Here is a 144179-nt window from a genome sequence, read left to right as displayed (position 1 = left end):
CCTATCCGTTGCTGTGTCGTTCCCATCACTTTCTTGAATTGCCCAGATTTTCACACAAGGAAACCATAGCGAGCATCGGCGAAATACAAAAATGCTCGGGTCGCCCATTGACTTCAATGGAGTTCGTTACTCGAAACGAACCCTCGAGCATCGCGAAAAGTTCGTCCCGAGTAACGAGCACCCGAGCATTTTGGTGTTCGCTCATCTCTAATTACCAACAGGTTTTTACGTAGTCAAGGAAAGGAGTCCTGATGAGAAGGCTTACGTCAAGGGGCTGCATCATGTTTGTAAATTAGCACAGTTTAGGTATAGGTATGGGTACAGATGGAGGGGGGGGCCCAGCTGAACTTTTGCACTCGGGCCCCTTAGGCTTTAGGTACGCCCCTGGCCTCCATCGTCATGAAAATTGGGATTCCAAGTGTGCCTGAATGAATACAGCAGCGGTCATACTTGTGTCATTATTTCACCAGTTCTGCTGCCTGTGAAAGATACTAGAATGCAGCCAATCCTCTCAAAATCTGTGCTGCAGAATGTGATGAAAGTGGGCAGTAGCCGCCTCACACCTCACCCTCTTGGCATCACCTGTCTGACATTACATCTCTAGCCCCACTTAGACTATCATCTCATTTGTGCCATTATAGCGCATGACCTCGCTGACACCGCTTACAAAGTATCACTCACCTCATCGATGACACATGCAGCTCATTACCTTACAGCAAGAGTTCTTGCCAGTATTATACCATTGTTGTCAGGGGTAAGCTGTACTGGGGAAATGGCAGCAGCAGAGTCTCCCTGCCTCCTGGTCCACTACACAGACACACAACGTGGCAGTGACGTGCTCTATCTTGCTTTCTGACTTTAAAAAGTCCTGAATGTTCTAGAAATCTAGATAGGCAAGTGAAGAACTTGGACAATGCAAAAAATGCACATAAGGATGCAATGCCAAGTTTGGTTAGCGTCCGCTACCAAAAACAACCCTAGCGATGGTGTACCCTACATTTATGGTAGATATGCCCCCATGTGCCTTCTGTACAAGTGCCAGCGTTGTTCTAACATTACCTTGCATTATAACTGGTCATGCAGCTGTGAACTTGTATTTTCTAGGGAAATGAACAAAAAGCTTTGAGATGAGAAGGATGTGTTTGACGAAGAAAGCTGGATACCCTCCGGAAGGACCTGGCGGACCCCCTCCTGGTGCCCAGAAGTTGCTGCTGCTGTTGCCACTCCAGCTGTGCTGGCAGTGCCCATTGTGATGCTGCATTACGATACAGGGAGGGGAGCTGATGGGATTAGCAATGTGATTGTATAGCTGTAGTATATAGTAGTTGATGTGTATATGTAAATACGTTTTAGTATCTGTATATCTGCACGGAGACCCCTCTTCTCACACATGTATATGGAGAAGTGATGAAAACCTTTCTGTATTGTACATAATTAGGTCAAAGCTTTAGGCTGTAGATGGCAGCGAACGGACGTGCAAATGGCGGATAGAACAATTTACCCAAAGGGCCTGAGTTTGCAAACCGGAAAAAGACTCCATGTAATCCACCGCCCGCTGGACTATGTTTTACCTCAGAATCATATTGAACATGCTTCCATTACAACTAAGGGTTTTAAGAATTTTTTTTATAATAAATAGTTTTTAATATTTTCATGTTTGCTTTTTATTCATTGAGGAGAAGTGTAAAAACGTAACCAAAAGGGCGGCATATGGCAAATACCGCTCTATACCCTTGTACACACAGAGCTGTTTGGGGGGGAGTGGGATGTTATTTACAGGGGTTCTCATGACGTAGATGGTTATAACCTATCCTTGGGATAAGTCGCCAATATCGCGTCCGTGGGGGTCCAACTCCTGGCCACCTCACTGTATACCTATGTGACCTTTATACCACGCACAGTGCAGGTTATTTCGTAGTGGCGGTGCCCAGTTTTGCAGGTCGGTCCCATTCGCTTGGATTAGACTGAGCTGTGCTAAGTCCTTCTGACCAATGAGCGTGACGTCTCAGGCCAAGGAAGAGGCCGTGGTGTTCTCCTGAGTGGTGTGGCCATCTCAAATAGCTGATTGCCGAGGATGCTGGGAGTTGCATCCTTACTGATCTGATATTGATGACTTTCTGTATCTAAGTTCTGGAAAACCCTTTTCACAAAAAACAAATGGTGTCCTGTGTGATCAAGCTCTTGCACAGCATTCATGCTTGGAGCAATGGCTGGTGACAAATTATTACCTTTTCCACTTTTCTGACATTCATCTAAAGTAGTAAGTGTATCAGAAGTTGGAAGGATTTTGGACACCAGTATACAATTTAAAAAAGGAATACAATCATATAGATACAGAACTTTAGTTCTCCTGCAGAGACCTGGTTAAATGATGATATTCTGGCTGCTTGTTGCCACCACTAGGGGGAGCTTACTGCGTGTGGTTTTATTAACGAGACAGTATAGTATGCAGTAGGCTCATAAGGCTGCATGGCAATCAGAATGGCTATGGAATGGATCTAGAACAGAAAAACAGACTTCTGACTTCTATAAAGATCTACAAAATAAAATCAAAAGGGTGTTCAAAGATGGACGCTTCTCCTTTTCAAGCCTGCAGTATTTCAAGTAACAACAATAAAACCTAGTGATTGAACAATACATCTGTATTGTGTTTGGGAATACTCAGCTGCGGTCAGACTGCTCATTCACATGTATACTGGACTTGGCCAAGTGTGTATATATACATACATACGATTGTTATACATGTCATCCCAGGCAGAATTCCTAGGAGTCTCCCGATTTCCTAAGCCTCTTTACCCAATCACCTCTCTGTTTCGCCCAGTGTCATACTACAGAGGCTGAGCATGTCCCCAGCCCTGGCATCCCCCACACACAAGCCCTCAGCGTGCCAACACTAGCTTCACTATGATGTTAGGACAGTGGTTTTTATTCAGTCTGGTGGTATTCATTCACTACTTGGTGGTCATGATGTGGAGGTATTGTTGGTTTTTATATACTGTTTTGTTCAATAGCCGTATATAGATACTGTATGATGGTAATATTTGTTCTTGGTGTAGCAGCAACAATGTTGTTCATCTTCTCTCTCATGTACTTTATTCTCCATTGTGTCTCCATGTACTACTCTTGCTGTAGGATAGCCATGCCCCTTATATAAGCCACGTCATGAAAAGGCCAATCACATTCTTGCTGTGACCAGAGACTCGTCCTGTGAAAGTCTCTCCCAGGTTGACATCTCTGGATTGTGCATATTGAAATCCGATATGCCTCATCCCTCAGTAGACATCATGGCGCTGTTTGGGTTCCCCCCACACACGGTAGATCATCCGCCGATCTTGTCCACTTCAATGTGTACAGCTGGTTTAAGTTTTAAAAATGCCTTTACCTGTTCAAAAGTGGACAACCCCTTTAACTAAGTATTGATGGCCTATTCTCAGAATAGATCAATAGTTTATCAGTAGCCGACTGTGTTCAGAGCGCTCTACTTCCAGCTCCATTCACTGACCCGTTGACTCTGCAGACATCCTGAGGATAGGACATGGTCTACTACCTGGGACTCCTACAGATCAGCTAAGTCGTTCATAGTTAATTGGCCATCAAAAGTTTAAAGGTAGATAATGCTTTCGCCCAGATACCAATGTGGCTCTGCCAATCATGCATTAATGTATTGTGGTCAGTAGGGATGATTTAGGTACAGATTTTGATATTGAGATTGTAGATTCACAGCAGATTTCACTCCATTCATCCCAAGGAGTGAAGTTCATCATGTATGAATATACCCTTATAATCGTAAAGCGGAAAAGTTGAGTAGTTGCTCATAGCAAACAATCAGGTTTTTCCTTTTTTTGGCTATACTGTATTTATTAGGCTCTTTTACATTTACATTTTGCATCATTTTTTTTTCTGTTCTGTGTGTATCCATAGACCTCATTACCTTTTATGCATGCCAAAATACTATATTTATTCCATGTGTCAGTGCAATTCAAGTGTATTCCCTAACGAAAAGGAAATGTCACATGAGATGCAGGGGGATAAAACGAATCCCCAGCTACATATTGCATACCTAACACAGGAGGAAGTGCAGAGCCGGTTCCAAAGGATTAAAATCGATAAATCGCCAGGTCCAGATGAAACACACCCAAGGGTTCTAAGGAAACTAAGTGATGTGATGGCTAGACCACTATTTCCTATCCAAAAGAGAGCCTGGTAACTACAGGCTGGTAAGTCTCACTTCAATAACTGGAAAAATATTCAAGGGGTTTCTGAGAAACGCCATCCTAGAGAACAACGGAATAACTCCTCACCAGCACGGGTTCATGAGGGGTCGATCATATCAGACCAATTTGATCAGCTTCTACGATGAAGTAAGTTCTAGGCTGGACCTGGGAGAGTCTATTGATCTCGTATATCTGGACTTCTCTAAAGTATTTGACACCGTGCTGCAGAATAAGTTGGTATATAAAATGAGACAGCTTAGATTGGGTGAAAATGTGTGTATATGGGTAAACAATTGGCTCAGAGATAGAAAGCAGAGGGTGGTAATAAGTGGTACTCTGATTGATTGGGCCACCATCCCTAGTGGGGTGCCACAGGGCTCAGTACCAGGCCCCATTCTCTTCAACGGCCTGATAGAGGGGCTTCACAGTAAAATATCAATATTTGCAGATGACACAAAATTATACAATATAATTAATGCAACGGAGGAAAATGTGCGGCTTCAAAAGGACCTAGATAAGCTGGGGGCTTGGGCAGAAAAATGGCAAATGAAGTTCAATGTTGATAAATGTAAGGTTATGCACATGGGCAGGAGAAACAGATGTCACCAATATACAATAAATGGGGTACTGCTATGGAAAAGTGAGATGGGAAAAGACCTCGGGGTACTAGTGGATTGTAGATTTAATTGGAGCAATCAATGCCAGTCAGCTGCTGCAAAAGCAAATAAAGTTTTGAGGTGCCTTAAAAAAGGTATAGGGACGAGGGACGAGAACATTATCCTCCCACTATATAAGGCACTTGTCAGGCCTCACATGGAATACTGTGTACAGTTCTGGACACCGCTGCTCAGGAAAGATGTTACAGTGCTGGAGGGGGTTCAAAGAAGAGCAACTAAACTAATACATGAGAGGACTGGAATACCCAGAGAGGCTATCCAAATTGGGATTATTTACCCTGGAAAAAAGATGGCTAATGGGTGATCAAATAACTATGTATAAATACATGAGGGGACAATACAAGGATCTCTCCCATGATCTGTTTATACCCAGGACTGCGACGGTAACAAGAGGGCATCCTTTATGTCTAGAAGAAAGCGGGTTCTATCACCAACACATAAGGGGGTTCTTTACTGTAAGAGCAGTGAGACTGTGGAACTCTCTGCCTGAGGACGTGGTGATGGCAAAATCCATAGAGGAGTTTAAGAGGAGACTAGACATCTATCTAGAGTGGAAGGATATTACAGGATATAGACATTAGGTGACCATCAGGTTTGTAGTTCTGGGTCTTATATTTAGGTAGGAACTATGAAAGTTGATCCAGGGATTATTCTGATTGCCATTACGGAGTCTGGAAGGAATTTTTCCCCAAATGGGCTAATTGGCTTCTGCCTCTTGGGGTTCTTTGCCTTCCTCTGGATCAGTGTTTCCCAACTCCAGTCCTCAAGGCACCTCAACAGGTCATGGTTTCAGGATCTCCTATAGTAAGAACACCTGTGGAAATGTCTGAGGTATTGACTATAATTACATCACCTGTGCAACACTGAGGAAATCCTGAAAACATGACCTGTTGGGGCTCCATGAGGACTGGAGTTGGGAAACACTACCCTGGATCAACTAGGGGTTGAAACAGGCTGAACTAGATGGACATTGTCTTCATTCAGCCTAACATACTATGTTACTATGTAATCTACTGCATTTCTGCATTGCTTACTAATAACCTGGTCTGAATGTTGCTTAAGGGCTCCCTCATACAGATATTTTTGTATAGCATTTAGCAGTGCCTTTTCAGCCCTGCGCTAAATGCTCTACAACTCTACCATTCATTTCAATGGGGCTGTTCACACACGCGTCAAAATGCAGCGTCTTCAACAGCAAGTTGTTCATGTTCTATCTTTGCCCATTTTCAGCCATTCATTGCCCATTGAAATGAATGGGCAGCAGTTTCAGATTGGCTGAAAATGATTTCACGGCTCTGATTGGCTGAGCCAGCGCTGAGAACCAATCACAGTAATCTATTGTTGGAGATGGGGTTCTCAAACCTCGCTCCCAACAATAGATGATCTGTCAGTGCAGGGGAAGCCCGGAGCAGCGCTGGAGACCAGCGGGAGGGACCCTGACGGCACTTCCTAGGTGAGTATTGCTTTTTTTTTTTCCTTTTCAGCTTCATTGGCTATGTTTTTAGCTATGCTGAAAACGTATCCAAAACGCTGCCACAAGGCATGCCAGCGCTGCTAAAACCACAGTAAACGCAGCGTTGAAAAAAAACTGTGTTTCTGCATATACCTGTGTGAGGGAGGCCTCAGTCACATCATTTACATTGTATTTGTCTATAATTGTAACAAACAGTTGTTCCATTCACGTCTTTTATTGAACACATTGAGTAACCATCCACAGTGCAGGGAGAGAAAGTAAGTGAACCTCTGCATTTGGTTTCTCTTAGGTTGCTCTCACACTCACCACGGTAAAATGCATTTTCTGAACGCATGTGTGAGAATAACCTTAGGACTAATTTGATAGAATCGGTTCACGTGTGCTTTGCCCTTTCTTAAAAAAGGCACACAAAGCTTTTAAAAGTCCGGCTACCGGCAAATCTGTTCTTCCAATAAATGATTAGTTAGCATAAACTATGTTTCAATGCCAAAACACTTCCAGAAGACCTCGGACGTGTTCTAAAGATGCATGAAGTTAGAGAAGGCTACCAAAGCATTGCTAAAGACCGGGCTGTACATCCACGATTAGACAAATTACACATGGAAACATTTAAGACACTCGCTGCTCTCCTCAGGCTAACTTCACACGGGCGAGTGCGATGTCAGGCCGTGAATCACAGTCAAATATTGCACTTGCCACCATGTGAATTCCCCACGAACAATGGGAGATGTGACAAAAGATTTAGAAATTGTTGCGATTGTGGTGTGATGTGATAAAACTTCACTTGTGTGTATGAACCCATTCAGAAGAATGGGGTTCATGTTTATAAGAGATTTGTGCGTCTTGCAATGCACAAATCTTGTGGGATTTCCTCACCCGTGTGAAGGCGGCCCTAGGCGATACCAAATACACAAAAGTATTAAAACAAAACATAAAAAAAAACTGTATAACCTTGGTATTGCCGGAGCGGGCCGACCAGAGAATAATCTTATCACATTATATATTCTTCACACTGAACGTCATAAATAAAATACAAAAAACAAATGGAGTTTCTTTTTTTTCCCCTAAATTTTTTTAATAAAAGTTATACAGTACATTGTGTACCTACAAATGATGTCCTTAAAAAACAAGCCGCATATGGCAATGTTGACAGAAGAATTAAAAAGTTATGGCTCTAGGAATGCGGCAATGAAAATACCTGACAAATTAGTCAGTCATTAAAGGTGCAAACGGGCTTTATCACTAAGGGGTTAATTGTTTTAGTGGTGTGTACATATAATTACATGTTTAATGAACTTTGTGATTTTCATTATTTCTTGGCGCCATTATGATTGGTGTATAGGGATGACTGATACACATGGCGGCTTCTGCATCCGGTTACTGATACAATTTCCGCTGTCATACATCTAGATTGCGGATCCGTATTACATACATTTATAGACACACTTGTGTGAAAGTGGCCTAAAAGGTCATTTGTCACCTGATAGATCAGTCTTCAATAATCAGCTGATGGTGCCAGCGGCGGTCAGGATTTTATCATTTTCTCTATGTCCGTGCCGTGGGGAGCGAAGGATTTAGAGACCCAGAACGCGTGTGCGCCAATTACAAGTAGAATTATTGAGGCACCTTGTAGAGAGATATCATCATTAATCACCATATCTATACAAGAGACCGGGCCGGGATGTCAGCTATCATCATGTCATATGGGGAAAAATGGGGACATAATGAGAAATCTACTAAACAATGACACAACCGCAAAGTGGATGATTACAGATGTTCATCTCTATGAGCAGATTAATATGGTGGACGGATTCACGGTTTTATACAAGTTGACGATATTGTGTAGAATAATAGTAAAGGGCAAAAAGAAAGACAAACTGTAAGTATGTGAATGTCCCCCTCAAATATCATCCCCCGGCAAGTTCTGGACAGCTTCAGCACACGGACATGGCAAGTTCCCACTTTCCTAATAAAGATTATCATTAGTCTGAAGAAACTGGTGAGAATATTCCTGTAAATGTCCTTCCTGACATCTCAGTACCTGCGGACATACGCTTTCAAACTTATCATGGTTGGCTGTGATTGGTCAGTTACTGATCACATGACTGCTGTCATGGTAACAGCCAGGGCAATTGTGTTGTCACGGTGGTTGGCAGTTGAGAGTGTTGGAGACTGGCGATGGAGAAGGAGGCGATGTCTGCTGGACCAGGGCAGAGCGATTTTATGGAGCAAATTCGGAGGGAGAAAGGAGAGAAAAGACCAAGACACGTCTTGGACTCATCACTGACTTCAAAGAAAAGCCAAAGGAGGAAGAGGAGGAAGAAAACATCGACTGCAATGAAGTCCATCATTCCACCGACTCATTCGGTGAAGAAAGACCTCAGGGGTAAGAAACAACCCAAGAAGAGGCATCTGGATTCTTCAGAGGAAGAAAAGGATCCACCTGTAAAGATCAAGAAAGAAGACCCGGGAGGCTCAGGTACCGCCGGAGGTCTGGGAAGCGCTGCATGTGGTAGATGTTGGTGCAGATCCACACCAAACTCTGTGTCAGAGTCCACGCCAATAGTACAGATTGTGAGGGGGGTTTTGGCATGTGATTGGACATGGATTTTGGTGTGGATTTTTGGCACCAGATCTGCTGGGTGTGAACGCTCCCTCAGGGTCCCACACACTGTACCCGCCATGTCTGATGGTTTATATGTTGTCTGCCGGGGAGAAAGAAGGGGGAAAGTGATAGAAATGTTACATTGTATTCCATTGTATTTATGTACATTGTATAATGTGAAATACCAGATGTTACTGTGATTATAGATGAGCTGCTGAAAAGTACAGTTTTTGGCTTTCTTCCAGGTCGTGTTTAGATGACGTGTTTTTAGGATGCGTTCACAATTTGCTGATTTGCTGTGGATTTTGGTGCAGATCTGCTGCAGAATTCACCCATACAATTTGAATTTAATTGAAAGGATGAAATCTGCTGCAGATCCGCATACAAATCTGTGAAAAAATCCGCACCAAATCACCGACTTGTGAACGCAGCCTTAATGTGGGTATAAGGAGATGTGTATGTCCGGCCATTGCTCCTCAGCGGAGGTGATCACAGCGCCATCGCCGCCCGTCCTCTGTGTTACATGAAAGCCACAGAGATTGGTGTTTACAGACAAGTGATGAACCCGCTGTAAGTGCGGCAGGTCTGTGAATACCTCCACTGAGGAGCTACAGCAAAATACAGGCCGCTGTTTGCCAAAACAACTTCATGAACTCAAGCTGCAAAAGAGAGAAAATGTGCCACAAAAATAAACACAACACACACAAGGTTTTTTGGCTTTTATTATTTACTATTCACTGACAGATAACATGTAGATGCAGCATTTTTTGCAGCAAAAATGTGATTAAAAAACACCATAATTCAAAAAAGTGCAGGTTTTGAATAAAAAAAGACTATGGGGCAGATTTACTACAGGCAACATGACGGTTCAGTTGGTAGCACTGTTGTCTTTAACGGAGTGGTCCGGTACCAAATTATTGATGAGCCTATCTGCATGATAAGCCATAAATAGTAGATTGGTGGGGCTCCACCACCTAGGATCTCCACTGATCAGCTGTTATCTGGGCTGATGTGCTTGTGCATTTACCTAGAGTTCTGCAGGAAGCAGACAGCTCCATTACCACTGTAGAGGTCAGACGTGGTATTACAAGCAAAGCTACTTTAATGGCAACTTGGCCTGTAGTACCAAACCAGGCGACTGCAGCGAGAATGGAGCTGTCTGCTACCTGCAGAAATCTGTTCAGTGCAAAAGTGTACTGACACAAAAGACAACTGACTAGCAGAGATTTCGGTAAGCAGATACCTGCTAATCTGCTGTCCTCCAGATGGATCCATCAATTGTTTGTAACTGGACAATCCCTTTAAGCACTGGGTCCAGGTATCATATCTGCCATCATGTTTTTGTGTGCTTCCTCCAAAGACATCCTCATGTGTGCATATAGATTGTGAGCCCCTACGGGGACAAAGCCCAATGTAACTGATGAACTGTGTGCAGCGCTGTGGAGTATGTATGTGCTATATAAATGAGTGTAATAAATAAAACCATTTACTGCGGTGTGTTTTATCCAAAGTGCCCTTAACTTCTGGATGTTAGTAATGTATATTAAATAACCGCTCCTCTGACTGCTGGTGTGCCACAAAGGAAGTCTATGTCTATAAACTACATGATGGATATTGCTTCAAACACTGGAGAGACTACAAGAACCCCATTAACCCCTTGGCTTCTACCCGTCCCCCTTTGCTTCTTCCTCCACCATGCCATCCCTTTTACCTTTAACCCTCGTTAGGACAACAACTATCACTCCCAATCTCCCCATACAGGTACACGCTCGGCGGAGGGTGAAGGAGTTTCCATTGGGGAGAAGAACTTTGGGTCCTTTTACATGGAACGATTATTCTTCAGATTGTCGCCGGATCGCACGAACCTGAAGATAATCGTTCAGTGTAAATGCTGCCGGCGACAGAAGGATGAGTGAAAATTCATTTATCATTCACCGTTTACTTTGTGTAGCATAAATACCAAACGCCGATCGCCCGTGTGAACAGGCAGCTGCTGATCTATGAATGATTGTGCTGTTACTGGGAATGGGGGCGGCCGAAGCGATCTCCAGCCGCTCCACCTCCAGTCACTGACCGATCATCGCTCCTCTGGGAAAGCAAAGGAACAATTATCGCTGGGACGACTGTGGGGCGCTTCAGGACCTGGAAATCATCCCGTGTAGAAGTACCCTGAGCTACTACCAAACACCTCCGGCAGAGGCTTATCTCCGATGGGAACATACTCCAATAGAAACAAGATTACTTTATAAATACAGTAACAGAACCAAGCTGTTATAGATGTGATAACAGAAACAAGCTTAACACAGACACATTACCAGAACTGAGCTTACTACATAGATACCATAACAGAGCTAATCTTACTACATAAGCTCCATACAAGAACCAAGCTTATTACCTATACGCTACCAGAACCAAACCTACTATATAGACACATTACCAGAACTGAGCTTACTACATAAATGTAATAACAGAAGTAATCTTACTGCATAAATACAAAGGAATCACAGAAATGGTGTTGCCTCAGGGATACCATCCTAAGGGCGCCTCCACACTTGCGATATCGCTGCATTTATTTAACGCAAATGTCAATAGGACTTTCTAATGTTAAAAACGGATCGCACAAAAATCACAAAACACAAACTTACGATTTTTGTGTGATGCATTTTTAACATTAGAAAGTCCCATTGACGTTTGCGTTAAAAAAACGCATCGATATCGCGATCGCAAGTGTGAAGGCACCCAAAGGTGAAAAGGTAGAAGAGGATCTATTATGACCATTGAAGCATCAGATATTGTGTCTCCCAAAGGCCACTTTACTAGATCCCTCTAGATCAGGGTTTCCCATAGTGTGCTCCGCTGTAGCAGTGTCTGGATAGTCCGTACAGAGAAAATCAGCATGCAAGACCCGCGGTTGGCATAGCAACGTGGATCACATGAGCCGACTCTGGGACCAATGGAGGATTATAATAAGGGTGACGGCCCCAGGCCCAAGACTCCAAGTGAGCCCACGGCCATCCCAATCGCCCGTATTGTAATCCGCATTGCTAAACCCTATTACTATCGGGGCCGCTATCAATACTGAAGCTGCTATCACTACTGGGGCCGCAATAGGGGTCACTATTACTACTGGGGCCACCAATATAGGGGGACACTATTACTACTGGGGTTACTAATATAAGGGGTCACTATTACTACTGGGGCTTCCAATATAGGGGTCACTATTACTACTGGGGGCCACCAATATAGGGGGACACTATTAATACTGAGACCACTGTGGGGGACGCAATTACTACAGGGGCCAATATAGGGGACGCTATTACTACTAGGGCTACCAATATAGGGGGACACTATTACTACTGAGGCCACTGTTGGGGATGCAATTACTACAGGGGCCAATATAGGGGGACACTATTACTATAGGGGCCACCAATATATGGGTCACTATTACTGCTAGGGCCACCAATATAAAGGTCACTATTACTACTAGGGCCACCAATATAAGGGTCACTATTACTACATGGGGTGGATTTGCTGCGGTATCTACAGTAGCTGTAGCAGCAAAGTTGATAAGATATTGAAAATCTCATCCACATGTTGTGGAAAAAATCTGCACAAAACCCGTGCAGATATTGACATGTGGTGCGAGATTTAATTCCGCAGCATATTAATTTAAAATATAATGTATATCAATAGCCCATCCGGTCCCCTAGCTTTCCTCACGGTTTTTTTTTAATGGCCCTGTCCTTTTTGTAAGGACAGAGGTAAAAAAATCATGTTGTGGTAAGTCACGCCCCTAACCCCTCCCCTTACCACATCCTCTGTCCCACTTTGGGGTTCCATGAGAAACTTTTGCTTCAAAAAGGGCTCCATGGCGGAAAAAGTTTGGGAATCACTGCTCCAGATTCTTGGTGGATTCCTATGGTGGGTAATCTAGTGACTAGTCAGACTGAGTAATGAGAAAGCATGACCCACCTCACAAAGTACCACCATATGTCTATGGACCCTCTTATCCTCCGTGGAGACCCAAAGTGAGTGTCAGCCCAACGAATACTAACTAGGCATGATGCTCACAAATAGGTTCCAATATTATGTCAAAGACTCTACCTATGGTGGGTGATCTGATTACTGGCCAGACTTAGTACTGACTTAGCATAGCCCACCTATAGAATACCTTGTGTGTATGGATTTACACTAAATCACCAGCGGAAAACCAAACTGAGTGCCCGCCAAAGATGGATGCTGACTGTGCGTAACACCCACAAATGGGTTCCAATGTGTTATAAAAGATTCAGAATATCACCATGTATCTACGAGCTTTATCTAAATCCTCAGTGGAAAACCAAAGTGGGTGTCAGCCAAAATAGATACTGACTGTGCGTAACACCCACAAATGGATACCAGCGCATTATATAAGACTCAACGCCTTTCTAAGATGCGGATAAATACTCTAATCAGGAGTCTAAAGCTAGGTAGAGAAGATAATGCTATCTGTTCTATTAGCTGGCAGGACACACTAAGGCCGGCTGCACCCGGGCAGACTGGATTCCATATGTGGAATCCCACAGCAAAATCTGACCCTGTGGCCAGCTGGCGGGCACCCACTTTGGTTTTCCACTGAGGATTTAGATAAAACTTGTGGATACATGGTGATATTCTGAATCTTTTATAACATGTTGGAATCTATTTGTAAGTGTTATGCACAGTCAGCATCTATTTTGGCCGGCACCCACTTTGGTTTTTCACTGAGGATTTAGATAAATCTCCTGGATATATGGCGGTATTCTGAATATTTTATAAAACACTAGCTTACTCGTCGCGCGTTGCTGCGAAGACAGACAGATATACATTCGTTTTTATATATCTAGATAACAACCAATCACAGCGCAGCTTTTTTTAGGTTACCTCAGTGGTATAATATATAACAACCAATCACAGCGCAGCTTTCATGTTACCTCAGCTTTATAATATATAACAGCGCAGCTTATATGTTACCTCAGCAGTATAAAATATAACAACCAATCACAGTGCAGCTGTCATGTTACGTCAGCAGTAAGAGAAATAACAACCAATCACAGCGCAACTTTTATTCTGCCTCAGCAATATAAAAAATAGCAACGAATCACAGCGCAGCATTCATTTTACCTCAGCGGTATAATATATAGCAACCAATCACAGCACAGCTTTTATTTTACCTCAGCATTCTCAATATCCAGCAATTGTCTTGCGAAACGTTCGGCGGATGCATCATTTTGTAGTTGAACATGCATCCCGTTACTCATAATGCCTTTTGCTTTTGTGCTTGAGATGGAAATCAAACGATCTTTGTCTGGGGGGGGCATAACTGTCGACGATGCTCGCACGCACGCCACCTGTCGTAGGATAGATGTACTATGCCAGTAATCTTCCCAGGAGTGTACTCAACAACTTCCCATTAACTTTTCCTATTTATGACTTAATCAATGCTCCTGCCAAATTTCAAGTTTCTATTAGTGTAAAATTTGGACGCCAATTGTTTTGCGCTTAAAATTGAATGATCGAGTTGGGTGGGACCCATTAACTTTTCCTATTTATGACATAATCAATGCTCGTGCCAAATTTCAAGTTTCTATGACATCGCGAAGCGAGAAAATTAGATTCCGTACGTAAAATTTGGACGCTAATTCTTTTGCACTTAGAATTGAATAATCGAGTTGGGACCCATTAAGTTTTCCTATTTATGACATAATCAATGCTCGTGTCAAATTTCAAGTTTGTATTACATTGGGAAGCGAGAGAATTCGATTCCGTACGTAAAATTTGGACGCTAATTCTTTGGCGCATAGAATTGAATAATCGAGTTGGGACCCATTAGCTTTTCCTATTTATGACATAATCAATGCTCGTGCCAAATTTCAAGTTTCTATGACATTGGGAAGCGAGAAAATTAGATTCCGTACGTAAAATTTGGACGCTAATTCTTTTGCGCATAGAATTGAATTATCGAGTTGGGACCCATTAGCTTTTCCTATTTATGACATAATCAATGCTCCTGCCAAATTTCATGTTTCTACAACATCGGGAAGTGAGAGAATTAGTGGCAATGATGGAAATCGAACGATCTACGTGGGGGGGTCGTAACTGTCGACGACGCACGCATTCGTGCCATTTATCGTAGGATAGTTGTACTATGCCTATAATCTTCCCAGGAGTGTACTCAACAACTTCCCAAAGTTTGATGGCGATCGGATGAATGGTGTAGTAGCGCATAAAGGACAAACAGACAGACACACACACAGACATACATTCAATTTTATATATATAGATTGGAACCTGTTTGTGAGTGTTACGCACAGTCAGTATCCATCTTTGGCGGGCACTCAGTTTGGTTTTCCACTGGTGATTCAGTGTAAATCCATAGACACTAGGTATTCTATAGGTGGGCTATGCTAAGTCTTTAACATAATATTGGAACCCATTTGTGAGCATTATGCTTATTTAGTATTCGTTGGGCTGACACTTAATTTGGGTCCCCATGGAGGATAAGAGGGTTCATAGATATATGGTGGTACTTTGCCAGGTGGGTCATGCTATGTCATTACTCAGTCTGACTAGCCACTGGATTACCCACCATAGGTATCCACCAAGAATCTAGAGGGATCTAGTAAAGTGGTCTTTGGGAGACACAATATCTGATGCTTCTATGGTCATAATAGATTCTCTTCTACCTTATCACATAATTGATTTACACCTAGGATGGTACCCCTGAGGAGACACCATTTCTGGTGACTGCCTTTTGCTAAAGGGGCCTCTCTGAAGTGTAGCATCATTTTTGGTCGTAAGAATCCCTGTAATAAGGAGATATCGGAGGGATGAGTCCATATCTAGGCTCACCTCTCATCAATGTTGTATTTTGTTCTGGCACTAATTGCCAATTTACTTTGGTTTTAATCTAAGTCCATAAAGGTTAATTTTTAATCCTATTCTGTGAAGAAATACTACATAAATACCATACAAGAACCAAACGTATTACCTAGACAATACCAGCAACAAACCTACTGCATAGATACAGTACCAGAACTGAGCTTACTACATAGACACAACAACAAGAACAAGAACCAAGCTTATTACCTAGACCAGTGATGGCAAACCTGCTTGGGACAGAGTGCTCAAAACCCACTTATTTATCGTAGAATGCCAATATGTCAGGGGGCGGGGCTTATGACAATGTATATTTTTTTCCTCCGTCATTATAATAAGAACAGAGCCATTTTAAAATAGAAAGCGAGGATCGCCCTGTATCTTTTTCCAAGTTGGAGCACAGGATTACCAATGGTGCGGATTTTGACTGGAAATCAGCTGCATACCCGCAGCTAATTTCATACTATGCTACGCTCCCCTCGCCTCCTCCAAAGGCTTCCCGTTGTCAGCGCTCCCTGGCTTCTGGTTCCCAGCGGCCTGTACTGGCCTCACCTAACCAGCGGCGTCCTGCCTGACCAGGCCGCTGGGACCGGAAGCCAGGGGGCGCTGATGGCAGGAAACCTACAAAAGGAGGCGAGGGGGGCGCCGCATAGTACGAAATCAGCTGCGGATACACAGCTGATTTCTAGTCTGAATCTGCACCAATGAAGCAGATTTTTACTATTTTTTGGATGCGGAAATGCTATGGAATTTGGTGCAGAAATTTCCAATTCGGACATTGCGCAGCATTTCCACTGTGTGCTTTTCCATACTGTAAGTCAAGTTGAGTTTTGCTGCCACGTGCAGAGTGGCGTCAGTAGCAATAGCGTCCCCTATATTGGCCCAAGTAGTAATAGTAACCTCCATAGTGGCCTCAGCAGTAATAGTGTCCCCTATATTAGCCCCAGTAGTAATAGTGTCCCCTATATTAGCCACAGTAGTAATAGTGACTTTCACAGAGGCCTCATTAGTAATAGTGTCCCCTATATTAACCCTAGTTGTGATAGTGTCCCCTATATTAACCCCAGTAGTAATAGTGTGCCATATATTAAACCCCGCAGTTATAGTGTCCCTTATATTAGACCCAGTAGTAATAGTGTTCCCTATATTAGCCACAGTAGTAATAGTGACTTCCACAGAGTAGTAATAGTTGTGGACGAGGAGGAAAGAAAAGGGTGGAGCCAAACGCGTAGAGTCGTGTGAACAATAATACTAAATACGTGGTGAAGAGAGTGGAGTGGTAACTTCAATAGTGGAGGTGCTGCCTGACCAGATGACGCACCACCTGGGGGGGGTGTGATAGAGCAAGAGAATAGGACTAAAAACGGGTAGTGGAGAAGGCGCAACACTGCAGGTTAAAGCAAGTAGGAAGTGACCAAAGGTGTGGAAAACTTCTCCTTTTATTTAATAAAGTACGTGATAAGCTTATGAAAATGCGTTTCGGGGATAACCCCTTCATCAGTTTGGTTGGTGTTTAAAATATACAAGCTATTGGTGGGTCCCAATTATGAAATAAGAGAAGTGTTCCACACCTTTGGTCACTTCCTACTTGCTTTAACCTGGAGTGTTGCGCCTTCTCCACTCTCAGTAGTAATAGTGCCCCCTATATTAGCCCCAGTAGTAATAGTGACTTTCCATAAAGGCCTCAGTAGCAATAGTGTCCCCTATATTAAACCCAGTAGTAATAGTGTCCCCTATATTAGCCCCAGTGGTAATAGTGTCCCCTACATTAACCCCAGTAGTTATAGTGTCCCCTACATTAACCCCAGTAGTTATAGTGTCCCCTACATTAACCCCAGTAGTAATAGTGTCCCCTATATCAGCCCCAGTAGTAATAGTCTATATAGCCGCAGGAAAGTGCCTTGGGATATAAAGGATCAGGACTCACCTGGTGTGAAGACCTGGACCCAGTGTGGATCTCCAGGTGTCTCACCTGTGGTCCTGGATATATGTCTAATAGGCGGTTTCCTACACCGGTGGTATCCACTGTAGAAGGGGAGAGCTATACGGATTACGGGGGAGCTCTCCAATGAGGGGACCTCACTGACATATAGATTAGAAAAGAAACAGTCACTTATATAAACCCTGGCTGGTAGGACAGGTAATAACAATATCCAGCGGTCACTGGTGACAATATCCAGAGAAGTAATTGGCACTTTCTTTGAAGGAGGGGGATATGGTAACTACAGCAGCCCCTCCTAGTGATGGTACATCAAGGTATATAGAAGGTATAGATGCGATGTTCCAGACGGTATATAGATGAAGTTGGCAACACGTTTCTGTGCATAACAGTCCCTTTATTAAGCCATACATAAACAAACATAGTATAGTATTCATATTTACCACATATGATTGTGTAGGTAGTTAGCACATGTTCCTGTATCTGCTCCAGGGGACAGGGGCGGTTCTACTGGTACGTCACCTAGTAACGTCATTACATCCACACGTTGCTGTCATCGTTGTTAGTCTCCTGCAAGAACGCTCATTGCGCTCCATCCTGAGGTCATTCTTCCAGTGTATCCCCTGGTGACGTTATTACGTCCTCGCTGTCTCTACTGCTAATCTCCGGCTGCTACGCATATTGTGTTCCATTCGGAGGGCAGAGGACATAGTGTGCCGATGTCTGGGTATCGACGTCATTGTGGCTGCGCGTTCCTTCTCCATAGAAGTACTGGAGAGAGAACACGCTCAATCAGGGGCGTACCTAAGGGCTCAGGGGCCCGGGTGCAAAAGTTCCGCTCGGGGCCCCCCCCTGGGGCCTCCACCCCACACTCCCCCATACTCATACCTAGATCGTGCTGCAAACATGATCTGCCCCTTTACGTAATCTTTCCTGCACATGAAAATTTGTTTGTAGCTCCGCAGGCCACTCTCTCACACACCGCTTTTTACCGCTATGAGCACAGCGCCCCGAGTGCCGTACTAACCACGGTACAACACTCCCATAGATATCAATGAGCTTACTCACATCCGCGCTGGAACGCGGTGTCCCTATCACTGTGATTTTTCAGAGCTGTCTGTTCTATTTTTGCGTTTTCGTGGTTTTAACACACCTCATCACCCACCACAATGATGGGGTGCATTAAAAAGCGCCGTCAAACGCTGTAACCTGTGTTAGAAAACACTGCTTAAAATTCTGGTCACTATTTCAAGCTGCGTTTTCTGAACACGTGTGTGAGAGCGGCCTTAGAACCTGCATGCAGTAGATAGGGACAGATAGGGACAAATTTTTCCAAGTTGGAGCACAGGATTACCAATGGTGCGGATTTTGACTGGAAATCAGCTGCATACCCGCAGCTAAATTCATACTATGCTACGCTCCCCTCGTCTCCTCCAAAGGCTTCCCGTTGTCAGCGCTCCCTGGCTTCTGGTTCCCAGCGGCCTGTACTGGCCTCACCTAACCAGCGGCGTCCTGCCTGACCAGGCCGCTGGGACCGGAAGCCAGGGGGCGCTGATGGCAGGAAACCTACAAAAGGAGGCGAGGGGGGCGCCGCATAGTACGAAATCAGCTGCGGATACACAGCTGATTTCTAGTCTGAATCTGCACCAATGAAGCAGATTTTTACTATTTTTTGGATGCGGAAATGCTATGGAATTTGGTGCAGAAATTTCCAATTCGGACATTGCGCAGCATTTCCACTGTGTGCTTTTCCATACTGTAAGTCAAGTTGAGTTTTGCTGCCACGTGCAGAGTGGCGTCAGTAGCAATAGCGTCCCCTATATTGGCCCAAGTAGTAATAGTAACCTCCATAGTGGCCTCAGCAGTAATAGTGTCCCCTATATTAGCCCCAGTAGTAATAGTGTCCCCTATATTAGCCACAGTAGTAATAGTGACTTTCACAGAGGCCTCATTAGTAATAGTGTCCCCTATATTAACCCTAGTTGTGATAGTGTCCCCTATATTAACCCCAGTAGTAATAGTGTGCCATATATTAAACCCCGCAGTTATAGTGTCCCTTATATTAGACCCAGTAGTAATAGTGTTCCCTATATTAGCCACAGTAGTAATAGTGACTTCCACAGAGTAGTAATAGTTGTGGACGAGGAGGAAAGAAAAGGGTGGAGCCAAACGCGTACAGTCGTGTGAACAATAATACTAAATACGTGGTGAAGAGAGTGGAGTGGTAACTTCAATAGTGGAGGTGCTGCCTGACCAGATGACGCACCACCTGGGGGGGGGGGGGGGTGATAGAGCAAGAGAATAGGACTAAAAATGGGTAGTGGAGAAGGCGCAACACTGCAGGTTAAAGCAAGTAGGAAGTGACCAAAGGTGTGGAAAACTTCTCCTTTTATTTAATAAAGTACGTGATAAGCTTATGAAAATGCGTTTCGGGGATAACCCCTTCATCAGTTTGGTTGGTGTTTAAAATATACAAGCTATTGGTGGGTCCCAATTATGAAATAAGAGAAGTGTTCCACACCTTTGGTCACTTCCTACTTGCTTTAACCTGGAGTGTTGCGCCTTCTCCACTCTCAGCAGTAATAGTGCCCCCTATATTAGCCCCAGTAGTAATAGTGACTTTCCATAAAGGCCTCAGTAGCAATAGTGTCCCCTATATTAAACCCAGTAGTAATAGTGTCCCCTATATTAGCCCCAGTGGTAATAGTGTCCCCTACATTAACCCCAGTAGTTATAGTGTCCCCTACATTAACCCCAGTAGTTATAGTGTCCCCTACATTAACCCCAGTAGTAATAGTGTCCCCTATATCAGCCCCAGTAGTAATAGTCTATATAGCCGCAGGAAAGTGCCTTGGAATATAAAGGATCAGGACTCACCTGGTGTGAAGACCTGGACCCAGTGTGGATCTCCAGATGTCTCACCTGTGGTCCTGGATATATGTCTAATAGGCGGTTTCCTACACCGGTGGTATCCACTGTAGAAGGGGAGAGCTATACGGATTACGGGGGAGCTCTCCAATGAGGGGGCCTCCCTGACATATAGATTAGAAAAGAAACAGTCACTTATATAAACCCTGGCTGGTAGGACAGGTAATAACAATATCCAGCGGTCACTGGTGACAATATCCAGAGAAGTAATTGGCACTTTCTTTGAAGGAGGGGGATATGGTAACTACAGCAGCCCCTCCTAGTGATGGTACATCAAGGTATATAGAAGGTATAGATGCGATGTTCCAGACGGTATATAGATGAAGTTGGCAACACGTTTCTGTGCATAACAGTCCCTTTATTAAGCCATACATAAACAAACATAGTATAGTATTCATATTTACCCCATATGATTGTGTAGGTAGTTAGCACATGTTCCTGTATCTGCTCCAGGGTAGAGGGGCGGTTCTACTGGTACGTCACCTAGTAACGTCATTACATCCACACGTTGCTGTCATCGTTGTTAGTCTCCTGCAAGAACGCTCATTGCGCTCCATCCTGAGGTCATTCTTCCAGTGTATCCCCTGGTGACGTCATTACGTCCTCGCTGTCTCTACTGCTAATCTCCGGCTGCTACGCATATTGTGTTCCATTCGGAGGGCAGAGGACATAGTGTGCCGATGTCTGGGTATCGACGTCATTGTGGCTGCGCGTTCCTTCTCCATAGAAGTACTGGAGAGAGAACACGCTCAATCAGGGGCGTACCTAAGGGCTCAGGGGCCCGGGTGCAAAAGTTCTGCTCGGGGCCCCCCCCTGGGGCCTCCACCCCACACTCCCCCATACTCATACCTAGATCGTGCTGCAAACATGATCTGCCCCTTTACGTATTCTTTCCTGCACATGAAAATTTGTTTGTAGCTCCACAGGCCACTCTCACACACACCGCTTTTTACCGCTATGAGCACAGCGCCCCGAGTGCCGTACTAACCACGGTACAACACTCCCATAGATATCAATGAGCTTACTCACATCCGCGCTGGAACGCGGTGTCCCTATCACTGTGATTTTTCAGAGCTGTCTGTTCTATTTTTGCGTTTTCATGGTTTTAACACACCTCATCACCCACCACAATGATGGGGTGCATTAAAAAGCGCCGTCAAACGCTGTAACCTGTGTTAGAAAACACTGCTTAAAATTCTGGTCACTATTTCAAGCTGCGTTTTCTGAACACGTGTGTGAGAGCGGCCTTAGAACCTGCATGGGACAGATAGGGACAGATAGGGACAGATAGGGACAGACAGGGACAGACAGGGACAGACAGGGACAGACTTACCCCGACGCTGCAACTCCACATTCAGCAGGAAGCAGGGGGCAGCACATGATCATTGTGCCCTGCCGGCCCATGTGACTTCCTCCCTCCTCCTCCTCCCCCCTGCTCTGCCGGGCTACACTTGGGCTGGCCGTTCTGCATGCAGCCTGATTGGAATCATGCTGCACACAAAACGGCCACCCATTAATGCACTGAATGTGCATGTAGGTATGGCGTAGGGCGGCCTCTGGGCCCCCTGAGCGCAGAGGCTGGGTCACCATGGCGACCCCAGCAACCCGTGATGCCACGCCTATGCGCTCAATGCAGCTGTGGGGTCACTACAGTGTTAAATTAACAATAACGCCTTCCCTTACATGGGGGTGCGCTTCAATCAACTTTATTTATACACACATTATTCTTCTCTTCTCATTTGGATATGAGGGTCACCAGTGACTGCTGAATATTGTTATTAGGCTGTCCAACCAGCGCAGGGTTTTTATAATTGACTTTTCTTATCCAGTAGTAATAGTGACTTCTATAGTGGCTTCAGTAGTAATAGTGACCTCAGTAGTAATAGTGTCCCCTATATTAGCCCCAGTAGTAACAGTAACCTCCACAGTGGCACCAGTAGCAATAGTGACCCCCACAGTGGCCTCAGTAGCAATAGTGTCGGCTATATTAGCCCCAGTAGTAATAGTGACCTCAGTAGTAATAGTGTCCCCTATATTAGCCCCAGTAGTAACAGTAACCTCCACAGTGGCACCAGTAGCAATAGTGACCCCCACAGTGGCCTCAGTAGCAATAGTGTCGGCTATATTAGCCCCAGTAGTAATAGTGACCTCAGTAGTAAGTGTCCCCCATATTAGCCCCAGTAGTAACAGTAACCTCCACAGTGGCACCAGTAGCAATAGTGACCCCCACAGTGGCCTCAGTAGTAATAGTGTCCCCTGTATTAGCCCCAGTTGTAATAATGTCCCCTATATTAGATGTCTAAAACCAAACTTTATTGAGATACTATTAAAAACCAGGGCACTTGAACACACATAATCCACGTCAGACCAAGTAGATACTGGAATGAACGTGAAAGTGATTGACAGACAAAAATACAGAATTAATTTGGAACCCAAGACCAGGATACCACATTTACACAACTAGACAGGAATCCCTGAAGGCCGATTGTGGCCAAGAGGATCAGCGATCCTGAATAAGGATGTTTATGGATAGGAAAAAATATGCAACAACTTGGACTTCTAAGGGTACACTATGATATAAATGTGTTATCAGATAGCCCAAGGAAAAAGGGATTCTGCATGAAGAACACCGGTTACAGCGTCCGCAGGGATTGATCTGCATTAAGTTTCAGTTTCTTTCCATAGTGCAGCCAGTGTAGCTGGTTTTCCACGGTATACCACATCCGTTAGGGCTCCCCACAGGTAGACATTAGGGGGGTTACATCAGGGGAACAGAGAGGGAATTCAACAGCACCTCTCCATCCTATCCAGCATTTTGGCAGACCATCATGGAGATATTCTATCACGGCTCGGTTGGTAGTGTGGTGGTGCGCCATCTTGTTACACGCAAAAAATTAGGTTCTGCTCCATCTTTCTGTGTTTTGCGTAGCAAATTCCCCTCATAGAAGTCTAAAGTCATAGGTGCGCAAATATGCCAGGGGAATGCGTAAAACACTGCGCAAAACTGCTAAAAAACACATCTGGACTTCATTAGGATAAATAGCCTTTTAATCCATGGAAGGGGGTGTCACGTGACCTGGCCCCGTGTGCACAAAAAGTACAGTACTAGGCATGACTGCAAATCAACCTCAACAACCTTGTTATGTGCAAATACGTTGCATTGGAGAGAGCTTTTGCGTATACGCTCATGTGAAGCGGCCCTTAAGGTAGTATTTACTGCTTCTGTATGTATATTCGAAAATATCTACACCACATATACATTACACATGTACATTATTCCCATCAGTGTGAATAATGTGCAGCAGATATTACAAACATCATCACTTCTACTATTCTGCTCCCTGTTAGGAGGACCCAGCGGTGTTTGGCCAACTGGCTCAGGAAGCACCACCTCTACGACCATCCGAGAGAGACTGCGGTTCCAACATATGGCGCTGGCCATTTGAGTCTCCTCACTTAGTTTATAGTATATAGTTGCTCTCCCTAAGGAGAAAAGAGCGTTTCTGACCCCTGTCCCAGGCCTCTCACTAGCAAAAGCCAGACTCCTACTGTACACTGATGATGGGCAATAACCCGGAAACAGCTGTATGTACATGGAGTCTGGCTTTGCTTTTGATTCCCAGTCATTGTAAGAAGACTTGTATAAAAAGTCCCACTTTGACTCGAAGGAATGCTGCCTTTCAATAGGTGGCACTGTGGAGGATTTATTCCATCTCCCTTATTTGCATATTACCCAGAGGAGCGTGCGTGGCCATTTGAGTCTCCTCACTTAGTTTATAGTATATAGTTGCTCTCCCTAAGGAGAAAAGAGCGTTTCTGACCTAATGAAAGGAACACACATTTAGCAATTATGCACACGTCCGACCAGTGACAGAACTGACATTTACACAAAGAACAGCAAAAACAGTAAGATTCACTGGATTCATTACGGGTTTCATTCTATTCAAGCAAGCAGAGTTACTCGTCCAGTGTTCTCCGCTCTAATCTTTTTGGCCTTGAGAGGCACGCATTCCTTCTCTGTATACTCTCAACATACCCCCCCCCCCTTTTAGAGACAAGGGGTGGGGGCGACTTGCAGCTGCGGCTTTCACAAGAAGCACACATTCCTCTGTCTCTCTTGTATTCTTCCATTTTCAAAACCATACAATTCACACAATACATTCAACGTCTGTCTTTTTCCTCTGACTTTTTTTTTTTTTTCATCTCTCTCTCTGGAACAGAACAATCTTATATTTTTGGCAAACAGCCAGAAATATCCAGGCTCCAAGCAACAACCAAAAAAAAAAACCTAATATTTCTCTGCACCCAGACAGCAGAGAAATGGTTAAACACATAAAAGAAAGGACAAAAGACTACACGTATAACAAGAATTAGATTACATAACATGAAGACACACAGACAATATTGGTTATTTGACACATAATTATTCACAGATTCTACATGAACTTGCTTTATGTCCCAAAGGGACACAAACTATACAAGAATTCCCTTTTTCTGATAATTACCGTATCTACGCGTTTCTTACTCCATCTATTCTAACATACTTTCCCCAACTTTTGCTTATCTCTGAATCTTTGAGACTTTGTGGGTCTCAGATCCCCAAAATTCTAACTTGCTTTATCTGTCCTTTGTTATTTCTCTAACTTGCTTTTCCATATAGGCATACTCCTTGCCTTAAACATGTCTACTATATCTGATTATGGCCTCTACTCCTTTATCTAGACCGGCGTCTTTGATAGCTTTCATGTGTTTCGTTCTGTACTGCCGCCAGAACTCATAGTTGAAAGTTCCTGCTCTTTTAAGCCCTATCAGCTTGTAAACTTTACTGGCTTGTTTATAACTGTCCTCCCCCTCTCTCTCCCCAATTATCTCCACAAAGACCTATCTGGCTGTCACAAAGACCTATCTGGCTGTCCCTAAGACCTATCTGGCTGTCCCTAAGACCTATCTGGCTGTCACAAAGACCTTTAGTAGTGAGGATGCACAAACGTCCTCAGGTTGCACAGAGCAGAGTAGTGAGGATGCACAAACATCCTCTGGATTGCACAGAGCAGAGTTGTGAGGATGCACAAACATCCTCTGGATTGCACAGAGCAGAGTTGTGAGGATGCACAAACATCCTCTGGATTGCACAGAGCAGAGTTGTGAGGATGCACAAACATCCTCTGGATTGCACAGAGCAGAGTTGTGAGGATGCACAAACATCCTCTGGATTGCACAGAGCAGAGTTGTGAGGATGCACAAACATCCTCTGGGTTGCACAGAGCAGAGTTGTGAGGATGCACAAACATCCTCTGGATTGCACAGAGCAGAGTTCTGAGGATGCACAAACATCCTCTGGATTGCACAGAGCAGAGTTGTGAGGATGCACAAACATCCTCTGGATTGCACAGAGCAGAGTAGACTTTTATGGAGAGAGAGAGAGACCACGGCTCACCTCTATACGCGGCTTTTGTAATCTTATAACAAATGACAGCTAGGAAAATGAGTGCGGCAGTCAAAGTACAACAGAAAGTTATCAGTTCAATACTTACAGCAGACAGCATGGCAATATACACATGTGGGTTCTTCCGTCTAGCACGGTTATCAAGAACACCGTAAATAACACAGGCAGAAGTATCCTATAAACATGCAGCAACAAACCTTTCTGTCGACACGTGGCTTTTGAAGACAGGGGGGCTCAGATCTTTGAGTGGTAAGTCAAATGGCTTACCTTACACTGGTGTTTTGTAGATCTGAGGTCCCGTGTCCCCCAGTCCGGATGGTCGGCAGGCAGGGTTGTCAGATATCGGCTGCAGGTAAGGAGTTAAATTCTGCCCCTCGTTGATGCGCCAAGTAATGTAGGGGGTCAAACTGACCGTTGAGCGGATGCTGCCTGCTTCCAAATTAGTCTTTAGATATGGGTACCCATAGACGACACAAATGGACAACCACATGCAGGATGAGATTGCCAGAGTGAAGTGCGTTTATTCAAAGAATTACAGATAATATAGAAAAGGTTTGCTGACGTATTGATTTGATTATTGCGCATGCCCAAGGTTACATAGCATCTGCAAATTTTAATTAGCATTACACATCTTTTAGAGAAATTTCCTACACGAACAATGTATCAATGTCCGGTGACACCTGTAATAAAAACAAAACATTCCTGGGCGCTTCTGCGAGAAAGGAGTGAACTCTCTCAAGGGAAAGAATGCATGAGAAAGAGGGGAAGCTGATAAGGACTCGAAGTCATTATTATAATTGGGTCTAACATTCTCTAGGTATGAGAGGTGAAATTAATACAGATACATGATTGAAGCAATACAAGCATAAAGATACAAAATGGAGTCGCTGTAAGAAGACGCAAATTATAAACACATAAGTATTCTGTGAAATACACTTATCAATTTAAAAGGCATAAACGTGAATTAACCCCTCACACATGTATGACATTTATGGAGGGGACCAGGATGATGTACTGGGCCACTACACTAATCCTAACCAGTGTAGGCAAAGCCATGTCACGGGAGGTGGTAATCGGAAAAAGTGGCTATGTACAAGTCGATCCATTAAGTTCCGTCCCCTTCTGAAAGCGATCATGGGTCATTCAGTAAGGCATTCTGATAAGTCCTTATCTTGAAGTAGTATATTCCAGTGTCTATCAATTATATTTATCCCCTCTCTTGATCTACTATCAAAGGTACCAATTATCCATATATTCTTACCTTCCTCTTTTTTTAAGCTTTTATTGACAAACGTTCCTTTCTCTTGATATTTCCAGAGTCATAGGCCTGAGCTACTATATATCTTGGGTATCCACTCTTCTCACATATATGTTTTTTGTTTTATTATTTAGATTCTTTTATTATAAATATGGCAAAAGGCTATTTTTTAACTTTTTTTTTAAATACCCTGTTTCCCCGAAAATAAGACGCATCTTATATTAATTTTTGCTCCCAAATATGCGCTATGTCTTATTTTCAGGGGGTGTCTTATTTCGCCGCGGCAAATCCGTCTGTGGCCGCTAGTCCCTCAATTGGCCAGCTTTGTGGACGAAATTTCTCAGAAATCTCGTCCACATGGGACAGCAAATCTGTCACGGCAAAGCTGGGAGAAGCTGGTGTTGTGGTGCGGATTCACCGGCCACAGAAACGGAAAAGCGTGCAGCCAGGTGTCTTCAAAACAAGCGGCCGAGTGCCGTGGGTTTTGAAGCAGCGCTTTCCCGGTGGAAATCTCGCTGTTTATCGCTGTGGCCAAACTGCGAGATTTTCGCTGGAAATATGCTCTGTGAGAACCCAGCCTTAAGAATCACACACAGGTTGCCTGACTCACACACAGAGCCATAAAAAAAAATAAGGGCTGTAAAGTAACGTACCTGTCTGCAGACAGAAGTTCCTGGACCACTTGTAAGCAGGGATGGTATTGCAGCTTCCGGCCACCGGGGAGCTCATCACAGCAGACATGTACAGCAGGAACAGAACGTACAGTATGGACTTTTCCAGCCAGCAAGGGGAGCTCACAACAGCACACTCGTACAGCACAGCAGGGACAGGATAACAGCAGACTATCTGCAGATCTACCTATACATCTGAAGGTAGGAGACCACGGGGATGGCAGCAGGGGACAGGCCTCTTGACTTGCCTGCACACTTTACTATGCCTTACTATCGGGGGGTGCCTTATATTTGGGACTTCTGCAAATTTCAGGGGGTGCCTTATTTTCGGGGAAACACAGTAATTAGTAAAACTTTTTTAAACTTAATTTTAACTTTTCCTTTTAGTCCCCAGAGGATAAAAGAGCTTGCAATGCTTTAAACGTTCCTGCAGTATGATGTAATGTCAAAGCATTACATTATACTGCGATCGGACAGGCATTCTATCAAGCCATGCTTTTAGAAGACCTCCGGCTGCCATGATGACTGCGCGGCAACCCATGATCTCATTGCAGGGGGCTGAACAGGGCCCCTGAACATCGGATGGAGCATTTAAATGCCGCTGTTAGAATTGACTGTTGCATTTAAAGGGTTAACAGCTCTGATAAGTGGCATCCGCATTGTATGGTGCGGGGTCAACCCGTGATCTCTCTTCAAACAGACCCCAAACCTGCAGGACGTAACTGTACATCCTGTGTCCTTGAGGGGTTCAGGATGTTTTTGGGTAGTGCTTTTTTTTTTCTAATTCACACATTTTCCATGTTTTTTTCTTGTGTTTTTACCTACCTGTTTCCCTGTAAATAAGACATAGCAGGATTTTTCTGGATTTTTGAGGATGCAGAATGCTTTTTCAGTATTTTTGAGGATGCTTGAAATATAAGCCCTACTTCAAAATTGAGCCCTATTGACAGTTAATACAAAAGGACAATATAAATAGTGTCCAGACAGCTGTACATGTAAAAAAGTACAAACTATTGGAGCAAAAATTTATATAAGACACTGTCTTATTTTCAGGGAAATGGGGTATATAAAAGCCTATTCAAAAATAGGAACTTTCTGCGTGTGGATTTATGTACTAAACACCATAAAGCCAAGGTCGGACTTCAGGATTTAGGCATGGATTCCTAAATCCTGATAGCTATATAAGTGAACTAGCTGATATACCTGGCTTCACACCAATTAATTTGGTACAGGTGTTTTACTGTTGTTTGCACAGAAAATTTTCATGAACTCATGGCTACTTCAGAGTAACGGAGGAATAAAATGTGTATACACAGTTGTGACCTCTCTACTTTTCCTATTCATGGCCTAAAGAATGCTCACAACGTGTTCTATCTCGTGCGTGCTCTCGCATCACCAATTGTTTTCAAAGGGGTCGGCAGCAGTGTCGCAACACGTGCTAGTTGCACGCAATGCGAGATCTCCCTGTTGAAGACAATGGAGAAACTCTGTGATCCTTTACGGCAGCTATCAGCCGCAGCGGAAAATTCCCTTCATTCCCAAAGTGATGCAAGGCTGTTTTCACATGAAAACGCCTTACATCCCTTGGGAATTTACATGGTGGGACCTACTCTATTTTCCTGCGGTTTGCACAGCAAAGGTGTCATAGAAGTCTATGAGAGGTGTGAAAATACATAAGGGGAAGGGTGTGACGTTGCGAAAAAAAAAGAACACATCTAGACCAAATTGGGCTTTAATTAGCCACGAAAAGGATGTGAGTGAACTGGCCTTGCATGCGCAAAAATTACAGTAATGTGCACAGACACACGCAGATTATGTACCTCGTTCATGCGCAAACACACTGCAGCAAGCATTTTTGTGCATACTCTTGTGTGACTCTGCCCTTACTACAGAGGAGGACATGATTGCTACTACTGCAGGTGGACAGTACAGCTATTTATTACTACAAGAGAACAGTATGGTGCCTTATTTACTATAGGAGAACAGTGCGGATCATTGTTCATTACAGGGGGACAGTGACTTGCGCTGTTATACAGTATTTAGGGGAAACCATGTGGCACTATTAAACGTTTACAAAACATAGGGATTATGGATATGAAAAAACAAAGAGCCAAAAACATCTGTGTGGCAACTTCTGGAGAGACAAGTTATGCCCAGGAGAAACTGTCATGTCGGTCTGGACTGGATGGAGAAGACCAGAATGCTAATTAGACATAACATAATGTGTGAGTCACAGCATCATTGTTTACTCTACCACTGGCTGCCTCTGATCACTTATGCAGTCACTGTATGGGCTGTAGAGTCATGATGGGTAGTAGCATTCTTGTTTATGTACTGACAACTCCCATCATACTTTACCATTTTTAGGTCATTCTAGGAAGTAGAAACATAAATTGCAGGCGCTGACTTGACTTTAGTTTAGCCCTTTACTGAGCTTGGTTCCAGTACTGTATTTATCCACTGAGCTTTGTTCTGGTGCTGTATTTATGCACTTAGCTAGGTTCTAATACTGTATTTGTGCACTGAACTTGATTCGGACGCTGTATCTATGTACTGAGGTTGGTTCTGATACTGTCTTTGTGAGGAGCTTTGCTCTTCTGGTGCTGTATTTATGTACTGAGGTTGGTTTTAATGCTGTATTTATGTACTGAGGTTGGTTTTTGTGCGGTATTTATGTACCGAGCTTGATTTCGATGCTATATTATTACGAACTTTGTTCCAGGGCTGTACTAATGATGTTGGTTCTGGGGCTGTATTTATGTAATGAACTGTTCTAGTATTAAGAATTGCAATAATACATTTGGAGTATGATATGAGCTTAGTTCTGATACTGTATTTATGTACAGAGCTTGGTTCTGGTGTATTTATGTTCTGAGGTTCGTTCTAGTGCTGTATCTATGCACTGAGTTTAGTATTGGTGCTGTATTCATGCACTGAGGTTAGTTCTGGGGCTGTATCTATCTACTGAGGTTGGTTCTGGTGCTTTATCTATGTTCTGAGCTTGGTTCTGGTGCTGTATTTATGTACTCAGGTTGGTTCTGTTGCTGTATCTGTGTACTGATGTTGGTTGTGGTGCTGTATCTGTTTTATGATGTTGGTTCTGGTGCTCTATGTACTGAGGATGGTTCCGGCGCTGTATCTTCTGAGGTTGGTTCTGGAGCTGTATCTATGTTCTGAGCTTGGTTCTGGTGCTGTATCTAATGTTCTGAAGTTGGTTCGGGTGCTGTATCTATGTTCTGAGCTTGGTTCTGGTGCTGTATCTTTGTACTAAGGTTAGTTGTAGTGCTGTATCTATGCACTAGGTTGGTTCTGGTGCTGTATCTGTGTACAGATGTAGGTTGTGGTGCTGTATCTATGTACTGAGGTTGGTTCTGGTGCTGTTTCTATCTTCTGAGGTTGGTTCTGGTGCTGTTTCTGTCTTTTGAGATTGGTTCTGGTGCTGTATCTATGTACTACGGTTAGTTGTAGTGCTGTATCTATGCACTAAGGTTGGTTCTGGTACTGCATCTATGTACTAAGGTTAGTTGCAGTGCTGTATCTATGCACAAAGGTTGGTTCTGGTGCTGTTTCTATCTTCTGAGGTTGGTTCTGGTGCTTTATCTATGTTCTGAGCTTGGTTCTGGTGCTGTATTTATGTACTCAGGTTGGTTCTGTTGCTGTATCTGTGTACTAAGGTTGGTTCTGGTGCTGTATCTGTGTACAGATGTAGGTTGTGGTGCTGTATCTATGTACTAAGGTTGGTTCTGGTGCTGTATCTGTGTACAGATGTAGGTTGTGGTGCTGTATCTATGTACTGAGGTTGGTTCTGGTGCTGTTTCTATCTTCTGAGGTTGGTTCTGGTGCTGTTTCTGTCTTTTGAGATTGGTTCTGGTGCTGTATCTATGTACTACGGTTAGTTGTAGTGCTGTATCTATGCACTAAGGTTGGTTCTGGTACTGCATCTATGTACTAAGGTTAGTTGCAGTGCTGTATCTATGCACAAAGGTTGGTTCTGGTGCTGTTTCTATCTTCTGAGGTTGGTTCTGGTGCTCTATCTATGTTCTGAGCTTGGTTCTGGTGCTGTATTTATGTATCCAGGTTGGTTCTGTTGCTGTATCTGTGTACTAAGGTTGGTTCTGGTGCTGTATCTGTGTACAGATGTAGGTTGTGGTGCTGTATCTATGTACTGAGGTTGGTTCTGGTGCTGTGTCTATCTTCTGAGGTTGGTTCTGGTGCTGTTTCTGTCTTTTGAGACTGGTTCTGGTGCTGTATCTATGTACTAAAGTTAGTTGTAGTGCTGTATCTATGCACTAAGGTTGGTTCTGGTACTGCATCTATGTACTAAGGTTAGTTGTAGTGCTGTATCTATGCACAAAGATTTGTTCTGGTGCTGTATCTATCTTATGAGGTTGGTTCTGGTGCTGTATCTATCTTCTGAGGTTGGTTCTGGTGCTGTACTTATGATGTTGGTTCTGTATTTATGTAATGATAGTTTGGGGATATTTTTCTGCTCTGTGCTACATCTCGGGGATTTTGCCCCCTCCCTGAAAGCTCTTGCTTAAAATTCAGACTATATTACACCCTTTATTGTCAGTATAAAAAAAATATTATTTTCAGGCGAGGGGCGCTGTCGGTCTCAGGCAGCGGAGACGCTCAGGCCCCCGGTAATTACATGCCGGAGGCAGACGACTCTGCCGTTCCCGGCATCCACCACACAGACAGCTCTTACCCAACGCAGCCGCTTACAGGGAACTACCGATGGCATATTAGCATCTTCTGCTTAGGTTAAGCGTGGTGCCGATTCCAGCATGAGGTGGCTGGAATCGGCACCACGTGACTTCCATCGTGCACGCGGATTGCCTTCAGCAGCCGTGCACTACACACTACACTTAAGCAGCACAGGGTTAGGTTTAGGGTTACCTACACCTAACCTAAACCTAAAGCTAAACCCTAAGGCTGGGTTCACACACGGCGGATTCCCGTCGGAAATCTCGCGGTTTGGCCGCAGCAAAAACCGCGAGATTTCCGCCGGGAGAACCCCCGCGGTTTAAGCCGTGGCGGCTTTGAAGCGGCCCGGACGCTCGCTCTTTCGCTGCGGCCGGCGCTCCCATAGAGGAGAGCGTGGCCGCAGCGGAATAAAAAAAAGAGAATGGACATGCTGCTTCTTTTGAAACCGCGGCTGCGGCCGCCGCAGCCGCGGTTTCAACCGGATTTACCGCAGCGGATTAGCCGTCCCGTGTGGACGAGATTTCTGAGAAATCTCATCCACATGGCTGGCTAATCCCGGGATTAGCGGCCGCGGGCGGTTTTGCCGCGGGCGGATCTGCTGCGGCACAACCGCAGCAAATCCGCCCTGTGTGACCCTAGGCTTAAAGGGGTTGTCCCACGCCGAAACGGGTTTTTTTTTTTTTTAACAGCCCCCTCGTTCGGCGCGAGACAAACCCGATGCAGGGACCTAAAAAAAAATCCGCACAGCGCTTACCTTAATCCCCGCGCTCCGGTGACTTCTTACTTACCGGTTGAAGATGGCCGCCGGGATCTTCTCCCTCCGTGGACCGCAGCTCTTCTGTGCGGTCCATTGCCGATTCCAGCCTCCTGATTGGCTGGAATCGGCACGTGACGGGGCGGAGCTACCAGGAGCCACTCTTTGGCACGAGCGGCCCCATTAAGAAAAGCAGAAGACCTGGACTGCGCAAGCGTGTCTAATCTGGAGATTAGACGCCAAAAATTAGACGGCACCATGGAGACGAGGACGCTAGCAACGGAACAGGTAAGTGAATAACTTCTTATAACTTCTGTATGGCTCATAATTAAAGGGGTTGTCCCGCGCCGAAACTGTTTTTTTTTTTTTTCAACACCCCCCCCCCCCCCCCCCCCCCGTTCGGCGCGAGACAACCCCGATGCAGGGACTTAAAAAAAAAACCGCTCAGCGCTTACCTTAATCCCCGCGCTCCGGTGACTTCTATACTTACCGGCTGAAGATGGCCGCCGGGATCCTCTTCCTCCGTGGACCGCAGCTCTTCTGTGCGGTCCATTGCCGATTCCAGCCTCCTGATTGGCTGGAATCGGCACGTGACGGGGCGGAGCTACACGGAGCTACACGGAGCCCCATTGAAGAAAGCAGAAGACCCGGACTGCGCAAGCGCGTCTAATTTGGCCATTCGACCATTTTAGACGGCGAAAATTAGACAGCAACCATGGAGACGAGGACGCCAGCAGCGGAGTAGGTAAGTGAAAAACTTTTTATAACTTCTGTATGGCTCATAATTAATGCACAATGTACATTACAAAGTGCATTAATATGGCCATACAGAAGTGTATAGACCCACTTGCTTTCGCGGGACAACCCCTTTAACCTAACCCCGTGCTGCTTAACTGTAGTGTGTAGTGCACGTCTGCTGAAGGCAATCCGCGTGCACGATGGGAAGTCACGTGGTGCCGATTCCAGCCACCTCATTGGCTGGAATCGGCACCATGCTTAACCCAAGCAGAAGATGCTAATATGCCTACCGATGATCTCCCACCGCGCAGCGCACGTGATGCTGTAGAGGCCTCGCCCTCCTGCCAGAGCTCCCCGCCCCGGATCTGCCCGCTCTCCTACCAGCGGTCCCCGCCCCGGATCTGCCCCGCCCTCCTACCAGCATTTCCCGCCCGCATATTTCTGATTTCAGCCGCACTTAAGCAGCGCTGCTTATTAGAGCCACCTGATTGGCTCTTCGGCACCACGTGACTACCCCCTCAGCTACTTGCCTTGTCGTTTGTCTCCGCCCCGGAAGTGACGTGAAGCGGATGGCGGCCCGTTGTGTAGTGGAGGGTCGGAGCCGAGCCCGCAAGTGACAGGAGGAGGGACATGGGGCGCACTGGGCTGTGGTGACCGGACAGCGGGTATGACGGGTGTAGGGGCGGGTGAGGGGCAGGAGGGGGCGCTGTGCCTGGTTGCTCCGTGTGTGCCGGTGACGTCATGCGTAAACAGCTGCGCCTGGCAGGACATGTGTGCACTTACCTGCGGGCGGCGGACCTACCGGGCACGGCTGGCCCCTCACACGGTGCCGGCGGGAAAGGAGGAGCCGTTACACGGGGGGGAGTGCTGAAACCTTATAGTAGAGCTTACTGAGGAGGACCGGAGAGATCTCTGCTTGCTTGTAGTGAATGGAGCCCATTAGCCCGAGCTCCAGCAGACGGGGTGGGTGTGGGGGGCGCAGTCCGTGGTGGACTATCTCCACGCAGACGCTGCGTGTGTGGCTGCAGCGGTGGCTCTTCTGTAGGCTTATCCGGCCGCTGATCTCTGCGCAGATTGTCGTCTCCAACGGGTGAATGACGTGAAGCCGGCGGCCGCTAACTGTAGGGAGAGCGCTACCCGAGTCAGGCTGCATTGTACCGCTGTGGAGTCCGCAGTGAGCTGGCGTATCGCTGCGTACGGCAGACAATTCCCCTCCTCGTTCTGTCGCCCGCCTCTGGATTCTGCAGCAAATCCAACCCTTAGACTTTTGGCAAAACATGATTTCCTGCCCATGAGCGGAGGTCGATTGTTATTTTTGTTCCGCTCGTGAGGGAGAAATCACGGCATGGTGCGGATTTGTGCGGGCTACTCACAGCCGGCTTCCATTGAAGTCAATGGAAGCCGTCCGTCCCGCAGCCATTCTGCAATCGTCATTGCAGAATGACGCGGCTCCTGCGACCATCGCCGTAATGACAGTGCGGCACCCTCCACTGCGCATGTGCGCCAGCCGCACATTTGCAGCAGGGAAGCCGCTGGACAGGTAAGATGGGGGCAGCGGCTGGGCAGCGGGTCGGACTTCGCTATGGGAATCCATGAAGGCAGGAAATATCTACAGGACAGTCTTGTATTTGGGTTTTTTGGCGCATGTGAGTATGTGTGAAAAAAAAATTACAAAAGGGCCCAAATATGCTGTAAATACGCAGTTTTAGTCTGTGAAAATGTTTTGCGGACCAACCTGCACCCCCTGGTGTGAATGAGCCCTAAGTGTGCCCACTCCTTACACAACGGTGGGGCTCTCTGCACTAAGATGGGTTCCTCCCCTTCCACCTCTTTAGAATGGAGCTTCCTACCTTGGCAGGTGGCTAGGGTGCCGGGTGCGGCTGTCAGAGCTGTGCTACTGCCTGTGAGCTGCTGAACAGAGCCGTGTGGAGGTGGGCCGGAGCTCAGAATCCAAGATGGCACACGCTTCCTGTGCAGCGCCGCCCCCTCTGCCAGGCGCTGGATATGTCCTCTGGGAAGAGTGAAGAGATGGTCCTTCTGTGCCCGGCCTCGTTCTGGGCCACAAAAAAGGCTTTGGGGTGCCAGATTCGTGCCGCGGGCCTGGAGTTTGACTCGTGATTGGCAGTTACTGGCACTATATGCGGCACAGTTCTGGGGACGCAGTTGCTCAGTCATGTTGGGCACAGAATTTTAGCATGAAAAGTATATTAAGCTCTTCCCGCTAAAGGATGTACATTGACGTCCTGCAGCGTCGGACTATGTATGAAGGGAGATCACGCGGCTCCAGCTGTTTCTTAGTCAACAGCTCTGATAAGTCCCGCAGCTGATCGGAGCTGTTAACCCTTTAAATGCTGTGCTCAATTCTGACCGCGGCATTTAAATCCGTACGCGCTCCCACCGCAATAAGATCGCAGGGAGCCATGATGGTGTCATGGCAGCCTGGGCCCTTCTGAAATGCTCCAGGGCTGTCTTGCGCATGGAGTGGCTTGATATAATGCCTGCCCGATCGCAGTATGATGTAATACTATGCATCGTTAGTCGTTGTTCCCTATGGGGATAAAAAAAAATGTAAAAATAAGATCAATAAAGTTTTTTACTAATTGTTAAAAAAACAAACCCTTTTGCCATATTAAAGGGGTTCTGACATGAATAATTTTTTTATGCTTTAGCAGCCATTGTTCCCTGGTCTGCCTAATGGACCCAGGGAACCCATGGGTTAATGGCTGCTAAAGCATAAAAATCTTATACTTACCTTGTCTCCTGTTGTTGTTGACATCGGGGGGGGGGGTCATCTCCCGGCAGCATATTAGCACTTTCTGCTTAGGTTAAGCAGCCTGACTAGAGCCACCTGATTGGTGCACGCTGTGCAGTCACGTGGTGCCGAAGAGCCAATCAGGTGGCTCTAATCAGCAGCGCTGCTTAACCTAAGCAGAAAGTGCTAGTATGCCTCCCAGCGGGCAGTCTTCTTCCTCCAGCAGCCGCGCCGCTCCGGGATCGCGCGCATGCGCAGTGGAGAGGTGCCCTCTGATAGGAGTCAGGACGGGCTGCGTCTCCACTGCGCATGCGCAGCACTCCGGAGTTCAGCCGGACGGACAGGCCGCCCACAGCAAGCACTGCTTGTGACGTGCTTGCTGTGGCGGTCCGTCCGTTGACCTCGGAAGTGCCTGACGGACGGACCAGAGCAGGAAGCGGTCTTTTTGACAGCTCCTGCTCTGCTTTAAAGGCACAGAAGAAGATGCCGGCTGGAGGGGACATGCCTGGCGATCGGGCCAGGCCAGGCAAGGTGAGTACAATTTTTTTTTTTTTCATGTCAGAACCCCTTTAATAATAATAAAGATCTAAATGATAAAACAAAAATACATATTTGGTTACGCTGTGTCCGTAAAAGTCCGATCTATCAATGTAACTGCATTGTTTACTCCGCACGATGATCGTCGTCGGAAAAAAATAAAGCGTACCAGGAATGCGCTTTTTTTGGTCGCCTTGTTTCCAAGAGAAAATCCAATAAAAAGTGACCAAAAAGCCATATGTATTCCAATAGAAACTACAGGACATCCCCCAAAAAATGAGCCCTCGCGCAACTACTTCAATGGAAAAATAAAGTTATTATGCGCAGAAGATGGGGTAGAAAATATTTTGAAAAAACTAACTATTTTTGAAAAAAAAAATAATAGTACAGCCAAAGAAACTACCAGTATACAAGTTTGGTATCGTACTGACCCATACAATAGTTATCAGGTCATTTTTGTTGCCGTGTGTGTGCCGTAAAAACAAGATGCACGGAAAGATGGTGGAATCCCTTTTAGTTCTTTTTTTTTTTTTCATTTTACTCCACTTAGTATTTTTTTTTTCTTTACGTTTTTCAATACATTAAATAGCACCATTGCAAAATACAACTCATCCTGCAAAAACAAGCCCTCATACAGCTACTTCGATGGATAAATAAAGGAGTTACAACTAGAGATGAGCGAACGTACTTGTTTCGAGTAATTACTCGATCGACCACCGCGATTTTCGAGTACTTCCGTACTCGGGTGAAAAGATTCGGGGGGCGGCGGGGAACAGGGGGGAGCCCTCTCTCTCTCCCTCCCCCCCACTCACCCACGGCGCCCCCCGAATCTTTTCGCCCAAGTACGGAAGTACTTGAAAATCGCGGCGCTCGGGCGAAAAAGGGGCGTGGCCGAGTAGGTTCGCTCATCTCTAGTTACAACTTTTTAAAATGGTGTGGGGGGCAGGGGGCTGTGTCCTTAACCTCTTGCCACTCCATGACGTACATTTACGTCCTGCAGTGTCGGAGTATGTAGTAAGAGAGATCGTTCAGCGACCTCTCTTCATACAGCAAGGGCGTCAGCTGTTTATTACAGCTGACACCCGTGGGAAATAGCTGCAATTGCGGCTATTAACCCTTTCAATGCCGCGGCATTTACATGCCACGAACAATGTTCGGGGGTCCCGTACGGCTCCCCTCATGCCCTCTCCCACGTGTGAGATTGCAGGAGCCATGCGGGTGTCATGGCAGCCGGGGTCCTTCTGAAAGACTCCAGGGCTACCTTAGCAGACCGCCTAGCAAGTTGTCCCTGTGGGGTGGCTTGATAGGCTGCCTGTGAGAATGCAGTATGATGTAATGCTACGGCATTACATCATAGTGCAGGAGCAATTAAAGCATTGCTAGTTGTGGTCCCCCAGGGGGGCTAAAAATAAGATCAATAAAGTCTTATTAATTGTAAAACAAAAAAAAAAAGTAATACAAGTTAAAATCACCCCCCTTTTGCCATATCTATAATAAAAAAAATCTAAATCGTAAAAGAAAAATACATATTTGGTATCGCTGCGTCCATGAAAGTCCGATCTATCAAAGTAGTGCATTATTTACCCCACATGGTGAACGGCATCCAGGAAAAAAAAAAAGAGCGCCAGAAATACACTTTTTCAGTCACCCTGTCTCCCAAAAAAAATGCAATAAAAAGTGATCAAAAAGTCGTACGTATTCCGAATTAGTACTAACAGAAACTACAGGACATCCCGCAAAAAATGAGCCATCACTGAACTACGTGGACGGAAAAATAAAAAAGTTAGTGCGCGCACAAGATGAGCGCAGAAAATAACTGAAAAAAATTAAATGTCGTTGAAAAATATAATAGTACAGCAAAAAAAAAAAACTATACAAGTTTGGTATCGTAGTAATCATACCGACCCATAGAATAAAGTTATTGTGTCGTTTTTGTTGCATTTTGTGCGCCGTAGAAACAAGACGCACCAAAAGATGGTGGAATGTCGTTTTTTAATTTTATTCCACTTAGAATTTGTAAAAGTTTTTCAGTACATCATATGGTACTTTAAATAGCACCCTTGAAAAATACAACTCGTCCCGCAAAAAACAAGCCGCCATACAGCGACGTCAATGGAATAAATAAAGGTGCTACGATTTTTTAAAAAGGGGTGAGGAAATAACGAAAATGGCGGGGTGGGGGTGGTAAGTGGCTGTATCATTTAAGGGGTTAAAAAGTGTACATAAAACCCTCTAGTCCTTTTGAAAAACTAAAATCAAGTGTGTTTTGTGTATACAACAATTTAAAAACCACTGCCTGCGCTTTGCATGTCCGATGCGAGTTGTCCGGGCGCCCCGCAGTTGTTGACAACCCTGCCCCTCATACTGTGAGCGGACGTCTTCCGTCTCTACGGGGGATGTTACAGCCAGTAACGAGTCGGCACACTTCCTGTCTCGCTTCTAGATGATGGATGTAAGACAGCGCTGCTGCGGATGCTTGAGTATCAGGAAGCTCGGAGACGTCATTGTTTTGCTTTCGGTCAGCCTATAGATCAGCTTTTAGCCGTGTCTGTCTGGCTGGACGGTGGCGAGCAAACTAATACAGATCAGAAACTAGAAAGTAAGTTCCATCAGCAGCAGATGTGCAGGCGGTACGCAGCTCCCCGGCTCGTCTATATACACAGGCTTCTAGCATGGAGTGCCGTGGTCCTCTTGTGCTTCTGGGGACTAACCTCTCTACTTACCTTGCAGTGCCTCCGCCATGGACAGCGCCATCACTCTCTGGCAGTTCCTGCTGCAGCTGCTACAGGAACCTGGAAACAATGATCTGATCTGCTGGACGTCGGATGACGGGGAGTTTAAGCTCCTGAAGGCTGAAGAAGTGGCCCGCTTATGGGGGGAGCGAAAGAACAAGCCGAGCATGAACTATGACAAGCTAAGCCGGGCGCTCCGCTATTACTACGTGAAGGTAGGGGGCGCTCTGGGGTACTCGGTATAAGCAGTGGTGCACAGCATGAACATTGCCCTATTCACACCTGTGATTGGTGGGGACAAGCCTATTTTTTGCTTTAAGGACCAAGTGACTGTCGTCATCACATTGCCTGAACCATAACTTGTTGATATAGATACGTGAGGGTTTTTTAGACAAGTTGTGTTTTTATTGGCACCACTTTTATTGCGCTATTTGGGAAGCGAGCAAAAAAAAAAAATGGCAGTTCTGGTGTTACTTTTCAAAATTGTTATTGTGTTCACCATGTGCGATTTAAAAAATATGTATTTTTGTTGTCTGGGTCATTATGGACACGGTAATACCCCTTATGTTGCTTTTTTAAAAATTTTATTTGTTTTATCCATTAAAAGGGTTGTGTGGGGAAAAATGCATATTTTTTTTAAACTGGACTTTGAAAAATCTTTACTCAAACTTTTATTGAAACTTTTTTTTTTAGTTCCTCAAGGACACTTGAAGTTGCGATAGTTCAATTGCTAGGATAGAACACTGCATTCTACTAAGCCTATGACAGCAGCTTATTAGACGCTGCTGGAGGCGAACACTGGAGGCCCATTTAGACACAATGATTATCGCTCAAATTTCGCTCAAAGGCCATCTTTTGAGCGATAATCGTTGCATGTAAAGGTGCCCATTTTTCTGCCGAACGATGGATTTTGGTTCGGCGTGAAACCTATCGTTCGGCAGAACAGCTGATGAGAAGGACCGCACGCTATGTTCTGCCCGGGGACCGCTAATAACATTGTCTCAGCTGTCAGCCCCGTGGCAGAACAATGGGAATGTATTTAGCGAATAGCGGGTGGTCTGTTCTTGAATACAGCTGCGACGGCTCACATGCTACTGATTGGTACTAATGGACATTAGTACCAAGTAGTGGTTTATGCAAAAATGATCGCTCAAAAGCCATCTTTTGAGCGATCATCTTTGTGTCCAACTGCACCTTAATAGGCAAATATGTTAAAGGGCAAATATTGGAGCCCATTGTTACCTTAGGGCTCCCACACACTTGCGATTGCGGTTTTTGTTAACGCGATTGTCAATCGGACTTTCTATTGTAAAAAAAATGCAAAGCACGCAACTGCGTTTTTGGTGCATTGCGTTGCGTTTTTAACATTAGAAGGTCCCATTGACAATCGCGTTAACAAAAAACGCAATCGCAAGTGTGTGGGAGCCCTTACAATTACAGTGCTGATGTGTGACAGAAGGAGCCCCCTCTCCCTGTCATCTGCTTAAATGCTGCGCTTGCTATTGGTTGTGGTATATAATGGGTTACACTGCCAGGATCTGAGGTTTCTGTGTTGCTAGCTGTTAGAGCAGGAGCCTGGCTGTCTGTAATTAGCTAAACCACCACCTTAAAAAGATTAATGTGCAGGTTTAAAGCCCATTAATGAGGTCGGTAAAAAGACGTATTGGCCGTCACTAAGGGGCTAAAATAAAAGCTACGTGGTGTGTACCTATAAGTTATCCAATGTATTTCCAGTTGGGATGATGATAAATGGCTAAAATATCCCTTTTTTTTTTTTTTTCCTTTTTGAACCATTGAAGTCAATAGTCGGCTGTCGTCCATGGTTTCATAATACGGTGGATGGCAATAATAGACAACAATCGTCACCTCTGTTATCACGTTGACTTCAATATAAGAATGGTGCCGGGTGCGTTAAGAACAATCGCTCTAACTCGCGCCGAGTATCGGTATGCGTTGTCACATTTATTACTGTCTTTTCTTCCAGAACATCATCAAGAAAGTAAGCGGGCAGAAGTTTGTTTACAAGTTTGTCTCCTACCCGGACATCCTGACCATGGATCCAGCGGCGCTGATCAAAGCAGAAGGAGACGTAGATGGGAGCTCCGTCCCTCCCATCAGTTCCTGCATTGTGCGCGACAAGGAGAACTATAGCAAGGAGCGACTGTGTCCCGCCAAATCCTCCGGACGCAACGATTACATTCACTCTGGTCTCTACACCTCATTCACCCTCAACTCCTTGAATTCCACCGGGGTGAAGCTCTTCAAACCTGCCAATGTGGAATATACCATTGATAAGAAGATCCCGCCAGAGGCTTCCCTATCCGTCATTAGGTTTGTGACAATGCCAGCTAAAATCGCTGAGCCTCCATCAATCATATCGTCAGCTCCACCCCAACCTCCAGAACCCCATGAGAAACCTGCAGAGCCCCCACCGGGTGTAACAGCTGGTTCTTTTCTCGTACCACCAAAGCCTTCCATCTCGCCCATTCCAGAACATTCTCCAGCTTTATCCCCTGATTTGTCTAATCAGGATATCGCTGACGAAACAGATTTGGATTCCTCGCAGCGTCTTGATTTTTCTGATGACATAGATATGGAGATAGAGGAACAACAATCAGAGTCAAGGCTGGAGCCCGAACCCTATGTACTGGACAATAAGAGCAGCAAGTCGAAAAAGCCCAAAGAGCTTGAGTTAACTCCGACAGTGCTGATCACAAGTAGTGATTCCAGCACTCTCGGCATCCTCAGCCCTTCCTTTTCCACAGCATCTCTCACGCCAGCAATTTTCTCACAGGTAATGGCACTGGTTGCATTACTGTATACTTTCCTGTAGAGCTGAGCAGTCGGCACAATATTCTGCCAAGCAAGACCTTTATACTTATGTTGAAATCATAGAATTATTGCAATATTTTTTCCAGGAATACTCATTGTTTGCATAGTGCTTTGATGTAGCAAGTCAGCCAGCAATAACATCTTAAAGGGATTGTCCTACTGCAAGAAGCAGGCAGCTCCATATATTGCACAGTGGCCCACGACGGTACTACGGGCTGAGTTGTATTGAAGTGAATGGGACTCAGCTTGCAGTGCCGACCTTGGCCACTGTGCGATGTATGGAGCTGTGTACCAACAGCGCTATTTGTTCTGTTAAAGAAACAGAAACCTAAGGCTGCCTGTCCAGCAGCTTTGTGGAATATTGCTAGCGATATTCCGCCGCCTGGGAGCAGAGGAGAGAACTGTCAGCTCTCCGCAGTGAGCCTATCTGACAGGCTCACTGCAGCATGCCGGGATTTGTCACCCGCGAAAGGACAATCGCTATGATTCTCCTTGGGCAGGAAAGCGTTCACTGCGTTCCCTGCGGCCGGATTACCCCCACGGCGGAGTGCAGTGCAAATCGCCCGTGGACAGGAGCCCTTAACAGAACAGAAGCAAGCTAAAAGATGTTTTGTTTTTTTTTAACCCAATTAAATCAATGAGTGGAAAAAACCTAAAATGTTTGTTTCAGCTTTAATTGCATTTATTTGCTCTAACTGAAAGCTCTAACACAGATGATGCGCACGAGCTCTCCGTAGGAGGTTTGTGGTTTTTATGTTTAACACTTTTTTGTGTTTCTATTTACACCGTTCGATTCTGAGAGCTAGAACTGTCTTATGTTTGTGTTACTCTAGAGACATAGACAGAACTACTGGATTGTCGCACAACACTCCACAAAAAGACATTGAAAAAAACAGGTAGAAGAGAATGTTTTAAATCCAGCAAAAAATGTGTTTCGAGGACAAAGCCTCTTCCTCAGTTTGGCTGGGTTTTTACAATAGACGATGATAAAAATGTAGTGCTTTAACCCAGCTAAACCCAGGGAGAGGCCTAGGCATCAAAACACCCTTTTTTTTTTGCTGGATTTCAATTACGTCCAATCAAAAAAATTCTTTTACCTGTTCGTTTTTTGTTTTTTTTTTTCAATTCTTTTTGGAGACTGGATCTAGATCCTCACTGACACCCTGCTTGGACTCCAGTGATGACATCCAGTCTACATACCCCGCCCCGGGTCGCTGCACCTCCTATTTACGCCAGTTTTATGTCCGTGTTGACAAGGCTGTATTAGGGCTTGGTTTTTGCGGGGCAAGCTGTAGTTTTTGTTACCATTTTGGTACATACAACTTTTTAATCACCTTTTCTTTCCTTTTTATTTCCTGGAGACGAGGTGACTAAAATAGCAATTTAGTTGATGATGAATAACATGCTCGTTTTATAGTCTGTGTTACACATCTGTGCTACCAATTAGGCCGGGCTCACACAACTGTATTGGAATTGCGTATTACACGGGCTCTGTACGTCTGTGTGATATGCAGTAACTCGCAGGCAGTCATTACATTGCCGTATGCAGTTCTGTTCAGGTTAGCGTGTCAGAATTGCGGAATCAGCGAACACAAAATAGAGTGCAGCATGTTCTATTTTGCTCCATATATGCACAACATAGAGCCCATTGTTCTCTATTGTCACATATAGATGCACAGCGCACAATTAACTTGCGTAGGGGCTGCAGGTATACATGTCATCACTAGGCGACGGGTGTATTGCGCATAACCGTCTGTCGAGTACACAGTCATGCGCAGTAGAATTTTGTGGCCGTACGCGGGTCACGGCTGGAGTCCCAAGGTGTTTTACTTTTACGGCCGTGTGAGCCCAGGTTTATGTGACTTTTTTTTCTCTTGTTTTTTATGTAGTAAAGCATTTTTAGTAGTGAAGCCACCTATATAAATTGGGTAATGCCGATTATTGTTTAGGGCTACACGGCGCAAAATCTAGTAATCTAGTAGCAGAATTGTGTACCCCCTCCCCCACCACCACCCACCCTCTCCCACGGCTATAGTAACACACAAAAAGGTTTAGTGTTTGAATTGTGGCAATAGAATCTATTTAGGAAATTGGCGGTCGTGTATTCCGGGCTCTTTGTGCGCCTCGTTTACTGTGTTCCGGTTAATGCTATACGTCTGTCTCTCGGATTGCATTGGGACCTGCGAGGTGCTTCCCACCAGAAAGGAGAGGCGGCTGTGTGCCACCGTCTGCTGATCCTCCCTGCAGATCCACATTCCCACATATTGTTTCTGGTCTTGCATGTTTAGTCTTGCCTTGAAATGGATAAGCCGAGCTGATTTTGGCGTGCCAGACGCCTCCCTGCATTAACCCTTTCACATCTGATCACCTACAACTTGTTTCATACATTTTGTAAACTTTCTAAACTCTTATCATTTGCTTGTATTGGGACCAATATTTTTGGGGAGTCGCAAGTCAGGTGACCTCTACAAACGCCATGCTGTTGTGGAGGCAAGAGTCAATCAGTAAAGGTGGTACATGCCACCTGTGCCAGAGGAGGGAGACAGGTGCCTGCCAGGCATCTGTGGTGGAAGGAGGACTTTGTGTACAAGTACGGACCTGAGATTGCCCAAAAAATAAAATGTCTCTCTGCATTTGAGCTGAATTATGGTAATTTCCTGACAGTCGGTGAACAGTGTTTATCTTAGTGTATCTTTTCTCCTTGGGGAGGATTTTGGCTCTTTTGCATTTGGCTGCTAGGTGCTGCCACCTGGTGGTCTGTGCACAGAGGTGAATGCGCTCATTGTCACCGGATAATCGCCTGTGACGCCCTGTGGACAGCGGAGAGAGCTGGTTGTTGGGACTAGACTAGTGTTGTGGGGGCTGCTGTGACTGTTCTCACCACTGTGGAGTATTGCGAAAGCCGACTAAATCAGGGGGAAGGGGTGTCCTTGCTGCGACCATTAGGGCTCGTTGACACACTGCATATTTGCGTGAACTAAAATCACCCCAGCATTTTTGACCTCTCCGGCGTATTTTCGCATGCAAAAACTTGCACAAACTCATTGTGTGTAAATATGCAGATTTCCTATGTATTTATGCACACCCTTTGATTTTAATTGGCTTTTACAAAGCTCGGACGTGCCGCAATGTGCGATCGCATGTAAGAATACAATCATGTACAAAGGCATTGAAAACAGTGGGATCTATTTACTGTATATCACACACGCAAAAACTGTGCATGTAATAGTCTGGTGTGGAGGAGCCCTTACTGTGGTGTGATGGTATGGGGGGGGCGCTACTGTCACTGCTTAAGTACCGCAGTGATAGGAGAGTCATCGGGGGCCATGCTTACTGCTCTGATAACTGTTAGTGGGGGGGGGGGGAAGTAGACAACAGTATTTACTACTAGAGGTGGGGTACACTGCCGCGACTACTAGTCAGACTACTTTTGGTACGTCTGGGCTCTTTGGTTGTGGTGCCTGAAATGTCTTCTGAGCTGTTGCGTCCCCCCGTCCTCCTGAACCCCCTCGCTGGCTCCTGGACCTGCTTTACCTTCTCAGGGTTGAATGGTCTGGTGTATCCTAGTTTACTAGCTGGGGTACCTGTGCACAGCGCTATAAGTGCAAGGATTGGTTATCGAAAATTGGGCTTTCAAAGTTATTTCCTTCTACATATTAACTGATGTTAATTCGCCATTTTGCAGCGGTCCCAAATCATTCTTTTGTCAAAAACTTGATTGAGGCGCCGTGCAATTGGCACATCAGCCTTACACACAATAGTCTTCAGTAATATTTTTTTCTAGTTGAAATGTTCATTAATTTCCTTAGAAGCAGAACCAAAAAACGGCAACAGCACTATCAGAGGTATACATACCTAATAAATACTCTCACCACATGAAATAATGCAAGGGTCTTGGTATATAACTCGATCGAATTACATTGGCCCATCTACCAACATCCAGGTGACCAAGATTAGTTTGGTCCTAACGCTAATACCAGGTGGTAAATCTCAACCTGGGAAAGATGGTTTCCTACCTCTCAGAATGCTCCTCTCTTGGGACTAAGCTTATAGGTAAAGCCAGGGAAGGTAGGATACCATTCATATGCTCCAGTAAGAGGGACAGAGGGTAAATGGGCAGCAGGTGGAGGCAGCCAAAACTATACAATATCTGTAGAAAAAAGGATAAAGTAGTTGAGCACTTCCCAATAGAGCTATACAGGTGCATGTTAAACCACGGCTGCAGCATACTACAGGAGCAGAACCTTCACTGGCTTTATTTGTAGGCTTGGTCTAACCTGCACCTGTATATTTCTGTTGGGAAGTGCTGACTATTTTATCCTTTATTCATTAATGTCATTAGTTGCTACATAAGTGCCACCAGCGCACCCTGTTGGTGAAGTCGCTGTAATGCGTAAAGTTTGTTTTGGTGGTACATCGTAGACGGTAGCCGGCTTTGCCCAACCAGGTATACAATTTGTGAAGGTTTTCATGACTGTTACAAACCTGCAACCCCAAAAAGAGGGCTCAATTCAGCATGGTGTGCAACCAATCACAGCGCAGCTTTGTTTACCTCAGCAGTATACAAAATGGCAACCAACTGCGGTTTCCATTCGTGGAGGAAAAATCGCAGTATGTTCCATTTCTACGTGGGTTCCGCGCAATCGGCTTCCATTAAAGTCAATGGAATCTGTTCGATCCGCGGCCCTTCCACAGTTGACATTGCGGGGGGGGGGGGGGGGTGCAGACTATCTGCAGTACAGAGAAGAGAAAAGGAAAGCGGGTATGCTTAGACGGATTCGACATGCAGAATGTGACCCGCCCGTGTGCATGGGGCCTAAGATGGATCTCTAGAAGACTCTTGGGGTTCTCCCACACGACTGTAAATGCACAATGATTAGAGCCTATTTATATAAATGGGTTCATTTATATGTGCGTATTTCCACAAAAATGTTTTCGTTGCATAAAACCAAAGCGCAGCCTGTCCTGCCTTTGTGTGTTATGCTGCGTACCGGTCCATTGCAATCAATGTTTAATTACGCAGGAAGCCTCACATACGTTGTGTATTTATGCAATAAATCAAGGGGGATTTGTGAGTTCTCGCTACACACGGAATTACACTGCCGGTAGGCAGGAAATGCAGCGCGACCGTGTATTTCAGCCCATGAACGCGCCGCGTAAATAGAAATCTGCATCCACCTGTGTGATTGCCGCAGCCCTCTGTGTGCAGATCAACGTGTGCATAGATGCGCTCACCATAGCGCTATGTAATAGTGCTGTGAAGGGAGCACGATTGTACGCAAATCTATGCATTTTACTGTACTTCAACACTACTGGGCCCGTTTACACCAGTGCTGGACATACGTGTGCCGTGATTGAACCGCCTGGGCAGTGGCCCCTGATGTTATCGATTAACACCATGAAATCACGCAGTTCAGTGCACGATTTCTTGCGAACAGGGTGCACATTTACTCACCTCCATAGATTCCAATGGTACATTGGGTGCGCCAATGCACACAGAAATATAGCATGTTGCATATATTTTCGCACTTGAGAAAGTTGAGCACAAAAATGGAGAATGTTAGGGAACGTGTTGAAATCAATGAGCTCTAGTCTCTGCTGTTTATGCAAGGGATTTTGCGCACACAATTGCCCACCTGCATAAGCCCTGAGACAGAGTGCGCAACACAAATGCGTTTATGTGAATAAGCCCTAATGGAAATCCCTGTATCCAACAGATTTCCTTTACTGCTTTTATTCCATTGGACTGCAGTTATATCTTGGTACCTGTGGAACCAGGAGGGGGGGCAGCTTTCCAATAAACACGGGAGAGTTATCCAACCAGAGGAGCCGCCCGCAACAACCCGTCGGCTCGCTTAGCTTATTTTCAAAAGGCCCTCGGAAAAATGCGTGTTTTGTAGTTGTCAAGGTGCTCTGATTTCTGACGGTGAAGTAAATGTAGGAAGGGTGTAAATCTATCTGTAACATCCCTGTAAATAGACATTCGCCCGCTGTCTCCTACTTCCTTGTATCTATTCCCAAGTTGTATGAATTGTCAGGTCGGAATAAAACAAGAATGTTTTCGTTTGCTGACAGCAAGCAGAGATCTTAGCGTGTTAACATATTGAAAAAGAAATGACATCAGAACTTCTGTAATGTGTTTGCTATTTTAACCTTCTGTTGTGTCTATGGAAATCCCCTCTGTGGTTCATGTGGGGGGAAACCTGCATTGCAGAAATGTCAGAAGCCTTTAGAAAGTAGTAACACTTTAACCTAATAAGCTCCATAAATATACGGCACTTTAATCCCGCGCCAACTTTTGTTCTATGGCGCAGGATTAAAGCTCCTGCTGATTGCTATCTAGCAGCAGCAGGCCAGGCCCTCAGATGTCAGTGACAGCCGAGAACCCGGAGGAGAAGGCAGAAGCTGTTTTAACTGCTGTTTCCTTACAGGCTACAAAGCACTCATCGACTGTTACGTAGGGAATATAGAAAGTGGAAGCGCCGGTTCCACTATTCAGTGATCACATAACAGCAGGCCCAGATCAGCCCTGACAATGACTATTGTCACTACAGGGGAATGTTTGCCAGATTGGAGCCAGGAAGGAATTTTTCCCCCTACGGCTGCAATGGAATATCGCTAGCGATATTCCGCCGCGGGGGGAGCACTAAAAGGTCTCTCTAATGAGCCCATATTAATGATAGGCTCACCGTGGAGAATCTCGGCATGCCACGATTTTAATAATGCGAGCGGAAAATTGCTGAGATTATCTGCTCATGTGCAGTAGGTTGCACTTTCCATGGTTCTATGAAAAGCGCGTCATGCGAGCTCCACTTGCGATTTACCGCCACGGATCTCGCTTTGATACCTCGTCCGTGGACAGCCAGCCTAAATGGGGAAAATTGGCTTCTACCTCATTTGTTTTGTTTTTTTTAGCTTTTTTTCCTGTAATAAAACAAAAAACATGGGAAAAATATGTGTGGAAAAAATAGCTCTAGGTGTCACTAAAAAAGCCGCAAAAATATTTTTGGTAACTGAAGAAAAATAGGGCAGTGAAATCGCCACATGGGTAAAATCCCTAAAGTGTCTGGTCCTTTTAAAACTAACACACCCTGCTTCTTAGAGGGTTAAGCATCAGTTCATGTCGAAACAATCTGACTGAGATCTGACAGTTATCATGGGAATGAGGCTTGTAGCCGCCTGTCAGCTTATGCTGTAGGATAACCCAATGTGAGCTGCGAAGACTAGTAGGAAACTTCCAGCAGCACTGTGTTGTCCCTGGCATGGGCTACAGAATACACTGCAGTACCCGCTGCATACTGGTATTGCATGTAAGTTAAAGAAATACGGTAAATGAGTTTTGAAGGGCGTGAGAACTTCTCGTCATACTAAGCAGCCTGCGAAGATCCATGATTGTGATTACAATGTAATGCCTGTCTGTCTCTTCTTCTCTTCCAGACTCCCATATTGCTAACGCCAAATGCCATGCTGTCTAGCATTCACTTCTGGAGCACCCTGAGTCCCGTGGCTCCTCTCAGTCCCGCCAGGCTCCACGGGAGTTCCCTGTTCCAGGTGAGTCAGTTTTGCCTGTATCATCTGCAAAATAAAGAGCGCTTCATGTTTGGGATTGCTGAGAACCAAATGCTAAGGAAAGAAGGAGGTACTTACCTGGCGCTCCTAAGACACAAGGCGGGGAGAATGTAATACAGCTGGCGGTTAATAGAACCGTGGGACTGAGCGCCGTGACCAGCATACAGCAAGGCACGTATACATCTCTATTTCATGATGCAGGTTTAACACACCCAATTGTAAATCTGGCAAGAATCGGCGGCTTCATCAGGCCTGACGAAGCCATTGGACCTTGGTGGAGGGATGCGTTGCCCGATTCACAATCGGGCATTTTAATGTGCACCATGAAATTGAAATTTATACTTGCCTCACTGTATCCTGGTCTCAAGGTTCGATTCCATCAATCGCCTATGACATGCTGCCTTGCTTGTAAGCATAGTTAATAATTAATCATTTCCACCAAAAAATCAGGGAGGAATGGAGTAGCCGTAAAGTAGATGAGATTTTATGAAATCTCTTTCATATGCGTGGGAAGATGTTTACATGGAAATTAACCTGTGATGCAGATTTACGGACACAGCACGTCTATTTCTGCTTAAATGTAGAGGAGATCTGCAGTCAGACCTGCATGGGGTTGCTGAGAAATCCACCAGATGATTTTCCGTGCAGTGTGGACTTGGTCTAATGCTGGGTTTACACGGGCCAACAGTCAGCGAAACAACTGCATGAGCGCTGACGCCATCGCTAAGTCATTCGCGCCTCTGTGAAGTGTTTAGCCAGGCAGATCACTGCTGATTTCTCTCTCAGCACTTCATTCTATATGAAGTGCTGACTGGGGAGCGTTTACACACAGCGAGAAGTGAGCGACCGGCGATGATTTTTATGCTGGTTGAAAGTGAGCGACAATGAAAAGTGAACCATGTTTTTGCATTTAGACATAATTATTGCACATTTTTGTTCATCTGAACACATTCTGCGTGATAATTGTCCTGTGTAAATGCACCTTTAGGCTCTGTCCATGTCGTGTTTGAGCCACCTCTTCACTGTATGGCCTGATGATAAACTGTTGTAGCCATAATTGTTGGACCGTTTTGCTGATAAAACTGACTGCATTTTATTTTCTCGCTTGCTTCTATGATGTTTAGGCTATATTCGGCACAAGTCCAGCAGATGCCACATACTATTAGTCCAATACACCCCACGGAATTATTGGGTCTGTCAGTCCGCTGGGGAAAAATACTGCTGCATGTAGTTCTTACTTTCTCTATGCGATATGACTGCATCTGCAACACAAGCTCCGAACAGACCCTCTAAGACAGATGTGAACAGAGCCTTACCTCTTAAAGGGGACCTGTCAGGACCCTCCTTGTGTCCTCTCTGAGAGCAACAGCATGTAGTGATGGAAGCGCTGGTTTCAGAGGTCTACCACTTGTGTGGATCAGTGCACTACCCAAAATAAGATCCATGATATGTGGGCTCCCCTATGCCCTCCAGCCGTTGGCTGATGGGCCCCTTCGTGTGTACAGTAAAAGGGAGACACCTGTCAATCAGCTGCTGGGGGGATCCTTCTAGTTGCACTCTGCATGCACCACACCAGAGGATCTGTAACTCTCTTGCGGCCGCACACATCATAAATGTCACGCACATTTGCCATCGTCTTTGTGGCTCAGGGTGTGTTTGAAACGCCCGACGTCCCCAGCGCAGACAGTTTACATGAAAGAGGGGGAGGGAGTCTGGACCTCTGCTGGACGTTTGTTTAAGCTGTCATTTAGGACTCCTTCACATGATCGTGTAATTCACTGTACCAATCTGCCATAGGCTCCCTTACTGCCGATCACACGTATTGCATGAAATATGCGCAATAAAGAACGCAGCACATATGATCCTTGTGCGTATTACGCTCACATACACTAAGATGGTGCATGGTAATCAGCGGCCTGCAGCAAGTATGTAATGTCATGTTTGCTTGCTGTATTCTGCACAACTGTCACGGGTGACACACAGCGAAATATGCTCACGTGCAGCTGGTCTCAGCTGTCATGTGTATTCCACATAGGGAGCGCTCCAACCGCAATATTTTGGCTTTTGAGCTGCTGGTAAAAAATAAAATTAAATGTATGGTTATGTTTGTATAGCGGTCGCAAATGTTATCATACAATTAGCTTACAATGCTGAAATAAGTCTTCCTTTAACTCCATAGTTACCGCCAATATACCTTTTTATGTCCGTTACTAAGGGGAGTCTAAAGCTGCACACACATCTTTTTATGGCCCTGTAGGTTTGTCTGGCAAAAGCCATGGCTCGGATGTCTGACAGCAGGGCTCCTGCTGTAACGTCCGCAAATGGAGAAGCCTCCTATCCCGACCGTTGTACCTCTAACATGCTGCAATCATTAGTGATCGCGGCATGTAGGACGGCAACAAGGGGGTAGCGGGCTGCTCCTATCACCCACTGGCACACCGCGATGTGATCACGAGCTGCCAATGAGTCCCATCACAAAACAAAAACACAAAAACATTGGTGAAATTTGTTTCCCATACTCCCCCAAAAATTAATAAAAGTTGTAGAATGCTTTATGTGTACACCAAAGTGCTGCCATTGAAAATACAACTTGTCCCATAAAAAAAAAAAAAACAAGCCCTCATATGACTGTAGACAAAAGTTATGGCATCTTCAATACAATAATTAAAAACAAAGACAATAGCTTGGTGATTAAAGTGTAGGGTGGTCACTAAGGGGTTAAGTCTTCAGTTTACCCATGATGATACAGGGCATAAAACCTTTCCACAATCTAGTTCTAGGCCAATTCATTGAAGTGACTTTGAGGGGCCCGTATATATATATTTTTTTCGCTCCGCTCAGCTTTCCCTCAGGCCTCGCCAACCTTTCCTAGTTACACCGCAGGACTGGTTCTCAGAGGCGGCACGGACAGCGGAATCTTGCTGAGTTTTCTTCTTGAGTTCTGGTGGCTTGTGTCTCATTACATGTTTTACATCTTTATAGTAGATGGAAGTTCTTTATACTGATTTTCAACTACATTTCTAACGCATCGCTATTTTACTTTGTAGTTTCCTTCAGTCTACAACAGTCACATGCCTCTGGCTTTATCCAGCTTCGACAGCCCATCTACTCCCGGACCATTCTCTCCGGATCTGCAGAAGTCCTAGCACTGGACACAAGGAGAAGGGAAAGCTCCAGGCAACTTCATTTTGAGGTCCTCGGTTGTGCAAACTTCAGGTTCCCTAGATCTCGTTACACACAGACTTACTGTCACCTCTGATCTATGTATCTATTTGTTGACTTAACCTTACAAATATCTTGTAACTGAACCAACATGACATTGGCTGATCAGATTTCCAGTCATGGCCATTGCACTTGGGTCAGTGGTGAGTAAACCTGAACCGTAAAGCAGGGACGGGTAGTATTCCTATAATAGGGCTCTTATTTTTTTCGGCAGAATTTTATCTAAATGGGGAGAACCAGGATTATTTTTGTATTTTCTGTGACGTCTTGGGCACACGCCTAAATTCTGGTCCAGTCATTTTATAAAGTCCTTTTATAGGTCCTGAAAGCCAAATTACTACGGGAGTCTTTTTATAATACATCCCGCCGACTGACAAAAAACAATTGTGAATCGAGCAGAAAGGAAGATGCCATGTTTAGTTTCCTTTCCTACTTGTAAATTGCTGGTAGGAAACACAAAGCACTTAAATTGGAGGAAGCCCAAAGGGAAGGAGCGAATGTCTGAAGATATATTCTGGCAAAGGCTTAGGAACCAACACAGATCATTTGCTTGAACTGATAGCACTAAAAGTGAATGCTCCCGGGAAGTAACAGTCCAAAGAAAAAAGGGAAGAAAATGTCCACCTTATTGTTAGGACTTGGTCCTTGAGAAGTACTTTGCTGCTGATGTGTAGGATGAATAACACGGTGATATAGGGGCTGTAAACTCCGCTTTATCAGCACTGTAAGACAGATGTGCCTGTTTTAAGCGTCTTTAGCAGCTGTTCCAGAATATTTAAGGTTTCTTGGCTTTCTTTTCTAACTGCTTCATCTATGCAATATTTGTTAAATAGAAATTGTATATTTTAATACGTTAGCTTGTACATAGCATACGCACAGATGACAAGGTAGACCTTTAAGATTAGCAAGCCACTAATAAGCCAATTATTACAGTATGTATATATATATTTTTGTAAGGGGAAGCATTCTTCAGAATGTCTGTCATATAGCAGTGTTATTGCTTGGTATTGGCATGGCGGGTAGCAGGTCCGATTATTGCACAACTGTCTCCAGAGGAATGCCCGCTAGTGGAGGGGCCTTAGCCACCTGTCATCTGCATCACGGAATAAGGACCAACATACTTTCTTTTAACGTTTCTGATTAAACAAAGTTAAACGTTTTATGATCTGCACTTTTTATGAGCTACGTTAGGTACCATACGAAACACTATTTCTATCAGGCAACTACTGGTGGTTGACTAACCCAGAATTATATATTTTTTTATGTCCTTTTTACAGTAAATAAAGTTTTAGTACATAGAAAGAGGAGTGATACACTCCACCACGTTCCCAGTGTCATATTAAAGGGGTGAGGCGGCTATCCACATTTTCAGCCAGCCATCTAATGTCTATGGTGTATCATCAATCTTCCCTGAAGGCTGATGTCAGGATTTAGAAGGATTGGGCATGTTGTATCTCAATATGCCCAATCATTTATACTCATGGGAGAAAAAACGCCACCAGAGTTGTCTGAAAGTAGCCTATTCACCTCTCCCTATTGAGAACACATGCCAAGTGGACACATGTGTGATAGGGGGTTGTGAGGAATAGCCATAGACCGAATGTATGTTGAGCTGACGGCTATCTAAGGTGTATGATCAGCTTCAGTATTATAAGTAACTCATCATATTCCTCTGAATGTCAGGCAGGGCAGTTTTAATGGATGTTGACAAAAACTGCAAGAAGGCCATAAATGAAAGTGGACAAGTCATACAGATGATTGTTTAAATTGTTTCCTCAAGATATGTGAGATAAAACAATCCTAATCATATGTGTATGACCATAATCCTACACGTGCGAACTTTCAGACAGTCAAAAAAAAAGTGATAAACCTTTTGGCCATTATGCTGATGCCGGGCATTGGTGTCTGCACACAACTGATCTTTGTATGTTTGTGATTTAAAGCAGCCATCCAAATACTGGTTTTTACCCATAAATCTGTGTGTATATAGCCGTATCTTGTCACCTCCGGACAATCACTTTCCATTGCAGTACCTCTTTGATTAGAAATTAACTCATTTGCAGCTTAAGGATCTTGTACATGGCCCAATAATTGGGCAGGAACATCCTTTTGCCCGTCCGTCAGGCTGTGTGAATGTCAGCAATCAAACCCTCGTTTGGTAACGAATTGCCTTGTTTTTGAGAGTATAACAATGGTCATTGGTCTAGGGGGATGAATGATCCAGGTAACAATTTTGCGTAGCCATACTGCAGATTATCTACCCATGTAGACTAAAGGAAGAAGCGCTGACTGACGTTCTCATTGCTGGTCGGCACTCGTTGGTGTCAGCAGATGCAAAACCACCCTTGTTTTAATTGTTTGTTTGTTTTTCTCTGTGGTTTAACTGGGAGCTCTATCCTGTTAGTGTTATCTGTATGTCCTTGCCCTATGGCTTTAAGCACTTTCAGAGGGAGAAAATGTATTGTTTACCAATCATTATTTGTGGGGTTTAAATAGTTTCTGCAAATTTTAGTCTTATCTATAAGCAGATTAAATTGTGTGTGTGTGTGTGTGTGTGTGTGTGTGTGTGTATGATATATACACAAACAAACAGTCAAGGCACAAACAACCAGCATTATTCTCTATATACTAAAGCTGAATCCTGGAGCACCATTAATATATCTTTCTGGTGGCCTTTGGCCACCACTAGGGGGGGGCGTATTGTATGCGGCACGTACATTGATGAACACTATAGTAAAACTGTTGGGTGGGCTGCTGAGCTTCCTCTACTGGTGCCTTACTGCTCACTCTCTCAAATAGGACATTTCTTTCCTTCCAAGGATAAATTTCCAGGGGGGTTTGGTCTCTTACTCTGAATCAATTGCTTGAACTTGGCGGACAAGTATTAGGCTATGTTTACTTGGACAGATTTGTCACAGATTTTCCGTGCAGACCCTCTGCACAGATATTCTGCGGCATTTACAATAGCGACAAAGTGAAATCCAAAAAAATCAGTACAGAAATTGACATGCGGTGCTTATTTTAAATCCGCAGCATTTCCATGATGGCACTGGATTTTTCGTGTGGGATTAATTCCGCACCACAATCTGCATTTAAAATCTGTGTAAAAATCCACCGCAAGCGGCACTGTTTTTTAATGTGGATTTTCCGCTGCAGAATGTTTACTGTGGCCATTCTGCAGAAAGGCGTCCCATGTGGACATAGCCTTATTTGTTAACATATGTAACCGCGTAACTATCCGTACAGGTGATGTGGAGCTCCGTATTACACAAGACAACTGGTACCTCTACAAAAATATATTGGCACAGCATTGTGGACTTGGAGCACATGGTGTTACGGGGCAGACAGTCATTGTGCAGATGGCGTGCTCCATTGTGCTATGGGTGGTAATAAGGGGAGGAATATGAAAGGGCCAGAATCGCGCACCTTATACGGCTCATTGGAATGAAAGAAAAATGTTCTCTCTTGTGCAAGTACTTAAATGAAAAGGAACCATCCCCATATTCCTCAATTACTACCGCTGGATGTCTCTTAATCTAGTGTTACTCAGTTTGCTAGAATATTCTCAGGATAAATGATGTGCACTAGAATATACAGCCTTATGCGGGTTTGCAGTACTGCATTCCACAATCTGTTCTTAAAAGGCCACTCCGGTGCAAAACATTTTTCCATTCCTGTCCCCCTCACCTGATTATCTGTCACACTCTGGCTCCTCCTCCTGTGTATTCCAGTCACTTCCCTGCAGTTCAGCCCCCTGTCTGATACTTTTCAGACTTCATTAGGAGGATGAGCTGTAATCTCCTCTATTATAGCTGGATGATCATCAGAAACTGTGTCAGAATGCCTGTGTCTTCCCTCTAGGCAGTTTATGTGGTAGATCTGTGTGTATGTGTATATATAGTAATTACATAATACTGAGGGATAGCTAAATAATGAATGAATAAAAAAATTGCCGGAGTGGCCCTTTAAAATATTGTGGACGTCAGAATTTTTTTCTATGAGTAAATAGTTCAGCAGTCTCCACAGTCTGATATCTGGGAAATGGCACCAAAGGAAATCTTAAAAAGATAATCTAAAAACCGCTTTGTAAAATGGGACTTTTGAGTGAACCGAAAAGTGCGACTTTGGCCAAACATGTCTGAGTGGCAGTCAGGGCAGGTAAAGCAGCGTTGACGTAGAATCACAACTCCATATATTTGTGTCTTCTGGACAATTGGATGGAATTAATCTAGACATCTGCCAGCAGAGGTTTACAGTATACCACAATTGGGGGGATTTATGGGGTTCAATGTTTACACCTTCCAAGGTTAATGATAAAGTGGGGATTTAACACGATCCAAAGAGTTCTAGTTTTGATGTTTTACATGATGTCAAATATTTTTCTGATTTTTAGCTCACATTTCAGTCATTAAAGTACCAAAGAAAAAAAAAATACTTAATTGTTCTGGGTTAAAGTTTTTAAGAGGAGTTTTTACATTTTCTTAATATTAAAGGGAAAAGTAAAGTGTTTTCTTATTGCTTTTACCATTCTGCTCACTTTTACACAACTTTAATTGCCGGAAATGAGCCAACACAGCCTATAATAAAACCTTCTAGCGCTATGTAACGGCAGTTATTAGCATGACTTAAGACACTGAGTGGTCGTGTGTACTCAGTCGTCAACGATGCCGACTAATATCTCCGAGCTATGCATATATGTTTGTAACTTACTAATACTGAGCTTTACACATCGGGAGAAATGTCTGTTCAATACTCCCTGGAAAGTAATGGAAACTTGCAGCTCTACTTCTATACAACTTGTAGATTTCATGGCCTGCAGAGGTTTGACTGACTGGATTTAGGCTCGAGGTCGGACATACTAACAACCCAAACTCTTCCATGATGATCAGACTTTAGTTTTACAGCAAGGTGATTTATAGCCTCTACAACCACGTAGATGTTTAATGTATTTTAGCATAATGCAGCTCTTAATCTACTTCTATTAGTACTTGACAGCATTGTGTACACACACTCTATCTGTTGATGGGAGGTGATGCAAATGTCACCACATCCACAATGGAGAACTTAATACTTGACTTTCTGGCAGGATTGTACTTATGGATGAGTAATAAACAGAAAAGTAGAAAACTTAAGTGAGGTCTAAGAAAGCGGGAGAACTTGGATCTTGTTTGTTATGGTAAGTCAAACACTGTGTCCAAGGCAAGCTGGAGATGGCCTGACGGAGGCGTTTGACATCTCCCCTCTGTATGTCAGTCTTCTAGGCTTCCTGGTTGTAAGGGTTATTAAATTTGCAGTTGCTTGTTGAAAATACTTTGACCCGAGTTCAATCTGCCCGAGGGCAGTATATAGGCCCCAGACTGTATCCTGACCACTACAAGGGATGGAGACGGTAACCTAACAGATTAGCTTCATCGTAGAAATCGCCTCCTATTTGCTAATTATACCTAAAAGCCCAGTCAGATGTGTTCTATAAAACCTGCATTTATAGGTTCTCTTGTGGTTGTCATTTATGACCTTTCATAGGTAACCCCTTCTACAGTCCGCATGATATCTGACCAGCGATATGTCCAGTTCATGGTTTTGGGGTCTGGCGTGGCCTCTTCTAAGAGTCGCCTCCAGTGATTTGTTTTATGTATATTACTTTATGTGAATTATTAAATGTGTAAGAAAATGACTCCTTCAATGTTTTCCTTTTAACTTCCTTCATTGTTGTTGCTTCCAGTCTTCTGGTCTTTTTAGTTTCAACTTTTTGTCCATAGGGTCATGTATTTCATTGGCCTCTGAGCAGTTTAATGGCATTCTGCGCCGACTATCAGCAAATGTTGTTGCATATGTTGTACCTTTTTATAAATGCATTTCTGTACCTTTTATAAATCGGTCTGGGTTTTTACCAGGGAATTAAAGTGTTACAAACGAAATCTATATATTTTCGGAGTTCCTAGTAAAAGTTCTGTCTTACTGTATTTCTTTAAAGTCAATATTGACTGTGCGGCTTTTAGTTTGTACGTCACAGGCTAAACATGGGTGACAATACCAACTTCCTTTACCTTACTGTAATCCTGTGTGAAGTTTTGTTTTACTCCAAAAAGTCTGATTTAATGTAAAAGATGAAAGTGATTTTTCTATTTTCTACACTGTAGTAATCTAGTAATTGTGGCAGCAGTGATACCAAAGACTATATATAGCAGGTAATCCAGGTCCCATCCAAGGAACGGCTTCTGCATCCAGGTAGTATGTTCACACCCAGCAGATTTCTTGCAGTCATTCCTGTGACTGTCCTGTTAATCTGAATGCAGTTTACAGAAATCCAACTGCATACAGATAAAGGGAACTGATTTACATAAACAGAAATTTCTGGAATAAATCAGCTGTGTGTGAATTCACCCTCAGGGCATGTTTAAACGTAGCACAAATGCTGCAGAGTTTAAACGGTAGCAAATTCCGCAGTGTTTTCGCATTATTGGTGCAGATTTTGACTCAATGAGTCATGTACCTGCAGCTGATCTCAGCAGATATGGAGCTCCTCTCACCTCCAAGTTCTTCATGCTGTCAGTGATCCTCGGTAGCCTGTAGTAAGCGCAGTGCTGCTAGTCAGGGGATGCGGAAGTGGCATCACCTGGCCAGCCGAGCTGTGCTCCCTAGAGGCCATCAGGTGGCGGGGAGTGCTGACAGACAAAGACCTCTGAGGTGAGGGGAGCTCCAGATCTGCAGAGATCGGCTGTGGATTTTGACTGGAAACTCTGCAGGGTTTCTGCTGCATGTAAACCTACCCTTAAAGTGAATCTCCTCTTTTTTTTTTTTTATCATGTCCATTTTTAGGATCAAAATTCTGTAGTGATTTAAAGGGGTTTTACCAGAACCGCAAGTTATCGCCTATCCACAGGATAGATAATTTGCTGGTAGGTGGGGGACCCATGCAACCCCCCCCCCTCCCTCACTGTGGGCTAACTGCATTCCTGTAATGAGGAGAAGACTGAATGGCGCACTGGTTGCATAAGGGAGATGGCGCTCCATTCATTTTCAATGGGACTGCTGGAGATAGCCGAGCTGCAAGTGCTTGAGTGTTTCTAGTCGAACCATTGAAATTAATGGTGCAGTGGTCAACCATTCTTGGCCATCGCTCCATTCAGTGTGACGTCACTGAAAGTGAGAGATGGGACCCTGCAGTAAAAAGATGGGGACACAAAATCCCCATGCTCAGTGCTGGAGGGGGTCTCAGGGTTGAGACTCTCACCGTTCAGCAAATTATCACCTATCCTGTAGATTGGGGATCATTTGTGATTCTGGTACAACCCCCGGTAGTATCTTCTAGCTGTTGGAACTATATAAAGTAATATGCTTGGGGGGCTTGTTGCCTCATGTCTCATGGCGCTCGGTGTATAGCAGTATGCAGTTAGATAGAAAACAGCCTAGCGGCTATTTAGATTAATAAAAAAAAGTGTTCTAAGACGGACATTCACTTTAAGGGTGTGTTGAGACGGGGCGCAAATGTTGAGGGATTTCTGCAGCTGCAAATTCCACAGCATTTTCCAATTTAAAAAAAATAAAAATCTGCACCATCTGTGCGCATCATTACCAGTGATCTGCTGCGGATCTGCGGTTTATTTCAGCAGCTACAGTACTCCCTTCACCTCGCACTAGATGGTGCCTTGTCACCTGACAGCCTCTAGTTAGTTCTGAGCTGCTGGTCTAGTGATGCCACTTCTATATCACCCGACCAGCAGTTTGGGGCTCACGAGAGGCCGCGGTGACTGGTATTGCTGTAGCTGCTAAAATCGGCTGCAGATGATTGCTGGCAAAACATCTGTACGAATTTTGATGTTTGTGTTTTGTTTTTTTAATGTGAAAATCTGCAGAATTTGCTGTTGAATTGTGCGCTGCCCCATGTGAAGTACCCTAAGGCTTGGTCCTCGCTTTTTTTTTTTTTTAAACCCCCTCAAGTGAGCGCAGCTTTACGACTGGAAGGAAGTTGCTACACGGGTTGTTACAATGCAGGAACGTCTCAGTAATTTGCTCCTGCGCTCATCTTCTTGTAGTATCGCCTTCATGTGGTGTTTGAAATAAGTTGTCTTTGGTTTCCTTTGTATCATAAAGGGGGTGGGTTCTTTACGGATCTGTGATAATCAGCTCAAAACCCAAACACACTGCATTTATCCGCTTTGTCGATAAATGTGCAGCCAGAAATGCAAAGATGTTTTTGAATTTTCTTTTTTTTAAATAAATATTTTTACGCAAATCTTCTGCTGTGTGGACTTTCTTCCGGGAACCGTCGTATGTTTGTAGCTTTACTTCGTCTCAATGTTTCACCCAAATCGTTGCATTAATTTAGCTTATGGCAACAGATTTAGCAGGCAGGGTGCCAGGGATAGAACGGTTGGGACATTCCGGAGGAGAATGACAAAAAGCAGCAACGGCTAATACGGTTCGTCAGACACTGAATAGAAAGTGCATCAGTCAACTCAACATGTCACCTACCAGGCTTCACCGCTGAATGATGAACAGGAATTGTTCACTTTTCGTCCATCCATTTAACGCAGTCATGAAAATCATCACTGGCTTATCCATTCAGTTCTTCTCATTCACTCATACAGTGAATGTGAAAGACTGAACAATTCTCGATTCAATGAGCCAACAATATATCTGCCTGTCTTAAAAAAAAAAAAAAAAGCTGCACAAGAACAAACGAGCTAGTGGTGATGTCACTCGCTCATTCATAAGAATCCGTTTGTCTAAAATGACCCCTCTTTCACACGAACATCATTTTAGTGGTCTGATAGCCGTGCTAAAGAAAATCATGATCATCGGAACATAAAATCGCATGAAGAATGGTATATGAATGGATATAACGCCACAGCCCCGAAATCCCTCAGTCGGCAGAACAACTTTTAGATAACTTAAGAGCCTCGACTAGCAGCACTTGTCATTGTTTAGCAGCGCTTGATGCTGCTAAACTCTCTCCCCCCCCCCCGCCCCCCACCTTTTCACTGCAGCTCCCATAGGAGTCTCCTGCATTGTGTCGTCAAGATAGGACAAGTCCTATATTTTGAAGCCGAGAAATATGCGTTAAAAAAACGCACCTATTGTGCTCTCTTTTGACTCGCGATTCTTTTGGCGCGTCAAAAAATAATTCATCTAAAAGAACCTATGGGAAACAATTGGTTCTTTCAGACCCAATTTTTTTTAATGAGCCTATTATGTGTAATATGACGCTTGTGTGAAAGGGACCTTAGATGTAAATAAGTGACTGTAAAGAAGCTGTGAATAAAGGGGTGTTTAGATGTAATGATTAGTGGTAAAAAAAAAATCATTACCGAACTAAAGTAAACCTTAATCATTTTAAGCGCGGGCCAACGACCGCATGAGAATCGTTCACCTTACAGTCGTTGGTCAATCTCAGCAGGTCTTAAATTCATCGTCTGCTTGTTCACTTCTCGTAGCGTTTAAACACTGCCTGCGCACGTGGAAATGTGAAACGCTGAACGAGAAGTGAACGACTCTTAATGTATCTGCCTGTCTAAACAGGCTGCAGGAACGAGTTAGCGGTGACGCCATTCGCTCTTTCATTCTCAGTTGTTGTATAGGTGAATTAAACAACTGAATCTAAACTGAACGAATGGTGGAAGAGCCAATGATGATTTTGTGCAGCATAACATGAACATCAAGTGAAAAGTGACCAGTTCCTCTTTGCCTGCGTTTACACAGAGTTCGCTTTCACTCTTTTGAATGATAATCGTTCTAAAGGGGAAACACTTGGCGCTTCAAAAAAAAATGGGAAGAGAATGTTGCGCACATTTATTACTGGTGCTGTGAAACAATCCTGGCATAAATTGGAACTTTTTTGATGCATAACAATCCAGACAAATTTACTACTGATTCGGGCCAAAAAGAACAGATGTTGCACTTCTTACTGCACTTAAAAATAGGGCCAGGGTTTGAGCGGAGTGAGGCTTTAAGAGACATTTGACTTTGTGCACCACCTATCTGCAAGAGATGTATAAAGTCCCAGAATTTGTTACAAAGTAACTCTACAACTCTAGATGTATTTACAGATGATACTACTGTATCCATATTGTGCCATTTGTTACATCCTTAAACTAGGAAAGAAAAGCTGCCAGCAAACTGGCATTAACCGTTTCTCAGATGATAAAGTACCCACACTCCCACCCAATCTGCCTTATTCTTTGAACACTTTATCGGACTTCTTCTGAGATGGCACTTTGGTTTTTGCAGCAATCTTGAGAACATTCAGTCACAAAAAAAAAAAAAATGGAAGTTATGGTCTTGAGAATTTGCTACTGCTGATATCGGTGAGGATCGCTGCCCGGCGCTGGAGTTTTGTCTGCAGAAACAAGGGAAACTAGTTACTAGCAGAATCATGAGAGCAAGCAATACCCACAGCCAAATGTACGGTGGTGAAATAATACATTGTGTCTAGATGGTACAATAAAAGGTTTTATATTTCAACATTTATAGTTTTTCAATAAAAACAATTGAAATGTGTGACTATTAGAGAGAACCGCACCAGACTCGGTGTGATGAATGCTGGGTTACGTATCTCCTCTTTAGGCTTTTACATAGTAGTCATACATCCAGCTGAAGTGAACTAAATCTTCACAGAACCATATAGCGCCTGGTGCTTTAGATGTAACACGGCCATGTGGAATCAGCCTAAGGCCTCCTGTCCACGGGCAATATTCCATCACGTTATCCGCAAAGATAATCCACATGCAGGTAACCCATGAAACCCTTTCCATATGATAACTATGGAAAGCACAGCCTGATGTACATGAGCAGAAATCCGCCGTATAAAAATCATAATAGGTTCATCGTGGAGAAAGCAACACTGTGGACAGGCGGACTAAGGCTGCTTTCAAACAAGCCTCATGTGAGGCCATATTAGAATTGAGTGTTCCAGACCAGCGATGGGTTACTGACCCAAACTTACAGCAGCATCGCTCTCTATACCGCTGTGCTGTCCATGCGGTAGACCCTGAGTCGAGCCAGGACACACTTCTATAAATATGTGTACGAAAATGTGCCCGTGTTACTCATTTTAAAGTGGTCTAAGACTCCTATGCTTGGTGCATACTTTAGCTTTTTGTTTTCTTCCATTTTTACAAACTAGAAGAAACTACACTGCAATCCTGCTGAATACTCCTTTTCCATAGAGTGTATCCTACCAGAATGAAAAGGGATTTCCAGGCTGCACCCACTGTCAGATGACTGGGTTGGAGCGGAAGCTGCTGCTCCAAACCCGGTGTTGTTCTGGATTATGATTTTCTCCAGCAGGCTTTGGGGTATTTTGCCGCTTCCGAATTATATCATGTGCACACATCGAACCAGATCAGACACAAATGCTGGTCTAAAACTGGGAGAGTCTCTACAATGTGTAGAGGCTCAGGCTTTTTATTATAACACATGACAACCGCCCTTCAATGGGCGTGCAACAGATTACATCAGTAACATATAAGATTCTCATTTGTCGGATCATATAGAATCTCCCACCTCTCTGCCCGCCCACCCTCCCTCCCTCCCTCACGTCCGCCATAGTATGGACTTTGTCTTCTTTAGCATGCAGACAACCTTAAGCAGTTTCTGTGTATGTGGCAACCCATTGTTTAACTAGCTTGCGTGAGGAGTGGAAGGGGGCTAGGTAAACACTCAGTATTAAACACAGGATATACACGACACTATGGCCCTTTAACTCTTAGAGGCTGGTTGTGCAACTTGTGTAATTCCTATGTACTTAGCTAACATTAACATCATACATCCATTGTCTAGTAAATACTATGATTAGATTGTGTGTCGATCAAACTCCAGAGCTAAAAGTCATTACAACAGCAAAATACATAAATCGATAGACATTTTATACCAAAATAATTATCATGTCTATCACAGTGTAGTGGTCGTTGCTCATAATTGCAGGTGCAGCTCTCATTGAAATCAATTGGTCCCTAGCCTATAATTACAAGTGCAGCTCCCATTGATTTCAATGAGAGCTGCATCTGCAATTACGAGCGCCGGCCCCTACACAAGGGTCGGTGCAGCAGCTTCCACTCTGAACCTAGTGTATCCTGGTAAAGACTGCTGGTGCTGCCTGGAAAAACCCTTTAAAGCAAAGTTGAGCGATAAGCTAACAGAGCTCACGTACAACTGTGGACACATAGCTGCTGGTCTTAGACCTCTGCTGGTTGAGCTGTAGCTTGAACTTTCTTTTTCTATTGATAAAATGGTTGAATTTCTTGGATGAAGTTATGTGCATCTGGTTCACACCAAAAATTAGATTGTCTGGTGATCACATATTATATAGTCAGACTTAAGCACAAAGCTCAAACTATTTTAGTACGATCACAAAAATTCCCATTGAACAATCCCTTTGTCAGGGAATAGATGTATAGACTGCCCCAACTACCACAATCAGAATGAGGTCCGTAGAAGCTGGAGTTTTGGATTCAGTTTATATTGGTGCAAAACGTCATTGTACTCCACATTTATGTATCATGGGGTTGGAAAATAAGATGGTTAACACATGGCAATATTCAGAGCCGACTGCAGGAGTATGTGGGGCTTTGGGCAACACCGTCAGAGTGATCCCCCTGACTCTCCCATTCTTAGGCTTTGCATAAGTAAAGAACATGTTTCGAACTATGCTTTCTTTGCATGCGCATTGGCGTATTTTACTGTAGTTTTTCAGCACTCACGGGCATGTTCATTTGCGCATGGGAAAAAAACTACACACATTGAAATGGCCAATTAGTCTTGAGTTCCAGATGTGTTCTTTTTCCTGCACTCTTATGCAGTGTTTCACACATCTCCTAGTGTATTTTGCGCATTCGTATTGACTTCTATGGGGACTTTTGCTGCACAAATGCGCAGGAAAATGGAGCATGCTGCGTTTTCTTTTTGCATGGCCGAAATGCGTTGAAGGAACCCATTGAAATGAATAAATTCTATTCTCTGCATATTACATGCACAAATATGCCCATGTAACACCGGCCTAAGACGTAGATAACATACAAGGAGTGTCCATTGGAGAGAGAATTTAGTCAGCTTCTCCTCCTACTTGGGCTTCAAAAGAAATCTATACAGATGGTGGCCTCGGACTACGTGATAAGAAAGGTAGGACATGGCGTTATTGACAAACGTGTGTTTTCTGGTAGGTTTCAGTGTTCGCTCTCAGACAGGTCCTGAACAGCTTTGGTTCAAATCTCTGGAAATGCGCTGTACGTTCCATTTCTTACAGGCTTGCACAGACACGATCTAGATGCAGCAAACAAGGCTAGTGTAGCGTATAAGCAGGATGCCAAGCGGAAAACAGCACAGGGGCAAAGCATTTCCACTTATTCCTTCACAAATTCACAATCGTTTAACCCTTGTAGCCTGCAGAACATCTTATATGGAGAGCTGCTCTTAAAGGAGTAGTACAGTAAATAAGGTTTAAAGGGGTTGTCCCGCGCCGAAACGGGTTTTTTATTTTTTTTCAACCCCCCCCCCCCCCGTTCGGCGCGAGACAACCCCGATGCAGGGGTTAAAGAAGAACACCGGACAGCGCTTACCTGAATCCCCGCGCTCCGGTGACTTCTTACTTACCTGCTGAAGATGGCCGCCGGCATCTTCTCCCTCGGTGGACCGCAGGGCTTCTGGGCGGTCCATTGCCGATTCCAGCCTCCTGATTGGCTGGAATCGGCACGTGATGGGGCGGAGCTACACTGAGCCCCATTGAGAAAAGCAGAAGACCCGGACTGCGCAAGCGCGTCTAATTTGGCCATTAGACGGCGAAAATTAGACGGCAACCATGGAGACGAGGACGCCAGCAACGGAACAGGTAAGTGAAAAACTTTTGATAACTTCTGTATGGCTCATAATTAATGCACAATGTACATTACAAAGTGCATTAATATGGCCATACAGAAGTGTATAGACCCACTTGCTGCCGCGGGACAACCCCTTTAATGCTTCCAAAGGGTTGTCTCCTGTCCAGATGCTCTATATCAGTGGTCCCCAACCTTTTTGGCACCAGGGACCGACTTCAAGCAAGACCATTTTTACAAGGCCGGGCAGGGTTGGGCGGGACATGGGCGGGGCTTTGGTTATAGGGGGCGGGGTTACAAAGGGGGTTGGCGTTTAGTGCATTCTTATTTAATTATGACATTTAGAATGTCCTGGCAGTACACACATAGGGCAGTATATAATCTACCCCCCCCCCCTCCCCAGCACACACATAGGGCAGCATATAATTTATCTCCCCCCCCCCCCAGTAATAGACAGCCCCCATCCCTCAGTAATTAGCAGCCTCTCCCCCTGTAATAAGTAGCCCCCACCCCAGTAATAAGCAGCCCCCCTAGTAATAAGCAGGTCCCCCCCCAGAAATAAGCAGCCCCCCAGTAGTAAGTAGCCCCCACCCCCCCAGTAATAACCAGCCCCCTTCCCCCGTAATAAGCAGAGCCCCCCTGTAATAGGCAGCCCGCCCCAGTAATCGGCAGCCCCTTCCCCTGTAATAAGTAGCCCCCACCCCACAGTGATAACCAGCCACCCCCCCCCCCCTAGTAATAAGCAGCCCCTTCCCCTGTAATAAGTAGCCCCCACCCCCCCCCAGTGATAACCAGCCGCCCCCCCAGTAATAAGCAGCCCCCCCCAGTAATAAGCAGCCCCCCCCCAGTAGTAACCAGCCCCCGCCCCCCCCCCGTAATAACCAGCCCCCCCAGTAGTAACCAGCCCCGCCCCCCCCCCCGTAATAACCAGCCCCCCCAGTAATAGGCAGCCCCTTCCCCTGTAATAAGTAGCCCCTACCCCCCAGTAATAACCAGCCCCCCCAGTAATAGGCAGCCCCTTCCCCTGTAATAGGCAGCCCTTTCCCCTGTAATAACTAGCCCCCACCCCCCAGTAATAGGCAGCCCCTTCCCCTGTAATAAGTAGCCCCCCCCCAGTAATAAGCAGCCCCCCTAGTAATAAGCAGGTCCCCCCCCAGTAATAAGCAGCCCCCAAGTAGTAAGTAGCCCCCACCCCCCCAGTAATAACCAGCCCCCCTCCCCCGTAATAAGCAGACCCCCCCTGTAATAGGCAGACCCCCCCCCCAGTAATCAGGAGCCCCTTCCCCTGTAATAAGTAACCCCCACCCCCAGTGATAACCAGCCGCCCCCCCCCCCCCAGTAATAAGCAGCCCCTTCCCCTGTAATAAGTAGTCCCCCCCCAGTAATAAGCAGGTCCCCCCCCCCCAGTAATACGCAGCCCCCCCCAGTAGTAACCAGCCCCGCCCCCCCCCCGTAATAACCAGCCCCCCCCAGTAATAGGCAGCCCCCCTCCCCAGTAATAGGCAGCCCCCCTCCCCTGTAATAACCAGCCCCTTCCCCTGTAATAACCAGCCCCTTCCCCTGTAATAACCAGCCCCCACCCCCACCAATAACCAGCCCCCACCCCCCCAGTAATAGGCAGCCCCTTCCCCTGTAATAAGTAGCCCCCCCCCCCCCCCCCCAACCCAACCCATATACTTACCTCCTCCCTGTTGTCGCTCTCTCTCTGCTTGCCCGGACGTCAGTGTGCAGCCCGGAACGCTTTCTCCCCGAGTCCTCTCCTGCGGAACTAATGAGCAGGGAGCAGGGGACTCGGGGAGGGGAATCTGGCTGCACAGACGTCAGTGTGTGAGCCGGGAACAGCGCGATTACCAGCGGGGAGCTGCGGCTCCCCCCGCTGGTAATCGCTTCAGTGGTCAGCGGCGTCGGCACGCCGCGGGCCACATAGCACAAGGCAGCGGGCCGGATTCGGGCCGCGGGCCTTGTGTTTAGAGCAAAAGTTCCTGGCGGTGCCGCGGACCGGCGCTAAACACCCAACGGCCCGGCCCCGGTCAGCGGCCCGGTGGTTGGGGACCCCTTCTCTATATAGACTTCAAGGAATGAGTCTCCTCTTGGCATCTCCGTCTATGAGCCAGCACAGAGAACTAGTCTGTAAGAGCACTTCCTGTTCTGATGGACTTGAGTCGTCCATGTATTACATGGACAAACATCCATTTAGGTGGCCACCTTTTAGTACTACAATTTCCGTGCAGTACTTGCACAGGGGAAGTGACTGATTTCCTCTGACAACATCAGTGTGCTGGGGCACCAGAAGGCAGACCCAGGGCAGTCCGTTGAATGCCGTGGTGGGTCCTTTTTTAAAAAAAAAATTGTCTCGGCTGAGACACTTAATATTCAATATTATGGTATATTGCATATCTCAACGTTCACATAGTGTTATTAGTTTTGACCACTAAGTATGACATTATGACTGATCAATGTGGCCAGTGATTGGCTGCAGTGGTCCATGTCAGTATGACACATCACTGATAACAGGCAGTAAACGAAGACCAGTCAGAGACCACCTAACAATCTGTACCAGTATTGTAGGGGATTGAAGGAGACTTTCTGCTTCTTTTTTGCACAACCCCTTCCTTATAAGCACTTTTCATGTACAGAACTCCATTGAAGACTCTATAATTTAAGTTTTTTTTAAATAAATGATGGCATTTATAAAATAGGCTTTCCCATTATTAACTTTTTGGAAAGTGAAATTGGTGGGATCTGGCAGTTGAGACCCCCCCCCCCCTGACCTAGAGAATAGGTAGTCCCTAGTGTTCAAGGTTAAAATTAAAAGTGCTTTCATCCAATTTCAGGAAAAAAACTTTTAAAGCATCCATTCTGTAATATAAAATCACTACATGGTACAGTATAGTCCACTCCTTTGAGAGATGTTCTTTATTCATTATGTAACTAGTTCCCTAAATATATAGACTAGTAATTTTTAAGAAATTATAGTACCAGTGTTCCTGGTGGCACAATGCACCACAAAGCTCTGCTACATGGTACATCCATTATGATTCCCACAAATCACACACACAAGGGGGGCAGGAGTGTGCTAGATGCACTCAGCAGCAGCTTTGACAGAGCACAATGGGGTAACAGTAGGGGAGGTACGTATAAGACTCGCAATGCCAGATTTGGCATGTTAGCTCCTATGAGACAATAAGTGTAGCTAATTGGAGCTGACAGAATGCATTACAAGAAAAAAGGCTTTTATGTTGCTGATGCTTTTATCCTCCACATTATGAAATTTCATTGAGTGAAATGAGTTGCAATAGATGACTAAGACCAGGCTCATATGGCCGCATGTGGAATCCGCTTGTGGAGGCCCTCAGCAGATTTCATGTGTGAGCCCGGCTGTAACACTGTTTACGGCCGCATAATGTACTGCGCATAACTGCGTACTCACGTAGGCGGTCATGTGCATGCACCTTTTTTTTTTGGTAATATTTCCCAGGCCGTCACTTAGAGATGACGCGGATACCCACAATGTTATTGTGTATGGGCTGTGGGTATATCTGTGACCATAGAGAACAATGGCCTCTATATCAGGATTCAATAGAACATGCTGCATTTTATTTTCAGCAAGCGGATTATGCAATTCTGACCCACTAAAGTGTAATTCAATTCACTTGATTGATCCGCGTACTACAGCGGATCAAACACTCGCAGAATTCACAATCTCTATGTAAGACCAGCCTAAGAGCTGCAGGCACAGGATGTTTTTGCAACCTGAAATATTTGCACTGCTTCTACTAGAATAATAGAGACCTCTTACTACTGTATAAACACCCGACGTACACTAAACTAAGACTCACCTGCGTAAAACAAATATATTTTTTAACTCCTACAACAAATTTGTCTTACACGGTGTCAACACATCAAGGTCTACGAAACAGATGTAGCCATTTGTGTAAAGCGGTATTCATGGTTACCTGCAGGCTACTCGAAGTCTCTGCGCCCTCCTTGCGCTATCTGCCAGGAAGGCTTGATACAAACCTGATCTCCTTACCTTCTAAGCTTCGGGGATGCAAACTGTCAAGTACAAGCAGCACCACGAACAGTGACAGAGCCAGGATAGAAACACTGACTCCACAAACCAGGAAGCTGTAGCTGCCTTGTGTCTGGATAGCCTGCAGCGGAGGAAATAGACAGCAATTTATCTCTGTAGCTGCTGCTCTTCAGTGGGATTATACCATAGGAACTTAAAACAAGCAGAAGTGCATTTCCCTGATATAGGTTAATATGGGTTGACTTATCATTTGCAAGAATGTTTCACCATTAGCAGGTATAGTACAGTTACAATGTTTCCCTGAAACTAAGGCCTTACTTTTGGGGAAACACAGTATACCCCATCAATCTGCACAAGCAGCAGAACTAGCTACATGTCAGATTGTACAGGATCCAACCTGATAGGCCGCTGTTACACGTGTGGAAGCACATTTACACGTGCAGTTGCGCTGTGTACTTGCGAAGTAGGCATTGGATATTTACATGTGCATGTTTTACTGTACCTTTTATGCGCACAAAAAAAAAAAAGCATCCGTGCAATATGTCATATTTTCATGTGCAAATACGCAGGAAAACGGAGCATGCGCAAAATATGCTTTTGTGAAAAAAGGCATTGAAATTAATGGTTTCTATGGAATGTGTATTGTGTGCAAAATGCACCGATACGTTTGTATTACACAGGCCTCAAGCATTTCATTTTCCCGTTGTGCCTGCAGAGGGTAAACAGCAGATGCTTCATCAAAATATGAGGAGGTAAATAAATCAGAGTATACATATATACTTCTGTGAGCCCAAGCATGTACTCTAATATATAGGAAAAATCCTACCCGGCTTATCTCCTGCTCTGCTTATTTGAGTAGCTGAGCATTCTTTATTATTTTCTCTGGCGTATTTTCAAAACATCATATTTTTATGTCATTTCACATAATACTGACAGGTCCGATGCACAATTACAGTATATGTCCTTCAGCATACTTTAATGGTAATCCACCTTTAATTAAGATATACTGTAACTACCGCAAAACTGACTGCTAGCACATGGGAGTAAAAAAGGGGTGAAAGTTTATAAATTAAGTTATTTAGTTGCAATCTAAGAGAACAAGTTGTAGGAGAAATCAAAGTTCAATTGTGTATAGTTTCCAGTTCTCTAAATGCAGACAGGTTCACCAGGCACAACTCTGAGGGAAAAGTGAACACTTCGTGGGCCTGCTTCCACGAAGTATATAAAGGTTTAGGGCTGCACTTTCTTTTCTTTCTGTTTAATTGATGTACTTTATAGGTTGTTACTTTAAAAAAATAAAATAAAATTCTAGCTTAAGGGCTTTTACCCACAAGCGTGTTTTTTAACGCAGCGATATCGCTGCGTTTTTTTTTATGCAAATGTCAATGCGACTTTCTAATGTTAAGATCACATCGCACAAGCTTGTGATTTTTGTGCGATGCGATTTTAACATTAGAAAGTCCCATTGAAAAAAAATAAAAAAATCACAGCGATATCGCAGCGTTAAAAAAAAAACCACTAGTGGGTAAAACCCCTAAGTCCCGATTTTTAGCCTTTTCTGATAATTTTTATAGATGAGCAAGTATACTCGCTAAAGGCAATTGCTCAAACGAGCATTGCCTTTAGCGAGTATCTCCCCCGCTCGAGAAAGAAGGTTCGGGTGCCGGCAGCGGGCACGCAGCTGCGGGGCGGAACAGACGGGAGATCTCTCTCTCCCTCTCTCCCCCCCCCCCCCCCCTCGCTCCCTCCTGCTGACAGCCGCTACTCACCGCTCCCCCACGCCGGCACCCAAACCTCCAGTCTCGAGCGGGGGAGATACTCGCTAAAGGCAATGCTCGCTCGGGCAATTGCCTTTACCGAGTATACTCGCTCATCTCTAATAATTTTCTGAAGATATGTACATATAGGCATAAAGCTCTTTTAATGTGTCAGGAGCAGGTCGGTGCTCGGGTTAAGAAGGCAGAAGCAGCTTTTCTTCTCCTTTTATAGGATACATAATGCTATGCAGTGAAGAGAGAAAGTGGAAGTCTCACTTCCACTATTTGACCCGGCGATCATGTGACTGCTGGATGTCCCCTGCCATGTCAGAGCTGCAGGGTCTTAGCAGACCCTGACCAGCTCTGCCAGTAACTATTGTCAATATAGGGGCATTTTTCCCCTGTAATTGTGGCTCCTAGGGATGCTTCTGCTACAGTGCAAAATAGAAAAAAAAAAAAAGTCATAGTGAATGACCCCCAGAGGACTTATATGACAACATATGGGACATAGATGTTAAAAAAAATAAAATTACAAAAATAAGTTTAAAAAAAATGGCAGAATGAAATAAAAACATGTCTTTATTATTAAAAAAAAAATGACACACCGCTGACACCAAGCAAAACCGTCACCAAATGCGCCCCGTAATCCTAGACTACGCAAATTGTATATCAAAATGTCTGAAACAAAATGAGGAACCCATTCCTGTAATTTATTTTAGCGTAAGTATACTAATTTTAAAAATAAACTAAATTTTTTAGCATGAGTCGTTTAATTTATAATGTTGGTTTAACCCCTTAAGGAGCAGGGTGTTTCGGTGCACAAATGTGCAGGAAAATGAAGCAAGCTACTTGTTTTGGGGTTTTTTTTGCACAGGAAAAATATGCTTATGTGAACAAAACCATTAAAATCAATTGGTTCTATTCCTTGCATTGTGCGTGGGCACAAATACACTTACAGTAGAAGCCATGTAGAGGAGATTTCACAAATATACGTTGCATGGTGTGGAAATTTTCCATGATGAATTCTAAATCCGCAGTCTGACTATTTATGCAGCGGAATGATGTTGCGGAATTCAGCCCTTTAAGTAAAAGGTCTAATTCTACAACTAATCCGCGATTAAAAACTGACACTATTTAGGTGCGGATTCGACCACTGCGGATTTCCTTTGAAATTGCTGCTGGTATTGCATTTGGGATGCCAGCAGCAATTCTGCCCTGTGAGAGGGTACCCTAATAGTAGCATTGGGTACTGAATGGGTAGTGAATGCTATACCTTACTGCTCGCAATACGGGTTCATGCACACTTCTATATTTCTTATCATGAACAGGAACACATCCCATTAGGGGAACTAAGAAAAGCATTCCAGAATGAAAGGTCATTTTGTTTAACCCCTTAAGGACAAGGGTGTTTTGGTCCTTACGGGGTTATGACACGACACTTTTTAGGGATTTTAAGTGGTGGTTTTACCTCCCTATTTTATTTTCTTCAGCTACCAAAATTATTTTTGCTGCATTTTTTCCCTTATCCTCTGAGTCTTTGGCTGTGTCTGACAGCTGACCTGCTCTTGCTTAATTGCAGGAGCAGAGGCTTTAATCCTGTGCCGTACATCTAGTATCAGCAGGGATTATAGCCTAGGACCAAGTGCCGTATATTTACAGCGTTGGTCCTTATGGCGTTAAGCAGAAAAAACAACTAGAAAGACCAGCGGTCAGCATGAATGAGGCCTGGGTGGAACTACTCATCCCAGAACAGAACATTCCCCAATATCAATGTCTTACCATTCCTACTAGAATCTGAAGAATCATCTCGCCCATCCCAGCAGAAGTGACAAGAATTGTCGTAGCACATCCTGCAGATGTAAAGAAAAGTCAATACTATGCTGACATAAAATACATACATGACAGAGGATACCTGTTATAGTATAATATACTGCAATACCTAATTGGGTATTCCGGTTACGTTAAGCTGCTGTCAAATGAATGATAATCAAGAGCTATTAAAGTTTACAATGCGGTTCTGCTTTGGGTTTTGTGTCTGTAACTCTATAAACCGTTACCTTCTCCCGGCTCTTCAGAAGTGTTTAGTCACAGGTTGTGCTGCATCCATCCTGTAGACATTCTGGTGCTGTAGGTCAGGCATGCTCAGTAGGAACGACCAGGGACAGCTTTTTTCTCTACAGCCCTTGGGATTGCTGACCAATAGCAGGGCAGCACTAAGGGGGAACGCGCACAGGAAGGAAATATACAGCAGGGAATTGTGCAAAATTTCATGTGGCATATCAGCAGGGATGCAGCAGCCATCTTGGAAAATGATGTGTGAAAACATCAGAAATGGAAAACAGGATAAGAAAGTAAGGGCTGTGTGATTTATACCCATAAGCCACTAGTCATAAACATGGCACAAACACCTTTAACTCTGGAATTCCTGAAAATTTGCTCCACAACTGGAATACCTCCTTAGGCCGCCTGCAGACGAGCGGGTCGGATCCGGCAGCGAGAATTCTCGCCGCGGGACCCGACCCGAGCGCCTGCAGGGACGAGCGCGTACTCACCCGCGCCTGGCGGCCCCGGCTCTTTCATGTGCCGGCTGCCGCGCAGCCGGCGCATGCGCAGACTGGAGCCGGCGGCCGGGTGAGTGCGTGCCCCGCAGAAAATTAGGACATGCCGCGGTTTGTTTGCCGCGCGAGATTTCGCGCGGCCAAACCGCGGCCGTCTGCATAGGAGTGCGTATTTTAATGCACTCCTATGCAAACTTTCAGCGGCGGAAATCCCGCGGGAAATCCCGCGCCGGGATTTCCGCTCGTCTGCAGGCGGCCTTAGTTATTGCAGTACAACTGTATATGTGATCAGACAACTGCTCGTTTAATTCTCCTTTAGGGCCTAAAAAAATAAAAGTAAGAATAAACCCTTAAGGACCAAGCAGTAAATTTACAGCGCTTGGTCCTGGGCTTTATGTCACTTTCACACGGGCCACAAAAGCGTGCGATTTTCTCGCGATGCAAGTGTGATACAAATCGCATGCATTTATGAAGCCCATGCTTTCTAATGGGTTGCTTTACATTAGCAATGTTTTGCAGGCTGCTACATTGCGAGAAAAAAAAATTATGGCATTGCATTAAATGGCTGCAAATGAGAACCAATCACTGCAGCGCTCGATAAACCGAGTGCTGCAACTCAGCCAATCAGAGCCAGCGCTTCCTGGAGGCAGGGTTTTTGAACCCCTGACCAAGAAGCGTTGGGTGAAAACTACAAGCAAGTGTTCCGGAGCTGCAGAGGAGACGAGCGGCGGAGTTGATGGCGCCTCTTAGGTGATGTATATATATATTTTTTTTTTTATGCAACCAGAGCTTATTTTCGGAATAGGGCTTGTATTTCAAGTCCACCCAAAAATCCCAGCAAAAGAGTACTACAAAGTCACGCGACTTTGTAGCGATACAAAAACGCAATATTGCCGCGAGAAAATGCAGCGATATCACACAGAACACACATGCGATTTCTCTGTGATTTTCTTACAGCGATATCGCTGTTACCCATGTGAAAGAGGCTTTAATTATGGCCAATAGTAAAAATACAGCACAGGATTAAAGTTCCTGTTCTGCAATCAGGCAGGAGCAGGTCGGGTTCTCGGCTGCCAGTCAAAACTGCTTCTGCCTTCTCCTTTCCTGGCTACATAGTGATCAATGATCGCCATGTACAAAGAAGTGAAAGTAGAAGTGTTTCATCCACTACGCGAGACGGCAGTCATGTAACTGCTGGGTCCCCCTGTTACAGCAGAGCTGCAGGGTCCTAGCAGACCCTAATCAGCTCTGCCAGTGACTATTGTCACTGCAGGGCGATGTATTCCCTGTAGCTGGGGCTCCTATGGATGAACCAGCTACACTGGTGAAGTGAAATAAAACAAAACCATGTGAATGTCCCCCAGAGTTCTTATATAAAGTCATTGGGGGCATAGATGGTAAAAAATAATAAATCACATAAATAAGTAAAAATAAAATTACTGAATAAAATAAAAAAAATATACATAAAAAAGAAAATAACCCAAAGCCAACACCAACCAAAACAGTCGTTGTAGCAAAACACCCGAAACAAAATGAGGAACCCATACTTTATTTAAGCATAAATATACTAATTTAAAAAAAAACAAAAAACTATAAATGTTAAAAAAAAACAAAAAAAAAAAACCACTATTTTTTTAGCTTTTTACTAGAGATGAGCGAATGTACTCGGTAAGGGCGATTTCGCAATCGAGCACCGCGATTTTCGTGTACTTCACTACTCGGGTGAAAAGTACTCGGGTGCGCTGTGGGGCGGGGGGTTGCAGAGGGGAGTGGGGGGTAGCAGCGGGGAACAGGGAGGAGCCCTCTCTCTCTCTCTCCCTCTCCCCCCCACTCCCCTCTGCAACCCCCCGCTCACCCACAGCGCACCCGAGTACTTTTCACCCGAGTAGTGAAGTACTCGAAAATCACGGTGCTCGATTGCGAAATAGCCCTTACCGAGTACGTTCGCTCATCTCTACTTTTTACCCCCAATAAAACTGGGGAAAAATGGGGAAAAAAAGTCAGTGAAAAAGATATTAAAATAAAATCGCCCTATATGTCACGGGAAACAAAATGCAGCAAAAATTATTTTGGTAGCTAAAGGAAAAAATAGGGCATTAAAACCACCAGATGGGTAAAATCCCTAAAAAGTGTCTGGTCCTTAAGGTACAAAACAGCCTGGTGCTTAAGGGGTTAAAAAAATAAGTTCAAAACCAAAAACTTTTCCCATTTTTTGCATTAAATTGGTATCGCAGCTTCCATAAAAGTCCTGTTTAAAGGGGTTGTCCGGCCATAAACATTAGGTCTCATTACTTCTGTTTGCCAATTTCCATGCACTTTGTAATATACATTGTGCATGGAAAATGAAGCAAGCAGAAGTTTTGGACTTACCTGAAGGGATGCCCCCCCCCCCCTGTGTTGCTCCTCCGTCGTCCCTGGTTACCACAAGAATCTTCTCTTCTTGTCGGGCCACAGCAGCTCTTGTCGGCGCGGGAACGAGCCCCTTCTCATCCGCGCATGCGCAGTTCTTCTCTCTGCAGCCGGGACCGATATACGATCTTCTTGTGTGCAGGGGGGGGGGGTTGGGGGGGGAGGATGGAAGAGCCTCAGAGCAGGAACTGAGCTCCCGCCCCCTCTCTGCCTCCTTTCCGCCCCTCTGCACTATTTTCAATGAGGAGAGGCGGGACGGGGGCGGGGCTAAGGTTTCCGAATTAGCCCCGCCCCCATCTCGGCTCTCCCCATTGCAAATAGTGCAGAGGGGCGGAGAGGAGGCAGAGGGGGCGGGAGCTCAGTTCCTGCTCTGAGGCTCTTCCATCCTCCCCCCCCCCCTGCACACAAGAAGATCGTATATCGGTCCCGGCTGCAGAGAGAAGAACTGCGCATGCGCGGATGAGAAGGGGCTCGTTCCCGCGCCGACAAGAGCTGGGCCGACAAGAAGAAAGATTCTTGTGGTAACCAGGGACGACGGAGGAGCAACACAAGGGGGGGGGGCATCCCTTCAGGTAAGTCCAAAACTTCTGTTTGCTTCATTTTCCATGCACAATGTATATTACAAAGTGCATGGAAATTGGCAAACAGAAGTAATGAGACCTAATGTTTATGGCCGGACAGCCCCTTTAAAATATCATATTATTTAACCCACATGTTGAACGCTGTCAGAAAAAAATGGTTTTTTTGGTCACCTAGTCTCCGCAAAAAAATTGAATAGAAAGCAATCAAAAAGTCCCATGTACCCCAACATGGTACCAATAAAAACTACAGGTCACCCACAAAAAACAAGGCCTAACATTGTTCCATCAATGGAAATATAAAAAAAGTTCTAGTGGTGAAAAAATGATGTGAGAAAGCAAGTATTTAATTTTTTTATAGTATTACAACATTAAGAAAACTACATATATTTGGTATCACTGTAATTGTACTGACACACAATAAACAATTTTTTTTTATTTTTTTTAAAAGCTGCAAAATTTGTTTCAGTCTCACTCCAGTAGCTGGGTAATTTACAAAGTGACTCCACATTTGTAGATGTAACAAACTTATCAGCATCATGTGACATTTGATAACTTTGTTGCATCTTTAGGGCCTATTTACACAAGCATGCATCGGCTGGCGTTCTCACAGGCAGCCTATATACGCTTCCATCTGAGCAGTACCTCCTTTCCCTCCTCCTCACAGTCTGTCTGCTTCTCTCCTCCCCTCCGGCTCTTTGCAATGGGAGTTGGCAGGACGGGGGCGGAGCTAAGCTCCGCCCTCACCCATTGCAAACGCCGGAGTGGAGCAGAGAGACAGAGAGCCAGTGAGGGGGAGGGAAAGGGGGAACTGCTCAGATGGAAGCGTATGTTGGCCAGCCATGAAAACACTCATGTAAATAAGCCCTTACACTGGAGAAGGGGAGAAAAGCTGCCAGAATACTGGTGATAACAATTCCTTTAATAAATTCTCCCCAATATCTTTAACCTCTTAACGTTCCAGGATGTACAGTTGCATCATGGAGGTTTGGGGCAGGATTGGGGGTTGATCCTCCTTTGTTTAGTGAGGGTGTCGGCTGTCTTTGATAGGGGACACCTGCCTGCAACAGTTGTGATCAGCTATCAAAGCTTAATTAATTGTTTAAATAAAAGGGTAATAAAAGTTGTAAACAGCCCACCTTTTCCCATATTTACACAAAAAATATTTCATATTGAAAATAATATATTTGGCATAGCTGAGGGCTTATTCACAAGAGCGTATATCAGCCGGCATTTTCACTGCCGTCTTATATACGCTACCATGTGATGCACAGGCTTGGCATACATGCAGTTGGGCAGAGGGAGACAACTTAGTTCTGCTAAGCTTTCTACCCCTTCCCTCCCCCTCGCTTGCTCATCTCCTCTCTCCCCCCCTTCAGCTGTTCACAATTGGAAGGCGCGGGATGGGGATGCAGTTAAGCCCCTGCCCCTTGTCCACAGCCAAAAATCGGAGGGGCACCGTGGAGCTTAGTTCCGCCCCCATCGCCTTCTTCCCATTGCAAACAGCCAGAGGGGAGGAGAGAGGAGAAGAGAAGGGGGAGGGAGTTTAGCAGTCATGCTGCTAAACTCCCTCCCACCTCCCTTCTCCTGCCACTGTCATTGGCTCCCGATATACGCTCATGTGAATAATCACTTAATCTGTAAAAGTCTAATCTATCAATCAAAGTAATGCTTTATCTGTACGGCGAATTGTATCAAAAACAAAAAATATACATCATCAAAATTGGGTTTTTTAGTCTTTAGTGATTTATAAAAATCAATCAAAATGCCGTATGCCCATAAGACGGTACCAATAAAAAAACTACAAGACATCTCACAAGAAATGAGGCATTACACAAGTATGTCAATGGAATAATAAAAAAGTTATGGCTGTCAGAAAATGGGGGTAGAAAATAACTATTTTTTCCCCAAAAGATTTTATTTTTTTTAAAATAGTACAGCAAAAAAAAAAAAAACATTATGAATTTTGTATCATCACAATCATACTGAACCACACAATAAAGTTATTATATCAGTTTTGCTGAACTGTATATGCTGTAGAAACAAGATGCCCCCCACCCCTACCCAAAAGATTGCGAAATTTCTCTTTCCATTTGACGCCACTTAAATTTTTTTTTTTTACGTTTTTAAGTACTTTAAATAGTACAATTGAAAAATACAACTTGTCCCATAAAAAACAAGACCGCAGACAGCTACGTTGATGAATAAATAAAAGAGTTATGATTCATTCCAAAAGTGGGGGGGATAAATCGAAAATGAAAAAAAAAAAAACACGGGGTCCAAAGCCCTAGTGGATTCACCAAACATCCCAATTACAAAAATTGAACCAACTAGGCAACAGACATTAAAGAAAGATGTAAAAGTTATCATAATATAAAGGTAGCAGTAAAAAAAAAAACAAAAGACATTGCAACAAGTTTATACCGAATCCATGACTTGGTTTTCTTGGGCCGGTAGTAGGCAGTGAGAGGTACTGATATTAACTTTATGCAGGATGCCTGAACTTCATTCTGACCTCCCCACTTTTGTGTAAGCTAACCTAGATCAGACAGGATGACCCCATCAGTATAGTGCAGACCACCACCGTGCCACTCACCTTTGTAGTTTAGCATATTTTCGGTGTAGGCCAACATGCTGGGGAAAACACTACTGAGAAACAGACCGAGGAAAGATGTACCAACGAAGAGACCAGGGACACTGTTCCGTGAGAGCAGCAGCAGCAGCAAGGTAGCGGTCACTCCAACCTGGGGAGAGTGAAAACAAGCTTTACAATGTCATTACTTTGTGGCGCACACCATTAACACCAATGATTTCTTACCTTCTAGTAATGTGGACAGAACAGAAAAGGAAGCAGAGCAACCGGAACTGAGGAAAGGAGGCCGTGTGGACTGCATCCTTCATAGGATGTGTAGATTGGATTCTTGGAGGCTACATTCACACGAGCGTGAATATGAACTCCATTTTTTTTCTCCCCCTCAGAGCAATGCTGTGGGGCAAAAGATAGCTGCATGTTGTATTTTTTCGCACCCCTGGGAACGCATCGCCCATTGTTTTCAATGGGACAGTCAAACACATTGCATGCCGTACCATGTTCACGCAAGTGTAATGTGTTGTTTCCCATTTAAATCAATGGGAAACACTTGCCGATCCTCCGACGCACATGAAGCAAGTGCCAGAAGATTGCAGTTTCCCAGAAGTGATTCAAGGCTGTTTTGCCTGAAAACTTCCACGCATCTGAAGGTAAAACGCACATTGACAAGTGCGAGAAACTCGGTCTGATAGTGTAGTGTCCCAGAACATCATTCTAGACCCCTTCATAATTGTCATATATGTTTGTCTTATGTGGATACACTGTGCAAAACTCTCATGTCAAAATTTCGGTATGAGTTGCACAGCTGCAGCGTCTAAAGGGTTAACTCCATTAATATCATTGCCTGTCAGCTTTGCTGCTGAATGTATCTATCTTACTGTGTCTTGTGACATGATGTGGATGAATCTATAAGTATGAGTGTTTGGGTTCCAGAATGAGTGAGGTCGGAGCTCCATCTACCATCTGAGGGTTTGCTACCACAGAGGCGCATGAGGGCACCATCAGCTCTTGTGCCGATGAAGATGGAGGAGGAAGACAGACTGCTTAACTGTATATGAAGTGCATGGGAGTAAGTGAGCCTAAATGTTTTCCCCCCAAAGTCCTATCCCAATAGAGCCTTTGTAAGTAACTACCTCTTCAAGTGACAATATGTTTTCTACAACATCATCAGTGCAGAAGTCTACCAAATCTTTAAAGATAATTCTAAGTCTGTTTTATAATTCCTATGCGCCCGTCTGAAGTCTGGATCACCGTATAGTGGTACACCTTTAACTTACACCCACGCGTGCTGAAGTCTATGGGAGTGGGGTGATCATTACTGCCATTCTGTGGCCATTGACTTTCATGTAAAGTTTTTCTGAATAAGTACTAATTTTCCTGCACTGTAAACTCTGGCTGCTGAAGTTTGTTGTATCATGCTGAAAAGTCACTAGTAAAGTTTCACCGAGCCTCCACCATTCCGGAGAACCCGAGGTACTATACACTTGTCCAGTGTTATCAATCCGCCATGTATTTATGCTGGTGTATGGAACAGTGACGTCACGAACTGACAACTGCAACCCCCCTCATACCTGTTATTTGTTGTAATGTTACTGCAAGTCCCTGACTGTTGAAAACATTGGCAGTCACAAACTGGATATATATATTTATCTAACTAGCGCATTGCAATATTGCATTCAGCTGTTTGCATGTAGCCGAAAGCACAGTCTTTTCTGTATAGTAGGTGCAGCCAGCTTCCATAACCATCACAACTTTAACCCCTTAAGGACATGCCCCCCTCCTTTTTTTTGTTCATTTTCGTTTTTTCCTCCCCAGTTTAAAAAAAAAAAAATCATAACTCTTTTATTTAATCATCGACGTAGATGTCAGAGGGTTGTTTTTGCGGGACGAGTTTTATTTTTCAATGGTCCTATTTAATTTACCATATAATGTACTGTGGAGTAAAATGAAAAAAAAACAAAAAACGGAATTCCACCATCTTTCGGTGCATCTTGTTTCTATGGCGTACCCACGTCAACAAAAATGACATAACTTTATTCTACGGGTCAGTACGATTACTGTGATACGAAACTTATGTAGTTTTTTTGCTGTACTATAATTTTTTTTCTAAGATATTTCATTTTTTTCAATTTTTTTCTGCCGCCATCTTCTGCAGTTGAGTGAAATGGAAAAAAAACGGGAATTTTTTCTTACCGATAATTCCCTTTCTGGAAGACATCATGACAGCATACGCTGGAGGTTGCTCACCTGCTGACCTGAAGGGACAGGAAGAGGCAGAGTATAAAAAGAACCTGCCCTCCACCAACACCAGTGCGTTCCAAATGACCACAGTGACCAGCTATTTAACCAGAAGGTGTGTTTTTATTGACATCACACACCTCAGAAAACAAAGTCAAAGCATACACATTACCTCATGTGTTGGACAAACTAGGGTAACCATGTTGGTAGGGGGGGGGGGGGGGGGGGGAAAGCCCGTATGCTGTCATGATGTCTTCCAGAAAGGGAATTATCGGTAAGAAAAAATTCCCGTTTTCCCCATGACATCATGACAGCATACGCTGGAGGAATACCAAATAAGTGGCATGGGCTTTTTAGGGAGGGATTACGGCTTGGAGCACCTTCCTACCGAAGGATGCGTCCTGACTATATTTAAAGTCCAGCCTATAATGTTTAATGAAAGTATGGCCTGAAGTCCATGTGGCTGCGTTACAGATTTGCTCAATCGACGCGTGCGCTCTCTCTGCCCAAGAGGATGCCACCGCTCTCGTTGAGTGGGCCTTCAATCCTTCTGGAGGGGGGATGCCCTTGGCCTTGTAAGCCTCCTGGATGGCTCTCCTGAGCCACCTGGCGATCGCATCTTTAGAAGCGGCCTTTCCTTTAGCCTGCCCCTGAAATTGAACGAAAAGTTTGTCAGACTTCCTGAAACTTTCCGTTGCCTCAAGGTACGCTAGTACCACTCTTTTGACGTCTATATTATGGAGCTTTTGTTCTTTTCCATTTTTGAAATTTTGGCAAAAGGCTGGAATAACTATTGGTTGGCCCTTGTGGAAATCTGACAATACTTTAGGCTGGAAGGGCGGGTCTAAAGAAAAAACTATTTTGTCTGGGTGGATTGTCATATATGGGGCCCTTCGTGAGAGGGCCTGGATTTCCCCCACGCGTCTGGCCGACGTAACTGCCACAAGCAGGGCTACCTTGTACGTCAGCCAGGCGATGGATAGATCCGTAATCGGTTCGAATGGGGGGGGGGGGGGGGGGTCGCAGAAGGCCTGAAGGACTATGGTCAGATCCCAGGGTGGTGCCGTGGGCCGTGTGAATGGATGTAATCTGCTCGCCCCTCTAAGAAATCTCCTAATCCACCTGTGCTCCGCCAGCGCGAGATCGAAGAATGCCCCCAAGGCCGTAATTTGGACTTTGAGGGTATTCGGACTCAAACCTTTATCCAGGCCCGCCTGGAGAAAATCTAAGATTTTACGGACGTCTGGCTGGTCCAGCTGCTGGATGTCCTGGCCTAACCACTCCGAAAATTTTTTCCAGACTTTGGAGTAGATTTCGTGTGTCGAGGGTTTAAGGCTCTCGCTAATGGTGGAAATAACATTAGGGGAAAGACCCTTCCCTAGGAACTTTACCCGCTCAAGCTCCAGGCCGTAAGCCTGAACTTGTGAACTTCCGGGTAAAGAAGAGGGCCCTGCGACAGTAGGTTTGGTCTTGTTGGAAGGTGGAAGGGCTCTCCCACTGACAGGGATCTCAGGAGGGGGAACCACAGTCTTTTGGGCCAATATGGTGCTACAAAAATTACTGTTAGGGTTGACTGCAGTAATTTCCTTAGCAGGAGCGGTATTAGTGGCAGAGGGGGAAAGGCATACGCTAGGTCCCAATCCCAGGGGTGAGAGAGAGCGTCCGTGCCCAAGGCCTGTTTCTCTGCACCTCTGGAAAAGAAAAGCCAGCATTTGGTGTTTGCGCTTGACGCAAAGAGGTCTACTTCTGGTACCCCCCACTTCTCCACAAGAAGGCTGAACACCTCTGGATGGAGTTCCCACTCTCCTGGGTCCACTTTCCTTCTGCTTAAAAAGTCCGCGGCTGAGTTCTCGGCTCCTTTTATATGAAAGGCCGATAGGGACTTTGTTGTGCCTTCCGCCCATTGAAGGATCCGCCCCGCCAGTCGTTGTAGTGGAGGATTCCTGGTGGTACCCTGGTGGCGAATGAGTGATACTGTTGTCATATTGTCTGAGAAGATCCTCACATGCTTCGCCACTAACCGTGTTTGCAGGCTACGCAGGGATTTCCATACCGCTTTAAGCTCCCTAAAGTTCGATGAGCTAGCTTTCTCGTGAACGTCCCAGGCCCCCTGTACATAACCGCCTTCAAAGTGGGCCCCCCACCCTTTGGCGCTGGCATCGGTCGTGATTATTACTGCCGGGTCCAAATTCCAATCGGATGCCGGAGACAGGTTGTCCGACGACACCCACCAACGGAGTGAAGCTCTGGCTTCCGCAGAAATAGGGATTGTCTGATCAAGCGAAGCCTGCAACTTGTCCCAATTCTGGAGAATTAGTGACTGGAGTCCGCGACTATGGAACTGGGCCCAGGGGACCACGCCGATGCACGAAGTCATTAGTCCCAGGATCCGCATTGCGTCTCTTATCGTTACCCTATGTTTTTTATAGAGGTTGGAACATTCCTTTATGATAAGATGTTTTCTTAGGGGAGGAAGGGACGAATTTTGTAGACTGGAATCCAGGATGACACCCAGGAATTTCTTCCTGGTTTCTGGCTCCATGTTGGATTTTGACTCGTTAATAATCCAGCCAAGCTCCTTAAATAATTGCAATGTGGACTCCAAGTGTGATCTCAGAGTAGACGGGGAATCTGCCACCAATAGGAAGTCGTCCAAGTAGGGGATGATCATGACACCCTGATTTCGTAAGAAGGCCACCATTTCTATCACGACCTTGGAAAAAATTCGCGGAGCCGAGGAGATTCCAAATGGGATGCAGACGAACTGAAAGTGGCAGATTTCCCCCTCCACCCTCAGCGCAAACCTCAGGAACTTTTGTGAGTTGGCGTAAATAGGGATGTGAAAATAGGCATCCTTAAAGGTCTATTGTAGCCATTACGTTATCTCTGGCAATTAGAGGAGTTGCAGTTCTAATGGTTTCCATTTTGAATTTCCTACATTCAATGAATCTATTCAGTTGTTTGAGATTGATAATGGTGCGGTGGGAGCCATCTGGTTTGGGAACCAGAAAGAGGGGGGAATAGAAACCTTTTCCCTGTTCCTTCTTGGGGACCGGGATAACCGCGCCGAGACCCTGCAGGCTCCGTACACCCTCCAACAGAGCCTGTTCTAGGCCTGGAGACTGGGTTGGGGTTATCATAAATCTGTCCGGGGGGCGGGATAGTAGCTCGATCCTGTACCCCTCCGCCACTAGGTGCAGTACCCACTCGTTAGTTGTAATACTACGCCAGCTATTGGAACAGCGAGCCAGTCTACCCACTACCGGGCCCAAAAGTATGGGCTGAGGGACAAAAGTTAAAGTCTTCCCCCTTCCGCCCTTTGGATAAGACCATCTTCCGGTCTTCCCCTTCCCGGCGTACGTGGACGAGGGATGAGGAGTGAAGGGTCTCTTGGGTGGTCTGGTGGCAGGTAGTCCGTGACTCTTGTCAGCTGCTTTCTCCAGCAGACGATCCAGGTCTGGTCCAAATATGCGCCCGGCCCGGAACGGTAGGGTACATAGCCTATTTTTGGAAGCTGAGTCCCCCGACCACTCTTTTACCCACACTGCCCTTCTGGCGGTGTTCGATAGTGCTGCCATGCGGGCTCCGAAGCGGACTGTTTCCATTGAAGCATCCGCCAGAAACCCTGTTGCCATCCGTAGCAGAGGGATGCCACTTGCGAACTCCTCCCTAGGGGCTTTTTGGTCGACTAGGGCTGCGAATTGGTCCAACCAGATTGCCATGGAACGAGCCACGGAAGTGGCCGCGATGTTGGATTTCATGATCAGACCGGAGGTAGACCAGGCTTTACGCATGGTTGTGTCCACCTTATGGTCCAACGGGTCCTTTAAGTGGGACGTATCCTCAAAGGGTAATCCGGACTTTCTGGATACCATGGCAATTGCCGCATCGACTTTTGGTATCTCGTCCAAAAAGGACACCTCATCTCCCGGAAATTAAAGGCGTTCTTTGAATTCCCTAGGGATTAGCGGAGCCTGATCCACGCTCTCCCACTCATTTAGAATCAGCTGCTTGAGCGTGGCCGTTGCGGGAGTAACCCCGCGAACATATCCTCCTGGACTGTGCGGGGTTGCTGCACGTCTTCCTCCACCTGCATGGTTCTGCGTACAGCTTTTAGCAGTTGATCCATGTCGGAGGTAGAGAAAAGATATTTTTTGTCCTCCTGCGTCACTTCCCCGTCAAAATCCATATTTTCCGCTATGTCGGAGTCGGACTCAGACACCGCCGGAACCGACCTGCGTGTAACCCTGGAAGGCCCAGGTTGGAGGTCCGAGAGGGAGGACTGCACTTCTTCCCGGACGACTGAACGAATTTCGGCCATAAGGGAAGTTTTTTCCTCCTGCATAACTTTTGCGGAACAGGTAGCACATAACGTTTTTGTGCAGGAGTCGTCGAGTTTGGTTAGACATACTGGACATTTTTTACTCCTTCGTCTAGCCTCCTGCGGTTTTTGAGTATCCCTGTCCTGTAAGACAAGGGAAACTCTGTTAGTCGGGAAGTGTATGTAGTGCAGGTGTAGGTTGGTCCACCGGACCACTTACAGTTTGGAGGGTCTCTGGGTCCTCTCTGGCCGACATCTTACGTCTTGCAGGAATGTTTCCTGTACTTAGGATCGTTCCTTAGCGTGGGGAAACACCACCAGCTGATGCAGGGGCAGCAGATTTTTAAATTCCGCGCCGGCCGCGCCAGGCCCCGCCCCCTTCGCAGGCCACACCCCCTTTGCGGAGCGTCTGATGTCACCGCGCTGTATTCCTGGAGCGCTCCTGTCGGCCCTGGACCCGGAGATGGCGGCCGCCGCCTGAAATGACGGCCGCAGTGGTGCCGGCAGCCCGTACTTGGACCCCGGCCCACGCAGTCCCCGGAAAGCGCCCAGATGGGGTCCTTCCCACTGGGGTTGCCGGGGCTGCCCGAAGAAAAACGCCGCCGCTTCGCCAGTAAGTCCTCCTCCGGCATGGGACAGCGTCGCTGGAGCTCTGCCGTTGCTGTCCTGAAGGGACAGGAAAAACACTGGTGTTGGTGGAGGGGAGGTTCTTTTTATACTCTGCCTCTTCCTGTCCCTTCAGGTCAGCAGGTGAGCAACCTCCAGCGTATGCTGTCATGATGTCATGGGGAAAACTAAATTTTGTGATCTTTGGGGGTCTTGTGTTTACGATGTACACACTGCAAAAATAAATATCACATGATAATCTATTCTATGGGTCAGTACGATTACTACGGTACCAAATTATTTAGTTTTTTTTTTGCTGTACTACTTTTCAAATATAAAATATCTTTGGGGAAAAAAAATGACATTTTTGCTGCCAACTTCTGACAGCCATAACTTTATTTTTCCATTGACATAATTGTGCGAGGGCTCGTTTTTAGTGAGACATCCTGTAGTTTCTATTAGTACCATTTTGGAGTACGTAAGACTTTTTGATAGCTTTTTATTACATTTTCTTGGAGACGGGGTGGCCAAAAAAGTGCAATTCTGGTATTTTTCTTTTTTTCCTTACAATGTTCACCATGCTGCGTAAATAAGGCATTAGTTTGATGAGTCAAACTTTTATGGACCCAGTGATACCAAATATGTTTTGGGGATTTTTTTAGTTAGATTTTTATTTATTATGAATTTGGCAAAAGGGTTTTCTTTTAAAACTATTATCTTTAGTTTTTTTTAACAATTAATAACGTTTTTTTAAAATCGATTTCTACATTTTTTGTTAGTTCTGGTAAACTAAAAAACTTGCGGTGATTTGATCGTTCCTGGAGTATGATGTAATACCATAGTATTATATTATACCATGATCTGACAGGCAAGCTATCAAGTCATGCCTGTGGTGATCTGCAATGGCAGCCGTGGGCATTTTCGGAAGACCCCTGGCTGCCATGGTAACACTAAGGCACCCCATGATCTCATGGACCCCTGAACATTGATCGACACATTTAAATGTCAGAATTGATGGCATTTAAAGGGTTAGCAGGTCCGATCAGTGAGTGCTCATTGGAACTGTTGCCGGTGGATGTCGGCTGTAATAATCAGCCATCGTCCGCATTCTACGGAGTGGGATTGACTTCATACAAACTCCGAACCTCCATGACGTAAATGTACGTCCTAGAGTTTTAAGGTGTTAAAGTTGGACGTGTGGACAATAGATACCAAAAAGGCAAAAAGGTTGAGTATAAGGCTTTTATATGTTCCCGGGTTGTACCTTAGAGTCAACTTTTTTGGTATCTACTTACTAATAGTGATGATCTTCTGTTATCTAATAGTATGCGGTGATTTAGATTTGGTTGCCTTACTGTAACCGTGACTGTATAGAGAAGTCATCACTGGCAGACATGGAAGGTGCACAGGGTGTAGTCTTGTATCGGAGACAGTAATTCTATAGTATGTGTAGTTTTTTACAGTTCTTTTCACATGGCTGAAATTTGCATGAGGCACCCACGCATTTAACCATGGATATTTGACACAGATTCCACACCAAATAAGAGACATCTATGGATGCCGGATCCTCATAGGATTTTCATTAGTGCTGAGCTGCGCCTTTGACCCCTGGTTGGTTGGGGGCTATTCCCGTGACATTTGTATGTGGTTTTCCCTTTCCCCATGTGACACACATCAGCAATGCAAACAATAGTAATATAGAAGGGGGGGCAGGAATTGCAGGGTGGTCTCCTAGAAAATTTGGCTGCAGACACTCCCTTACCCCACAGCTGCCCCTTAACTCCTTAAAGACCAGAGTGTTTCAGTCCTAAAGGACCACATACTTTTTATCAATTCTACCCTTGGATTCAGCTGGTAACAGCAGCCAATTGGCTCAAATCCTGGGGCAATGGAATCCTGTTGCTCAGGCAGATGTTCACATCTGTCCAGCAGCATCTGTGTCATTGGTCAATGAGAAAGTGATGAGTACAGGTTTCTGTTATTTAACCCATTAAGGACCAAGTGCTGTAAGTATCCTGGCCAATAGTAAATACTAGTAATTATTATGAAATTACAGTACCAGAGTTTCTGGTTGCGCCACACAGCTCTGCTACATGCACGTCACAAACACAGTTCTGCTACATGCACGTTACAGAGCTCTGCTACACATGCGTGTCACACAGTTCTGCTGCATGCACGTCATACACACACTCAGCTCTGCTACATGCCCATGTCTCACACACACACACACACACACACACACACACACACACACACATCTCTGGTACATGCATATCACACACACAGCACTGCTACATACATTCTTCATTCCATACAACAGGGATCACAACCAACACAGCAGAGTCCCGCACACCCAGGACTCCTTCCACACAGGCGACTGATCACATGCTCCTCCGTCTCACACGCGCACGGCTCTGCTCCTCCATCTCACATGACAGTTTTTGTGTTCAGTTTTTTGTGAGCCAAAACCAGGAGGGGAGAGAAAATCTAAATAGAAAGATTTGCAGTTCTACTCACTAAAACCACTACAAGGGAGTGTTGTTCACACTGATTGCAGTAATATGTCTGCTGTGTGTATCTATGTAGTAGTTTGGGAGAAACTTTTTCTTATTAGTAGCAGACAGACACAGAATTAGTCCTGCATATTAATGAGCTGCAGCTAACTACAGCCACTCCGTCCTCCAGCAAATGAATGAACATTAGTAGGCAGACAGCAGTCAATCAATGGCTGGAAGGCAGGGTGGGTGGTGCTGTCCTGTATCCCATGAATATCCAGGACTACTTTAAGTAGTCCTCTCTGCAAGTGCCGCTAATGATAAAAGGCAAGATTCTCCCAAACTACTGCACAGATCCACACAGCAGTGTAATCAGTGTGACATGCACTACCTTATAATGCTCTCAATGAGGGCTGTAAAAAGATGGCGAAAGTCTGTTTAGGTTGTTTCACCTTTCAATCAAAACCACAACTTCTGACCTAACAAGTACAGTATAAACACTGCATACATCTGATGACAGTGACAACAGTTTGCTTACATACACCTAACTGGCTCGTTTTAGCTGCTGATTGGTGCCTGGTGCCGGAGATATTGCTAAGATTTCATGCTCAGAGAGAGAAATATGGTCTTTCCATTAACAAACTGGACACAGAGCTGCTCACATGGTTGCTGGAAAGACCGACATAATATTGTGTGTGATAGACTTCTATTACTACTTTTAATGTTATATGTCACATGGGAAGTTTGCAACCAAAATGTGTGATCTTTTGGTGGGAAAGGGGGGGGGGGGTATAGATAGGTACATAGAATAGACCTTTGTCACTGAACTTTTTGTTTGCATGAAAAATATATTCCTTCAGTATACATCCATGACTTGGTGGTCAAAAACAAATGATCACCTCTGTGGTGGGGAAACTTACAAGGTTAATAAAAAGCATGGACCGTGGAGGCACTTTGTAGGAGACAGGTATGGAAATGAGTCTTCCCAGGGTGATACATGCCCAGAAGAGGCTGGGCAGATATCCGGCTGTCTTATGAGCCAATGACAGTGGTTCCTCCACAGCATAACTGTAGATAAAGCCAGAGAATTCACCCTGTGAAAAATACAAGCATATTATATGATGATTATTATTAATTATTATTAAGAGTATTTGCAGTAGGATTCGGGTGCTTATGCTTTTCACTTAAAGGGACACTCCTAGCACAACTGATACACAGTGCCACTTCTAGTGCAGGGCTTGAGATGGTAGTGCACGAAAGCTGTCTTCTACCTTCTCCCTCGGGCTCTGCACTGGACTATTAGTTTTACCTGGAGTGTTCCTTCATGTTTACTAGAAAAATGTCTTAAAACAAAAAAAGATAAATACTGAAGAAGCAATTTCCCTTACGTCCGCCAGCAGCACAAATGATGGGGAATTGTCCCTGTGAACTTAGTGTTTTTCTGTCCTGTAAGAGGGATAGATGAATGTTATCCTCCTTTATTGTCTACATTTTATTCACCTACCATGTGGCTGTCAGTCCTGTTTGGGGTGCAGCCACTGGTTCCAGCAAACAGTTCCTTTGTCGGTTGGAATTTGGTGTCTAGCTAAGTATGGCACCATTTTGATTGAGGGCAACTTCACTCACTTAGGCATTGCGCCCTAGAAGCCATGCGTTTGTGTTCCCCCATGTGTTTTATCAAGATTCTGCTTTATGCTCTTTTTTATTCAATTAGCCCTCTCTTTCCAGGGTATTGCCCATGGGAGTTGATAGGACAACCCACTATCCAAGACATAGTGATCTGATGAAAAGATTCTGTCCAAGAGTCAATGCAGGAATTCAGGGACTCCTTTTCCCAGCATTCTAAGTGTCCCAAATACAGGAGACAACCACTTTCTGACGAGGAGTTCCAGATCCTGGATGAAAGTTATTCTTCTTTCTCCTCTGAAGAGGAGGACGTGAAGGGGAAGTTATATTTCCCGATAGAAAGAAAAAAAAATAAAAAAAATTTCAAGATTCATACGGTCAAGGGACCAGGGATGTTGATTTTGGGGAAACATTGGAGTCCACCTCTAGGGGACCTAGGTTCTTCAAAGTGGACAATGCTTTGAGTAACGCAATGATGACTGAATGGAAACACCTGGAGAAAGGACCAATTCTTTCTAGATGTTATAAGCGGTAGCAGCAGCTCTCAGGGTTCATGGATGGTCTATTGTCCTTAATCGATGATTGGCAACTGCTAGCAACCTCAAAGGAGGTATTAACACATTAAATTTGTGTAACTACAGAGTTCTTTTCTTCCAACAATTAGGTTGGATGATAAACTGGGACAAATCAGATACCCTGCAAGAGACAGAGGGAAAATTCTGGAGCTTATTGTAAACTTCACTCACATAACAATATTGTTAACCCATTTGAAAAAGAGGAAATTAATAGCAGCTGCCAATTTTCTGTCTGTTCCCAAAACAATGACGATCAGAACTCTGATGAGAGCTATGTGCTATGGTCCCGTTAGTATTTTCGACTTCTTCAGGAGAAGGTCTTTAGCCATTGGAACCATTTCCCCAAGGGATTGAACAAGAAGTGCACCTTGTCTTACTGGACCCATCTCTCCCTTTATTAGTGGAGCAACTTGATGGACAGGAGAGCTATGGTTCAACCTCTTTGGATCCTATTGACTATGTATGTATCCCAACCAGGTTGGGGCACCAATTTGGAGGAGGACACAGTACAAGAGATTTGGACCTCCCAGGAGAAGAATCGATCTTTCAATCTGAGAAAGCTTCGGGCAATCAGGCTTTCTCTGACTCACTTTGTAAGCAAGAGGAAGGCGGTAAAGGTTAGGTCAGACAAAAGGATTGTAGTCCTCTAGATCAAGAAGCATGGTGACACTCAAGCTAAGCCCCTTCAGACTGAGGTGCGAAATATCATGAGGTGGGCAGAAGAGAATTTAACCCACCTTACAGTGGTTCATATCTGAGAGACATTGAGTGTAATAGCACACAAATTGATCCAAGGTCTCAGTTTCAGGAGAGTGGGCTCTGAATCCAGAGATATTCCATCACATCACTCTCAGGTGGGGTGTTCCGGAAGTTGATCTGATGGCGACTAGACTCAACACAAAGGTGGAGAAACTTTGCTTATTATACCAGGAAGACAATGCTCTGTCCACCCCTTCAAGGTTCAGGCTTGCCCTTCATATTCCCTCCACTTTTCATGATACCAAGGGTATTGATGAAAATCAGGAAAGACCAGGCCACTGTAATAGCCATCACACCATTTTGGCCCAAAAGGTCATGGTTTCCCAGCTCATGCACATGAGTCGAGGGCATTATTGCAACCCACCTCCCCCATCCCCCATCATGCAGAACCTGGTGTCTCAGGGCACGCAGCTCTATCCAGATTTAAACAGAATCAACCTGACAGCCTGGAAGTTGACAAGTCTCTACTACGAGGTACAGGGATTTCAGAAGCATTGTTGAATATGCTGCAACATTCCAAAGCGGATTCTACACTAAGACTATAAGCAAGAATCCATAGAGTGATTATGACCTGGTGCTCAGAAAATGGAGTTTCTCCTGAGGATCTCTGTATCATCAACATTTTGAAAATTGTGCAATGTGGACTTGACAAAGATCTCAGTATATCAACCGTAAAGGTTCAAGTTTCGGCAGTGACGGCTTTCTCGCAAGATCCATTAGTGAAGAGATTCCTCAGAGGAGCAGCAAGGCTCAGAATGGGTCTAAGAGGCTTATGTAATCCCCCTTCAAACCATTAGAGGTTCATTTTAAATACCTTTGGATTTAAGGGACTCTCCTTCTGCAGTAACATCAGCCAAAAGGACTGGGAAATAACAGGCGTTCGGGGCTTTGAAGCACGATACTGCTTTCTTACCAGACAAGGTCCTTTTAAGATTCCTACCTACTTTTATGCCTAAAGTACTCTCCTTCCTAAATACAAACCAGGTTGTAACACTTCCAGCCTTCTGCTACAATTCCTCTTCTGAAGGAGAGGAAAGGATTTGCACCCTAGGTTTATGCAGAAACCTTACAGTTTATCTGGAAAGATCTCAGGATATTAGGCTGGATGAGAATCTCTTGATTCTGCTCTCCATTAAGAATAGGGGCCGCAAGGCATCAAAGCCTACACTCAGTAGATGGATCAAGGAGACCACGTATCAGGCACAAGGCCTTGAACTAGCCAACGTTTTTTTATAGCACACTCAACATGTGCAGTGTCATCTTTGTGGTCGGAAAGGAGCTTAGTTCCTTTGGAGAACATTTGCATGGCAGCAATGTGAAGTGCACATCAGACTTTTGTTAATCGTTATACTCATTTTTCTGAAAAAGCTGCCTTTGGACGCTTAATTTGAAATGCAATTCTCCAGGAGGACCCTCCCATGGAGATTGACACTTGCTAGATCCCCATAATTTGTGCTGCTTGGGGGACATAAGGGAAGTATTATTATACTTATTAATCTGTTTTCCCTTAGTCCTAACAGCAGAACAAGCTTCTCACTCTTTTTTTGTTATTGTACTTTATAATAGCACTGAATGGTTAGAGGGGTACCATTCAGCCCCTATATAGAAGGAGTGGAAGGCGGTTTTTACCATTAGTTTACTTGTTTATGTCATTAAGAATTCCATCTGTTCTGGGCAGAATACCCCATCATTTGTGCTGCTGTTAGGACTAAGGGAAAACAGATTATACTTATTAATCAATGCATATGTCACATTTACATGGCTAAATCCAGTGCCCTATTCTTCTTATCAATGCAGTCCTCAGTGCCAAGTCCCACCAAGTCATCGTAAAGTCCTAAGGACTTCCTAAGGGGAACAGCAGGGTAACATAGGATTATGACAGCAGTTTGTAGGATAAGCACAAGTAATTTGGCTTACATGTGAATACTGTATGTTACTTAAAGGGCCACTCCAGCGAAAACACATATTTCCATCCTTGCACGCTTCACCTGATTACCTGTAATATTCCAGATGTCTCCTATGCATACTGTAGTCACTTCCACGCAGTGCAGCCCCCTGTCTGATGATTATCAGACACCATCATGATGATCAGATTTGGCCCTGCTTTTTCTTTCACTATTCTGTACTATCCATCCCATGATGCATCAGCACATCATCACATAAGCAGCAAGAGCCTGTACCATTTCTGCCTGCAGGGAGGACACTAATTATCATTACCCTCTATATTCACCTAAATAAGCTGCAGACTAAGTATACAGTCTGGAAGCTGTGCTGTTATTTCCCTTATTTTACCTGTGTGACAGGAGCCGTGTGTGATCATCATCAGTAACTATGATAAGAGTTTTTATGTCCAACTCTAAATAGATTCAGAGTTATGTGGACTGAAAAACTTACTTTTTGCAAGGAGCATAAACCCAAATAAATCTCAGGTGGTCAGAATGATCACATGACCCACCTGAGTAGAATGAGTCCAGGAAGTTTCAGATAGAAAGGAATGACGAAGGGCAGCAATATTACTTATACACAGTGTACTGTCGGCTAGATACATAATGAAGTAAAATAATTTTTGTCCCTTGTGGAATTATGCAAGCTCCAACATTGCAGTGTGGTCCAAAGGGATGGGGACACCTGAATACATGGAAAATGGTGATTGGGAATGTCATCCTGTGTGTGGCATGTTGGTGAGGGGAAGGGGGCAAATCTGAAAGGGGCAGTGTCCAACATGGCATCCCTTTTGAAAGCCACCATCTTGGAACAAAGTTGATATTTTCAAATTGAAAGGGGTGCGTTTGACATATGTATCTCATAGAGAATTTGATGAGGAATCCAAATCTGTGCTTAAATGTGAAAACTTAAAAACTTTATAATAAGTTAACAATTTTTTGCGACATGGAACACAATAACGAGTCACTACAGGATATTTTCGATATGCTCCCCATTGTTTTGAATCATCAAGGCTATCCTCTTCTCCCATTGTTGATGCACTGAGAGCAACACCTCAGTAGAAATGCTTGTACAGGCATCCAGGATTCGCTGTTGCCATGTACACCACACTCTGGATTTTCATTGTGTAAAACCTGGACTTGATATTGCCCCACAGGTAGAAGACCAAATGCGGCGAGGTCTGGCAATTGCAAGGGCCACTCCACCGGTCCATGATGCCTGATACATTTTCCCAGAAACTGCGCATCCAACAGACATCACGTCCATATAATGTGGAAGGGCACCATCCTGCTGGAAGAACACTGGGAATGTGCCATCTTCATTGCACAATGACAGGAACACCTTGTCACGTAACAATTGCAGATACTTGGCAGCAGAAAGGTTACCGTTGATGAAAAATGAGCCCATTATCTTCATACACCACACCATGATTTTCTATGCACCAACCATCTTGGTGGGATCTGTGTGGTTTTGTGACAGACCAGTAGCAAAGGTTTTGTTTGTTCACCTTCCGGTTTACATAGAAGTTTACTTCATCACTAAACAGAACCATCTCTGTGAAACGTGGGTCCCATTGAAATTGCTCTGACATCCATTCCACAAATTCATCACAGCAATCAGGATCTCCCTCATTGAGATGATGCAGCATCTGGATCTCATACGGGTGCCATTTGTGCGTAGCCAGTATCAGCCCGATGGTGGTTTGACTCACCCCGCTCTCCTGTGCAGTGTGATACAATGTGGGTCCTTGCAGCAGGATGCTCGGTGGTCATTGTTGCTGCTTCGTCTGTGTCAGTTTTGTTATATCCACTTTTAGGCAGGTCCAACACAGAACCTGTTTGGCCAAATTTGGCAAGCAATTTGCCAACTGTCATGACGCATGTGTTGTTTGTTAGGATGCTGACTAATGAAATCCGCTGCAATGACTCGGACACTGTGCTCTCAGGAGATCAGCACGATCGCTGTCCTCTCCTTGCGTGTTAACCTTGCAGCCATATCTGTGTCTGTAACAAAGAAAAATTTGATAATAACTTTGGAAGGAATAAAGGTACATCACATTTAAGATTTGGAATTCATCATCAAATTCTGTATTAGATACATATGTCACATGCACCCCTTCCCATTTCAAAATATCAACTTTGTTCCAAGATGTGGCTTTCAAAATGGCCACTGTGTCAGACACCGCCTCTCACAGATTTGCCCCTTCCCCTTAGTAACATGCCACACAAGAGCGTGTTCTCAACCACCATTTTCCATTTTTTTCACATGTCCCATCCGTTTGGACCAACCTGTATTTGTGACTACCTGCATCCCAAAATCACTCATATGTGAGGAGTGTGGTTTTTAATAAAAAAAAAAATAGTAAAATGGCCACATGATTTTGCAGCAAAATCTTCTGGTCATGAACAATGTGCAACCTTACCCTAACTCAGACCCCCTACTGTCTCTAGATTACGAGCCATAATAGGCAAGACCTAACTTTATTCTTAACCTAACCTAACTATTCACATGTAATACTTGTAAACACAATTGGGGGGGGGGGGGGGGGGGGGATTTATCAATAGCCGTCTTAAGTGTATGAAATGATGCATCCGTGAAAATGGATATTCTTTGGCATTCACACATCTCTGGTCATTTTACTAATATGATAGAAAGATAAATTTTGATGTTCTACTAGCCATTACTACAGAGCACGCTTTATGTGTGTGTTAGGCGGCATTACTCAAAGTTCAGGACTATAGCTCTGTATTGTATATTTAATGATGGGATCTTATACCATCAGTCCTAGTCAAGCACAGTAGAAGCCACAGGGTAAATCATTTTGTGGTAAGCCCCTTGGTAATTGCCCCTTCTGCCCTTCCTATAAACTTGCCTGATGGAATTCTATCACATGCCTGACTGTAAGGGCTTTTACCCACTAGCGTTTTTTTAATGCTGCGATATTGCTGCGTTTTTTTCAATGGGCCTTTCTAAAGTGATAAAATCGCATTGCACGAAAATCACAAGTTTCTGCTTTTGCGATTTTTGTGCGATGTGATTTCAACATTAGAAGGTCCCATTGAAAAAAACGCAGCGATATTGCAGCGTTAAAAAAATAAAAAAAGCTAGTGGGTAAATGCCCTAAGGGTATTTTTAGACGGGATGACTGTTGAGCGCCTAACTGCCTGACAACCATTCCAATGACTACCGATCCATAGAAGCAATAATCGCTCACTGAATGCAGGTGGAGCGTGCCAGTATCTCTTCCGGTCGCCTCCATTCCGAGTCAACAGGCAGTTGGTCAAAGATGACTGACTGCCTGCTAAAATAGATGAGCAACTTCAGAAAGTGAACGATTGATTCTCTCTTACTTGCCCCATCGGGTCCCATGTTTGCACCCTCAGTATACAGCTCCCACATGGAGTGTTAATATCACAGTGTGAATGAAGCCTTGGTTTCTGCACTGCCATTGCAACATAAAATATAAGGAGCCGCTGCTTGGAGAATGATTTCTGTATATCCACAGATGTTTATACAGAACACAGATTACCATGGAGGTGTTTTTGATTCTCATCACACAGGGGCAGCAAACACGTACAATCGTGCTGTGGTCTGTCCAGTCACGTCCTCTGGGCATTTTTTCCACGGTTGCTTTTGTTGTCTGGTTCTTTTATCATCGTCTATCTATTTCTCGTTACTCTTTTCTATTATCTGGACAGTTTAGCAGCACATGATCATCACTTTCGGTTGGTAGTATCTTTAGTTTTCATCGTAAATACCCCTTATCTATTCACCCCTCCACATTTTCATTTACAGCACATAGAGTAGCTCAGCACTGACAAACCATGTACAGTATATGTATCTCACCACTATTCCATCCGTCATGAACAGGATCGCTGCTGAACATACGTGAATAGCAAAAAATGTATAGGGGGAGTTCCAAAACTTTTTATTCTGGCAGCAAAGCAACTGCACTCCATGACCTGGGGAAACATATTACAATAGTACACAGAGGTAAATCCATACTGAAATTCAGGGGACAATGGTTGGGAAGTTAATCTATAACCGCTTCAGGACTGCCAAATGACCACAAACGTTCAGTCCTGAAGTGTATATGGAGTAAGCTTGGGAACCGAGTCCACTCCATATCTGGTGATTATTGGCTGTTTCTAGCAGACGACAGCCGCAAGCAACTACCACGATCAGAGTTAGCTCTGATTGTGGCAGTTTAATGTTTAGGTGCCACGGTTACATCTGAACAGACAGCGAGAGGGCAGGACTCCTTTCCGCCCCCTATTGGCACCCCCCACAGAGCAATTGAAAGGTGCTGATGTGCTAGTATGGCAGCCCAGAGCCTACTGAAGGCTCCCAGTGTGCCAAAGCATAAATGCCCATTAAGCCCTCATAAAAAAATCACTATAAACTGCAATACTAAAGTATTGCAGTATATACTGATTTTGCAATACTGAAGTATTACATTATATAGTACTAGTGACCAAATGACCATAAGTTCACGTCCCATATGGGGACTAAATAAAAGTGTAAAAAAAAGATTTAATATAGTTAAAAAAAAAATAAAAAAAACATTAAAAAAGTTCCAAAACACGTATTTTAGAATTTGTTCTCTATAAAAGAATTAAACAATTAAAAAAACACATATTTGTTATTGCCGTGTTTGTAAAAGCCTAAACTACCGGTATTAAAATATCACAATATCTATCCCACATAGTAGGGCCTTAAAAAAAAAAGAAAAAAAAGGAATGCCAGAGTTGTGATGTTTTTTTGGGGGGTATCATGGCTTCAAAAAAATTGAATAAAAAGATATCAAAAACATGTATCTTTCTTTCCCAAAATCATGCTAATAAAAACTACAGCTCATCCAGTAAAAAACAAGCCCTCACACAGTCTAATTGATGAAAAATAAAGGAACGGAATATCGTGATGGAAAGCAATTTTTGTTTAGGAAAAAAAAACATTAAAAAACTATATACATTTGGTATCAGTGTAATCATACTGAGTTACTGACCCATAGAACAAAATGTTTCAGAAATCATTTTTACTGCACTGTGAATACTGTAAAAACTAAACCCACCGAAAATGGCATAACTGCATTTTTTCTCTAATTTCTCCCCAATTAAAATTAACGTTTTTCCATACATTATATGGTGCACTTAAAAATTACATCTTGCAAAAGTCAAGCCCACATACAGCTATGTCAATGGAGAAATGAAAAAGTTATGACTCTTGGAAGGCAGGGATGGAAAAATTTAAATATAAAAAAAGTTATGAATGTCTGGTTCTAAAGTGGTTAAACCACAAATGAACTTTAAATTCTGATAGTTCAGCATCCATACAGATGCAGATTCTGGACTATACAATTTACTGATAAGTTGTTAGCTAAACTATTATCTGGATTAGAGAATAAGACAAAAACACAAAATGAGGAATTATCTTGATTAGAGAATAAGACAAAAACACAAAATGAGGAAATTTAAGAATCAAGATTAAAGATTTTTTTCTGGTCCAAAACTTTGTCTAATTTAATGTGCCTATACAATAAATTCAATTATTAGTTAGTGCCAATTCAGATAGTATTTTCAAATAAAATTATTATACCATGATTACATTTACCGTATATACTCGAGTATTAGCTGACCCGAGTATAAGACGAGTCAATAAGTTTTATCACAAAAAAATGGTAAAACCTATTGACTCGAGTATAAGCCTAGCTATACTCCAGTATATACTAGGTAAAAAAAAAAATGCCAATCACAGCCAGCACTCGATAAACCAATTACAGCCATTCAGTGATGTCATTCACTGAATGGCTGTGAATGATCGAGTGCCGGCTGTGACTGGCTGTCGCGCGATCTAATCACAGCGCTTAGTTACACAGCGCTGACAGCGGGGGAATTCAAAACCAAGCCAGGGAGATGACAGCAGCGAGAAGTCTGGAGCAGCTTGCCGCACCGTCGGGGAGACAATCACGCCGGGGACACAGACGCCAACTGAGAGGTGAGTATTGTGGGGGTTTTTTTTTTACCTCACTCACTGAGTATAAGCCGAGGGGAGCTTTTTCAGCACACAAAAAAATATGTGTTGAAAAACTCGGCTTATACTCGAGTATATATGGCATTTACTTTAGACTTTATGATACTGAACCCAAATATCTGCTTACTAGATTTTTTAGAACGTTACACGAGTTTATAACCCCCAACCCAACCTCTTGGAGGCTTTCAGCAGACTTTTTTTTAGCATGCACCGTACTCCATAAAACAATACATGTCCATTGTGGCCGCTTGCACATCGGCGGGTCAGATTCCGAATTCCGGAGTCCCACAATGAAATTCGGCCCTGGCAGCAGCGGCATCCGCACATACCTGGTTTCCTTTTGCTTCATCCGTACTGTGGATGGTCCACACGTCTCCCCATCGGACATGCACAGTACTGATTTTTTTGTTTAAACTCCTGCCTTTCCCGCGTCATCGTCTAGCGATGACGCGGAATCTGCGACCTTTCGGTAAAGTTAATAGCAGAGGCGCTGCAGATCAGACGGTTTCCATTGACTTCAATGGAAGCCATCCACGTGGAATCCATGCAAAAATGGAGCATGCTGCGATTCTTCCTTAGCGAATGGAAAATCATATTTGATTTCCACTCGTGAGCAGAAAAAAGCGTTTCTCCATTACATGCTATGGGCGGTATTTGCTGCGGAATGGAATGAAGGCGGACACTCGCTCTGGATTCTGCAGTGCCAATCTGCACATGTGCGTGAGGCCTTAGGACAGTGTTTCCCAACTGCAGTCCTCAGGGACTCCCAACAGGTCATGTTTTCAGGATATCCTATAGTATGAACACCTGTGGCAATGTCTGAGCTGCTGACAATAATTACATCACCTGTGTAACACTGAGGAAATCCTGGAAACATGACCTGTTGGGTGCCTTGAGGACCGGAGTTGGGAAACACTGCCCTAGGAACACTATGCAGCTACTGAATTACATCACCTGCATCAGAACAGAGGCAGAAAAGTATTAGAAATTATTTTCAAAACACCCCTTTTTTGCAAATACAAAAAAATTTGCCCCAATGTGCGTTAATGATTATTTATTTTAAAGATCGCTGCCTTTACAATATTATTTACTAGAAATAATATAACTGTACTGAATATTTGCACCAGATGAAAGGTCAACAACACAACGACAACTGCCGATAGGGATTTCTTACCTTCTATATGTTTATGCTCTTCTTGTGTCTCTGGTTGTTTCTCGTCACTTATCTCAGTTTCCTTCGGAGTCTCCATTGCTAACTCATCTGCGGACAGCAGAGACCCTTTCCTGTGATGACAACCGGGCACCATGCCTTTCATGTATATCAATAGGAAAACTGCAATTGGAACAGGTAGCTGTAGGAAAATGGATGGGTAAAGCCTGATTTTAGCTGGGGTAGTCAACCATGTGATATAGAGACTCTTAGGCCGTAAGCCATTTTGTTCTGTGTCAGGCCTTAGGCCTATATTCAACATCCAATTTTTTTTTCACTGTATAATCCCATGTTGGCCTTGAAAAGTTGGAATGCAGTTATAGAGGTCTCTTAAGGTCCATTTACACGGGACAACTGTCGGGCAAGCGATGCCCAACACTCGAACCTGTGTGTCCGCGCTTCCGTGCGATCACATGGGAGCTAGTATTGCTGTCTCGCTCAATAAGCAGCCAGCAGGGGGGCGGGGCAGTGCAGGAGATTTCTCTACACTGACATAACACAGTGGCCGTACAGTAGTGAACGGCCGCTATTTAAACTGAACGATGAGCTTATCATTCATCGTTTATGCAGCGTAAAAGATCAGCGATGAGCTCATCGTTCAGTTTAAATAGAGTCTGTTCAGTAGTGAATGGCCGCTGTAAATGGAGAGGGGCGCGGGAGCGAGAGGAGAGAAATCTCCTGCATTGTCCCGCCCCACTGCTGGCCACTCTGTGAGCGAGCCAGCACCAGTAGCCTCCGTGTGACAGCACGAGAGTGTGGACACACAGGGACAAGTGTCGGGCATAGTTTGCCCGACAGGCGTCATGTGTAAATGGACCCTCAATTTCCCCTGCCTGTTGAGATTTACATTTAGAACATATTTACATTTCCTGGACAAGAGATGTGCTGTGATGTAAATAACCCCCTTTTCATTCTTCTCAGATCTGTATTTGTTTGGGTAGTATTAGCATAAAGATACTGAGTTGTATGACCATGTGCTTGTTAATTACATCTTAGAAAAATCATTCAACTAGCAGAGGGCTGTTTATAGACATGCCGGAGCCGAAAATTCGGATTAGGGAAAAGCTTTTAATAAGAATTGTTAGTTGTGTGAGGGTCCTAGCCCAATATGAAATATATTTCCAGAATCGGGCAGCCCAGCTGAATAAAACACAAACACGTTTCAGTATGGGCCCCAGAACCCCCTCAAACTATGTATCCCCAGACCTGGTTATAATTTACGTGTCATGATGGAGGTCAATGAATAGATAAAATCATGACCAGAAATATGGCAGGCATATCTTCACGATCGGAGGACCTCATGCAGAGATATGACCGAAATGGGGAATTATGATTTCTCAGAGCTCATACGAATTCCATCTCTCTACAAAATGACCTCAGAGAGGGTGGCGAGAAGGTGTATACTGAGAGATCCTTTATAAATTAAGACTCCACAGGCCCAAATTGTCAGACTACAGAGATATGCCCTAGCGTAATATTCTTTGTATATATTTATATCTGCACTGCTAGTCTTTTTTTATAATAAATCTACAATTTATTAGTCAGCCATGTCAGTTTTAAAATGAGCCATAACTCCGAAGATTGTGTTCATAATTTATAAGTCTGGGTTCCAGTTTACCTGTAACAAGCTGGTGGTGGCAGCATGTATGTGCGCGGTATTGTAGAGCACTGGAGTGCGTTAGAACAGATCAGGTGGTGATCTGAGCTTTTGCTTCACATGCATGCAGAAATTCAGGAAAGCTACGTATACATCAATGTGTATTCTAACAACTCCACTATTGCAATACTGCTAGAGTGATCAATCGAGGCTCGGCCGTGACAAATTGGTAGCGGTGAGAGCGTTTGGACCAGTCGATCCTTGAGTAATCTCTCTGCGACAGACCCCTTGTTCTATTATGAAGCTATATTACCCTTTTGGTTACAAGTTAAGAGCATCTAAATATATGAAGAACTGACATAAAGAGCTTACATTGATGGCAGCCATGATCCAAAAAGCATAAGAAACATTTGTCAATACTTCGCCATGAAGTGGAAGGACATAGTGAGACACGTTGCCGGGATGATGTGGGACAAGTGAGTTCCTAATGTGCTCAAGGTTTCTGCTTGTATTCAGAGTAGCATTTGACTGGATACAGTTGGTATCGGAAAGGAACGGGTCCGCTATTAATGGGCTCAATAGAGCTCCAAAACCAACAAAGAAGTGAAGTACCTGAGGAAAAAAAAAAAATCAAAAGGTTCTCAGTTCTGCCAACACTTACTTATAGAGTCAATGGCTACTTATTGTGAGGATTACCAGCCATATTTTTCAGAAAAGTGACCCGATAACTTTATTCTATGGGTCAGCACGATTACTAGGATATCAAATTTATATAGTATTTTTTTTGCTGTACTACATTTATTTTTTTTCAGATATTTAATTTTTAAATAATTTTCTGCTGCAATCTTCTGACAGCCATAACATTTTTATTTTTTCATCAACATAGTTATCCAAGGATGCATTTTTTGAGGGATGTCCTGTAGTTTCCGAACGTACCATTCTTGAGTACATATGACTTTTTGGTCGCTTTTTATTACATTTTTTCTTGGAGATAGGGTGACCAAAAAAGTGCAATTCTGGTGTTCTTAATTTTTTCCCCCTGATAACGTAGGATAATAATAATAGGTAAATAACGCATTATTTTGATAGATCGGACTTTTATGGATGCAGCGATACCATATATGCGTTGTTTTATTATTTAGATTCTTTTATTATAAATATGGCGAAAGGTTTTTGTTTTTTTTACTTTTACCTTTTATTTTTTTTTTAATAATTACTTTCTAAAAAGATTTTTTTACTTCATTTTTAGTCATTGCATTATATTCTACCACGATCTGACAGGCATTTAAATCCCTTTACTGATGTTCTGGACTCCCGTACGGCCACTCATGGGTTGCCGTGCGGGTGTCATGGCAGCCGGGGGCCTTCTGAAAGGCCCCGGGGCTGTCAGCAGAATGCCTATCAAGTTGTTCCTATGGCAGGATCAATCCCCGAACCCCCTCCATAGAAAGCAGGAACGCACAGGATGTAATTCTACATTATGGAGCGTTAAGGGGCTAAAATCTCTTCATTCATGGACAATTCTCTTTATAACTTATCGAAGGGTTGAAGAACCACAAGTTTTTTGTTTGCAGTTAACCAACATTTTTATCCCAATTGTTATTTTATGGTATGGTATGAAGATTTTCCAGAGTTGTCAGAGCACAGAGCATCACTGCTTGTTATATATGGGCCTGTGTACTTAGACTGGTCAAAGTGCTCATGGCCGCAGTCTACCACTGAAAGCACATACAATGGACACATGACCTGAACTGGACCATGGGGCAATTGAAGAATATGGCCTGGTATAATGAATCACAAAGTTTTAATGTTTATGTTAAAAGTATTTTGTAATGGCGCTGGCATCTTTCAAAAGGTAACGGACCCGGCCACACTGCAGAATTGTTTGAGTAACATGACTAAGGGTTCAAGGTGATGAATTGGCCTCCAAACTACCCAGATCTTAATATGATCAAGTATCTGTGGGATGTACTGGACAATACATCCAATCCATGGAGGCCCCACCTCACAAACTAACAGACTTAAAGGATCCGCTGCTAACATTTTGGTGCTAGATACCACAAGAGATCTTCAGAGATCTTGTGGAAACCAAGCTTTGACAGGCAGGTCAGAGCTGTTTAGGTGGCTGGATGAGGAACCTACACGTTTCGCAGGTGTTTTTTAAGTTTTTGTGCTATGGCTGATTGTTGTATACCAACATGCATATCATGACATGTAGCAGACTCCGTTCTAAAACCTTCTGCCATCTCATGTCTCATAGACTTCTATATCTTTACTTCTAGTCTAGGAATAAACATGAATTCATAATAACCACGTTCTAACAAAATACTTTTAGTACTCCTAATTCTAAATTCCTTTTATAAACAATTGCAAATGACTTCTTCAGATTCTTCAATCTGCTATATTAAATGCAGGGATTTAATTTTAACTTTTCTGATGATGGTTCTCTTTTGATAATGCTTCCTTGGAAAAATTAGTTGCACGTCGTTGCATAATGTATGCTTGAATGTATTTTATGTAAATTTTCTTCTACTGATGGGGATAATGTGAACATGTCTCTTTTTATGCATTTTAATAATTAAAGTCGTGGGCCACAATAAGGGGAGTCAATATTCCTGTTTTTTGGTGTTCCCCTTTATTGCTATAAATGTCTTAGGCTTGGGCTTCATGGTGACATATCACACACGATGTGTTGCTCTGTGATCTCATGTGAAATGGAAGCATAAACTCGCATGTGATATGTCAGAATCTGAGGGGAGGGCTTTAATTGGCCCTCACATGTATGAAATCATGGACATATGATGTGGCATGTATAAATGCAATCCCATCTTCTAACACTGCATGCCAGATCATAATACAATTAGATTGATAATTACACATTTACATACAGTTGCGCCCTGGTCTTACAGGTTAACTTAACCTGTACTTAACTTAACATAATGGCATCCTACCAAACAACTCTCCATATCTTATCCCCATATCTAGACCTCTGGAGAGTAGCATGGGCTTGTTTGAAGGAAGTATAAAAAGTTACAGAAATACCAGTATTTTCAGAATTTGATCAGAGTGAAGCAATTACAGTATCATCACATTCACTAAAACATGTAATAAGTATCTTTTGACAATCCCACCTTAGGGAGTGCTACCCCTTGTTGGTCAATGTGATAGGTGTCCAGGTCTCTACAAAATTTCAGTTCTTGTCTCACCTGTAGAAAGACTGCAGAATCCTGCTGGTAGATTTTCACAAGTTGCATGTTAGAGATTGTATCAATGTTGCCCATGGCCAGACCTGCCACTGCCATGACAAGGGCAAGGACGCCAACATGATGGCAGAATGGAATGATGGAGAATACCAATGAGATGGTTAGCGAAGATACCAACAGAATGAACAAACACAGCTTCAGTCTGTGGAGAACAAAATAATACAATCAGCATGAAGAGAGAAATACACAATTTATAGACAAAATGTTTGACAACTTGCCCCATGCCAACTGCTCTTTTTTCCTAGCAAACAGATGTGGCAAAGAGTATACTGTATCTAGATAGAAAAGCCTGTGTGAGGACTTCCCAGTAATAAGTTACTGCACAATCTCTAACAAAGTCAACATAATTGTCACATTCAGTCTAAAGGGGCTGTTTAAGAATATACTTGTATTAGGAACACGCAGAAAGGGAACTTGGCAGGTTACTTATAGGTTCCTGTCTGCGGGCAGCATGGTATAGTGATGGTTTGTCACCAATACTGACCCATTCAGTGAAAGTCTGCAGCGAGAGGCAGAGGAGAGTTCGGTATGATTCATTAATGTTCATACGTTTACTGCTCCCTTTGCCTTCCTCCTTCAGATGAAGAGTGACGGGTCTCACTGTATGCACATTAACGCAGAGAGACCTCTTAATATCATCATACCAAGCTGCCCGCAGATAAGGACCCAGAAGGAACCCAACAGGTTCCCTTTCAGCAAGTTTCTAATATAGTCTTAAAAGGGAATTAAAAAGCAAATTTTGCATGTGCAATATGCAGTGAATAGAACCAATTGATTACAATGTGTTAGTTCACGTGTGTATTTTGCGTGCATATTTCGGCTGCATAAAAAAAAGATGGAGCATGCTCTATTTTCCTTCGTATTCATGTAGCAAAAGGTCCCTATAGAAGTCAATGGAGGATGTGCAAATGCACGCCCGATATGCATACATATCTAAAACTAATTAGCCATTTCAATCAGTGCATTTGTTTATCGCACACAAATGAACATGCCCTGTGGGCAGAAAAAGTACAGCACAGTATGCCAATATGCATGTAAAAAAGGTTTGATGACCGTGCAAAAATGTTGTGCTGTGTATGTCATTGCGCTTGTGTCAGTGTGAAGCCGGCTTAAGGGCGCTGTCATCCGGGACAGGATAGGCTGCAGAACGCAGAGCGGATGCAGATTTTGTTGCGTTTTTAACTGCGGAATACGTTCAGTGGAACATCTTGTGGAATTTATTGCATTCTTTTCCATAAACTTCAGGTACAGAATTGCATCTCCTTAATGTTAGAAATCCACAAGAACAACTCCACAAGACGTCCTTCAATCCACAGGAGAAAGCTTTTCCGCTGCAGAATTGAATATTGCCTGTCAGTTTGAAATAATGCCTCACAGGGGCTGGTAGTGTAGTTTAGATAGCGGTCACCATCTAGGACCGTATTGTACTTTAGCCAGGTTAGAAAATTTATCATCACAATTTCTAATTGACCTCCCTGGCTCTTTTGTCAGTCTGGGACAATAAACGCCAAGTATCAGGTGTTCAGACTGTTTAATCACTAGCACCTATGTTTGTTGAATAGTGTTCAATTAATGGACCTATCTAACATAAGGATTGCTATGTCAGCTGTCTGTTCATTATAAAACAGCATGGTCAATTGCACTATTTGCAAACCAATCGGGTTGCCTTTACAGTCGACTGTCTAGTATAAGGCAACAAGATTGATTGCATTATAATCGCAAATCAATCTGTTTGTGTAAATCAGCCTCCACAGTCGTCTGTTTAGTGTAAAGCAGTGTTATTAATTACACTACACTAAAAACCATTCTATTTGCTTTTACATAATGTGCAATTAATCTACCAGCCTTCTTACATTGGCGCATTAAAAAAACAGTTCTTACGCGCAATTTTTGTGCAACTGCTGTTTGCTATTCGAACCCATTGCAACAAAAATTGTGTGCAGTTGATTGGCATCGCACAATTTTTGGGCATCATTCAGTCTTATTTTCGTCCTGATGAAGCAGCGCGCCAAATAATCTGTCTTGCGCTGCGGAAACGCGTTGACGATTAGACGATTACGGACGATCTTGTTCGCCCTGGTCCACATTGGATTTCAGCTAACTATTTATATGTTCATCAAATTCGCAATTTTGCGAATTGACATATATTATAAGTAGCTTGGACTTCTCCTGACTTAATTGTCATTACAAGTCCAGCCTTCTAGCCTGTTTCCGATGATACAGACTTTGACCTAATTTAAGAACTGGGTCTTGTCAGATCGATGACCCTATGGGGAAGTGAATAAGTCTAGTAACAAATAAGGTTACGGACTCAGTACAGTGCTCCCATAAGCGAGTGTACTAGTATAATATTTGTCTAGTGTGGATGATCTAATTGTCATTATCCACCACTTAGGGTTTTATGAGTGACGCTCTCTAGTTGTTTTGGAACAGTGTCTTTCCATCAATAGGCATGTTCTTATTAATGCATAACAACATGGAGTTATCTCAGTAGGCGCTACCACTTTCTGGTCCCTTGTATACCTGATAACGGCCCGCTACGGTCACCACCTTATCTGGTAGCCCCTCTTATCATTATCAATTTAAATAATATATTAAAATTCTGTATTTGAGTCATTCTAATTACTTAAGCAAATTGCGCTAATCCCATAGGCAATTAATTTTGTGGTTGTTTTGTATGGTTGTCTGTCATTTTGTGTCCGTTTAGGTCGGAACCATCCTGCCTTAGCAGTATTGGTTTTTTATCATTAATATTAATAAAGGTTATATTTTAGTTTCAGGCACTTTCAGTGACAAAGAATTGAATATTGCAGTTTTAATTAAAGATGCACAAATTTTAATAGGTGCAGAATTCAAGCCACATAGGGATAACATTATTGTGACTCAGAAAGGTCAGTGCTAATTCTGTCCTGTGTGAAAGATCCCTGAGGGCCCATGCACACAGTAAAGCTCTGTGCCAGAGCCTGGACAGCCATATCTGCCATACAGACTACACGGGTGTATAGAGGAAGCTCTGCACAGGCGCAAACCCCCCCCCCCCCCCCCCCCCCCCAAAAAAAACATATTGTTTCATTATATAACTGACAGTATCCAAGGTTGTGGACAAAGTGTTCTCGGTCATAGCATGGCCAGCTTTGCCAGCAACATGTAAGCAGGTTGGACCTTGGATCTGTTGCCCATTCCCATTTATTGTCAGATATCAAATTAAGCTATGTGGATTTTCTTTCTTCCTTAGTGCAGCCAATGATTGTCAGTACGGCCGCATGTGGTTATCAGGCTGCAGTAAAGAGTTTGTGATACTTCTGTTAGCGATGAACACATTTTGGCTTTCCTTGTGCACGAGCCACAAAGTATACAGCCCTCTTCTCCCAGAGATGGTTTTCTGGTTTGCACAAAAAAAGTGGAGTGGAGGGCTCATGCACCTATATGGCAGCCCTATTACAAGTCTATAGAACATACAGCCATAATATTCCCATAATGGTGCATTTTACACGGCACGATTATTGTGCAAATCACTTGTTAGATCGAGCGGTGTGCGCAATAACTGTGCATTGTGAACGCATGCAGTGAAAGAATGATCAACGATAAATCATTGATTGGATCCTTCATGCAGACCTAAAAATCATTATTGATCCGCCGCTGCATTGTTCCAAGTAAAGAGGACGTTGTTCATCAGAATGATCCTGAGCCCGCTCCGCCTCCATTCGCTGAGCGCTGATCACTCCTATGTAAAAACGCAGGAACAATCATCGCTGGGATAGCTGTTGGGCACTTCAGTGTAAGGCCTCCTTCACATGGCGACAGCGAAATTGCTGCAAGAAAATTGCAGCGATATCGCAGCCGAGTTCTGTGCAATACGGCTCTGTTTTTTCAAGGCAATATCACAATTCTGTGTCGCTGCAAAGTTGCGCTACTTTGTAGCACTCTTTTGCTGGGATTTTCAGGGGGGGGGGGGTTGAAACATGAGCCCTACCCCAAAAATAAGCCCTAGCTACATTTAACCAAAAGCCAATACATCATCTAACAGGCGTTGTCCCCTCCACCACGCTTCTCCTCTGCAGCTTCAGCACTTGATTGTAGTCTTCAGCCAATTGCTTCCTGGTCAGGGGTTTCAAAAACCCCGCCTCCAGGAAGCGCTGGCTCTGATTGGTTCTCGAGCGCCGTGGCTCAGCCAATCACAGCCATCGCATTGAATTGTGTTAAATAGATGCAATTTTCTTGCTGCAAAAACATGATCACCCATGTGAAACTAGCCTAAGTGTAATTAGTAGCGAAAGGTAGTTCTGGCATTGCATTACATCCCCCTCTTTATTGCAAATTATTTTTTCTGGCGACACTCTATACACTTTGGCGGCTGCACACTGTTGGATTTCATGATAGTCATCCATGTGGATGATCCATGGCATTCCGCATCCATTATCAAGAATAGGACACAAGTCACATTTTATCGATTTCTCTAAAACCCGCCAGGCAACAGGCATGCTTTTTTAGACTCTTTTGAAAAGTGTAACTGTTCTTTTTGATGCAAATGCACAGAAAATCTGTTTCTATGTATGGCCACAGGAAGGAGGGGGGGGGGGGGGGGCTCCTGCCTCCATGGATGGCCAGAGAGGGGGGGGGGGGGGGGAAGGAGGGTCCAGTCTCCACTGATGGCCAGAGAGGGGGGGGGGGGGGGGAAGGAGGGTCCAGTCTCCACAGATGGCCAGAGAGGGGGGGGAAGGGTCCAGTCTCCACGGACGGCCAAAGAGGGGGGGGGAAAGGGTCCAGTCTCCACGGACGGCCAAAGAGGGGGGGGGAAAGGGTCCAGTCTCCACGGACGGCCAAAGAGGGGGGGGGAAAGGGTCCAGTCTCCACGGACGGCCAAAGAGGGGGGGGGAAAGGGTCCAGTCTCCACGGACGGCCAAAGAGGGGGGGGGAAAGGGTCCAGTCTCCACGGACGGCCAAAGAGGGGGGGGAAAGGGTCCAGTCTCCACGGACGGCCAAAGAGGGGGGGGAAAGGGTCCAGTCTCCACGGACGGCCAAAGAGGGGGGGGAAAGGGTCCAGTCTCCACGGACGGCCAAAGAGGGGGGGGGAAAGGGTCCAGTCTCCACGGACGGCCAAAGAGGGGGGGGAAAGGGTCCAGTCTCCACGGACGGCCAGAGGGGGGGGGGGGGAAAGGGTCCAGTCTCCACGGACGGCCAGAGGGGGGGGGGGGGGGAAAGGGTCCAGTCTCCACGGACGGCCAGAGGGGGGGGGGGGGGGAAAGGGTCCAGTCTCCACGGACGGCCAGAGAGGGGGGGGGTCCAGTCTCCACGGACGGCCAGAGGGGGGGGGGGGGGGAAGGGTCCAGTCTCCACGGACGGCCAGAGGGGGGGGGGGGGAAGGGTCCAGTCTCCACGGACGGCCAGAGGGGGGGGGGGGGGGGAAGGGTCCAGTCTCCACGGACGGCCAGAGAGGGGGGGGGGGGTCCAGTCTCCATGGATGGCCACAGAGAGGGGGGGTCCAGTCTCCACGGATGGCCACAGAGAGGGGGGGTCCAGTCTCCACGGACGGCCAGAGGGGGGGGGGGGGGGGGGGAAGGGTCCAGTCTCCACGGACGGCCAGAGAGGGGGGGGGGGGTCCAGTCTCCATGGATGGCCACAGAGAGGGGGGGTCCAGTCTCCACGGATGGCCACAGAGAGGGGGGGTCCAGTCTCCACGGATGGCCACAGAGAGGGGGGGTCCAGTCTCCACGGATGGCCACAGAGAGGGGGGGGGGGTCCAGTCTCCACGGATGGCCACAGAGAGGGGGGGGGGGGTCCAGTCTCCACGGATGGCCACAGAGAGGGGGGGGAAGGGTCCAGTCTCCACGGACGGCCAAAGAGGGGGGGGAAGGGTCCAGTCTCCACGGACGGCCAAAGAGGGGGGGGAAAGGGTCCAGTCTCCACGGACGGCCAAAGAGGGGGGGGAAAGGGTCCAGTCTCCACGGACGGCCAAAGAGGGGGGGGAAAGGGTCCAGTCTCCACGGACGGCCAAAGAGGGGGGGGAAAGGGTCCAGTCTCCACGGACGGCCAGAGGGGGGGGGGAAAGGGTCCAGTCTCCACGGACGGCCAGAGGGGGGGGGGGGGGGAAAGGGTCCAGTCTCCACGGACGGCCAGAGGGGGGGGGGGGGGGGGAAAGGGTCCAGTCTCCACGGACGGCCAGAGGGGGGGGAAAAGGGTCCAGTCTCCACGGACGGCCAAAGAGGGGGGGGAAAGGGTCCAGTCTCCACGGACGGCCAGAGAGGGGGGGGGTCCAGTCTCCACGGACGGCCAGAGGGGGGGGGGGGAAGGGTCCAGTCTCCACGGACGGCCAGAGGGGGGGGGGGGGGGGGAAGGGTCCAGTCTCCACGGACGGCCAGAGGGGGGGGGGGGGGGGGAAGGGTCCAGTCTCCACGGACGGCCAGAGGGGGGGGGGGGGGGGAAGGGTCCAGTCTCCACGGACGGCCAGAGAGGGGGGGGGGGGGGTCCAGTCTCCATGGATGGCCACAGAGAGGGGGGGTCCAGTCTCCACGGATGGCCACAGAGAGGGGGGGTCCAGTCTCCACGGATGGCCACAGAGAGGGGGGGTCCAGTCTCCACGGATGGCCACAGAGAGGGGGGGGGGGTCCAGTCTCCACGGAGGGCCACAGAGAGGGGGGGGGGGTCCAGTCTCCACGGAGGGCCACAGAGAGGGGGGGGGGGGGTCCAGTCTCCACGGATGGCCACAGAGAGGGGGGGGGGGTCCAGTCTCCACGGATGGCCACAGAGAGGGGGGGGGGTCCAGTCTCCACGGATGGCCACAGAGAGGGGGGGGGGGGTCCAGTCTCCACGGATGGCCACAGAGAGGGGGGGGGGGTCCAGTCTCCACGGATGGCCACAGAGAGGGGGGGGGGGTCCAGTCTCCACGGATGGCCACAGAGAGGGGGGGGGGGGTCCAGTCTCCACGGATGGCCACAGAGAGGGGGGGGGGGGTCCAGTCTCCACGGATGGCCACAGAGAGGGGGGGGGGTCCAGTCTCCACGGATGGCCACAGAGAGGGGGGGGGGGTCCAGTCTCCACGGATGGCCACAGAGAGGGGGGGGGGGGTGTCCAGTCTCCACGGATGGCCACAGAGAGGGGGGGGGGGGGGTGTCCAGTCTCCACGGATGGCCACAGAGAGGGGGGGGGGGGTGTCCAGTCTCCACGGATGGCCACAGAGAGGGGAGGGGGGGGGGTGTCCAGTCTCCACGGATGGCCACAGAGAGGGGAGGGGGGGGGGTGTCCAGTCTCCACGGATGGCCACAGAGAGGGGGAGGGGGGGGGTGTCCAGTCTCCACGGATGGCCACAGAGAGGGGAGGGGGGGGGTGTCCAGTCTCCACGGATGGCCACAGAGAGGGGAGGGGGGGGGGTGTCCAGTCTCCACGGATGGCCACAGAGAGGGGAGGGGGGGGGGTGTCCAGTCTCCACGGATGGCCACAGAGAGGGGAGGGGGGGGGTGTCCAGTCTCCACGGATGGCCACAGAGAGGGGAGGGGGGGGGGTGTCCAGTCTCCACGGATGGCCACAGAGAGGGGAGGGGGGGGGTGTCCAGTCTCCACGGATGGCCACAGAGAGGGGAGGGGGGGGGGTGTCCAGTCTCCACGGATGGCCACAGAGAGGGGAGGGGGGGGGGTGTCCAGTCTCCACGGATGGCCACAGAGAGGGGAGGGGGGGGGTGTCCAGTCTCCACGGATGGCCACAGAGAGGGGAGGGGGGGGTGTCCAGTCTCCACGGATGGCCACAGAGAGGGGGGGGGGGTGTCCAGTCTCCACGGATGGCCACAGAGAGGGGGGGGGGGGTCCAGTCTCCACGGATGGCCACAGAGAGGGGGGGGGGTGTCCAGTCTCCACGGATGGCCACAGAGAGGGGGGGGGGTGTCCAGTCTCCACGGATGGCCACAGAGAGGGGGGGGGGTGTCCAGTCTCCACGGATGGCCACAGAGAGGGGGGGGGGGTGTCCAGTCTCCACGGATGGCCACAGAGAGGGGGGGGGGGTGTCCAGTCTCCACGGATGGCCACAGAGAGGGGGGGGTGTCCAGTCTCCACGGATGGCCACAGAGGGGGGGGGGGTCCAGTCACCAAGGATGGCCACAGAGAGGGAGAGGTCCAGTCACCACGGATGGCCACAGAGGGGGGGGGGGAGGTCCAGTCACCATGGATGGCCACAGAGGGGGGGGAGGTCCAGTCACCATGGATGGCCACAGAGGGGGGGTGGGTTGTCCTGTCTCCATGGATGGCCACAGGGGCGTGGCCAGTCTCCATGGATGGCCACAGGGGGGATCCTGTCTCCATGTATGGCCACAGAGGGAGCGGAGAATATGCAACCATCTGAAAATTAAGTGGAAGGTCACAAGTGATGTGTTCCCACTTCTCTAATTTTAAGTACACCAGAGATAAAAATGTTTCAAGATTCAACATCTCTTCATACCACGTTTCCCCAAAAATAAGACAGTCTTTTTTTTGCCCCAAAAAGGGCACGGTGTCTTATTTTCGGGGGGAGCCTTTTTGCTTACCCGGTCCGCGGCATCTTGATGCCTCCCAATGGTGTCCGGTGGCTGTGTGGCATCCTCCTCGCCTCACAGATGCTTTGCTGGAGGCGGGGTATTCAAAGCACCGTCACCAGCAGAAGGCGAGTGCTGCGATTGGCTGATCGAGCGCCGGCTGTGATTGGCTGATCGAGTGCTGGCAGCCAATCACAGCCGACGCTCGATTAGCCAATCACAGCGGTTTCTTTGCTGGAGGCTGGGTATTGAAAGCCCTGTCGCCAGCAGAAGGCAGCATGTGAGACGGAGGAGGGGTGTCGGACACTGCCGCCGCTAACGCTGCCACCGATACCACCGCTGCCGCCGACACCAGCGGGACACCGTGGACCATGTGGGGATTTTTTTTTTTTAGTTTGTGGGGCACCCGAGATAAGGCCTCTCCCGAAAATAAGACCTATATTTCAAACCTCCCCTGAAAACCCAATAGGTCTTACTATCGAGGTAGGACCTATTTTCAGGGAAACACGGTAAGTAGTGCAGCTGGAAATGTATAAGATAGACAGCTGACGGAAGCCAAGCACCTAGCTGCAGTAAGCGTGCCATCAAACACAGAGGCAGTTTATCAAAACACATTTATTGCTGGTGTACTTAAAAAAATAAAATTTTGAGAGATAGACATTAGAGATGAGCGAGCATACACGCTAAGGACATTTACTCGATCGAGCATTGTCCTTAGCGAGTATCTCCCCCATCGGACGAAAAGGTTCGGGTGACAGGTGAGTGTTGAGAGGGATCTCCCCTCCGTTCCACGCCCACCGCTGGCAGTCGAATCTTTGCTCCTGAGCGGCCAGGTACTTGCTAAGGGCAATGCTCGATCGAGCAATTGCCCTTAGCGAGTATGCTCGCTCATCTCTAGTAGACATCCCTTGTAACCTTTAACTTAATTTTCAGATGATTGTGCCATTTTCCAGTCATTTTCATCCAATACTAGCACACCTAACATGCCTGCTATCAACAGAACACTAATCTGTTTTGGCAGCACCTCTATGTAATATTTTTTGGACCTACAAATACCATATAGGCCCACTATCAGCATCATAGGATAGCTCTGCTCTATTCTTCTCTATTCCATTTTTATGTATGCCAGCAAAGAGGGGTCCTATTACTAACTCTAGCGCAGTGGTGATCTTGTTTTTTATTGAAGCCACAGAGAAGGGCCATATTACAAATAAGACCACAGAGGGAGGTCCTATTAATAACTGGGGTTACAGCAGGGGTCTTATTAAGTGGGGCAACAGAGAGATCCTAATACTTGGTGGAAACGCAGAGGGCACTATTATCATCTTAGTATGGACACTATTACATAATGGGAGCACAGCAGGGGCACTATTATATAGTGGGGCACTGAGAAGTTCATTATGGCTTGAGGCAGCAGGATGGGGAGAATATGCAGAAGCGACTAAGTCGTAGCTAGAAGATTTCTCAGTGGCAGTCTGGACCCAAAGGGAAGAAAATCCAATACAGTCGACTCCAAATATAGGCAACATCAGAACGTCACCTGTGATCACTGGAGGCAACTATACTGTAATGACAATCACTGTGTAGAGTCGGTATTTGAGTTCATTATATGATAAGTGTTGTTTAGAGACATACTACAACTCAACCGCTGTGTCTAAGCTCGCTAAATTATGAAAGTTGCTATATATATTATATATAATTTCTTTTTATATTCATTTTATTTAACACAGTTGTTAAACTAGAAGAGTATACAATGTTGCATTATTAAAATTGCTTACAAAACAGAGTATTGTGTTTTCCACTGGCAATAGTATAAAGGACTGCCAGAGCTGAGGCCCACGGGGCTGATACGAGAGAGGCAGACATGACAGGGTTAACAGAGAGGGAAGGGGTTAACAGGAGTCACTGGGAACACAAGAAGTGAGAAGAAGCAGGAAGAGCAGCAGAGCTGAAGAAGAGGGAAGACCACGAGAAGAAAAACAGCATGAAGATTTAAGGAGGACGGGTTGGGTGCAGCATGGAGAAGTAAGGAGTGCAGCGGGCTGAAGAACTGAAGAGCCCAAAAAGGACTTACTGGTGGAGGAAGATGGAGGCTATTTCGGAGAGGAAGATGGAGGCTATTCCGGAGAGGATCCGGGCTGCGGCAGTGGAGCGAGGCCTGGACTGGCTGGAGAGGATGTCTGGTGAGGCATTAGAAGCAGCTGAACCAGCTCCAGCTGCTACATCAGCGAGTTCAGCAGCAGGAGCGGAGGGACCAGAGAGCGCACGCACTGGTGAGACTTAGTCATGATCACGTGCCCACTAGCAGGCGCCATGTTAGAAGCCCGTCCCTGGCCCCACCACCCAAGCACCCTCAGGCAACACCTCCTGGAAGGAGTTGATGAGGAGGCAGGGAGTAGGGCATGCCTCATGGCCTGTTGCAGCATGGAGCTCGCCATTTAGCGCGTCATCCAGCACAGAAAGCATTCCAGGAGTAAGCTCGGCTAGGAGGACTGGGGTAGGACAGGTGGTAAGAGTAGCTGAGGTTTGGCCCTCTACTTTGCCATGTTGCGGCATGGAGTACGCAGGCAAGGGGGTCAACCAGCAGGGAGATTATTCTGGGTGTAGGTGTTACTGGGGGTTTGGAGGGTAGCTGTTTCACGATGGTGGCAGTCCAAATGGAAAAGGATGGGGAGGGGATCCACCTTGACGACAGGGTGAGGTCTATGTATGCTTTGAGGGGCCCTTGGGGACCCACTTGAAAAAGGAGGTTAGGGAAAAGATATGGAGGGATGAATATGTGGAAATATTCTCCCTTCTCCCCTTGGAAAAATTTAATCTGGATAAGGGGAAGAGAACAGAGTATAAGAAACAGGAGGAAGAAAAGCAGAGGTGGCATCTCATTCCACAGACGTTCACAAAGTGGCTCAAAGTGTTTGTCCTCCCGGCAAGCGTGATTGGGGATAAAGCACCGGAAAATTGTTCTGGGCTTTTCTACTATCTAGACTCGATAGGCGAGGCCTATCGGTTATACGGGAGGCAGACCTGGCTGCACTATGATGAGCAGTTCAGGCAGCGCGCCCATTGATCAGATGGTATTCAAGGATCTTGGCTTCTTGTTGAGGGTAATTGCCCCTGTGCGATTCGGACAGCCTTTTCACGGAGGTGCCAGGCCATCAGGCTCAGTCACCCATTCAGCAGCAGGGGGCCAACGGGGACAGGCAGGGGGAATATACCTGGCTTTTGTTGGCAATTCAACAAGAGCCAATGTAAGTTCGGAGTGACATGCAAGTTTGAGCATGCCTGCTCTCATTGTAGTGAGGAGGGGGGGGGCATGGAGTGAAGTGATAATTAGGTGGATGGGCATTAGGCGGAGTGTTGGAGGAAATTGACAGGGGGGGTAATTTGGATAGAGTGTCAAACAGGTTAGTCAGTCATGCAGGGGGCAATGAGTTAGGGAAGAGACCATTCAGGGACATCCGGTATGACATCCTTAGGTTGTTAGGGTCATACCCAGGGGTAGTCATAGTCTGGTTGGAAATAGTCCCTAGGAAGGTGTGGAGGGGGCCTGCATTCGGTAAAGGGTGTGACTAAAGCACAGATCAAGTTAAACAGGGAGGTGTCGCAATTTGTGGGGCGGAAGGGGGGAGTTGCGGTCAGTCACATCGATTTGGAGGCTTGTACAGGGAATTATTGGAGGTGGGATGGCGTTCACTTGAACAAGATAGGTACGGATCTGTGGTTGGAAGGAGTGCAGGAGGGGATTGAGCGAGCTTTGCTGTTGTGGCGGGCAGTGCAGGCTTGAGGGGGTCAAGCCATGCTGGCTGTGGTGGGGAGGGGTCCTTGGAGTCAGCATAAAAGGATAGTGGGGGGGAGGCAAGGGCTGGATAGCTACCTTCCCCTTAATTGCTTAGTAGGTGGACTGCCACCTCTTGGCTTTGCAGGGCGGTGCCTGCAAAGATGGTGGGAGTGGTTAGCCAGGTTATCGCTAGCCAGCCTCGGGGTCAGGAGGTCGGTGACTAGAGGCTAGTTGGTGAGTGGTGTCTGAGTCAGTTACTATGCGATGGGTGACTGGTACAATTATTTCCAGTTTTTTGGTGAGGCGACAGTAGTTTCGGGGCTCCAAGGATCTCTTTCCAGGTTTTCTACCGGGTAACAATGTTACTATGTTTTAAGGTTATGTTTGTTAATAAATATGGTTGCTGTGGCCAAAATTTAATCCAAAGAATGGAATCTGTGGTTATTTAGGTAAAGTGGGGGTTTGAGGGAGAGGGAGGGTCACAGTAGACACGACACTGTGATACCTGGGTTATGTCAAAAATAGACTATTTCTGTTGTAAAGTATTAAAAGATCAGTAGACTAGTGTTATATATATTTTTTTATTTAGTAGTGGCAATGTGCATTCCAGCTTCTATGCTCAGCCCACTAATTTCATGGACCTCTATCATGCTGTATGTTTGGGCCAGTAGACCTGCGGTTAGGCTGGGATATTTGTCTGTAAAATGTGCCCTTATAATGCTTATCTGAAACTGGCCATACAGAGGAGAACTATAGTTACCGATTCTGGTACTGTATTCATTTACTGAGGTTAGTTCTGGTGCAGTATTGGTTGGGTGCTTGGTTCTGGGACTGTATTATTGTTATGGCTTGTTTCTGTTGCGTGACCATGGTTTGGCTGGGTAACACTAGCTTTGGCTGGTGTTTCACCCTGTGGCCTCATTCACACCAACATGAGTTTTGCGCGCCTAATGCATGCTTCTAAAAGAACCAATGGGTTGCTATAGAAGCGTTCATTTCTGCTCAGCCATTAAATGACAGCTGAGCACTGCCTCTTATTAGCTGAGCACTGTGACCAATCAGAGGCAGCACTTTCTGGAGGCAGGGATTTTCAATCCCAGCTACCAGAATGTAGAAGACGACTGCCAGGGACGGGGAGAAGAGCCGGACAGCACTTCTAGGTGAGTTTTTTTTTTTCTACAGCTAGGAATGATTTTCAGGGAAGGGCTTAGATTTCAGGCCCTTCCGCAAAGAACAATCGCTGTAGGGGTTGCTTTCATCCCATCACTTTCAATGGGACAGCAGCGCCTATGACAGCTATGGCAGGGGATACTTTTGTCCCCACTGCAGTGCCCTCATCATTGAACACTGTGACAGTACTGTCACAGTGTTCAGTGATGAGGGGACTGCAGAGGAGCAGTTGCTCCAGTGAACGAGCAAAGTTTCATGCGCAAACTTTGCCCTTTCACGCATTTCCCGCATAAGCGAGGAGCGCATTTTTTTTCGTGCTCATAGACGCGCAAAAAACGTGCTCGTCTGAATGAACCCATGCGTTTTTAATAGCTTCCTTCACATTTGCAATGTTTTCTCTTAGGTGATGTTGCGTGAGAAAAAAAAACGGAATTCTCCATCTTTCTGCGTCTTGCTTTTTTTAATCTGCTTCCCTATGGAGCCTCCATTTTACTGCATTGTAAAGCATTTTCGTGCGATGCCTTTTTAACATTAGAAAGTCCTATTGACTTTTGTGCTAAAAAAATAAAAATAAAATAAAAAAATAGTGCTCAAAAAACGCAAACAGCATTGATGTTTTTGCAAGAAAAAAAACAGGGCTAACACTCCAAAAATCGCAGGAACAAAGATGATTTTATTGCGTTTTTGCACAGGAGCGTTAGTCATTCAAGTACAATGGAAATCCTTCCAGCCACTTACCTCCAGTCACAGTAAAGGTTCATTCACACAAGAAGCAGCAATTTGCGCCCAATATTCTCGGATGTGACTCACATAGACTAGCACACAAAAACCCCGTCTGTGTGCAGGACACCGCACATCTGCCATTCTTATGAGAGACTCGCACAAAAATAGAACGATTTTTCCTACTACTTGCAGCATCTCGGCGAGTGAAAAGTCTCCCATGTAAGTACACCTATTGCAAATATTCGGTTGTATTTTTGTATGGGTTTTGTGCATCTTGCACCGCTCAAAGTTTGATCAGCTCCTGTTCTACACACCCAATAGTCACATGGTGACTTTTAGTTCTGCTAAAAACCAAACAACTCCGACAGGTGAATGACTTCTCGCTCAATGTCCTGTGGCGGCTGCATGTACATGGGACGATTAACACCCAAATTCACTATTTCTAGCGAGAATTTGGGAATTACTTTCCCAGTGTACTTTTAGTCTGAAAGTGACACTAGTTTCACTTTAATAATAGTGCAAAACATTTCATGTTGTTCTTACATGAATTTCATATCTTTACCCTTTCTCCGTCCTTCCAAACCGCCTGAGCCTTGTTATCTGGCTGATTGTGTGCTATAATCAGCTTGTAGAGGGCGAGCTTGAGCGGGAGCGCCTGCAAGCATGAACTACACCGCCGTACAGCCTGGCAAGAACAAATGCTGATGGATGTTTCTGCATGCTGATCGGCACTCGTTCCGCTAATCATTCAGGCGCATAAGAGGACATTCCTGAAGGCTTTACAGTAGTTTCTGGCATAACAAAGTCAAACATTTTTGCAACTTTTTGTCCTCTACTCTACTTCCCAAAAGGGCCATAGTTTGTCAGGAGGGGGGCGTGGGCGCCCTGGATGGCACATTCATGTGTAATTACACCAGAAACTGGCATAAATCATACCAGAAATATATGGAAGATTGGATTTGGCTGTATTCACACGTGGTGTTTTTTATGCAGTTTTGTTTGCATTACCCCAATTCAACAGTCTTTAATATATTTACATTACCATTTTTGCCTCTATGTCTCACAAATGTCTTGATTTTCTTTTTGTCGCTTGCGCCCATTTCCTACACATAAGAACCATTTTTTTTTACTTGACGTGAACAGACTGTACTTTATGTTACCTTCATATCGGTACCAAAGTTTTTACAGCACAGACAGTTCCATGAAATAGATCCGTGCAAAGCCGCGTTATTCTGCTAGTCTAAAATATACATTGCTGTATTTTACTGCTCTAGGCTCTTGCTCAACTACCAATACAAATTCTTGTTGCAATACCTTTCATTTAGATAATGCTATAGGCAACTGCTCAAATAGCAACGGCCAAACCCCTCTACTGTTTGTTATGACAGGCCAGAAATCTACCACAGGGTACCTTTTTATCTCTTTCCTGGGTAAGAAGGCAGCCTATAGATCAGTGGTAACCTCTGCTCAGACAAATGGCCCATTTAGACGGGACGAATGTTGGGCAAACGATGCCCGACGCTCGTCCCCGCATACACTCGCTCCCGTGCTGCTGCACGAGAGCTAGTATCGCTGACATAAACGATGTACGATGAACTGAATGATGATTGTTCAGTGTAAATAGCAGTTGATCAGTACTGGACAGCCACTATGTTAAGTCAATAAAGAGGGGCGGGGGAGACCGAGGAGAGAAATATCCTCCAGCCTCCCTGCTATGAGCCAGCGATACTAGCTCCTGTGTAGCAGCACAAGAGTGAGCATGTACGGGTGTAGTGGCCCAGTACATGCTTTTCTGACCCCTCCATAATGTTATGTATGTCCTATGTAGATGCTCTGTGCAAAACGGTCTTGTAATTCTGTTATGCGTATTGCACAGCTCCAGCAAATGAGAGGTTAATGTCTGCAAAATGTGAGCTGACTGTGAATCTAACAATTTATGTCCTGTCATGCGGTATGAGAGTGGCTATACATGTAAGTGATTGAGAGCGGGAAAGGAGTTCCATCTTGGCTTCCATCTTGAGTCCCATCACGTAGGGTAAAGCACAGAGGCACATGGGGGCACCTTCAGCCCCCGTGTGTTGAAGATTGAAGAAGAGAAGAAGTTTCCCGGAGTGCTTGTTTCTGTGAGGAGGATGGAGTGAGCCCCCAAGAGATTGAGAGTGAGCAATGAGTGAGTGAGTAAGACTTTTGCAAGGCCCAGGGCAGAGGTACTCTTTCTTTTCTTACTTGTTCGTGCCCAAGCGTCCTTAAGTCTGGGACAGCTGGGTGGAGGTACGCGTCTACAATTGTCACACACACAGGCGTCGTGAAGTCTGGGATCGCTGTGTGGAGGTACTCATCTTCAAGTCTGTCTGTATATATATCCATAACTCTACCTGCACATGGAATACTGTCTATTTTTGCCTTGTATTTGTGGAGTTGTTACCCAGTAAAGTTATTCCAGGCCCTGACTGTTCCCAGGGACCTAAGTTACTCTATTCCAGTCTGTGGCTCATTTATTTCCCTGCCGATGTTTATGCTGGAACAGTGGCGTCACCCGTGACAACCACAATTCCTGTTCTCCAGTCTATTGGGCATACATATGCCGGGGCTGTCCGGAAGAGGCCCAGCGCTATTCTGGCCTTGGCTACGTGCATCCCTCCACGAGGGAGCGTGGTAAGTGCCGCCGTGACAAGCCAGCATCTTGCCCTCCCAGCTCCTCAGTGTATGCCATGTGTCCAGTGTCACCCTACGGGTCGAGTGTCGGGCATCGTTTGCCTGACATTCGTCCCATCTAAATGGGCCTTGAATCTCCAGTACGGATGTAGTGGCCCAAAACATCTATTTCTGCCCCCTCCATAAATGTCATACGTCATGTTTTCAATGTGGATGCACTGTGCAAAGTGTCTTGTCTGATGTTAGGTGTATTGCACAGCTGCAGCATCTGAGAGGTTAATGTCGAAAGTGGATGGGATATGTCTGGAAAAGTATCAATTTATGTCCTGTCATGGGGTATGTTAGACCCTATAAACGTGGGTGTATCAGAGCGAGAAGGGGTCTTTCATCATCTTCTACGGTTGAGTGTGGAGTGGAGGGCTGGCCACATGGGGGTACCTTCAACCCTCATGTGGTGAAGAGATGAAAGAAGAGGAGATGTATCCTGAGGCCTGCTATTCCAGGTACCACCTCAAAGGAGCGACTGAAGTGAAGAGCCCACCGTGCAGTGCGGCTTGCAAATAATGATTGAGTGTCTGTGGAGTGATCCTACCGCCATCCTCCTCTGGAGTGTTCCAGATAACTTAGCCTGTAGGACCAGTGTCATGCTGTGTCTACTCCCTGACCTCACATTCTTTGTCTTTCCTGCACTGGCGTGTGTAACGTTGTACTCTGACAAGCTTCCTTTAAAGTTTTCCAGTCACTGCCTGTTCCCAGTGACTGAGGTATTCAAGTTTCAACTGTGTGTGGACTCTCTTCATTTATCTACCAGGTACAAGCTACGGTGAGAAGGAACGGTGCCGTCACGCAATGCAAATCTACAATCCACTATACATATACAGGTAATCACTGTCCCAGAGTTGCCTGGAAGAGGCCTAGCAGTACCTTGGCCGAGGTTACATGCATCCCTCCGGGGAGGAGTCTGGTAGAGCCACCATGACAAGTGCCAACTCTACCCCACCAGCTCCTCAGTGTGGGACTTGTGTCTAGGTGGCCGCTGGGACGCTGCACGGCCAACAGATTTAGGCTGAGCAGGGGTTATGACTGATCTATATCAGGGTGGGACATGTTGGGCTCAGGAAGGAAGTGCCACATATAGCTTCTTAAGGTGACCACATTTTCCCCAGGGTCAAAGCGGGACAGAGGGGTCTGATCAGGGGCGGGGCTTATCAAGACAGCTGATTTTAACCCTGGCATTATAAAAAGTAAAGGGCCAGTTCAAAAAAAAAAAAAAAGAACAGCAAATTCTGTAGCATTTCTGCTTCCAAAAAAACACTCAAAATCTGTACCATTGGTGTGGATTTTGACTGGAAATCTGCCGCGTATGCACAGTTGATCTCATACTATGCGGTGCTCCCCCTCACCTCCTCCATAGGCTTCCTGCTGTCAGTGCTCCCCGACTTCCAGTTCCCAGTGGCCTGTAGCCGTCTCATCTGACCAGCAACACTGCACCTAATCAGGCTACTGAGAACCAAAAGCCGGGAAGCGCCAGCAGCAGGAAGCCTTTGGAGGAGGTGAAGGGGAGCGCTGCGGATACGCAGAAAAGCTACAGAATTTGCAGCAGAAATGCTGTGGACATTCTTCAGCATTTCAGCCTTGTGTAAACATACCTTAGATCAGCTTGAGGTATACTGCCATGTGCAGAGCGGCCTCAGCAGTAAGAGTGTCCCCTACTTTGGCCAATAATAGTCACCCCCCCGCAGTGGCCTCAGTTGTAATAGTGTCCCCTATTTCGACCCCGGTAGTGATAGACTCCTCTATGTCATCCCTAGTAACAATAGTGGCCCCCACAGTGCCCCCAGTATGAATAGTGGCCCCCACAGTGCCCCCAGTAAGAATAGTGGCCCCCACAGTGCCCCCAGTAAGAATAGTGGCCCCCACAGTGCCCCCAGTAAGAATAGTGGCCCCCACAGTGCCCCCAGTAAGAATAGTGGCCCCCACAGTGCCCCCAGTAAGAATAGTGGCCCCCACAGTGCCCCCAGTAAGAATAGTGGCCCCCACAGTGCCCCCAGTAAGAATAGTGGCCCCCACAGTGCCCCCAGTAAGAATAGTGGCCCCCACAGTGCCCCCAGTAAGAATAGTGGCCCCCACAGTGCCCCCAGTAAGAATAGTGGCCCCCACAGTGCCCCCAGTAAGAATAGTGGCCCCCACAGTGCCCCCAGTAAGAATAGTGGCCCCCACAGTGCCCCCAGTAAGAATAGTGGCCCCCACAGTGCCCCCAGTAAGAATAGTGGCCCCCACAGTGCCCCCAGTAAGAATAGTGGCCCCCACAGTGCCCCCAGTAAGAATAGTGGCCCCCACAGTGCCCCCAGTAAGAATAGTGGCCCCCACAGTGCCCCCAGTAAGAATAGTGGCCCCCACAGTTGCCTCAGGGGTAATACTAAGCCACCACGCTGTGCAAAGAACCTAGTGAAAGTAACTCAGCCAGTCAGTGTGGAAAGGAGGCCTTCTGGGCCCCCCTGGCTTAGGGGCTCGGTTGCAATTGCGACCACTGCGACTCCTGTATGCCACTGTTCATATTTGGTGGTCCTGTCCAGTGGTTAGATCTTTCTGAAGCATGATTTTCAACCTGATACATATTTGTAACACGACTTTATGTGGCCTCGGACCTGGCTCTGGCACTCTGTTTTCTAAATTCAAGCAAGATACCTCTCTACTACTCTGTTATAATGTCTGCCAAGTGTGGTTGTTAGGATTATGGGAATCGTCAAACATTGAAGATAGTCAGAAACACCTTCCCTTGTTGAAGTCACTAGCTCCATTAACAGCATGTATGACTTGGAAGAGATTTATGTAGAAATCCCACCAAAACTAACTTGTTTCCCCCCTGAGTGGTTTGGACAAAATACACTGTTGCCAACACTTTAAAGGACACTAAAAATAAAAAAGCGTGCTCATATGAAAAATGGATGTCATGCCCGCGCTGGGTTCAAGGGGTACGGGAGTCTGTGGAGAGCAGATGTTCTGATAGAATATAACACACATTGCCTAAAATATCTTTGTCTTCATTATACTTAGCTTATTTGACTAACAATTTATAGACTATATATCTTGTTAATTCCTCATTTATCAAGTTGATGGACTTTTACAGCGATATGCATCCATTTTCAATAAGTGTTAGATATAGGGTTACCCCTGGGGGCGCCAGGGTCTGCTTGGTGCGGGATGCTCGTCCTGGTACTGCGGGGGCCCGGGCTGGCGGCTCTGTCCGGGGTTTCCCCACTCTGGTGGTTGGTCGCAGCGGCGCGTCCCCGTCTGCTGGTCGGCCGTGCGGCGCTTGGGCCGGTGCGTGCCGCCAGGAGGAGGCAGTTTTATGATTCCCTCCGGTTGTCATGTGACTTCGCCCCTCTGGGCGGGGAATTCTGCATATATACCTTGCTGGCCCAGACTCTGGTTGCCAGTGTTTGGTTTTGACTTGTCTGCCTAAACCCGCATTATTGACCTGACTGTGTTCGACTTCAGCCTTTCATTTGACTCTGCCTCTGTTTTGTTCTCCTGTACTTTGCACGTATCTTTGGTTTGACCCTGCTTGTTTCACGTCTACTCTCTGGTCTGCTCGGTTGTTGCCTCCAGTCAGCTACCTGGTGCTCACCTGCTGGTCTCCTTGTCCCTCCTTCTTTGGGGTCCCTGTCACTAGTGCAGTGCAGGGACCATCGCCCAGTTGTCGCCCTGGAGCCTAGTCCAAGGGGGGCAAATAGGTAAGGACACGGGAGAGGGCTGGCTAAGGGATTCCCTGTCCATCTGCCCCTGCCAGTCCTAACAATAAGCCTCTGAAAGTTGCCTCTGGTACTTGCTTTTACTGCATTCCAAATCTTTCAAACTCCCTGATATTTGAAGACTTATATTTTTATGTTCAATATTTCATTAAAGAAACATTTAAGAAAAATAAATAAATGTAAAAAAATTATGCAATTGAGCAAATCATTTATGGCTCTCTGGAAGTTTCTGTATCTTGGAAAGGTTGCCTGTAGAGATGAGCGAGCACCAAAATGCTCGGGTGCTCGTTACTCGAGACAAACTTTTCGCGATGCTCGGGGGTTCGTTTGGAACCCCATTGAAGTCAATGGGCGACCCGAGCATTTTTGTATATCGCCGATGCGCGCTAAGGTTTTCATTTGTGAAAATCTGGGCAATTCAAGAAAGTGATGGGAACGACAGCAACGGATAGGGCAGGCGAGGGGCTACATGTTGGGCTGCATCTCAAGTTCACAGGTCCTACTATTAAGCCACAATAGCGGCAAGAGTGGGCCCCCCACCCCCTCCCAACAACTTTTACTTCTGAAAAGCTCTCATTAGCAATGCATACCTTAGCTAAGCACCACACTACCTCCAACAAAGCACAATCACTGCCTGCATGACACTCCGCTGCCACTTCTCCTGGGTTACATTCTGCCCAAACCCCCCCCCACGACCCAGTGTCCACAGCGCACACCAAACTGTCCCTGCCCAGCCTTCAGCTGCCCTCATGCCACGCCACCCTCATGTCTATTTATAAGTGCGTCTGCCAGAGGAAAAGCAGGCACACACTGCAGAGGGTTGGCACGGCTAGGCAGCGACCCTCTTTAAAAGGGGTGGGGCGATTGTCCACAATGCTGTACAGAAGCAATGAGAAATGCAATCCTGTGCCACCTCCATCTGGAGCTGCACACGTGCGCATAGCAATGGGGAACCTATGTGCCACACACTATTCATTCTGTCAAGGTGTCTGCATGCCCCAGTCAGACCGCGGTTTTTTATAAATAGTCACAGGCAGGTACAACTCCGCAATGGGAATTCCGTGTGCACCCACAGCATGGGTGGCTCCCTGGAACCCACCGGCGGTAGATAAATATATCCCATTGCATTGCCCATCACAGCTGAGGTAATAAATTCATGTTTAATGCAGGTGGGCTTCGGCCCACACTGCATGCCCCAGTCAGACTGGGGTTCTTTAGAAGTGGACACATGTAGTTACAACTCCGTGTGGACCGACAGCATGGGTGGGTGCCAGGAAGCCACCGGCGGTACATAAATATATCCCATTGCAGTGCCCAACACAGCTGATGTAACATCAGCTTTAATGCAGGTGGGCAAAAAATTTATTGGATTACACTGTAGGCGAGGGCCCCCAAAAATTGGTGTACCAACAGTACTAATGTACCTCAGAAAAATTGCCCATGCCCAACCAAGAGGGCAAGTGAAACCCATTAATCGCTTTGGTTAATGTGGCTTAATTGGTAACTAGGCCTGGAGGCAGCCCAGTAAAAATAAAAATTGGTTGAGGTGAAAGTTTCAACGCTTTAATGAGCATTGAAACGTATAAAAATTGTTTACAAAAATTATATGACTGAGCCTTGTGGGCCTAAGAAAAATTGCCCGTTCGGCGTGATTACGTCAGCTTTCAGGAGGAGGAGCAGGAGGAGGAGGATGAATATTATACACAGATTGATGAAGCTAAAAGGTCCACGTTTTTGATGGTGATAGAGAACAATGCTTCCATCCGCGGGTGCAGCCTACGTATTGTTTAGGTATCGCTGCTGTCCGCTGGTGGAGAAGAGAAGTCTGCGGAAATCCAGGCTTTGTTCATCTTGATGAGTGTAAGCCTGTCGGCACTGTCGGTTGACAGGTGGGTACGCTTATCCGTGATGATTCCCCCAGCCACACTAAACACACTCTCTGACAAGACGCTAGCCGCAGGACAAGCAAGCACCTCCAGGGCATACAGCGCGAGTTCAGGCCACGTGTCCAGCTTCGACACCCAGTAGTTGTAGGGGGCAGAGGCGTCACCGAGGATGGTCGTGCGATCGGCTACTTACTCCCTCACCATCCTTTTACAGTGCTCCCGCTAACTCAGCCTTGACTGGGGAGCGGTGACACAGTCTTGCTGGGGAGCCATAAAGCTGTCAAAGGCCTTAGAGAGTGTTCCCCTGCCTGCGCTGTACATGCTGCCTGATCTCTGCGCCTCCCCTGTTACCTGGGCCGCAGAAATGCACCTTCTGCCACTAGCGCTGTCGGATGGGAAGTTTACCATCAGTTTGTCCACCAGCGCCCTGTGGTATAGCATCATTCTCGAACCCCTTTCCTCTTCGGGAATGAGAGTGGAAAGGCTCTCCTTATACCGTGGGTCGAGCAGTGTGTACACCCAGTAATCCGTAGTGGCCAGAATGCGTGTAACGCGAGGGTCACGAGAAAGGCATCCTAACATGAAGTCAGCCATGTGTGCCAGGGTACCTGTACGCAATACATGGCTGTCCTCACTCGGAAGATCACTTTCAGGATCCTCCTCCTCCTCCGCTGGCCATACACGCTGAAAGGATGACAGGCAAGCTGCATCTGTACCCTCAGCAGTGGGCCAAGCTGTCTCTTCCCCCTCCTCCTCATGCTCCTCCTCCTCTGGCCATACACGCTGAAAGGATGACAGGCAAGCAGCATCTGTCCCCTCAGCAGTGGGCCAAGCTGTCTCTTCCCCCTCCTCCTCATGCTCCTCCCCCTCCTCCTCAACACTCTGAGATATAGACATGAGGTTGCTCTGACTATCCAGCGACATACTGTCTTCCCCCGCCTCCGTTTCTGATTCCAAAGCGTCTGCCTTTATGCTTTGCAGGGAACTTCTCAAGAGGCATAGCAGAGGAATGGTGACGCTAATGATTGCAGCATCCCCGCTCACCATCTGGGTAGACTCCTCAAAGTTTCCAAGGACCTGGCAGATGTCTGCCAACCAGGCCCACTCTTCTGTAAAGAATTGAGGAGACTGACTCCCACTACGCTGCCCATGTTGGAGTTGGTATTCCACAGTAGCTCTACGCTGCTCATAGAGCCTGGCCAACATGTGGAGCGTAGAGTTCCACTGTGTGGGCACGTCGCACAGCAATCGGTGCAGTGGCAGATGAAACCGATGTTGCAGTGTCCGCAGGGTGGCAGCGTGCCTGTGGGACTTGCGGAAATGTGCGCAGAGCTGGCGCACCTTTCCGAGCAGGTATGACAAGTGTGGGTAGCTTTTCAGAAAGCGCTGAACCACCAAATTAAAGACATGGGCCAGGCATGGCACGTGCGTGAGGCTGCCGAGCTGCAGAGCCGCCACCAGGTTACGGCCGTTGTCACACACGACCATGCCCGGTTGGAGGCTCAGCGGCGCAAGCCAGCGGTCGGTCTGCTCTGTCAGACCCTGCAGCAGTTCGTGTGCCGTCTGACTCTTCTCTCCTAAGCTGAGTAGTTTCAGCACGGCCTGCTGACGCTTGCCCACCGCTGTGCTGCCACGCCGCGTGACACTGACTGCTGGCGACGTGCTGCTGCTGACACATCTTGATTGCGAGACAGAGGTTGCGTAGGAGGAGGAGGGTGCTTTAGTGGAGGAAGCATACACCGCCGCAGATACCACCACCGACCTGGGGCACGCAATTCGGGGGGTGGGTAGGACGTGAGCGGTCCCAGGCTCTGACTCTGTCCCAGCCTCCACTAAATTCACTCAATGTGCCGTCAGGGAGATATAGTGGCCCTGCCCGCCTGTGCTTGTCCACGTGTCGGTTGTTAAGTGGACCTTGGCAGTAACCGCGTTGGTGAGGGCACGTACAATGTTGCGGGAGACGTGGTCGTGCAGGCCACGGGAAAAGTAGTGGCGACTGGGAACCGAGTAGTGCGGGGCTGCCGCCGCCATCATGCTTTTGAAAGCCTCCGTTTCCACAAGCCTATACAGCAGCATCTCCAGGCTGATCAATTTGGCAATGTGCACGTTTAACGCTTGAGCGTGCGGGTGCGTGGCGGCGTACTTGCGCTCGCGCTCAAACAGTGGCGCTAGCGACGTCTTGACGCTGCGCTGAGAGACATTGCTGGATGGGGCCGAGGACAGCGGAGGTGAGGGTGTGGGTGCAGGCCAGGAGACGGTAGTGCCTGTGCCCTGAGAGGGGGGTTGGATGTCAGTGGCAGGTTGGGACACAGGGGGAGAGGCAGTGGTGCAAACCGGAGGCGGTGAACGGCCTTCGTCCCACCTTGTGGGGTGCTTGGCCATCATATGCCTGCGCATGCTGGTGGCGGTGCCTCCCCAGCTGATCTTGGCGCGACAAAGGTTGCACACCACTGTTCGTCGGTCGTCAGGCGTCTCTGTGAAAAACTGCCATACTGTAGAGCACCTTGACCTCTGCAGGGTGGCATGGCGCGAGGGGGCGCTTTGGGAAACAGTTGGTGGATTATTCGGTCTGGCCCTGCCTCTACCCCTGGCCACCGCACTGGCTCGGCCTGTGCCCACACCCTGACTTGGGCCTCCGCGTCCTCGCCCGCGTCCTCTAGGCCTACCCCTATCCCTCAGCATGCTGTATTACCAGTAATGCAGAAACAGAACGCTGTAATTAAATGTGCCACTTATTGGCCTGTGGTTGGAGGCTGACTTCGCTTACGGAACGCCAGGAAATAATTTGGCGCAAGCCTGCTGTAACACTTAGCTGGCTGCGTATGATTTTGTAGAACTACTACACCCAGCACACACAGACCCAGAACACTGAGCACAGTGACAGGCAGGCCAAATAGATTTTTTGCCCTATATTTTTTAGAAAAGGCCCACTGCCTATATTCAATCAATAATATGTCTTCTGTCCCTGCCTCCACACTTCTGTCCCTGGAGTATTACTGCAGGGCGCAATGCTCTGCACGGCCAATATACCAAAAAAAAAAAAATGTGCAACACTGCAAAAAGCAGCCTCCACAGTACTGCACACGGTTAGATGTGGCCCTAAGAAGGACCGTTGGGGTTCTTGAAGCCTACAATAACTCCTAACACTCTCCCTATAGCAGCTCCAACACGATAGCACTTTCCCTCAGCTATGTCAGAACGCATCTGTGGCGAGCCGCGGGAGGGGCCGATTTTTATACTCAGGTGACACCTGATCTCGCCAGCCACTCACTGCAGGGGGGTGGTATAGGGCTTGAACGTCACAGGGGGAAGTTGTAATGCCTTCCCTGTCTTTCAATTGGCCAGAAAAGCGCGCTAACATCTCAGAGATGAAAGTGAAAGTAATCCGAACATCGCGTGGTACTCGTTACGAGTACGAGCATCTCGAACACGCTAATACTCGAACGAGTATCAAGCTCGGACGAGTACGTTCGCTCATCTCTAGTTGCCTGTTCTAGAGTTCCACATGAATTAGCAAATATATATATAGATAGATATAGATATAGATATAGATAGATATATAGATATATATATATATATATATATATATATATAGATATAGATATATATATATATATATATATATATATATATATATATATATAGGATTTTCTGGATTGCATAAATAGCCGATACACTGCAAAAATCTTTGCAGAACTTCAATAATAATTACCTGCATTTAAGCCCCATTTACATGCAACTATTATCGGTCAAAATTTGTTCAAATGATGGCATGCAAAAACTTCCTTCTTCCACTCTTCGGCTGAATGATGATTTTTACTTGAGCATAAAATCCATTGATAGCAGGGACCGCACGCTGTGTTCACTGGAGTATCTGATTACATTGCATTCAGCTGAAAGCCCACGGCAGCCCGTGCGAAGAAATGCTGGGATTTGCAAACAGCTGCTGGAGGCTCATTTATATGCACATGAAGCTGATAAAGTGCCAGTGGGCAATAGTGCCCATTAGTACTTTATGCAAAATGATCGCTAGAACTGTCAATCTTTCAATCGTTTGAAAGATTGTCTTTGCGTTTAAATGAGCCTTAAAGGGGTTGTCTCGTGAAATCAAGTGGGGTTCAGCACTTCTGTATGGCCATATTAATGCACTTTGTAATATACATCGTGCATTAATTATGAGCCATACAGAAGTTATTCACTTACCTGCTCCGTTGCTAGCGTCCCCGTCGCCATGGATCCGTCTAAATTCGCTGTCTTCTGGCGTTTTTAGACGCACTTGCGCAGTCCGGTCTTCACCCTGGTGAATGGGGCCGCTCGTGCCGGAGAGCTGGTCCTCGTAGCTCCGCCCCGTCACGTGTGCCGATTCCAGCCAATCAGGAGGCTGGAATCGGCAATGGACCGCACAGAGCCCACGGTGCACCATGGGAGAAGACCCGCGGTGCATCGTGGGTGAAGATCCCGGCGGCCATCTTGGTAAAGGAAGAAAGAATTCGCCGCAGCGCAAGGATTCGGGTAAGTAATAAATTTTTTTTTTTTTTTTAACCCATCCCTTGGGTTTGTCTCGCGCCGAACGGGGGGCCTATTGAATTTTTAAAAAAACCCGTTTCGGCGTGAGACAACCCCTTTAAGATGGTCTAAAGAAATGGACCTTCATAAAGAAAGGAGAAGTATATGTAGAATATTAAGTGAAGCTTCTCTTTAACTGTCTGAGAATATAAAAGTTGCTCTCTCTGTATCATTTAGCAAGACACTTGACTTGCGTACACTTAAGGCTCATTTACACAAAGACAATTTTCACGTGCAAATGGGGCTTTAGTCCAGCAAGCTCCCTTTTCCGCTTGTAGTGTGTTCTAATATACACAAGGAGATCATTTCTAAGGAAATTCAATGTAGCCTTCCAGAATGAAAAAAAAAAAAAATGGAGATACTTCTTGAGACGTGAGAAGAAATCATTTAATTACTTCTAGCTATAACATCCTGGAGCCTCCCCCTAAGCAAATATACATAGCGACAGGTGTGGTAGAATACCCGTTCTTTAACATAAACTATGACGCATCCAAGAGCAAATTATACACTTGAATGCATCTGGATGAGACTCTTCACAGACGTGACATTTTCCTTCAGGGGAAACAGGAATTGGATAGATTGGATTTTGATATGTACAAGTCTGCAGCTTTTCCAAGATAAGCAGTGTCTAATGTTTGACTTGCTCATGAAAGCATAGAAAAACTGTTTGACATGCAATTGCAAGAAAAAAGTAAGTGAACCCTTTGGAATGACGTGGATTTCTGCATTGATTGATAACAATCAGACCGCATTTTACTAAAGTCTCAATTATAGACAAATACAATCTAACTAATTTAATACTACATAAACCTTTGTATCATTCATATCTTCAATTGAGCATATTGAGTAAAAATCCACAGTATAGGGAGAAAAAGTAAGTGAACCTCGGCGTTAATCACTTTTCCAACAGCTGATTGGCAAAAGGTGTTGCAAGATTGGACATGTGGGTTTTACAGGTGCTTTGTCCATTAAATAAAAGCCTAGTTACTGGTCTTCTGAAGAAAGATTGGTTCGTTTGAACCTTGACTCGATGCAAATGGCTTTCAGAAGACCCAAGAAGCCATGTTAGGGCTCTTTTACACGTGTGTGACGATTTTCAGTCGGAATGCCATCGGGGCATTCTGCTAAACTGCGGCTTTGCTAAACTGCCTCCTCCTTTCCACCCCCTCGCTGGGTGCCAGCAATGAGAGGGGTGGGACGGGACGCGAGCTTAGCAACTAGCTCCTGCCCTGTCCCCTCCCATTGCAAACAGTTGGCAAGGGGCAGAGAGGAGGAGGGAACTGGGGTGGGAGTTCAGCAGTAACACTGTTAAACTCCCTCCCACCTCCCTTCTCCAGCAGCTACCAGAGGCTCCCATAGTAGTCTATGGGAGCCGCCGTCATATTCCAGCCGGGAAGATAGTTCAGGAAGTATCTTTCCTACCCGGTAAAAATGTGCACCGTATGCGCTATCTTGGCTGGCCGGGCGCTTTTACGCCACGGGAATATGCCGATCTAAACTGATGCATTGTAAACCAATGCATCAGATGAGCAGCATATATTATCTGTCCGTGAAAGCGCAGCTGATATACACTCGTGTGAATAAAGCCTTATAGATGTATGTAGCTAGAAAAGGCAAGTAAATTGTCTAACCATTAATTGATGTACACCCAGGTCATTGCTAAAGACCTGGGTGTACATCAATTAATGGTTAGACAAATTATCTACAAATGGAGCAAGCTGAGGTCTCCCAAGGAACAGTGAAGCTATTAAGATTACTCCAAGAGCAGAATGGGTAATCCTTAAAGAGGTGAGAAAGAACACAAGGGTAACAACAAAAGTCCTACGGTAAACTCTGCATAATGCATTGATCATGTGCAAAAATAATGAACCGCTGTTCATTATTAGAAAAACAGAACAAGAATGGCGATCATGGTAAGACACCACAAAGCTGCTGCTGTTCAAAGGAAACGTGTCATGGCACGTTGTCACTGCTCACCCCGCTCCTGGGGTTGCTGTTGGACACTGCTGTCACATGCTGCTGCTCGCACCCAGCCTTTGCCTATAGGGCTTATGTATGCTCATGCCCTCTTTCTTAAGGGCCAGTGTACACTCCCTAAGGCCGCATGCACACGCCAGAGCCGGATTCTGCATGTGGAATCCCGCAGCAGAATCTGTCCCTGGCAGCAGTGGCATCCGCGCATACCTGCTTTCTTGAATCTTCATCTGTACTGCGAATGGTCTGCATGGCTCACCGTCGCACATGCGCAGTACAGATTCTCCTGTCAATTGCGGAAGGGCCACAGATTGGATGGCTTCCATTGACAAATCCATGCTAATACAGTAAATACATCAGCATGCTCAGAGAAATAAATCCAGCAGCCATTTGGATTGTTCCACAATTTCATGAACAGGGAACTCTTCCGTACCCTAGGTCTTCTGTTTTTTTTTTTTCTTTCTTTCTTTGCTCTGTATTTCTTTTTCTATCTACTTCTTCTTGCTATTAATTCCTCTCTTTACTATATTCCTCTACACAAGCAAACTCTTGTTTTCCTCTTTTGCTACTGTTACGCAAACTATTTATTTCCTGCTAGATTACTACATAAACTGGTTCTTTTTTCCTTCTCTCTTGTCTATATAAACTATATCTTTCATGCTTTCTTTCAGCGAGCTCAAAGCAAATACTCTCTTGTACTCACACCTCTGCATTCTCACAGCACTGTATCTTTCTCTAATTTTGGTCTTTGCTTCTGCTCTCTACACTTACTTTTTTCGGTCTCTCTGTCAACTTCCACTTCTTTAGTTCTCAATCAATTCTCTTAACCGATCCGTGAGGAGGGGAAATCCTCCAATCACAGAAAGCTATTCTCCCTGTTAGCTGACTAGCCAATAGGCTACAGTGCGAGTTACCAGACAGAATATGCAAGAAGAACAAACATTTAACATTCTTAAAGTAGTACACACATATTTCAGTAAAACAAGTGCATTACCTAAAGCGATACATTTTAGGGCAGTAGTCCATGACCTCAAGTTGCAGAGATGTTGGGTGATACAACAAGACAATAACCGGAAGAAACTAAATCATCTAAAAAATGGTTGAAAAAGATTTGCGTTTTGGAATAGACATGTCAGAGTCCTGACCTTAACACTATCGAAGTGATGTGTGCATGACCTGAAGCGGGCTGTGCTTATAAGGCATCCCAGAAATATTGATGAACTCAACACATTTGCAAGTGTGCAAATTTGTTGTTCAAATCTTATTTGCAGCTACAGGAAATATTAAATTCAGAAGTTCACTTTTTTTATCCTGTACAGTACATGTTTACTGTGCCAAATTAGAGACATGAATGATACAACTGTTTATGTGCTATTAGTTATGTTTAATTGTTTGCCTATAATTGCGATTGAGATAATAATCAGACCACATATCATTAGTAATGAATGCAGAAATCCAGCCAATTCCAAAGTGCTCTCTTAGGCCTCTTTCACGCGAGCGTCATTTTTACGCAAGGTAGGCGCATCAAAAAATTGCGTCTATTAGAACCAATGGTTTCCTGTGGGCTCCTTAGGATGAACGATTTTTTGGCGCGGAATAAAAAAAAAAAAAAAAAAAAAAAGATAGAACAAGGGCGTGTTATTTCAACACCCGATTTTCTTTTGCGACAAAAAGATAGGTTTTGTCCAATCTTTTGACAGCACAACACAGGAGGCTCTATAGACTCCTGTGGGGGTCTATGGCAGCCGTCCGAAAAAGGGAAGGGCTAGAAGTTTAACACCGGCTAGCGCTGCTACATACTGACAGGTGAGGCATTTAAAGTGATTTAGGTAGTTCTGTCAGCTGAGGAATATTGAAAAATCACGAATAGCCATGCGATTTTGACCTCTGTTAGATGTGATTTTTTAGTGCAGCTACCGGAGCGCTAAAATGACTCGTGTAAAGGAGGGCCTTAGGCAAACTTCACACAGGTGAGCACAATATCATTTCGGATGTGATGTGTTTTTATATCAAAACTGCCTTGCATCACTCTGGGGAAGTAGTAATTCTCTGCTGCAGCTGTCAACTGTGGGGGAGGATCACAGAGTTTCTCCCATTGTTTTTTCATTAAAAACAATGGGCGATGCGAGGGCACGGCCAAAGGTTTGTGTGGTGCGATGTGATGCGGGGGAGAAGAAAAAATAAAAAAAAAATAAAAAAAATAAAAAAATCGCTCACGTATGATCCCATTAAAAAGAATGTTTTTCATATTTATGCGAGATTTGTGCATTTCGCAATGCACAAATCCCGTGTGAAAATATCCTGCCTTGAAGGGCAGCTTCATACGACCGCATGCGTTTTGTACAGTCGCCCTTACGCACTGTAAAATTGCCATGATCGAGTCTCGATCTTTAGCCGTGCATTTTCTGCTGTTCACACAGCCGGCTGCAGCGTATCAGCAAAAAAACAAAACAAAACACGCTGCAGAGCGGAAATCCTGACTGGCAGAAATCCTCAGAATGATTGCAAATGCTTAAACAGAGCCAGTGTCTTCTTTTCCGAGCACCAGATGCAACTAAACTCCCTTCCCCTCCCTTTTTTTCCATCTCCCATAAAAGTCTATGGGAGCTTCCAGCATATGTTAGGTCTTGCCTGAACTTTTCCTATCTTTTCACACGCCGCATAAAATCCGAGACCGAAAATAGTCACTGATGTACTATTTTTGCCTGTGCAATTTTTTTTTTTTAGACAGCCAAAATAGAACACATTGCAATCCAAAGCTTCAGATGGCCGCGATTTTTGCCCGGTTTTTGGACACAGCTAAATAGCTGCCTATATACGGTCATGTGAATAAGCCCTAAGACTAGTGCTACATGGAAACCTGTGTCGCCCTACATGTAGATCGCATTGTGGCGTGTGACGTCACATCTAATGACTCTCAGTGGGGTTGTGCTGCAGCCTGTGACTTAATGTGATTATGTCATGACAGTTGCAGAAAATCTAAATAAATCAGTTGAATTTTGGTTGCAAGTGGCTTCTCCATCATACTTATCAGTGTAAGGCCTCCTTCCCACGAACGGATTTCCGCCGCGTAATTCGCGGCGAAAATCCGCTGCGTTGCCCGCAGCTATTAGGTTCTATTGAACCTAATAGCACAATGCTCACGATGCGTAATTCCAGCGCGGAATTACGCACCGCGATTTCTCCCGTCCTCACCCGCAGCATGCTCTATTTTCTGCGGGTGAGGACGGGCTGTACGCACTGACGGCTTCCATTGCAGTCAATGGAAGCCGTCCGTTCACGCTATCTCCCGCTGTAACCAGCGGGAGATAGCGTGAAAAAACGCTTTCCCGCCCACCGCCGCGCGTCATCTGACGCCAAATGACGCGGCCGGCCGCGTCACGTGACACGGCCGGCCGCGTCACGTGACACGCTCGGTGACGCGGCGGTGACGGGCGGTGACGCGGCGGTGGTGGGCGGGGAAGCGATTTCACGCTATCTCCCGCAGGTAAGTATAGGGGCTCTGGGGGGCGCCGTGACGGGCTTCACTGCGTAATATTACGCGGCGGACCCCGTCACGCTCGTGGGAAGGAGGCCTAAGACCCCATTCACACTGAAACATGATCGATCAAACGACAGTTTGAGTGACAATTTTGAGCGATCATCTTTGCATAGTCTATAGTAGCTAACTAGCTACTAAAGAGCTATACAGGTAGAGCGAGACACCACTGCTATCACTTGGCGAACAATACAGCTGTTTTACTTAAGAAAACAGCTGCATTGTTCTCTGGTGCTTACAGCTCGCTTCCCGGCGTGAACTACCAGCAGGACACAGGCTATAAAAAAATCTTATCAGCACTGCCGACTGTGATAACAGCCTCCACCTCTGATAAGACTTCATAGCTTAATTCTAGAAAACTAGAATGAGTCGTGCACGAAAACTGCACGATGGCCATGCATTTAAATACAATGGTTATCAAAAGATGGCTTTGAGCAAATTTTGAGCAAGAATTGTTATCTAAATGGGCTTTTAGCTGCATGTGACTGCAACTTACCTGCAACCTGTCTGCAATTTGGCCATTTACCAGCGAACTTCCAGTGCTGAAACATTTGTGCGACAACAAGTTGCAGACAACTTGCACGTTTTTTTGTTGCATGACTTTCCAGAGAATTGATGTCACATGACATATGTCTCCGTGTAGCCCAAGACCTGATAAGCAGATACATTTCTCCATAGGCCTTACATTTGTAAGAAAGTGCGTAATATACTTCATGCTGTAAGAGCACATGTAACTTTTGAAATTGATCCTCGCCAAATCTGCACCCGATTTTCTACAGCATGTGAACACACCCCAAGGCTGAGGTCACTTCTTTTGTCACTTTGTAAGCGGCCAAAAAATTTAAAAAAAAATATGTTAGTTGTACCTCTATAGAGAAATATGAAAAGCCCTATAAATATTGTATTTACTTTGCTGGCTTTTATTTATTTCAATGGGATAGTTCACATGAGGTGACTTTGCGTATGCACTTCACACGCGCAAAAAATATGGACATATTAAACTTAATTGCCCATTGAAGTCAATGGCAGCATGCTTGCGTGTATTTTCATGTGCGCCAATATGCAGAGCACACACACACACACACAAAAACACAACACCTATAGCGCAAATGCACATGTAAATACTCTCTTGCCTATGTAAAGTTAGCCTAAGGCCACTTTCACTCAAATGTATTTGCACCGAGTGTTACGCATGCAAAATTTGGGTGCACAATACGCAGTGAAAGGAACCCATTGATTTCCATATGTTCGGTCACGTGTTTTTTATTTCTTATTTTGGTGTGGATTAGACACCAATTAGCCCATATTAAACCTAATTGGCTATTGAAATCAATGGGAGCATGCCTGTGTGTTTGCAGCCTCTGATTGCCTGTAATTATCACATGACTTCTGGTGATGGTGGCTGTCACAACAAACGCAGGGACCCGAGTGGGACTGCGGCAATAGAAAAAAACAAAACACTACAGCTTACAATCTGTAGTCGGTAATATTTCACATACAGACTGACCACTGCAGCCAATCAGAGTGCACTGCTGAGACCTGTGTTTAGCTGAAGTGGTCAGCTAGTATATGCAATGCCACTAACTGCAGCTTACAAACAGCTGGCAGGGAGAACGGGAAATGCAGCGTTGGAGCGGCAGGGTCTGGAGCCCCTGAGGTCAGGGTCTTTTATTATTTTTCAGGTTTGACTGCTGTTTACAAAAAAAAAAAAAAAAAAAGTTACCTTAGAAAAGGTCTTTAATAACGTCTTGGTAGACCCATATACATATGGTACATATCAGTGTCCAGAGATGTGAATATTCATTACTATTTACCAACAGGTTTTTCTTTTTTACATTTGCCTCAATATATGTTTTTTAATATATTGGATTAATATTAAATGATGCTTTTATTGCTGATCTGTCATCATACTACACTGCAGTATATTACAAGGACAGGTCTGCTGCATGAGAGGAGGCCTTCTGCCATCTCACTCTGCCTCCCCTTGCCAATCTCATCAGTGACTGGCAGAACCAACGAGGAAACGGGGCAGTACAAATCGCACAGAAGTTTTTTGTGCCACATAATAGCGCAACAGGCAAAGTTCCCAAAGTGAAATAATATAGTTCTTTACACATTTTTCAGGGGATAGATATGAAATAGATATTTCTGAACATTTGCCCTCAAGACTACAACTACAAATCAAAGCACTTGGCACACTCTTACAAGGTACTCACGACTTTTTGAAGGTTCCTCCTACAGTGCTTCCAACAAGGAGGCAGAACTGTTGCGAAAAGAAGACCCAAGTAATATCCTGCAGGCTGCTGTGTGTCTGGCATCTTAGATCCAGCAGTGTGGGCCCCAAAAACGCAATGCACAGTCCAAAGCTGAAGAATACGCTCCAGTAAGTGATAGTGGGCTGCAGGTTCCTCCTGAAGAGGGTGAGAAGGTTCTCATCCCACCACATCCTCACTCTCCCAGATCCCCTAGGACAGGGAATTGTTCCAGTCTCAGAAGGTGAAGGCAGGTCTGGTGATATGTCCTACTGGAGTCATTAGACTTTGGTAGTATCTTGGAGGTGAGGAGACCAGGCAGGTAGTTGGAGTCTTTCTTTCCCTTCTCTCCTACTTAGTAAACGTCACTGATCTCCAGATATCTCTCAGTTGTGTAAACTCTACTTGTTCTTCCTTCTCAGACTGCACCTGCTCCTTATTATCCTACCTGCACTCACTGTCTCAGCTCTGCTGCGCTGGATGTGTCTTGTTACCTCTCTCTCCTCCCGTTATTTGCTACAGGGTTAATTCCTTAACTTCTTGAGTTAGGAGCAGCTACTTATAAGAGGTGTGAGAAAGGAAAAGGAGGTGCCCAGAGCCTGCCATGGGAGGGGGCACAGACCAGAATGTCTAGAAGTAAACCCACAGTTATCCCTCTGTATCTTTACATCTTTGCCTCTTCCTTTCATAAGTACTTGCTGTTTTGTCGTTTTCTTCAGCCTGACATAAATTATGCTAATAAGTCACATGAAGAATTAATGCTTTGTCACAACTTGTTACATTTCCACTTCAACAGTTTCATTATATTTATTTATTTTTAAGGTTCAGTACCGCAATGCTTGTTAGATACACTGTGGGCTATACCATTATACACAGTTCAATCGCAGTTTTGAGGACGATCAGAGGACAAATCGATCGCTGCTATATCGTTAATTTTTTTTTAAGGTGAATGTCAATGGGACTTTCTAATGTTAAAAACGCATCGCAAGTTTGTGCTTTGCGATTTTTGTGCGATGCATTTTTATTTTTTTAA

At 45.5% G+C, this 144179-nt stretch overlaps 2 protein-coding genes across 2 annotated transcripts; one reads left to right on the top strand and one right to left on the bottom strand.

Moving 5' to 3' along the window:
- Positions 1 to 34856: 34856 nt before the first annotated feature.
- ELK4 (ETS transcription factor ELK4) lies at positions 34857 to 62188 on the top strand. Its single transcript, XM_066600173.1, has 5 exons — positions 34857 to 34973; positions 40328 to 40544; positions 42314 to 43123; positions 50599 to 50712; positions 53778 to 62188. The coding sequence occupies exons 2-5, from the start codon at positions 40338 to 40340 to the stop codon at positions 53874 to 53876; spliced, it is 1230 nt and encodes a 409-aa protein (XP_066456270.1). The 5' UTR covers positions 34857 to 34973; positions 40328 to 40337; the 3' UTR covers positions 53877 to 62188.
- A 1547-nt stretch (positions 62189 to 63735) lies between these two features.
- Positions 63736 to 143684, bottom strand: MFSD4A (major facilitator superfamily domain containing 4A). The gene is made up of 10 exons (XM_066600172.1): positions 143111 to 143684; positions 108296 to 108494; positions 105462 to 105701; positions 103457 to 103634; positions 100099 to 100214; positions 92269 to 92442; positions 81695 to 81842; positions 75333 to 75403; positions 71797 to 71917; positions 63736 to 64291 (listed from the first exon to the last, which is right to left on the bottom strand). Exons 1-10 carry the CDS (start codon positions 143338 to 143340, stop codon positions 64245 to 64247), a joined length of 1524 nt encoding a protein of 507 aa, XP_066456269.1. The 5' UTR covers positions 143341 to 143684; the 3' UTR covers positions 63736 to 64244.
- Positions 143685 to 144179: the final 495 nt, after the last annotated feature.

The sequence above is a fragment of the Eleutherodactylus coqui genome, chromosome 4 (genome assembly GCF_035609145.1).
Source record: "Eleutherodactylus coqui strain aEleCoq1 chromosome 4, aEleCoq1.hap1, whole genome shotgun sequence".
NCBI lineage: Eukaryota > Metazoa > Chordata > Amphibia > Anura > Eleutherodactylidae > Eleutherodactylus > Eleutherodactylus coqui.
The sequence above is the reverse complement of the archived record's forward strand: the minus strand, read 5'-3'. Positions and strand labels throughout refer to the sequence as shown.

Coding starts and splice junctions, on each gene's coding strand:
- ELK4 (XM_066600173.1), top strand. CDS start 40,338: ATGGACAGCGCCATCACTCTCTGGCAGTTCCTGCTGCAGCTGCTACAG. Junction 43,124..50,598: donor CGCCAGCAATTTTCTCACAG/GTAATGGCACTG, acceptor CTTCTCTTCCAG/ACTCCCATATTGCTAACGCC. Junction 50,713..53,777: donor ACGGGAGTTCCCTGTTCCAG/GTGAGTCAGTTT, acceptor TTTACTTTGTAG/TTTCCTTCAGTCTACAACAG.
- MFSD4A (XM_066600172.1), bottom strand. CDS start 143,340: ATGTGGTGGGATGAGAACCTTCTCACCCTCTTCAGGAGGAACCTGCAG. Junction 108,495..143,110: donor GGAGGAACCTTCAAAAAGTC/GTGAGTACCTTG, acceptor TGTTCTCCACAG/ACTGAAGCTGTGTTTGTTCA. Junction 71,918..75,332: donor TTCAGATTCTAGTAGGAATG/GTAAGACATTGA, acceptor CCTCCGCTGCAG/GCTATCCAGACACAAGGCAG.